Below are 141,933 nucleotides of genomic sequence, written 5' to 3'. Positions count from 1 at the left end.
CTCTGCCCACATTCACAGTGAAGCATGTCTCAGCTCTGCTGAGAAAGGGTGGTTCGATGAAGCCAAGAGCTGCGATAGAGGGATGTGACCAGACCAGCAAAGGCTCAGCCCAATGACAGCCCCTCCTGCAGCCCCTCAGACTGGCAGAGCCATCTCAGGACACTCGTCCCTATCCCACCACCATGACCAGGCACCAGGCTGGGGCCATCCTCGGCTTCCCCAGTGCTGCCGGCACGGTGGCTTCCAGCCAGTGTTTCGTGCAGCTCCAGCTGGACATGTGCAAAATAAATCCTATTAAGCTGCAAACAGCATGAAGTAAAGGCAAATCAGCTGCAGCAATAACCAAGTACTTTCCCTGCCAGAGTCTGGGGACAAGGGGCAGTGGGGACCTGAAAGTGCCCAGTGAGGACATAGCTCCAGACTGAGCTAATGGCACATATGCGGCCGAGAGGCTTTAGCATCACAGTTAATTGTGATGAGGAATAAAATTCCAGCTGGGGATGAAGGTCCCAACGCCTGCCAATTAGTCCTGGCATCCTGAAGACAGACTGTAATGGGATTATTGAACTGGTCCTATTATGTACTAAAGTGTTCAGGGAACCTCGCCACTGTGCCGCTGCTGAGCTGACGAGCGCGATGTGCACACCAGCACACACTGGGAAGGGCTGTGCAGGGAGCCAGGATGGAAACCAGGCACCCTCCCAGCCCCTACCACAAAAAATAAACAGTTTCCTCACTCCCTGACTAAAGCACTCATCATGCCAAAGGCGTGTGAGTCGACAAGCAAGCGGTAAAGCTGGGCAGTGACCAAGATTTTGCTGTTTAAGATCAAAATAGATTTGTTTTCTCTCTTGAAAGACAGACTCAAAGAAGCTGCATCAGCCCCCAGCTGAGAATATTTAAAAGGTAGTGCTGATGCAAGAAGCTGTTTGCTTGGCCATCTTACTATAACGGCAGGTATTTGTGAGTTGGAGCTTTTTCCTTGGCAGCCCTGCTGAGATTTTGTGTGTAGAACATGACAGGGCATTTCAAAAAGATGGACTAGATTTCAAATGTATAGTGATTTCAAATCGGATTCATATTTTTGAAACACCCTGCACAATTAAGGGCAGGAGGGTGGGCTCAGCCCGCCAAAAGAGCCACTGCCCTCCCAGGCTCACAGGTGACATTTGGAGCTGGAGGGTTCACCATGGCAGATGATGGAGAGAGCATCCTGTGGGCTCCTCCGGGACCTGGGGACAGGAGCCCAGGCATGTTGGGGACGGTGCCTGCCCCAGGGAGGACCACAGCCATGGCAGCTTCACAGACAGATGATAGAATTGAATCAGATGCCACTTATTAAAGTGGCAGACTAAGTGGAAAACAGGGGAGGTGGTAGGGGATGGGGTCTGGGCTGTGTCTGCAGGAGACATGGTTTACAGGGATGAAAAGCCATTTGATTATTAGAGCAACATTTAGTGGCCGTGGCTGCAGGAGAGGAAATGCTGCTGCTTTTCCCCCTGGTCAGCGCAGCACAGAGCCAGGACTCACCCAGCCATACCCGAGGGCTGCAGTAAGGTGGAGGAGAGCAGCCCCCACAGCCGAGGCTGTGCCATGATCCACGGAAAGGTCAGCTGCCGAAGCAAGAATGCTCTGCCCACGCTGGGCTGCAGTCAGTTTCTCATACAAAAGCATTGCAAATGTCTGAATTATATATCCAATCCATAAAGAGCTCTGCTTTTCTACCTGGGAGCCTGGTGTGAGGTGCCTCAAGGTGGGATTCATTTCACCTTTATCATCCAGGCAGATGCCCCCAGGCTCTTAGGAGGGTTCTGCCAAGGTGATGTGCACATCTCAGAGCCCAGGGGGTTGTAAGGAAATGCCCTGAGAGCCACATGGGGCACACAACCTTCCCTGCTGTCCCCAAGAGGCCAAGTGACACTGACAGCAAACAGCCACACTCCAAATCTACTCTGAACCCATCTTTTCCACTGCATTAATTTCTACTTATTATTGATCACCTTGTAACACACTAGGACCATGCTGTGCTCCACCAACCGTGAGTTATGAGCCCATCAATATCTGGCCATGGTAAATGGTGTGTGTGCCCTTAGGATCCACCCTCCCCCCACCATATGGAGAGGACAGGCCAGCAGCCAGGATTTATCCTGTATTAGAAGAGAGCACCCATACACTGCATTCGGTTTGCCTGAGGCCAATTTGCCACTGATGGGACTCAGACCCACATACTGCAGCCACTTCTCAGCCCCTGGTTGTGTCCCAGAAGCCACACCAGCATTGCCCCAGCCACAAGGACTAAAAAGCACACAAAAACCTCTGGAGCTCCTTTTGCAGATTGGTGCTGTGACCTCTTCCCAAGGTTTGATTTATTTACTGTACAAATTTTCCTGCAGTCCCCAAGGCAGGAGAAGGCTCCGGTCAGGCAGAAGCAGAAGCAGGAGTTTTGCCGGGAGCAGCAGCTGCAGGGCAGGGGCATCACGAGCAAATGAGCAGGTCCCAGACCAGTCACCATGAGCATCCAGATAAAACCCGCTGCTCATTTATTCCATGGGTGAAGCAGGGGCTTACAACACATGGGAGCACCCTGCAATCCCACTTTGGCACCCAGATGCTGCCTCCAGCCCTGCTCACCCCCCCAATACCCTGTGGGGTCTCCTTACCACACTCAGCAGCCTTTGCACCTGCTCCCTAATGAGACATGCAGGGAGCAAGGGGAGAGGGGGGAGGCTTGGTGCTACAGGGTCTCCCAAAAGCAAACAGTACATTAATTTGTTAAAAATTAGATGCTCAAGGGCTCAGCTCACATTTGGGACTCGGGTACAAGAGCCATGTGCATGCTGTGAACAAGTGGGCACCTGCAACAGGGGAAAGCGCCCTCAGGGCGCTTACACCTACTGAAGGTAGGTGTAATATCAGAGGAGGGGGTTTGTTCCTCATGTTGCAGGGCAGGGGTTGGGTAACAGCAGAAACTGTGCCCCTCAGCAGCGCCTTGTGTGATCAGGTGCATTAAAGGACAGAGCAGCTGCAGCATCAGGTGCTTTGGAGATGCTGGGAAGGAGGGATGGAGCATTGATCTATTCTCTACTGATGGTTTCTGTGACCAGCAGCAGCAATTAAAGCAACTCCATGGAGGATGTGGAGCCACCACAGAGCACAGCCTACAGCAGTAAAGGCAAGACAGGACTCGGTCCAGGTCATGCTAGTGATGCTGCAAGCTCACAGCTTCATGCCCAGGGGATCTGAAGTGTGTACCAGGAGCCCCAGGGCTGTCACTTGTGTCCCATGGCACCAGGATGGCTCCTGACCCAGAGCAGAGCACACCGGGATGTCTCCAGCTCACTAATGGGGTCCTTGCACTGGGGAGAGGAAGGGAGAGCTGGCGGCCTCCCCCAGGACAGGCAGGAGAGGAGTGGAGGCTGCGCTCAGGACAAGGGCAAGATCAAATTGCTCAAGCAGGCAGTGAGCAGCAGCATTTCCTCCCATTGAATTTGCTCTCTTTTGGCTTTGAGTTCCCCTTTTACCCTTTCTGCTGCCCTGAAGGGCTTTATGCACGCAGGAGGGAGCTCTTCCCAAAGCCCTTGCCTTGAAATATTGTCTTATTGATCCTCCCAGCATGTAAAGACACCATCTCCCTGCCACACCACAGCAATTGCAAGATCAGCCTGGATTTGAAGAGGGATGGCACACAATGTCTGAGTGCACAAGGGAGCAAAGGGACATCAGACATGGACAGCCAAAACCGGGACACCCAGGGAGAGAAGGAGCTTGAGTAAGGTCCCCAGAAAGCATTGGGAATTGCAATGTTGTCTGCACAGACACATTGGTTTGAGAGGGGTGATGGGTTTCTTTACCTTACAAGAGCTAACATACCTTCAGATGACCTGCTGCAAGCTGGGAGATGAGGGACAGGAGGGCTGGGTCTCCTGGCTCTGGGACCAGCACAGCCCCGTAACACTGCTCCTCCTGCCAAGCTCGTACCTGGCTCAGCGGCTGGTCCAGTCCAGCCAAAACTGCTCATGCCTCTTGAAACCTGAGCTTATCCTCCAGGAAAGCAGAAATCCCCTGGTGTGGAACACCATGCTGATGGCATGGCTGCACACACCAGCTTCCTATAGGCTATATTAATAATTTTTGTTGTTATGAGCTGCAGATTTGGAAATTCTAGTTTTTTGCCTTTGTCAGAAAACAGAGCAGGTCTACATAGATATTAAAACCCAGCACATGCGATTTATCTCAGATCACCTGAACTTCTGTTATTTTATCTGCCAGCATCCACCCTGGGAAGCGTTATATGGCTCTGCATGGACCCCCACTGCATCAGAGCCTCACTGGTTTAGATCATGTTTCCTCAATAAGACATAAGCTGTTGGAAAAAAAGAGCAAACACGCCACAAAAATGACAGGGAGCCTGTGAGCACATATGGAGAAAAGGCAAAGCAAGTTTTGGGTTTCCCATCCATGTTCTCTAGAGTGTCCTATTAAATTGCAAACCAACTGGAGGCAGAATGATCCAAAGCCCAGCTGTTCCGTAGCCGTGCAGCGGGAATTGCTTTCAGCTCCATGCTGCAGTTTGTCAAATGACATTTTTATCTTTAGAGGCTCTTAATTAGTCCCTTCATCATTCACTAAAAATCTCTTTGGTTTTGCAGCCTGCACATTGAAATGGAGTGATACTGAGTACAGGATCCCAGCATCCTGGATTATGCTGCCCTATTCCCACAGGACCATTCCAGTTCCCTCTATAACCTCTACAGAAATGCACAGCAGCACATCCCTCCAGCCCCCCCAATATTTTTTCCAAGCACTTTATTTATAATAAAATTAGAAATAGGCTTAAACCCCTCCTTTTTGGCTCTGTTACTCTAAAGCACCAATGCTATAAACAAACGTCAATAGCCTCAAACCTCTGGGCAGGGGTTCCTCCCTTGGGGGTGACCTCTTCTGAACCAGGCTGCTCCTCGGGGCTGTGATGCTGCTCCCCAAATAGAGCATGGGGCAGCCACAGAGCTCCAGGGGGGCTCAGAGGGGGCTGTGTTGTGCCCACATCCTCTGCCAGCCCATATAAAAGGAGGGACCATGATGTCCCCTTCCCACCAAACTCCAGCTGAGGAAAGAAAGTTCAGGACTAAGCAGGATGAAGCAGGACCTAAGCCATTGTGGGGCTCCTAAGTGATTCAGAGGAGGAGCAGCGAAACAGTGCTCCCTTTATTGATTTATTTATAGAGAATGAGATATTAATGCAAGACCTGTTGTTTGAACTGGTTTCTTCTCATCGTGCTGGGAGAGAAGCCCTGCAGTGCCTGGGGGGGTGTGTGTGTGTGCACGCGTGCAGGCGTGTGCAGTGTGCTAATCTCTGCCCGGTCCCCTCCTTGCTCCATCTGTTCCTTCAGATGATTCGCTTCGACTTCTACACTTCTGTTCCCTTTCCACACCCTGAGCAGGGAGCGGCTGGCAATTAAAATATTAGCAGGCGGGAAACGTTTCATAATGCACATGATTATTCCTTAGTCCAAGGAATTTTAATTAGCTGAAAATACAGAACAAGTTTTGCAGGTTGGACCCTGCAGCCTGGTGGTGAGACCTCACTGGCTGCTTTCTCCTGACCACAATGTGCCTTGGATGGTCCATTATTACTTGGTCAGAGCTTGTGCCTCCAGATTTTCCTTCAGCTTTATTGTTATTTTTATTACCTGAGTTTTATAATAGACAGGCTTTACAGCAGGGTATATTTTGTGATGGGTTTTTATCTTGGTTTGGGTTTTTGCTCAGTGGCATAATGAGATGATGGGATTTATGGGCAGCTCTGGGTTTTCTGTTACAGCTTTTCTTAGCAACATCATCACTTTTGTCACTATCCTTGCTGGCCTTCCTCTCTGGCTTTGGTGGTCCCCAAGAGACACAGCCCACATTAGTCTCCAGCTGTTGTTCGAGCAACACAAACAGTGATCACACAGGAGCTGTCGTAGCTAAATAAAAGTTTCAAGAACAGAAGGGTTTTAAAAATGTTCTGAGATTTTTCTTCTGTCATCCATTAACATCAACTTGGGCAAAGCCCCACTTTTAGGGGACAGCAGCAAAAAGTATCGTCGCTTGGAAGGCTGAGGACTGATGCAGCAGTCTCGAATGACCCACCAGGGACTGAGAAAGCATTCGAGCACTGCGGCAAAGCCAGGACCTATAAACTGGCAAAGGGGTAAAAAACAAGTGGGATGTTATTTCTTAATGTTGCCGAACTCAGGACCCAGGTGGGGAAGGTGTGAGCCAGTTCCAGCATGTGCCCGAGCTGCTCCAGGACGAGCTGCCTTGTGGCCCAGGAAGCAAAGGCTCTGCCCAGCCACCAATGTGCTGTGATTTTGAGTGCAGTGGCTGTGAAGGCTGAGAGATCCCCAGAGGGCATAAGTCTTCCTGCGGTTTTGTGATGAAGGGAGAACAAAGATCACCCTTCAGCTGAGATTGTGGTAAGAATTTGGAAAAGCCCCCACTGGGCAGCCAGCAGCCTTTGCAGACTGGGTCTCAGTCCAGCCCCATCTCAGAAGCAGGGATCTCAACACACAGCATCGACAGGGTTTTAGCTCAAGTGGGCTAATGAGATTCACTCGTTAAAAAACCCTCCAGCTCACCCACACACCCAGCAAGAGTGTGAGGATAAAGATCCAGCAAAAATCTTCTCCGCCTTGATTTTGTGGGGTTAACACTTGAGTCTTGTGATTTCCTTTAGCTGGTGCCCCAGAGTAGGCACCGAAGGGCAAAGGGATGCTGGTAACACAGGCTTGCTCCTTCAGCATCTCTCAAGGAAGGACAACACGAACATCTCCCTCCTTGCCACTCAAAAAATATTTAAAAGGAGGAATTTCTAGCAGATCTGACTGCCTCGGCATAGAAAGCCTTTCCCATAGCAGGAGCTCTCCTCTCCTCCCTGCAGCAGCCAGGGCATAATAGGGCTGAATCTGCCCTCCAGCAAGATGAGAAATTGCTCATCAGGCGGTGCAAATATTTCAGCCATGTCTCTCCCAAGTTTAAGTGCCCTGTCCACTCCTGCAGACTTGCTGCTAATTGCCTGGGGACCTATGCAGAAGTAAAACTGAGCCCCCAGCCCTGAAATGAATGCAACCAAATCGTCACCAGTTTTCAAGGAAACGTGAAGAAAAGGTGAGTTCATTCATGCTTTACATGCTCTAAAGCTGTGATGGCCGTGATTTGCTCAGCTCTGCATGAGGCTGAGGCCAAGCCGCAACAAACTGAAGTGAACACAAGCCAGGATAAAGTGACCAGCTGAGTGGCACTTTGCTCTGATCCAGCCCCAGAGGCATGGCCAAGGTGATGTGTTCAGTCTCTTGATCTGTGCAGCACCAGAGAGATGGACCTTTGGGGACATCATAGACCCATGTCCCTGGGGATGGCCACCATAGACTCTCATGGCTATCCATCATCAGAGGGTGCCTGGGGCTGGCAGCAGCACAAAGCATCACCCACACGCTGACCTGTGGGACTTCCCAGTGGCCAAGGGCTGTTAGAAACCACTGCAGGGACACACACAGCCTTGGTGGGCTGGAGACACTTGCCCACAGCCCCTGGGCAAAAGAAAACCAAAACAGCTCAGCCTGGAACAGAGGAAGTTGAGAGGAGATGCTGGGGTGTGTGTCCCAGCTCCAAGGGTAGCGTAAATGGAGGAGGATCAAGAGTAGGGGAGACCAATATAAATCAGAAATGGCATTCTTAGAGCTGGTCCTGCCCCAGAGATGAGAGAGGATCTAGTGATCCTTTCCTATGAAATCTGCCTGTGAAAAATAAAAATAACAATACTTATCCGAGATTCACCAGTGGCACATAACCTGCAGTAACAAAGCATTACCACCGCATTAGCAAAGCCTCCCTCCCTGGCACTGCCAGGACAGCAAGACATTTATATTAAGATATCTATTATATTTGGGAATGAGATGAGAATCTTGTATGGCTTCCCTGCAAGAGACAAAGCAAATAGAGACGGTTTCTTTGGCAGAGCGGCAGAAGAAGTCAGAGGAGAGGTCGGGCTTTGCAGACACTGGGTGATGTGGGGAGGTGGTGAGGGATGCTGATGGTGCATGGCCAGGGCCATCTCCTCCCCAGGCTGGGCATCTGCGGGACACAGCTGCTGCAGGAGCAGAGCCAGCCTGGGCTGGTGCTACACAACCCCAACCCAATCTGTTAAGCAGGAAGAAATTATATCAGCAAAATGACATTTCCAGCTTTAGGAGAGAGAGAATGTGTTTGACAGGAGGACTTAGCAGAGAGACAAGATGCTCAAAGGGGTGCTTGCTATCAGCAAGCAATTAATAAAAAGCAGGGGGGAGAGGATGTGGGATAAAAGCAGAGTTGCAAATGCTGATAAAAGAAATCTCTGTCAGAGGCACAGATCAGTATTCATCTTTCTCAGACTGCTGAAGGACTCAGGCTGACCTGGGCATCTCTATCTCCATCCCACAGGAGACTGGTAGCAGCTCCAGGAGGAACAACGCTTGTCCTCAGCAGCCTGTGGTCAAAATAATTATAAAAAAAGGAGGCAGAAGACAAATGAAGCCCAGGAGGGTGAGGTGAATTTAACACCAGGTAGGAATTTCCCAGGAGACCAGTTTGCTGACTGAAAACGCCACTCTCACAAAAATGAAAATTATTCCTTTGGGAGAATCTCAGGATTGACGACAAATTATGAGTTTTTTGTGGGAGAAAGGGTGGGAGAACTGGAGACATTTGCTTAGTCCCATGTCTGCCTTCAGGGAAAAAACAAAATTAATGGGCACCAGTTGAGCAGTCACGCGTCAAGCCAAGAAACCCCACTGAGCTCTCCTAAAGCTTTTTCCACTCATTCTGAATATCTCCTCCTGTGAAAAAAAATAAATCTTATACTGCATTTTGCCCCAATTCAGGTCAAAAAATGGCTTAAAAATCACATTCTTGAGTATGGTATGGGATTTCATTTTCCAGCTGGCAGCAGTGAACCTGTATCAGCAAAACCTGTGCTCTATGAGGCATGCTCTTCCCGGCCTGCCCCAGTGTCACCAGTTTAATTAGCAGCCATCCCCAGTGCCTGCGGCTCAGCTTAACCTCATGTGAACAACCCCGCTGTGCTGGCTGAGCTGGACTCCTGTTCGCACCAGGGAGAAATCAGTGCCTTTCTCCCCCTTTTTTTCCCCAAAACATACCTGGCAGAAATCAAAACCTGGAAGATGACCCCAGGTGGATTCATACCTGCCTCAGTCACTCAGTCTTTTATCTGAGGAGGTAAATAGGATAAAGGGACCTAAGGGAAAGGAATCCTTCACCAAGCCTTGATGTGCAACTTGCCAGGCTGCTGGTGTCTGCCTGGGAGTGGGATTAACACCCATCATGGGCACTCATGGAGGTGAAGAGCATCCTCACCAGATATGGGATGGTGCAGAGAGGGGCCAGGAGGGCTGTGTGGAGGTAGAAAACACAAAGACAGGCTGGCAAAACTGGGCTTTAGGCTCAAAAAGAGCAGGCTGTAATAAAGCAATAATGGGAAAAGTGATGGCAAGGAAGGTAGGTGTTGGTTCTTCATCCTCTGCTGGGTAGGACAAGATGTGATGGGATGAAGCATCAGCAAGAACATTTGGGGTTAAACATCAGGGAAACCATTTAAGGGCAGCAATGAATTGTGGGGCAAGCTGGTCAAGGTGAAGACAGACATGCTGTTATGGTGAAGAACACACCAGAGGCACATCTCTCTGGAAAGATGCAGGTGGAGCTTGTCCAGCTTGGATGGAGTGCTCTGGGCTGGATAAATTGCTGAGGTTTCTGCTGCTCCATTTTCCACTGGTCCAGCCCAGGGTCTGACCCTGCCTGACTGCCCAGGGGAATCAGTCTACAGCCATTTTTTGTCACTTTAGCACTTGTTTTCCCAAATGAGAGCAGCACCCACCGATGGCTTGGGCTCCCAGGTGGGATGCCATGGAGGGAATTGGATTTACGGAGCTGCAAGGTAAACTGTGCATCCCCGTGTGAGCTGAGGGGGCTGGCAGCACTCACAGCTGGACACAGCAAGTGAGGACAAGGACATCTACTTGCAAATTTCGCAAGTGGACTTGGAAATTACCTCAGACAGGGTGGTTGAAGAGAGGTTTTTCTTGGTTATCTCCATTGACTGGATCAGGAACCTACAACTTGTATCTCAAAGCACTAAAGTTATCACTTGTCCTTTGGATACATGATCAGGGGCTTCTCCAAATAGATAGCAGAGGATGGCTGGGATATTTTCTCCCAAAAAAAAGAAGCAGTGCCAGTGGGCAGGACTGCATCTAACCAGTCTGACCTGCATTACATCTCACAGCTGTGTCCTGCTCCTTCCCCCATGGCTCAGCCACCAGCTAAACCATCCATGCCAAAACCATCTCCCCACAGCAATGAGCAGCGGTGCATGCAGGGACAGGGCCTCATCTCCCTCTCGGGGTAGAGGAGGGGAGCAGGAGGGGATGCACAGGAGGGGGTAACCCTGCTGCTACCTAGTTTACCAGCCTTTTATGGTGCCTGATTTTTGTCATCTGCAAAGCTATCAGCTGAAAACGTCAAATTAGTGCTGTTAGTCCACTGCGTGGCTCTTATCTGCGCCTCTCAGGATGGAAGACACTTCAAGATGATTATTGTTCCCCACTGCTCCTGAAATGAAATCGGCCCTCCTGGAGCACTAAAAGGGGACTGAGAAATTGTTTGCCTGAATTTGCATGAAAAGCCTTGGAGACATAATGGAAGGGGGTGACAGGCCCAGTGTCACCTTCTATCAGCTAAATGACAGAAGAAAAATTTTCCTTTGCATTTCTGCTTTATTTTGGGGTCTCGATTCCCTCTCCTGGCCCTTTCCCCCACCCACCCCTGAACTCCTCATCCCTGCACATCTGCCCACCCTGTGACTGCCATGGGGGCTGCCTGCTTTGGAGCCTGGGTGAGATTTTGCCACCCAAAGAAGGATAGTCTGTCCCTCACAGAGACATGGACCCTGTTCTCAGCACCACAACGCCTGTGTGCCCAGGGACCAGCTCTCCCACCTTCACCCCAGGGGCAAAATCGCTCTAATTTTTCCCACATTTAGGACATCTGTACACTGGAAAGGGGTGCAGTGACACAAATTCAAGTTCCAGCCACTCCATCATTGCAGCTTGATATTTTTCTTTTGATGCACTCACTTGACTGTGAGTGAGAAATGCTGACACCAGCTCACAGGACAGACATCTGTGTTCTTCCAGGGCTTCTCCTGATTGCCATGGGATCATCAACCCAAACCTGCAACACCCTGTATGGACAAAGAGCTTTCCTGGTGAAACACAGAGGATGCGAACATCCTCTGCCATGAGGCTGTGTTCAGAGTGTTTAATCTTGGTACCTCACTGGCTGTGGCTTTGTAAGGGACCCAGCTGGGTCTGCCAGCCCTCATATGTCCCATTTCCCCACCTCCCTGCCCAGTTGGAATTTGTGCCTCAACCTTCCCTTGGGTTTGGGGAGCTCTGAAAGGGTTTTAAAGCACAGCAGCACCTCCCCAGCCCCAGTGAGGGGTTTGCAGGGCTGGCCTGCGGATGCATTGTGGCAATAAGAGGGATGGGCCAACACTCCTGTCGCATTGCACTGTTCCTGGGGAAGGGATTCCATCCACAGCAGGGCTCCAAGTGACAAAACACAACAGAGCAGACGGCATGTGCTGGGGCATCCCTGCGGGAGGAGAGCCGATACAGGGCTCTCACCACCGGGACCCCATGGGACATCACCGTGTCCATCATTCTCCCACAGCCCGACACATCTGTCCCAGCCCCAGCAGAGCAGCACCATCCCCTTTTCCCAGCTAGACACCTCCTGTGTGCAACATAGGCAGCAGCTTTAGCAGACACAAAGTCCCATAGGATGTTTCCTCCAGGTCTCTGCCTGCTTTGGAATCCCTGCAACAGCTTTTGCCTCCCTTCACAGGGACCAGGAGCCCACAGCCCATCTGTGCCGGCAGCATCCCGCCCCACGCAGGGTCACAGGCAGCCTGAGAAGCATCTGCACACAGGAGAAAATACAACCGGAGTCACATGAGTGTCCTCATGCTGCTGCCTGGAGAAACCGTGCTGGCACATTCTTCCCTTTCCTTATATTTTCTGCCTCCAGCAGTGCAGTGGGAGTTTTCTTGCTGCTTCAACTCCCGCAGCCAAATGAAGGTGGGATGTTGCGTAATGGGCACCCTTAGGAAGGGAAACTGAGTCACAGCGTGGGGTTCATGGTCCATCCCCTCGCTTTGCTGGAAGGGGACAAGGGAGGGCAGTGAGTGAGCCCGCGGCTGCATGGCCAGAGGAGCCCCCCCGACGCGGGGCTGGGGCACAGCAGCTGCCCCCCGGCAGCAAACCCTGTTGCTATGGTGGGGAATAAACCTGCCTGGAGCGAGAGAGAGGAGAATATGTAAACAGTCATCATATCCCCGGGAAGGCTGGTACGCTGCTGCTGGCTGTGGGGGGAGAAACTCAGATGGAAAAATATATGGCTAAGAATTAAGAAGGAGCTTTCAGAGTCAAACAGAGGGATCAAAAAGCCTGGCTAGAGAGGCAGAGAAGGAAACGATTAAAACACTTGTGGTTCAATGGTGAAATGAAAGCAGCTATTACAATGGAAAAATGTATATATAGCCAAGGAAAACCAGATAGTGGTTCTTATGGTATGGATGATGTGAAATGTTAAAAATGCAAAAAGCAAGAAAATGCCAGGGAAAAACCATGCCTGTAAGGGCTAAAGGCAATAAGAAAGGAGGTTTTTTTAAATTATATTTGTATTATTACAGACAAATGCTTAATAGAGATGGCAAAATTGCTAATGATGATACATAACAGGCAGAGACAGGCAGCAAATATTTCTGTTTGGTATTTGGAAATGAGCAGACAGCTATATTTGTCTCACGTTGGGCTGCTGAAGCACTTTCTAGTTCATTAATGATGTGGCCTTAATAAATATCATCTGCCAGGAATAAACACTGGAGAAGTGGTAGGCTGGGGTGGCTCAGCTCTGTGCTCTGCCCGAGCTGGGTCCTGGGGCAAAGCCCAGAGCCAGAAGTGCTGCAGGAGGTAAAGGGGGTGGTAAAGGTGAGTTGACTCTCAGAGAGGGGATGTGGGGTGACCCAGATCGGTGCTGCCTGCTCAGCTTTGCCTTTAATCCTAGTAAAAATAAAAGAGAAGCTGATATAAGATTCAATTAATAAAGAATTAAAGGATAGAAATCTAATTAATGCCAGTCCACGTGGTTTATGGAAAACAACATCTTGTCAAACAAAGCTGATTGGTTCCATGGCGGATGATGAGTCGCGTTAGCAGACGTGACCGCATGATGTATCAGCACTGGCTCTGAACCAGAGGGTATCCTGGTCCCCTCAAACTGGTGCAATGCCTGTTAGCAAAAGGCACATGGCTGGGATGAAATCTGGGCGATGAGCAGCTCACAGCATCGCAGGGATGCTCGCCCTGCACAGCTGGGACCAGCCTGCAGCTGCAGCGGGCACACGGGGACCCGCTCAGGGACTGCTGCTCTGCCAGCATAAAGGTCAGAATTTCCCATGCTAATTGAGGCAGAATAAGACCCTTGGTGGCTGTCCTGCCTGGTAGGATATACACTTGCTGTCTCCCTTGACGGTGAGTGAGACAAAATGACCCCTATCAGCTCCTGCTCTTTGCACAGTCAACCCACCATTTCCCCCCTTTCCTTTTTCTCATTATTCCCATATTGACTGATTCCCCACCCACCTCCACCCTCCTCCCCCGCTTTTGTTTAATCAATAGCTTCTTGGGGTCAGATTTTGGAAGCAAACTAAATATTGTGGGTGCATGTCCCAGGGGAAGGGGCTGTGTGTATATCAAGGCCAGAAGGATGAGTTCAGCCTTAAGAAGGCTTAGAGGAGACCTTGTCACCATGTTCCATTATTTAAAGGGTGGTGACAAGATGGAGACTCGATTTACAAAGAACCACAATGAAAAGATGAGGGGCAATGAGTACAAGTTACTCCTGGGGAAATTTCAATTGGACACAAGAGGGGACATTTTTCATGTTGAGAAAACATCAGCCACTGGAATAATCTCCCTAGGGAACTGATGGATTTCCCAACATTGGACACTTTTAAGATTCAGCTGGACAGGGGACTGGGCCAGCTTGTCCAGAATGTGCTTTTGCCAAGTCCCTTCTAATCTGGTATTCTATGATTCCGTGACTTCACAATTCTACTGCCCCCACTGGGGTGTGCAGGAGGATTTTGGGGGCTGGAGGGGAGCACTCCTTCTCTGCATGAAGAGCTGGGCTGCAAACAGGTTCTGTCTGCAGGGATGTGGGCTGTGACACTGGTGGCAGAGATGTCTGTCCACAAGCAGGGGTCAGTCCGTCCTCTCTCCTTGCCCCACTGACACACGCATCCATTTGCAAGCGACTGAACATTTCTGGCACTCTGCACGCCACTGTGCTTCACTCTGGAGGAGAAATTATCCTTACAGGAAAATACAAAGATATGCTATACTAGCTGGTCCAAATACAGCTGGGACATCACCTTGTGGCGCAACACCAGAGGGGGACTGTGAGAGCTGCTTGTAGAGCAATGCAGGCTAGAAAAGTCTCTTTATCAATGGGAAGGGAATGGAGAGAAGAGCTTCTGTTCAAGGCATGTGAGCGGAGGAGCAGAGGGAAACATCGTGGAGGTCCCAGTACACCTGGGAGCATCCTGGTGCCATGAGCCCAGCCAGCCGTGAGCTCCGTGAGACGCTGTCCCCATATGCCTGTCGCCTCTGGGGGAGCCATGTCCCCAGGTGGGGAGCACAGAGATACATCTGTGTTGGTTTTATCTGCGCTCCAAAGCTCAGCCCATTTCAGCTTCATTGCAATTCCACGTCCTCATGGCATCTCCTGACACTGGATCATTTACAACGCCCAGGAGGCAAATACAATGAGTCATCATTATTAGTTAATGAAGCATCCAAGCACTAAACCCACAGTCTGCCGAATGGATAAAGAGCCCAGGCTGAATCCGATTTACCACACATCTCGCTGGCTCCTCTGGCAGCAGCAGAGGTGCCGCCCGCTGCAGCCCCCCAGCCCCTTCCCCACCACTGGGAATGCAGGCAGGAGCCTGGTGCCGGCAGGGAGCGGTGTTGGGAGCATGCATCCCACTGTTGGAGCTGGTGAGTAGTGCTGGCTGTCCCCACTGTGTCACCTTGCAGACCAAGGACCACAAGTAAGGCGCTGGTATCGCACCTCCTGCAGTGCCAGGGGCTTACAGGGGCAAAGTCCTGACACAGCACCGGGGATGAGGGACCCCAAGGGGCAAGGGACGCCACTCTGCATTTCACACCTGCACCAAAGGGGCCAGGGAATAGGGGCAGGGGGAGATGTGAAGGACATAGCACGTCCTTGGCTGGCCGCATGGATAACACAGAATCTCTCAGGCAGCTTCTCCCTTCCCAGAAGGATAAATATTTGATAATAAATTACTTTGAAGATAATCCACTTAATCCTTTGCCATGTCTCCAGGTTTCACTGTAATTAAAGTGTGATTAATTTTCTAAAGAAAAGCTAAAACCCCATGCGTCTCCTCGCTCCCCCTCCCCAGGGCACAAGGGATGGGCTCAGCTCTGTGACAGCAATGATGGGGTCTTGCCGAGCCCACTGCTGGTAGCCCAGCAAAGCCTGCAGTTGGACCTGCACACATTCTGCATGGTTCAAACCACCCCCTTGCAGCTGGAGCATGAGAACCAGTCATTCCTCTGGCATCAGGAAGGGCTGACACAGGCACACAGCCCCCAGGACATGCTCACCCACATGTGTCCCTGGATTGGGAAAGCACTTTTGACCCCATGTCAGCTCCCTTCAAAGTCTTTCCCCAGCCCCTCAGCTCCCTTAGCCCTTGTCACCTGCCCAGAGCAGATGATGTCCCACTGGTGTCCCAGTTTTAAAGCTGCGGTCTGTAGAGTTGGTAGGATACCCACTGCATGCTCTTCTGCATCTCCCAAGGGCTAGTGCAGCTCTGCACGGGGAGTTTCAGATGCTCACCCCTTTAAACCCCCCAATTCAGAGAGGCAAACATATTATAGTGGGTTTGCTCATGGTGGGGAGCTGCTGGTGCAGAGCTGGCGTGGGCTGGGAGTGAGGCAGAGGGGAGGTGTGTGGGTTGTGCTTCGCTGATGGAGCAGCATCACCTTTCCACTCCTTGAGCACCAAACCCAGGGTTGACTCAGCTGATCAAAAATAGAGAGTGAGGGGAGGTGTGAAAGCCAGAAAAAAAACAACAAAAAAAACTCAACTAACCTGACTAAGGCAATTTGCATCAGGCTTCACCTCCTCCAGGGTTCTGGAGCCTGGGGAGGGGGACCTGGCTTGTGTTGGGGTATTTCTGAGCTGAGTGATACATCTGGGGAGCCATGCTGATGCTCCTGGCTGTGGCAGTGCTGGTCCCCATGGGGGTCCCTCTCTCCCAGGAGCATCCCTTGTTCCCAGCTGTGTCTCTTGTCCAGGAGGCAGCAAAACCAGGTTGGGTTTTCTGACTTTTTCCTGGTTGCTGTTAAGTGAAGTGACCCAGGAACCCTGAGCTTCCCTACAGACCACTGCTGCCTGAGATTCGAGCAGTGTCCCTGGGGCAGCCCCAGCCCCATGCGTGTCCTGTGGCTCTGCTGTCCCCTGCCACTGGGGCAGAGCAGAGGAGAGGACAGAGGCAGCCCTGGCTCCTGGCACTTAAATATTCCCCTTCCCTGGGACAGAGCAGATTTCCCACCAACACTGGACAAATGGACCTTGCTGCATGCACCTCTGACTCTTTGTCCTGCATGAGTGGTGTCACCACCTCCCTGTCCCCAGGGAATTTCCTGGGGAAATGTGCTGGGCCAACTCCTTTCAGCCCACGGTTTGAGGCTCGATGCCCTGAATTGTTCCCAGCCCCAGCACAGGCCAAGAGGAGACAGACAAGCAGCCAGGAGAGGTTTTGATGGGAGCTGCCCCTGCTTGGGGACATCACAGCACAACACAAGCATGAAGCCACAACCCCTGGTTCCAGGCAAGCCAAGCTATCCGTGCTAGCCAGGGGAAAGTTAATTTGCTTTGCCCATATATAATGAGGACATGAATCCTGGCTAAAATTAACACCATGCCTTCATTGCACGCATCTGGGGAAGGGCTATCCTTATTATCTGTCCCAGGATAGCTAGGTCTTCAGATCAACCCTGTGAAGAGAATCTTTGGAGCTCAAGACAATTTATCTTAGAGTAAAACCCCTCTGAGCACAGGGAGCGTGGGAGAGCATCAAAGAGCTGCACTTACCAGATACTTCAGCCCAGCACCGTCTCTAAGGACGCAGGTAAAGCTGCATTATTCATAATATCAGGTTTTGCTATTGAATCCCAATAGCTGGCCAGAGCTTTTGAAGCAGGAGAGTGGACACCTCACTTCAAGTCGGTTGTTGCCCTGGAGCTGCTTCTGCAGCAGGCACGTGTGCATGGATGTGAAAATTTGCTGAAGAGCGGGAGCCAGTTGGCGAAGGCTGCCAAATTGTCAATGAAAAAAGAGTTACACTGCTGAAGGCTCAGTTATTCAACAGAGATGGCAGCTTCATTGCTGGGATGAATCAAAGAGCCGTGGCAGCCCGTGGCGGGGGGACTCTGTGCAGCCGCTGGGGTATGTGCTGCTGGAGCAGAGAGTTTTTCCAATAACACACCACTAGCTTTAGCATCACGAGGTCTGGGGTTTTCATTAAATTATAACATTAAGGAACAAAACTCAGCACATTCCCAGTTTTTCAGCACGGTGCAGTCTGCAAGGCAAGCGAGCTCTGTGCTGTGGACTTTGCTGTACCCCAGGGAAGCCCTGAGGAAGGGAAGAAACAACTGCTTTCCCAAACTTTCCTGCCTTCCTCTTTGCTCCTCCCCTTCCCCCCGCGGTATTCAGATTCCCAAGCAAAACCAGGGAGAGAAGCTCCCATGATGGTCACTCCCTTCCCCCGGCCGCAGCAAGGAGCTGTATTTTAGGAGCATCCCGCTGGGCTTTCTGCGTTTTTCTCTCACCTTACAGCACCTGGACAAGCCGTACTGCCAAAGACCATGGGAAAAGGAGTTGAAATCACCATCTGCCTCAACCAGCTCCTCCAAAAGCCACTCAGCAACACAGGAACCCCAAAAGCCCTTCCCTGGTGACATGCAGGGGACAGGCTGAGCGTCCCCGCTGTCCCCTGAGTCCTGTGATGCCCCCGAGGGCTGTGCCCACACTGAGGCATGTCAGGGTCCACCCGAGGCAACGCCAGCCAGTAAGTTTTGTGTTTATTTCCCTTGAAAACATCTCCGTAACAGGCACTTAACATTATGCTTAAGTGACAACGAATTGCACATTTTATTTAAGAGTAGGCACAGGGAACAGCGTAATTCCCTGTAGACTAATGGTGCATTTCTCCTCACAGACAGCCAATTAAATATTTAATCAGCAAAATAGCCAGTTAAGTATTGTATATGGGCATAAATACAACCCAATACATTTCCACGCCACATTAAGCTGAAGCTTGTAGACACTTTTCTCCTCAGCATCAGGCATGACAACTTGGCCAATACATCCTTCAAAAGCAGATTCTATTTATTTTCTGTCATATTAAGTAGGCATCATTTCTATCCTGTCCCAGCCAAGTAAATTAACTCTTTAGCAGCACTATACGAATAATCTGCATCAAATTGTGGATTAGAGGAAGACTGTCACCGTCCTGTTCAGCAGCTATCTGTGAGCTGACTACAAATTTCCACTAATAATTTCTCTTTGGGTCGCATATTGGGGTTGCGGCAGTGGCTGGAGAGCCATTGTGCTCCACGGTCCTCAGATGCTTTAGAAGAGACGGAAGATTTAGCAATTACAGACACAAGCTAGAGAAAAGGGGAAAAGAAAAGGATTCTGCTTCTTCTCATTCAATGGAGAGGGTTAAAAAAGCACTAAAAATCAGGTTTTCAGAGAGGACGTGACTACAAGGAGGGAGGGACAGGGCTTACTACACCCTGCAGGGGCACACTGGGGCTCCCAGCACAGGGTGACGGAGCAGCATGGGCTGCAGCTGTGGGATGAGTGGGGTTTCCCGTGAGGAGCACCCCAAGGCCCAAAGAGGAGGCAGCGTTGGATCCATGCATGCAAGGCTATGCCCACTGCAGTGTACAGAGAAAAACACTCATTCTGTTTTCCCACCATCTAGGAGATGTATTCATTCCACGAGTGCCTTTTTTCAGGCTTGATTTCTGTTCGGCTTTCTTTCACAGCCTCCACTTCCCAAGCTCTCATCGGCTCGATTATCACTGTAAAAATAAATCTATTTATGGCGCATTGTTGCAAAGTGAATCAATAAATCCGAAGCAAACACAAATCCTCAACAGCTCGAGTGGGCAGCTTTGTGTTGGCTGCAGTGGGTGCTGCCTCCCGCATCCCCCCTGCATTTCTCAGGATCTTTCCTGGTACAGAAAGTTAAGCACAATGGATAATTGACAGCTGATTTTCTCTCCTGGTTTCTGAGTGATTTCAGATATGAATCAAAATCCTCTTCTGAGTTCTGCAAGCCATGGTGATCAGTGCTGTTAAAGTACACGGAGCAATATGAGACCCTGCTCGCAGAGATAAGCTACTCTTGGAAAAAGGGTCTTTGCTTCATTTCAAGCACGTAACACAAGGCATGCAGTGATACAGCACCTAAACACAGCAAAGACCGAGCAAGAATGGGATATAGTGTTAGACAGCACCTTCCCTGCTCAGGGCATTTCTAGGGCTTTGCAAAGCACCAAGCTGGCAAAATACTGGAGGTGGAAGCAGATGCCGACTGCTGGCACTAGGATGGAGCTCCCAAACACCAGAGATCATCTAACTAGAGGGGTACAGTGTAAATCCTGCAATATGTCCATGTAAAAAGGCTTTTCAAGATTGGTGGTTGCATTTTGGAGAACTAGAGACTGTGAAAGGGTGGCACGTAGGGAAAGATTAAGCTACAGGAGGGACACCAGTTTTTGGTTAATTTTTATCTTAGAATAGTTTCTATAGAAATCTGTTACATTATGGACAGGTTTTGGGAAAGTGAAGGCTGTGTGTCTTGCCGGAGACCAATGAACAGACTGAGCAGCCCAGGACCAGTCTGGCCCCATAACCAGCACTGGTGGGCTTGGCTGGGCTGAGCAGGTTCACACCTTCCCATGATGTGAACTTCCCATGACTACAGGCTTCATGACCTCACGGTGCTTTAATCTGACATGTTTTTCCACCCTTGGCCAGGCAATGAGCATGCTTCTGCCAATTACATCATCTCGGCTGAAGCACAGTAAGGCTTTAAGCCACATGAATGCCCTCGCTTCTGCGCTCATTGCCTTAATTACAACCTGTATTTCCTCAAAGGTTAATTTGATCCTAGACCTGGGGAGCAATGCAGCTGGGAATCTGTCTCCAGTACCCCCAGCCACCTCCATTGTCTTCCTACTAATAAATCTCCTTCTATTAGGAAACAATAGGCAAATGCTAAGGGTGGTTTCCACTTTTCTGTCTCTGTTGCTCTTAGTTCAACCTCTGTAACAGCTGCCAGAAGTCATAAATCACTGAGCAAAATTCTGGAGCTGGGGATCACTGTCTTGTAAAACAAATATCTTCCAGATTTTGTAGTGCCTGATGCTGGTTACAAGCTGTTGGTTGTCAGGTTCTTCCTCTTCTCTTCCATTTATTTCCCAGCCCCGCGTCTCTGCTACTTCTTCTCTGCTATATATTTCCTGTTTATTGTTATTTCTTTCCCCCCTTTGTTTTAATAACTCTTTTACTGTGGATTCTTGTGAAAACAGCTGCTCTAGCCAGTAAAAAAAAAATATTATAATATCTGGAAACAGATGCCCTGGCATTGCTTCAGCTGTAATCTTCTAGATTTATAATTCCTCTTCAGTTCAATATTGATTCAGAATAAAGCAAGTCAAAACACACTGGCAGCTCACAGCTTTTTGTAGTTGTCTTCTATATTTCTTTTTCTCTGCCGTGACATTTCTTTTCTCTTCCTCCACACAACTAAAACATACGGAGGAATGCAAGCTGATAAGGGACACCCAGGTGCCTATAGAGAACAGGGTTTATGTCTGTGGAAGCTCAAAGGAATGTTGTCAGCTCATTTTTTATTGTTTTAATGTACTTTCCTCTTGTCTGGCACTATCTACCTCCTTTCAGCATCCTCCCTTAAGTCACTCCCCTGTGTTTCAGGGACTTACAGGGTCCCTAAGGCTCACAGGGAGGTGACGGCAGCGCAGCAGCCCTGAGACAGGACATGGCATCTGCCATAGGATGTGGTTGTGTCTGTCTCCCTCAGGTTCTGGGTGCGGGACTCTAGGGACTTGGTTCTGCAGCTCCTTCTCAGCCCGCCTGCTGTTCAATGGCAGTGCAGGGGTTAGCGAGCCCCTCGAAAACACATAGAAATTGAAATAATAGCATTTCCCTTTGGTAAAGAGCTCTCAGAGAAGAGCAGGAGAAAGTTATTAGCACACTTCTTTTGGGTCTAAAAAACCCATTTATATTCCCACCAGCAAGCACAGGCACCAGGAATGCCTGCAGCCTGCCTGCAAGTGGCTCGAAGGCCATACCATCCATCCACCAGTGTACAGACATCTTCTGACTTACCCTGTGCCGATGAGACTGCACCTGAGTGCAGAGCAAAAGGCTTTTTTGGAGTATAAAGGAGGAATCTGCTCCTTTGAACATTTTCCCGCACATCAGAGGGTGCCATCACCCTTTAATGTCTCAGTTTCTCTCAGGGCTATCTAGTTTGGAAGGCTGGGGCTATTTATGTCCAGTTCTTTTCTTCCAAGCCCAAGCCCAGTCCCCCATTGCTTTCTCCTGACAAAGACTCTGCCAGACCTACAAGTGGTGTCTTCCCGGCAGAGCTCTCATTTGGGTAGTGTAAATTAGCCTTATTGATTTCTCCTTCAGCAGAGGAGGTAGCCTGGGCTCTCTTTAGCTTGCAAAACCCCAGGTGGTCTCCAGTTATCACACCTTGCCCAGACACAGTACCATCTGCACTCTCCAAGGTCAGCATAGTCCTTTGGGTTCCTTCCAGGTCCATCCTCAAAATCTGTCTGCCTTCACCTCTGAGGAGAAGGGACCAGCTCAAGGACAGCACACAAAAGCCAGCAGCCACATATCTCAGTGCTCACCTAAAGCCAGGCACTAAGAGGCACAAATTTAGGAAGTGGAAGTAAAGGATTGGTCCTACGATAGGCTGAGAAACATCACTTCTAGCAGAACTACACTGTTGCGAGGCATCTAATTTGGGGAAACAAGCTCCAGCCCTCTCAGCCAACAGCCAGGCTGGCTGTCTCAGTTAAGAAAGAAGTTCATCAATTCCCTGGGCTCTGCCACAAGTCAGCCAGGAACTGGGAAACCATCAAGTGATCGTTTACTTCGCTGAGCCCAGAATGGCAGAGATGCTCTCAGAGATCCTCCCAGAGGCTCCACATCAGCAGAACAGCTGCTCTTCGTGCTGTCTGCCTGTGGACTGGGGTGTCCTGTCCTACTCTATGAGGAGTGGGGCAGCATGGGGAGGGTTTGTACACCCCCATAGCTGCCGTGCCAGGAGCTGGCAGACCTGCTGCCAACCAATATGGGGTTGTCCTAACTTGAAACATGATTTCCCAGCTGAGAGCATCTCTTCTCCGGTGCAGGACACATTTACTGTGTGTTGATGAGGTCCTGCTTAATCGGCAGCAGCTAAAACACTCTCCAGAGGAAGGAAGGGCAGATCTCTCCAGCTCTGTGTCAGCAGGAGTGAGCAGTGCTGGGGCTCTGCCAGGAGCTGGCAGGGACCCAGAGTGGCTCTTGAACCTTAGTAAATCACGGCAACTCTTCTCCCTTCTCAGACAGCCCAGCAGCAAAGCAAGATGTGGCTCTCCGAACTCTGGTTCACCTGGTTCTACCCTCACTTGCTCACCTGAGCAAACCCATGTGTCAGCTCCAGGTTGAAAAACAGGAGTTCCAGAACTGAGCTTTTTTTGTTGTTGTTTCTTACTTTTTTTTTTTTCCCCAGTTTCCAAAAACTTTATCAAGCAAACACCAGATTTGCAGCTGGGTGTGCTGGGGCAGCACAGACCATGAACGCCTCCCATTTGCCTCTACCTTCGTAATAGGGGGACCCTTCTGACCCTGGCCAGCCATGATGATGACCACACGGCTCAGGCCAAGGGGCTTCTGTGGCTGCTGTTTCCCCTCTGCTCCCTCTCCGTGATCCAGGCAGGGCTCAGCCTTGGGTTTTCCTGGAAAGATGAATTTTCCTGACTTCTCTGAAGCTTTAAGGTGTGTTTCCCAGGAGGGAGAGTCTGAGGGAATCCCAAGGGAAGCGCTTTGTCTTGCAGTGCTATGTACTGCAAGATGATGGTTATTAGCACACTTGAAGAAGCTGCCAGTTATCTTTCATCCTCCTGTATCTCCTGGGAATAAGACAGAAACCTCTGCACAGCACCTCACTCAATAGGCTCGAATATTAACCACAAGGCTGCTGAATTACAAATCCTCAGCAACAGTACAGCGATGTGATGCAACAGCCACAGCCTGGGATGTCTCTGGTGTCTCACGTCAGCCCTGCAGACTCACCTTCTAAGTAACACAGCTATGGGACATGCAGAGTTTTGCTTCCCAGGCTTTCTCCAAAGGCAGCATCGTCCCTCCTACCTTCCTACCCCCTCCCCAGCCCAGCACTGGTGCCTCCATGTTCTCCTCCCTGCAGAAGGAGCCCAGGTAGCGCAGGCACATCACCTGCATTGAGAGATTGTCACAGTGAGTTTTCCTGATGGCCCCAGGTTAATCCCGGTCTCTCACACACACAGTCACTCAAGGTTGTTCTTTGCTGCCACAGGAGACTTGTGACCAGCTGGGCTACATCACAGGGCAGGAGGAGAGGAAGGAGAAGGAGGAATATGGGAGGGATAGACTGCAGAATGCAGGAGGAGGAGAAGAAAGGATGTTTGGGACCTTCAAGATGAAGGCAGCACTCTGCATGCTGAGCTTCAGCTCTACAAGTGTGAACGTCTCCAAGTGAGCCACCGTGACATCTTCTGTAGTCAAAAAAGGAAAAAAAAACACTTCAAAGGAGCATCTGGCTGTTAGAAATACCTGTCAGGACAGCATCTGCCAGAGAGACGACTGCCTCTTCATTGACATCCAGATAGTCTGCGTGTACTTCCACATATTGGAGTTAAAGAACAATGGGATTTCAGTTGAACTATAAGGTTCAGCTGATGGGAGGGGAGCTGTATAATTCCTTACTCAATGCCTTTGTGTGTCTCAGAGGCCAGAAGCACTGAAAGACTCTGAAGCAACAGAAAGGACTAAAGCAACCCTGGGGACATTGGGCAAGAGAAAGGAAACAGGACGGTATCCAGACCTGTGGCTTTATGATATGAGTTCATTTCTAAAAGATAAAAAAATGGGAAAAAACACCAAGTGGCTGAGCAACTCCATCACTCCCCGATGGTTACCTAAAGCCACACAACAGGCTGGAGGGAGACATGAGGCTCCTTGAAGATGAGGAGGACCATGTCTTTGAGACACAACAGAAGTGCTGACCTGACATGATACAAGTGATCCCATGGGCCGGGGCAGCGAGGTCCTGGTGACACAGAGCTCTCGGCAATCCTGGTGCATCACCACAGGTCAGCACTGCAACACCGGCAGACACCTGCCCTCCCAATCTCATCTTCTCGTCCCATCCTGCACTGCGTCTGCCTTGCTTTTCTGCTTCTCAACCCCTGTTTTTTCAGCCTTTCATTTTAAAGACAGAAAATAAAGGACAAAGGACCTGGTTTCCTTCTGGCTCTTGAACACAAGAGCCCTTGGAGAGGATGTATTTTAAGAAAGAAGAGCCTTCCCCCCGCTGGAAAAGCAGCTCAGCAAGGGTAGGCTCAGCGCTGTGGGCACTTGAGACACCTGCTAGCAGCCACTTCAGCCGCCAGACTCTCATCCAGCAGAAATCAATGTCTGCAAGACGTGCTCCATCAGGATTCATGCATAAGGTGGGGAGATTCATGTCCTGGGGAGAAGCCCTCCCCACATCCCCCCTGCACCGGTTCACTGCTCAAGTGACATCAATGTCACCTCCTCCCTGGGGTGGGCATCCCATGGGCCATGGGCAAGGGCACCTGCTGGGTGGTTTGAACCCCCTCCAAGGCTGAACCTCTCATGCTTTCGATACATGGAGCTGAAAAAGCAGGAGGTTCCTATGAGAAGAGCTGCCCAGGTTCCCCTTGCAGCTGGCAGTCATTTTTTTGTTCAGTATGAAAAATGCTGATGTTGATTTCATGGCTAATGTAGAAGGCAGGATTCCACAGGGGCCATTTGGCACATCCCACTCTGTGCTTCACCCCAGGCTTGTGCTCCAGGGACACGGCTCACCTTGTGCTCTGGTGTCACTGCTCCAGCCTTGCCTGGCAGGTCATTCCTTGTCATTTTGAATCTCCAATGGGGAAGGTGCTCCTTGACATCTGTTCTGAATTTGATTCTCCTCTATTTACATTTTATAGCCCTTGCACCTCTCCACTTGGTGGAGCTGAGTGCAGTAACTCGAGATGATATTACCTGTATCACTTAAGCTTTTATGCACTTCACTTAAATTTTCTCATAATCAGATTTATTTTTCCCTTTCTCCCAGCTGTCTTCAGCACTAGATACTATAGTGCTAGGTTAAGCATCTTTATCCTTCTTTCCCCTTTCCATAAGGTTATTTTTCAATCTTACGAGCAGAGTTTATCACACTTAGCAAATACCTTGTTAAAGGAAATTTTGAGCACATAAGTGTTCTTGATTTGTTGCAGAAGAAGACCTTGGACCCAAGTGGTGCTCCTCTCATCCCAGCCTGCATCTAGTGAGCTGGCAGAAAAGCAGACCTTTCCTCCAGGTTCAGCTTGGTAATGCACAGACTATTCATGTTCATAGGAAAGCTGCAAACCTTCCTCAAAATCAGCTCTATGTTGCTCTCATATGTGCATTGGAGAATCTGCTTTAAGTTTTGCCTTGCTAAAACCATGCAAGCTCATGGCAAGCACAATTTGAAAGCTGATACCTGTTCCAAGTGCTAATGGCTGCTATGGGAAATAGTCAGAAACATAAGGCTGAAGGATAAGGTGTTCAAAGCTGCCTTTATTAGAGCGTGAGCTTCCAAACCCCTTGAGAATAGCAGAAATTGTTGGCCTCAAAATTCATGGTGTGCTCAGACAAGTGGAAGCCAGGGAGTTTTGGGGACATCTTGACTGCAGTCTGCCTGGCTGGCTCCACCGGACTTGGAATCAGTCCGATTCATTGCAGTAGCTCTGAGTTCAGAGCAGAGGGAGCAGACAAGGCTCATTGCCTATTCCAGCCAGAAAGACTGCAACAACATTTGCCGTTTTCATTCTTTTTAAGTAAGGTTCCTTGAACAGATGGCCAGCAGTAGCCCCTCTGTCACCTCATCCCCAAACCGAGCCCCACTGATAATTGAGCTCAAACTATGAGGGCTGCTTCAGGAAAACACTGCTAGAACTAAAGCGTCCTGATGTGGTTTTGTGCAAGGGTTTGCAAGGAGAATTGGGGTCCCTGCCGACCACCAAAGCCCAGGGGGCAGAGCAGGGACCATTCCAACCCTGCAAAGTGCAGAAAGGGCTTTTTCTCCTCAGCCGCTGATGGTTCTGGCCCAGAGATGGGCAAGGGATTCAGGCTGATCCTTGGGAAGAAGCACATTCCTATGTCAAGCGCATCTCTGGATATGTTGGTGCAACTGCTTGCAATGTGGAACGCATGAGGCTCATATCCCTCCTTGCTTCACATTCTGTTCCAGTATATATCCTCGCAGCAAGCCACTACTAGCTCGTCCTCCAGGACTGTGCTTCAACTTAGACATCAGCAATTTCCCCTGTCACAGACCATCAGTGAAATTACCCACCTGATTTGAGGCCAGGGGAGTTAAGAGAGTGTTACACTCTGGGAAACTCTGCCAACAGCTTGGTTGCTTTTGCACCCCTCCAGGGTACAGATGTACCCAGCTGCTCCTTCCAACTTTGCACCAGGCTGGAGGAGCGACCACCAGCAACGGCACCACTTTCCAAACAAGGCCCTGAGCATCCTTCACCAGCATCCAACTTCAGCCGCCTTCTCCTACCCCACACTGCTGGGCTCTGCCCAAAGCAAATGCAGGCAGATTTCCCTGTTGACCGTGAGGATTTTGCTTGCTGAGGTAGATCCACTGGGAATATCAGCATTTTAATTTTATTTATTTTTCTGCTAAAAACTGTGCATAGGTCTGTCATATGCAGATAAAATCCCTGGTCAGTCACAACACAAATAACTCCCTGTCTTGCTTTCCAGCCAGGGGACAAGGATTCATAGATGTTGGTGCTGTCTCTCTATCCCTGACAGACACAAGAACATGGTTGGATGCCCTCCTGCAGTGCCAGGGCTTGCAATTTCTTTTTAAAAGCCTGTAATCATCCTCACTTCTGTGAGCTATTTAAGCATTTGCATTGTTTCACAGCATCTCGAGTGCCAGCCAGAAGCAGATCCCAGTTTTGGGGGAGCCCAGCAGGATTGCTGGGGGGACCATGCCAGCAGACACCCCCCGCCAAGCAGTAGAGGAGGGTTGTGCTCCTGCCAGCAGGGGAGCTAGGTCCTGGGCATTGCTTTTTATCAGGAAAGAAAGATAGAGGCAAAAAAACCCCAAACAACGGAACAATTATGTCCACATGATATTTGAGCTGAACTTCAACCAATAAACACTGCAAAATAAAGAAATGCTGTGGAAAAAAAAGTTCTGTTGTGACACAGCCACAGCTGAGGCTCATTCATTTTTTAAAGATTGTTTTTGTTTTTCCCCTCCTGGTCAAAAATGAGATTTGGAGAAACGAGAAAGCATCACCAGCATACACACATCTGTCCAAAAATCCACCCAAAGCGTAAGTGGAGGAGTTGACTTCCCCTACGGGTGCAGCCATTGGACACAGGGCACAGTGTGAACACAGAGACCTGGACCAGAGTTTCCCACTGCATCCCCTGTAGCAGCAACATGTATCTGTGGTATCCACAAACCCAAGAAGAAACATAACAGGCTCTCATGTGGTAGTTTAGTTCCCATTTGCCCCTTGCTATTAGAGGCAAATATGTCCTCCCTCCAGCCATATCTTCCCGCCCTGCCAACCCATGTCATTAGGCTGGCACAGCAGCTGGAGGCACGCAAGGCCAGGTCTTGTCTCACTCATGAGCACTTAGCGGGAGAGAGGGGATCCCATAACTCTTCAGCTCTCTTGCAGGGATGGAAAGGACCCACTACTTTCCATTCCCCACCCCTGCAGGAGTCCCAAGGTCAGAATCTGGTCCTTCTCACAAATCAGTCCTTGCCCTGAGGAACTGAAGACAGAGGCACCAGAAGGCAGGATAGCTCTGATTCCTGACATCTTTTCATGCTGTCGTGCCGTCTGTGGGCTTCATCTCAGGAACTCCTGTCACATCCACTCCCGTTAGCATTTTGCAATGCTCTCTTGCCCTCCTAAGCATCTGCTGACCAAGTGCCCCTGGCCACCCCTGTTCCTTATCCTTCACCTGAGGCTTCATCACACCGCTACCCACTTTTGCTGCACTCTGCCCTGCAGCATCTCAACACACGAGCAGCAAACCAGGCAACCCAGCTTTCTAGCAAAGAGCTTCCAAGTGGGGATTGAGATGCTATTAATTTATCCTATGTTTGTTTTGAAAAAATGCCTAGGAAAGGTATACCATTTCCCTTTCCAGTTAGAGGCTTAACAGCCACAGGCTTTCTTTGTTCTCAGAAACATAAATCCGTATTTATTTTGCATGTACCAAATTAATACCCAAGGCATTGCATCCAACAGGCCAAAATCAGAGCTTCGTCTCTACCAGAACACTTCAGGAGAAAGAGGAGAGGGAAAACTGCTGGAGCTTTAATAGAAGAAACATTTATTTATTTAGGACTGAGGCAGCTCACGGGGTATAAACTATTTTACTGGGAACGCCAACTGGATTCAATTAATCTTAAAATGTGTAGGAAGGACCTGGAGCATCCATTTCCAGCATGATCACCAAGAAGTAGTCAGACTTTAATTCCTACAAGGCTCTTCAGAGAGTTTGATTGTTGAGGCTGTTCTCAAATACAAAATACTGATCTACCTGTAGCATCGGCTATATTCTGTTCCCAGTTAAAACTTGTGCACCTCTGCTGAAGTCAATTTACGAGGCAAACATTTAATTTAGCAAGCAGGCTCACAATCCTAAATTTAAACATATGTCAAGCCAGCTAGTAGCTTTGTTTTAATTAACTCTCAAACTTTGTGGCTGTCATTTCTTTATATAAATGAGGATATTCTGCCAAGAGCAGACTGTAATCCTATGTGCATACCTACAAAACCTTCTGCTATTTCACAACCACTTCTCAAAGAGCTCTAGCAGAGGCAAGAGGATGTGCATGTTATTATAAGGGTCCATATGGCAGCACGTTGGCACTGCAGTATTAAATCAGAGATATTGTAGCTTTTCAGCCTAGATTCTCACAGTACCAGGTAATGTATATGTAGCTTTATTGTTGTACAATTTTAGTGGCTATGCATTATTCAATAGCGGCCAGAGTCTGTGCTGGCAGAGGCGATTCAGTGATGATAAAGGGAATACGTTTTGCTCTAAAGGCACGAGCAAAGGGATTTCACAGGTCAGTATCTTCTCCACCCACAGAGGAACAATGAGAGCACTAACATTTCTAGTAAATAAATCAGCTGCTGACAAATTCTCATGGATAATTAAAATTAAATGACAAGCTGCCTTAACATGTAGTTAGACATAGGAACAGGAACCTGCTCTCTAAATTAAATGCTTTCCTTGATAATTTGGCTCTCGAAGCCAGCACTGAAATCTGCTGGAAGATGCCATCTAGTGGGTTATGGAAGTTTATTTAAGTTTAAATTCACTTGCCGATGCGGGGCAAGAGTGGCAACAACTGCGAAAACTAGCACGTGTAATGCTTCTCATAGACGTTCTGTTGTTGTTTTTCTAGGAAATAAAAATTTCCCTGCGGGGGTTTACATTGAAAGAAACCTAATATTTATTTTGCCAGTTTCCCCAGCAGGAGACTGGATTGTCACAGCTTTGCTGCTGGCAGTAGCCGAGCTACATGGCTGTTCCCCTGGAAGGGCATCCTCTAATCACTAGGGATGTTCGCTCTTCTTTTAAGAAGTTAATCCACTCCTCATTTCTTTTTGGAAAAACTAACACTGTTTTTTCCTTCCTAAAAAAACCGAACCAAACCCAAAAACCAGCAAAAAACAAGTACAACATCCCGTGCCTATAAATCATCTAGTTTATGGTACAGTAGAAACCACTTAATCGGTACCCAAATGAATGGCATTCCTTGTTAATGGGACCCATCGCTGGGGAATGGATTGGGAACAGTCCCGCCCTCGGGAAAGGCCAGAGGAGACCGATGGCATCTCCATCCACGGAGCCTTGTCCCCCCAGTTGCCGTGTGTCCGTGGGGCGAGCTGCAGCCCCTTGGGGAGCATCCACAGCCCTTCACGTTGCTCTGACCCCCACGCCAGTGCCCGACCCCGGGCCCCGTTTAACCCCGGGTGTCGATCCACTCTCGCCGCCGGTTCCCTGCGGTGCCAGCCCCTCCCAACGTGCTTTGTAAACCGTTGATGTTTTTAGGGAGAGCATGAAACAGCGCTGGGGTCCGGGCAGCCCCCACCGCAGAGACCAGCGCTCAACGGCCGCGGGTGCAGCCGCCGAGCCGCTAATTGCCGAGCCGCTAATTGCCGAGACTCCCCCAGGCAATTAACCACCTGCGTTCTCCCACCGACGGCCGCTTCGGAGCCCGCTCCCTGCCCGCTCCCGCGGCGCCCACCCAGACGCCCGTCGGTGGCACGGCATCCTTCGAGAGCCGTTATTAGAGAGTCATTAAGGGAAAGTCATTAGCGGAGAGGGGAAGCGGAGGAGGGGGCGGGGCCGCCCCCCCGGCTGCGGTGGGCGTGGCCGCGAAGGCCCCGCCTCCCCCCTCGCGCGGAGCGGAGCGGAAGTGCCGGAGTTGCCGCCCGGCGCTGCCGCCGAGCGCGGGGGAAAGTTGGGCTCCCTCAGCGCGGCGGGGGCGGCCGGGCCGCGCTCCCTTCTTCGCTGCTCCACCGTCTCCTCCTCCCCGGCGGCGGCTCCGATGCGGCGGAAGCAGAAGCGGCTGCTGCAGGCGGTGGGGCTGGCGCTGGCCGCCCTCGTCTTCTTGCCCAACGTGGGGCTCTGGTCCCTTTACCGTGAGCGGCAGCTGGAGGGCGGCGGGGCGGCCGGCGGGGAAGGAGCCGCCGCCGCCGCCGCGGGTCTGCCGGGGGCAGCGGCCGGCGAAGCGCCGGTGAGTGGCGGCGGGGGGGGATGCGGGCACGGAATGTGGATGTTCCCCGTGTGCGTGCGGGGAGCGGGAGGTGCCGCCGTGGCGGGGCCGGAGGGGGTGTCCCCTGCTCCCGTGTCACAAGAGCGAAGCCTCGGCGGAGGCTGGGGCAGGGGGCGAGGAGCAGCAGCCACCCGGTTACAGAGGAAGGCTGGGGGTGGCCTTCTGTGCCCCTCTCCTCTGGGGTGTGTTGGGTGCAGGGGGAACGCGAGCACTTTCTTGGCAGTTCGGAGATGCAGGGACTGGAGGGGTTGCTTGCCTCTTTTCTTCTTGGCTGAGCTTAGGAAGAGAATAAAGCGAGGTTTTTGCACCTTGCTTCAAGGGGTAAGGAAGGGGAGCTTGTCCCATCCTTGCAAAGAAACTGACAGTAATTCTGTCTCCCAAGGGTGTGCCTTCTGTGCCATTTCTCTTTACCTGCCTTGGAAAGGTACAGGGAATAAACATCACCCATTACCTCTGGGTCCTTGCAGAGCCTAAGGCCAGGGCTGGCAGAAGGTACCAGGGAGAGCCTGAAGATTATGGCTGTGTGCTGATTGTCCTTTGGGAAAAGAGGAGTGGAGAGCTCTCCTGAAGAGAGGCAGAGGATGCCTGCTGGATACGTGGCCTGACTGGGGTTGCAGCACATGACCATGCTCCTTTCTCGTCCCACTGGTGTAGTGGTAAATTTACAGACAAACCCATCTGGTTAGTGTGTGAGACAGGAAGGTTAGATCACCTAAATTAGAAGCTCAGTTTAGCCGTGTTTACTTTTGTCTACATAATTGCTTTATCCCCTTCTGGATTTGGCTTTGTACCATTAAGAATGATTGGGACTTGAAAGCCTGAAATGTCAGCTGTTGGTTCAGCTGCCACTCTACAAGGCTCTGCTTGTTCAAAACCACTTAAAACTCTTAGTTGTCTAATTCTTTCCCTCCATGGAGACTTGCGGCTATGAATGCACCATAAAGGTGGAGAAATGTACTGTGGTGATTTCTGCTCGAAGGGAGAGAAGGCTCTCAAAAAGAGGTGTAGTCTAAGGCTGAGCTCTTCCTTCCCCGAGGAAATGTTTTCTTTTCCAAATTCAGCATTTAGTGCAAGTCTAGGTGTAAACATGATCATATCCTTGTAATGTCTCATGCTGGTAGGCAAAGAGGTCAGCTGTTATCTGCCATAACACATACATTTGTAGCAGATCCTTAACCTGCCCAGAAATCCTTTAATATACACAGTGATCGTTACGTGCCTGGAGTTCCTAATGTTACTGCCTTTTGCTTGTATTTTTCGATTGGATGCAGTGAATCTATTTTCCACGACTGATAAAAATCAAGCCCTTTAGTCCACTGCTCCACAGCTTCACATGGTAGGATGTTATGGTGAAATAAAGACCATGGTAAAATCACATGTCTTTCAGAGGTTATAAGGAGAAAGTTGGTGAATATCCTTAGGATGCTTAGAAGTTCCTTGCTGTAAGGAGCAGTTAATTCTGATTAAATCTATAAAGAATGGAAAAACAGTGACAAGCTGACTTTTAAGTTTTGGTCTTCCAAAATTGGCCTTGTTCTGTGAGCTTTGGGTAGCTGTAAGCCAGGTAGTTCCTGCGGTGCAGTGCATTACTGCTGATTTCTGTGTATGTTCAGTGTTCTCAGTGTTTAGGTATCCTATATTGCCCATGTTGTACAAAATGTTGACTCTATTTTTCTTTGTATCTGTTTAAAGTATCGCAGGTGTCAGTAAATTGAGATCTGCTTTTCTTTCGATGGTGCATTGAGCTGGGCAGGAAACCTCTCTGCAACTTGCAGGAGAATTTGCAATAAAACCTCTCTGCACTTGTGTAAATCAAAGTTACGCAGTTTTAGGCTGAAGACTTCATTTTCCAGTCTAATTAATGTGGAGTTATGGGACACAGTGGATCTGAGAGTGAAGATATGCTTGCATCATATGCCTATTTTTCTTTGAAGGATTGAGCACTGAAATGATAGCTCCTGTTACACTGAGCAAGGGAAAACATACCCTAAAGGACAACTGGCTATCTCAGTAGAATTAATTTCACATGAAGCAGAATACAAACCAAATGTTTTTGTGGTGTGTGTGTGGGTTTTGGTTTTGTGTGTTTAGGGGGTGTGTTTTGTCTCATTTTGTTTGTGGGTTTTGTGTATGTGGTGTTGGTTTTTGTTTGTTTGTGGTTTTTTGTTTGGTTGGTTTGTGTTTTACTGTTGTCATAGAGTTACCTGCCAGCTGACTGCAGAGAGTTTTTTGGGCATCCTCACATTCAGTGTTTCCAGCCTCTCTTCCTTGGTCCTGACAAGCGTTCATGAATTTTGTACTTAATAATCAACTTCCAGCTTGTAAATGGACATGCTGTTTGTCTGCTTGTTCACAAAGCCATTTGGAAGAGCTAACCTTTTAATACCAAAACTCTGGATGATAGAAGGCTATATCATACAAAATTATGTTCATAGTAGTCAGAAAATATTTTCTTGTGTTTCTGGGTTTAATTTGCCTTTTTGTGCAGGCTAATCTTTGAATTGGGGACATTTCGAATGTGCTGCAGAATTGAGCTTTTCAATGAAACCTCTGTCCAGGCTCATTCTTTCTTTTTCAATGATGCCTGCTGTTTCAATCAGTAATTTTATCTTTCAGAGTAACAGCAAAAAAAGGGGGGAAAGGGTTTTAAGAAACAGCTGAATTAAAGCTATAAAGCAATTCCTAGAACAGAGAGTTGTGATGCTAAAATTTTGAAGTTTAAAACCTGCTAGGAGTTTGTTTCGTTGTCTATCTTGTGCTGTGTGTTACCTTTGAAATGGCAATATATCAGTGTAGATGATTTTGCCTTGTTTAATCTTTCTAGTGCCTGAAACAAATGTGTCAGAAAATTAAGCAATCAGAAGCCGTATAAATATATTCCAGGAAAGATTATGCTAAATGATTTTTGCAGAAATGCTTAGGCAGCTAATTGCTTCTGTATTTACACGTTCAGGGGAAACATTACGCTAGCAGGAAATGTATTGCTTTAATAAGGTGGATTCGGTCTGTGTTCTTTCCTTCTGCCTTCGGGTTGGTTCTTTTGCAGCTCCATTGGGTGCTTCTTGCTCTGCAGAGGAGTGAACGGCCTAAAGTCATCGAGGTCTTGGCCTCAAGGTCATGCTGCGGATCTCTTTAGAAAAGCTGATGCACTGAGTTACTCCTCACTGCAGCTGCACGCTCACAATTGTCCTTCATCCACGTGTGTAGCTGCTCAGCAGATGGTATCAACTGGGAAGTCCTTTTTTCATGCTGTGGGTAACAGGTTTGGCTGGTGTCGTGGCTTTAAATGGGGATGATGGTGTCAAGGTACTGAAGTGCTTCTGCTGGTAGCAAAAGTATTAGCTTAGAAGCTTCTTATACTTCATGATTGTACTTTTTTTGCTCACCAGCGTGCCTGTTATCTGGATGCTCATGTAATGCACATTGACTTATGCATAGTTTAATCTTTTTCTAACAAGTATTCAATAGGTAAAACCATATGATCTGTAGGTGTGGAAGTAGGAAAAAGCAGGAGAAATGTAGCTATTCCTGTTGTCTCTTGAATCTCTGCTGTCTGCCTCGGGGGCTGCTGGGCATCCTCAGCCCAAATGTTTAATTGATGTGTAGTTCTGCAGTACGTAAAACACAGATGAGTTAATTTGTGGGCTGGTGGTTTATGCTCGGACTAATGCAAGGATTTCTGTGACTTGTAATGCTCTGCAGAGATACCACTCTGGAGATCCACTCTCTGCTTGATACCTGGTGGCGTGGGAATGTGGTACTTGAACCTGGAGACATATTGAGCTTGAACATGTCTATCTTTGGATTGCTGGCTAGAGGCATTGTAGCAAATTAGCTGTCTTTCATTGCTTGTGTTTCTATCTGATATGATGCATGCTTTATGGAGTCACCCTGTAGCTTGTTGTAGTAGTAATTTGTGCTCTATAAATTCACTTGCAAGCATGATGGAAGCATATAAATCACATAGGTGATGGTGTGGTGCCCTCTGCTGCCAGCTGGCTGGAGTGAAGGGGGGGGTACCTGCTGATAGGTTGACAATGAGAAACCAACTGCAAACTTGTGATTAAAAAATAGTTTGCGAGAATGGTCCTGTTGGAAAATTCAGGCTTGTAAATATTGCCTTTAGTGCAATTAAACTTGAAGTTTCCAGCCCATGTTGCTGAAAATGTAGCCCTAATGGTGAGCTTGAGTGGGCAGCGATCCTGTGCTGCTTTCCAGACCACTGCTCTTGTCCTCCTCAGCAGAGGAAGATGATCGGCTTTGCCATTCTGACCCGGGGGCAGCTATGAAGCTGTCAAAGATTGTCAGCTTCATGTTGCAGCTGGTGAAAGTTAAGAAGGAAGAGGATGTTTTAGCAGCCTCTGTGCTGCCAAGGCTGGGGAGGATGGAGAGGGGCTTGGGAAAAGTGAGAGGAAAACCTTTCTGCTCTCTGCCAGCTAGAGGTGAATGGAACAGCTGACTCACTGTCCTTCCTAGGCCTGTTTCTTCAGCAATTAGACTGGTTGTGCCCTAGACCTTGTGGCTGCCATGGAACTCGGGAACCTGTCTCCTTGCAGGCCTCTTGGAGACATCTGTGCAGGCAGTTGTATTTGCTAGTCACTCATCAGCTGGTGGAAAAGAAAACTTTGAAAACCTTATTTTGGTAAGCAGAGTGTAAACCAATTGGCATCCAAGGACTGACATGCAAGTGCTAGAGCTGAACAAGCCTGTTTTAGTGTGAGTGTGACTGATTTCCAGTCTAGGCTACTCAAGTCTGTAACTTCAGTGCGCTTGTGAAACAAGGTTTTCCTCGACTAGATAAGTGTGGACCATCTCACAGCTGTGAAATGCGAAGTACAATTTGGAAGAAGTTTTTCTTAAGGAACTGGAGTTTTCAGAGGTCTTCACTGAGGGCCTCGTTATTCCCTCTGGTGATCTTCACTGGAACGGCAACACAGAGCTGAATGAACAAATGGGCTGTGTTCTAGGTCTCCTATGCTGTGTGAAAATAAAAGGTTTATTATGTTTGCTATTCTTTAGGGGAGAGTATCTCTGTTATCAGATAAGTGATTCTGTGTTTCCCCATTCCAACATACTGTGTGCAGCTCTTAGCTGCAATGGTACCTTTCTTCACAGAAGGAAGATTTCAGTGGGAAAACTTTTTGGCTCCCGGCATTTAGGCTACTTTTTAGGTCACCAGTGAAAACTATAATCATACTGTGATCTCCAGAGCTGTGTGTGTTTTTTCCGGTATGAATATGGATCAAATTCTGACAGGCAGTGAGATTTAAGAGCAACTGTATTTATTGATTTCATGGTGGATAACTGCCATGCATCTGAGTGAACTGAGAAACTAATGGACACCAGTGAGGAGTGTTGGTGAAACTAGACAGAACAATGCTATCTACCAGACTTTGTTATATTGTATCATCTTCTCTCCCTGTTTAAATAGTTACAGGCATCACTATAAAAAGATAAAGAACTGCAGTTAACCTTCCTGTCACTTTTGTATTTGCTTCCCTCTGGAGCCAACTGTAACCTTGCTTATGTTAGATAAGAACAGACCTTGTATAACTGAAACTTAGAGGAAATGGTTATCCAGGTGTAAGAGCAATCTGTACTCTGCTCCTGTTCCTTTGCCACCTTCTCCTACACCAGGTATCGCAGGCAGGGAGCTGTCAGCTTCCTTCTGGAAAGTGAAGAGCTGATGGGGTGTGTTAGGAGTTTGTAGGAGGTATTCCACTGTGTGCTTGAAATATCACTAGGAAAAAAGAATTGTCAGCCTACTGGCTCGGTATCATGTTGGCTTTAGCAGAGGTGTGGTTGGCAGGCTTTGATGGAGTGTCCCCTGCTGAGTTCCGTGGCACTTCAGGATGCTGTAAATGCCATGTAAACAAAGCTGCTGGGGTATTTACCCTTGGAGGACACTCCTTCTCTCCAGTATCCATCAAGCTTCCTCTTTGCCATCCTGTTAACTCCATAGAGTAACCTCTTGAGTTCTGCTGCTTTAAATTGTTTGATAGTGGTGTGAACACAGCACGATGCTGTGTGGACACAGGGAGAGAGGTGTCTTCAGCGACTTTGTGCATGTGAAATCTTTTAATAGTAAGAGGTACTCTCAGGTTCAGTGACCTGAGCCTATGTGTAGTTTTTCTTCTGGATCACCTTTACTAGAAAACTGGAAAGGGATTTTTCCATGGCTGAATGGATTAAAAACTGGCTATTCTGATGAGACATTGTGATGGCAAGCAGACATTGATGATTATTTAGATAATCATTCATTTAAATATTATCTAAATATTACTTCAATCAGACTGAGGTAGATTGAGTTAAGGCTGAGTAGTTGCTTTTTTGTTTAACTTTTTATCTGTCTATTCCTGATCTGGAATCAAATTTGGAGCAATCTTATTGCCCTACAGTTGCACTTTGTCTTATCCTGAGCTCATGTTCCCGGACAGAAAGTTCCAGTCAGTCCTGGTGCAGTTTGGCCATCCATGTGTTCTTCCTCGATAGAGCTTGGTCTGGAGTTCCTCTGTGTCCAGAGAGGAGTACAAAAGACACTCTGACTTGACGTCAGGTCCCAGGTGGTTTGCAAAACTGATAGCTGTTGGGGATTTTTAGCAGTTAACAGAGTGTGTGAATCTGTTTGTTTGATTTCACAGACTCCTGAACAGATCCTGACGCTCGAGTCACTTCCAGCATAACAGCATGATGCTTTATTTCCAAATCCAGGGTTAATAGCCTCACCTTTCTGATTTACAATTCTTACGTTCTACATTTTGACTGCCTTCCCTCTTGTTTGCGATGAATAGGCTTTCAAATTCCCTGTTATCTCTTTAAAAGTCTACTTGTGGTTTTAGCTTCACATCTGGCGCGCTGCTTATGACTTCTTACAACCCAGGGAGCGAGGAAGTGTTGCTGGTCTTGCTTTATTCGACATGAAGCACAACCTCTCAGTGGTAACAGTATCTTTTCTATCAGTGTAACTGACACTCGTGGTCCTTCCTGCATTTTGTGTTGCCCTGGCTAGATGATGGGTAGCTAACAAGGGTGGAAGTGTTTATCTACACAGCTTTGTTAAGGATATAAGCAGTACTGGATATCAAATTATGGCTGACTTGTCAGACTGGGCCTCTTTTGTTAGATTTAAAGGGTCTGGCAAAGGATTGGAGAAAACTACAGATAAGTAAATCAATATGTAGCACAATAAGTTACAAGTCAGCCCCTCCTGTTCAAATGCCTGGGTAGAAGAGTTAGTTTTACTGTGTCTGAGATCTCCTGGCAGCTCAGCATCTAAAGTCCTGTGCACCCCCTAAAATATGAGAAATGTGTCACTTGGCATGTCTCCTTATTGTTCATAAACGTGGCAGAGCTTTAAATCACAGCCTCAAAGAAAGGAGGGCTACCATTTCTTGGTCCTTAAGTTTGCTTTTCTTTCTAAATAACTACCTCTCTTCTCTGCCCTTTTGCAGTTCCTCCATTTTCTCTAATCTTAGCTCCAGGGTTAGAAGAGAAGTCTCTAGAGCATGTATCTATAATTAAGGCTTTTTAACCACAGTTACGGTGGAGTACAAGCCATGTTCCAGTGGTGCTGTTACCCAGGGAGAAACTTGCTTCAGTGTAAAAGCTGGTGCTGCTGTTATAACAGAACTCTCTGCTATCGCAGTCATGGAGTTACCTCTGATACTTTGTGCCTTCCTGCTCTGATAAGTTATCTTTCTAGGGCTGGTGACCATTAATGGCACATCTTCTGTAGCTCACAAGAATAAAAATATTTATTCTGCCTGGCATTTTCCTGGAAACACAGCCTGCCAGCTATGGTGAGTAGTGTCACTCATGAGTGTATTTAGAAAGCTTGAGGAAATGTCATCCAGTTCATTTCGAAGGTCTGACTTCTTTGGGTGTTTCTGCAACTGTCTCCAGGCATCTGAACTAAAACAAAGCTTTCACTGACTGTCCTGATGGTTGGTGGCGTTCAGTAGACTTTCCTTCTTTAGAAGGTCATTATATAAACATATGAACGTGTTGCCACTGGTGTGAGTCAGGGATGAAATTCCTCACTTAGCCTCTGTGCTCTCTGAGGTCTTACAACTGCAGTAGACAAGAGCAGACTTAGAGGCAAGTACTAAACACTAGCCCATGGCTTAAATTTGCACCCTACAAAACTGGGTTTCTATTACTACATCCTTTGCTTTTTGGTATTACTGAGTTAAACTGTAATGATAAGCAGTTTAAACATATTAAGGGTTTAAAATGGAAACCCTATTTTAGGTAAGTCGGTGTAACTCTTGTGGGTATTATGATTCTTTCCTTGGCCAGAAATAGAAAGCAAAGGAAGGAGGGTGGAGTTAGTGAAGGTTTGACTATTGTAGCACTGCAAACCTGGTAGAGAAATTCACTCTTCATGTTTATTTGGTGACTGTGTTTAGCAGTCTTAACTCCTTATTAATTTTTCAGCTGTAATACCTTTTCTCTTCCCAATTAGCACAAGTAGCAGAAAACAACTTCTGAAATCTGTCTTTCAAAACAGGGAATGCTGCCATCCTTCCCTGTTATGCTGAGCATTGCCTCTGCAGCAAGGTAACTAATTTTGGTTCAAAGTGTCTCCCCTCAACACTAATACGTACTTCTCACATGTATGTTGTGTAGCTGATGTAGCAGTGACCTGACGTGTTTCCCTGATGTAGCTTTCAAATATTCCATGTGGTTGTGGTTTGTATGGTGACTGCTGAAGCCAAACTTCCAAAAGACATTGCAGAGTATTTTAATGCACAGAAACTGCAGCTATTTGTTGCAATAATGACAAGCCAAAGGGTTAAATTTCAAACAAATGTTGAAAGGTGGTGTTCCAGGTGCAAATGTTTGAACTTGTGTCTTAAATTTGGATGTCTGTAAATGAGCTCTGTGTTCCTGCTGTAGAGCTACTTGGTCATAAAAATAAAGGATTTGCAGAATAACAGTAAATCAGTCTGTCTCCTGCAAGAACTTTCTGCGTGAATGAAATCTATCTTCTTGGTTAACTACTCTCCCTTTCCAAAAATCTTTGTTATTCTAAGTCTTGTGGTGTTTTAGGCATTTATCACATCTTATCTGGAAACAGTGTCAGCTGTCCCTCCTACATGTAGAACTGCTTTGCTTCTGGCCTCTTGAACAACTGTTTCGACAAGATTAAGTTGTTATGAAAAGTTCTGCTCTGCTTGATCTCTAGAGCCTGAAATTATTTGCTTGCAGTTACATGTGCAAGCTAAGGTGACTTTTCAAAGGACAGTTCATCCTCTTCTCCATCTTTGGTTATGATTATTTGGAAGATCTAACATTTAAAACCTGTAGTAGCCAGTCTTGCTTTTTTGCAGTAGAAGGTTGTATAGGCTTGTCTTAGTATAAATGACCTTTACTTGTGTTCACATTCATTTGGGAAGCTACTTTTACCTGGTTCATGACACTAGCAACAAAACAGTTTTTCTCCATGATGAAAAAGAGGTAGTTCTTTCTTTCTTGAGCTTACCTAACATTTCTCAGTCTTCAGATGAAGCCCAAACAAGAAATTGTCACAGGGACTTGGAAATATGAGCTGTTGCTTAATAAATAAAAAAGGTGAAACAGACTTTGAGTGTTTTTAATGTTTAGACCAATGTTTTCCAACACATTTTAGAGTATGATGTTCCTTTGAAAAATAAAAGTCTTAGTGACTTTGACCTAGGGTACAATATAAAAATAACCACATAACCAGGTCTGGCATCCCACAAGCTTTTTTTGGTTTTCTCTTTTTTTATATTATTATTTTTAAGAGTGAGCAACTCCTTCACTTCTGCTCAGACTGGCTTTAATCTTAACTCTGCTTCTCTCTGGTCCTGTTAGAGACTGTGCTTTCAGCTCAGAGAAGCAAAAGCAAAGTACATTCCTTCACTAAAGAAAATCAGAACCCTAAAAGCTAGATAAATACAGGCATAATTGTGTTGTAAGGGCTTCAGTTCAGCGAGTAAGTTATTTTCTCTAACATTATGGAGGGTCACTTAAATTTAGCCCCACTGTCGGTTCATGTTAGCCGCTACATAACAGGATTATTCTGGATCTCAAAAAGAAGTGAACCTTGTGATTATCTTCTGTCTTCTCATTTATCTTTCAGGTGGCCTGTTGCCAGGGTTTTGTGTATGATAGCCACGTAATAAAGTATAACCAATTTTTTCCACTCCTGCATATGTTAGTTTTGATGATCCACCCAGTTTACTCTGCACTGGCACTTCTCTTCGATTCTCAAGCTGCAGTTTACTGTGTTGGAATTAGCTAAAACCCCTATGGATGTTTTAATGTTGTGTGCTGCCTTTTTTTATTTTTGTCTGTTTTGGAATCCGATTCAAGGTACTAATTTAGCCTGGGGGAAGAAAACAATTCTCCCTTTGGAAAACTGGCATCTGTTCCCAGTGGCAAAGAAGTTATATTGGTACAATTAAAGTGTTTGGAATGAGACTTCTCAATTATTTTGCCTGCTTCTGAGGGCACAGAAGTAAGCTGCAAAACCATCTGCAAAGTATTGGAAGACCTGGGATTTTGTTATAGAACCGGGCAGAAAGGTGTTTGGATATATGTATGGAGGCCAGAGGACTATCCAAGTCATCATGGTTGCCGTTCCCCTGCTATTGCTGCTGACCTTTCAGAAATGTGGTTCTTTCCCCATTCTGCCCCAGATTGTTTCTGATCTTCAGCTGCAGGTTATGTGCTCCGCGAATGGGAACGTGGAAGATCGGAAAAGTCTTATCTGCAACGTGCAAAGGTCCTACTTGTGTTGTCCTTGATTTTTTTATTGCTTAGTATCTGTGTATAAAATACAATAGGTTTTCTTTCACCATAGTTGCATATTTTCCGCAAACAGGAACTTGAGCCAGCTGATTACAGAGAGAGAGTCCTTGGCAAAGCAATCACAAACTAACAAGAAAGTGTCAATTCCCAGGCTGTGCCAAGACTCTTTTCCTCATATTTTGGCCAAAGTTGTAGTCAGCATAAAGTTATACTGGCTACCATGGGTGAAAGGCCCAGGCTCTGGAAACAAGCGATGTCTTGTGACTTCCTTAGTGCTGATATTTTTATAGTAGAAATGCATCTGAGAAGCTGTGAATTGAGGCACATGAGCAGGGAGCGCTGGTGTGGCCAGTCAATCAGCTGGGAATTATCAGTCATGTAAAAGAAATCGCATATTGGCTTAACCTGAAAATGTTAAATGAAATATAAAAACTACAGATTTTCTCTGCGGATATTTGAAAACAATAACAAGTCATCTGTAAACTTGGGTTTTTTTTAAATTATTTCTAGAGGGTATGAGTTTTCAAGCCTAACACGGTGCAGTCTATTTTTATAGTCCTTGAAAACAAAACCTGACAGAGCATATTTGCCAGCACTTACATTGCTCTGGTGACAGCGCTTCTTTTTAAAGTGTGCCAGAGGAAATGCTCCATGCTGGAGCATATGGCAGTGATTAGTGGGACCAGTGCTGCAGGATGAAGTGGGAGAAATATGGTTGTGCGTAGAAAAAGCTGAATGGACAGAACACGAGAAATGTAGTGGTTTATGGGTTGGTTTTACAGTAGGAATGGAAAAGAGTTATTTTTAGGGTTGCCTGTAACTGAGATGCCATCTTCCACATCAGTGGAGGTTTAACTGAGAGGACAACTGGTGCCTTTCTATGTATATTTCCCTTAATTTCTTCTGTTTGCCCTTTGTATCTATCTCTGTTTATATAATGCAGATATTTGCACGGTCTCTTTGTGCCAGAGTGGACTGAAAGCCCTAGGAAGTGAGAGGCTTTGGTACCCAGCTCTTTCTGTGGATTTAGGCTTAAGTGGCTTTAAGGGTGGAGGGCGATCCTCAGAAACCAGCCGATCCTCTCCACATCTGACACCCTTGGTCCAGGGCTCTAGTCAGTCAAACCCCTGGGGTGCGTGTGCTCGTGTTTTGCTTCTAGTATCTCTTGCCGCCTCCTTTTCCTCCTTGCTGCCCAGCTGCTGTCCTGAGCATTGACAATCTCTTGTCAAGGATGCAGCTCAGGGACCTGAGTTCTGCACAAGCCGCGTGGGACTCCAGGTACTTGCATTTGAAAGGCTGGTGTGGACAAGAGGGGAGGATGGTGTCCTACTGCCCTTCCACAAGGAGCGTTGATGTCTTTTACTCAAGGGTTGCAGTGCAGTAGCTACATCACTCAGTTGAGTTGGCCTCCCTGCTTTGGCCATGCTAAATAACACCCTGTTCCCTGTTTTAAAGGAGCAGCTCGTGCATCAAAGCATGTAAACAGGTATGAGTGATTCTTATGGTGACCACCTTGTATGTAAGGACCGTGTAGCCAAGACCTGGAGAAATCAGAGGTCAAAATCCTGCCTTACCCACTTGTTTTGAATTTGATCCTGAAGGTGCCTATAGAACCTTGCTCAAGGACACAGACCCCACTGTGCGAATCGCAAAGCTGGAAGTTGCGCTGCGAGATGCACATCACTGTGATGTCAACGTTTCTTGTAGATTTAGCCCTCGACATCATAGGTAGTCATCATTTAAGTGCTGTAAAAGGTGTTCTCCTGCCTTACCCCGTGCTTCATATTTCATCAATTATGTTGGAGTCTGCCAATTTTTTTTTTATTCAATACAGGCAGGAGCAAAATGAAAATGCCCTGCTCCATTTATCACATTTGATGTCTGTATTTGCCAGTGTTTTTTTATGAAAACTGCTTGTTTTCCCCTCTGAAATCTTCTTGTCAGAGCAGCTCAATACATCTTGGACTAAGGAAAGTCACAAGATGTTAGAGAATCCCTGAAAATTGGAGGAATGTATCAGACTGCTGCATACCATCACCCTCCTAGTATCAAAATTGGACTGCTATTTTTTGTAGAGTGGCATTTAGATATTAATATTTAAAGAAATAATGTAAGAGGCCAAGTTATTTCCAGTTAAATCCAAGTTATGAAATCATTGTCTTGAGCTCACTACAGCTGTGACTTGCCTGTTTTATGCTTATTTTTTGTGTGTAGCATTTTTCCTCACATTTAAGAGTTTTTAAAGCTATTTTAGGTCTGTTTTTTGCTATCTTTTAAAGTTCTTGCTTTTGCTTAACTATTGAGGTAATTAAGAAGCCAGAATTCAATTCTTTGTGCCCTTTAGGAGAAAGGGATGGCTTCATGAGGATTGATTTGTTTGTATTTCTATGGCATGGAGGAATACTAATCAGAAATCTGCAAGGAGAATGGGACAGCTGGATTTTCACTGATGACTGAATCCGGTGTTTGAAATTTTGGGGCATTTTTAGTCTTTTTTCTCTCTAAGTTTTGTAATTGCTTTGTACTCGAGTCTGCTGGCTCAGGCATGAGACTTCTGGATCCAGCTGCTTCTTCCTTAGCTTGTCAGAGTTGCAAAAGGATCTGACTTTGAAACCTTGATTATTTTAAATCTCTTTTTAATTCCTTACAGCTCTTAAAGGTCTAAACATTTAACTCTATGTGTAACAGTGATTTTCCTGCAAAAGATCTTAATCTTAAGAAATAACTAAGACTTGAAAAAGCAAGGAGGGAGGGGCAGCAGTTCCAAAGGTATCCCCTGGTTTCTTGAAGATCCTCAAGTTTATCCTGTGGTTCAAAGCAATCTTGGCTTTGTCTTACGTTATGTAAATTTCCTCCGTACTAGTCTGCAGAATGGCTTGGACAGCCTACAGTGAGTATGGAAGAGATTACTGGGATTTGCAGCCAAAATGGTGGAAGCATTAAACAACGCTCTTTAGCAAAAGAAGTGTAGAATGGCTTTCCAAAGGGATTTACTGTAGCTCAACCAGTAGCCACAAATGCTGGCTTATGTCTCCGGAATGCTGAATGTTTGAGAAGTGGCAGAGTTTGCAGCAGGAGTTAGTCAAGATTTAGTTTGGGTATGTCCCTAGCCCGTAATGCTGTCCCATCGCTTCAGTCAATCCTGCAGTATTACAGGTTTTAGCTTCTTTGCTGTTGGCTTCTGCTTATCAGCACTGCCTGTGCTGAGAGGTGACACGGAGGGAACACAAGGAAAGCTGCTGAGCTGGTTATCCTCCAACCGTGGCACACAAGATCTTCTTAATTCATACATTCAGGGGTGAAAGTGTGGGCAGGGAAGGTTGCGTTATTCCTTGAATAGTCAAACTGTTAGTTTTCCTCCTACACCCTTCACGTATAGCTGTGTGCGCAGTCTGAAATGGGATGCCACCTTAGTAATTCTTGCCCTTCATGGTGGTTTATGTTCAAGCCCAACATCAACCAGTAAGAGAACTGATGTAGTTCTCGTTGGTTGCACCTTCCTTGACACAGGAACTGTGCCCTGTTCCACCTGCACAGGCTGATGTGGGAATGAGACTGAATGTGCTTCTCTGGAGCAGTGGACTTCAAGAGAAGGGGAAGCAAATGTCCATTTCTTTGTCTTGTCCTCAGACAACATTCTATCCCAAACCCAGCTGGCAGAATGGGCTGCACTAGGCAAAACACTTGGCACAAACTCTGGCAAGGCTGGTGGTTTTGTAGCACTAGACAGCTGGCATCCCAGCTGTGATGTGACAGCCGACACAGTGCTTGACATAACTATTAATCTATGATAATGAGATTGCCTGAATGGCCTTTATTTTTCATTGTGATGTCAGCTGGGTGGATGCTTCACGTCTGTGGGACTGAATATGAGCTGCTGAGGCACTCACCCAGCTCCAGGCTGGGAACCGTGTTCTGGTGCAGCAGGTTGATGTGTGGCTGCTGCAGGAGCAGCTTACACCAAAGCAATGGGCTTGGAGCTGATGGGACTGTGTGTCCTCTTTGTGTGTCAGAATAGTCCTGCTTTTCCTAGTGGTCTGCAGCTTGAGATTGAAAGGAAATGTCTATTGTGTAAACACTCTTGTGTATATACAACAAAGTGTAAATGTTAAGGTGTTTTGGTATCTTGCAGTGTAATGTACAACCTAGAAACAGAGTGACATTGGTGGGATGGACAGCTTTCAGAAAGAGAAAAAGATGTCTCTGCTGCAAATTTGCTGATGCATTTTTGAGTTTCTGTTGCTAGAAGGAGACCTGCTGTACTTTGGACAGGTTATAATTGAAAGAAGTTAAAAACCAGCACCCCAGCAGAGTATAATTGCCTCAAAGTCATCTCTTGGAAACTGTGCATACTTGATGGACGTTTCAAGGCATAAGCCTTCTCTAAGAGTAAAGGAAAGTTCATTGGTATCCAGACGAAGACCCTTTAGCCACCTAGACTTGACTTAGATGTTGTGTGCTGCTTGCTTGTGGATGAGGAGCTGCTGTCTGAGCTGTGGATACAAGGTTCTATGCAACATATTTTAGTAGCATTTAAGCTCCCTTGACCTAATTCTCTTGCTTTTTTACTGGAGCATGGATTAGCAGTGGCTTGCTAGTGTAAAAGTAAGCAGCAATTAATTCTTGTAAGTCAAGTCCTGTATGACTGTAACTTGGGTAATACCATCTTTCTGGAAAAAATGGGGCAAACTGCTTGAATGAATATAATAAAGGATAGGCGGGGGGACGATCCTGGTGCCAAATATTGACATGACAGGCAAACTGTGTGTTAAAACTTGGATGGTGTTTGCTGCTTCCTACTGCTGCTTTCCTTCCCTCAGTCAGGACTGATCTCAGCCCTTGGCCAGCACCAGCTTCCTTGGAGGCCTTAACACATTCCACAGGATTCCAGATTGTTCGGAAAGTACTTGCTAAATGCTGTCTTAATTAAAGATTTCTTTAAGTCAGAATTAAGTTATTAAAATGTTCCAGGCATTTTCTAGAAGTCTTTGAAAGCTGACTGTACATTCCTTTCAAAGTTGATTCTACTGCCTGTTATGGATTACAAAGTAAGATTGTGCTGCTTGTGGGTTACAGATAAGTTCAAGTAAGCATATGATGATTTTTTTTTTCTTGCAGCAGTTTGGCTTTTTGTGAACTGACACTGCCATTGAATCGCTCTTTAGGATTTAGCAATTGTGTAGTTGTGGTCCTTTAGCAGTGATGCAAGAAAATGCCCAGTGTTCTTGCGAGGGCATTTCCAAAATCCCTGCGGGTGTCAGACTAGATAGTGCTGTGTAAGACAATAGACTAACAGCCATCTAAAATGCTTTCGTTTTGTTTTGCAGAACCTGCGGCTGCTTCTAAAACACTTGGTAATGATATGTGATAGGGTTTGTACTTTACAGAAAAATTGCGCTGTGTGGAGTTGTTGGAAGGTCACACAGCTGTGGTACTGCAAGTATTTAATATGAAGTTTAGGTGACTTGAAGATAACGAGTGCTTAGGGAGATGTGCCTTTAAAGACACACTGCACTGTCCTGGGTCTGTCCCTACCAAGATCTGTGAGATTCTCTGCCATTAAAATAGTGATTAGAGCCTCAAGCCTTAACTGTGTGGTACCAACATGGATTGAATGCTTCTGTTGGACTGTGCTGCTGGTTTGCAGTTTTAATTAAAGGTTTAGGATTTTAAAGGCACACTTTAACTAGATGTATTCTGTGTATTTAACAGAACAGACTGTGTTGGAGGGAAGTGAATTTCTGTAACAGTAAAGCAGTTAGCTTTAAAGATGTGTTTGTAAGAGAGCCTTGGGGCTGCTATCTTACCATATCCATGCTCTGCAGAGATGATGTTCTTCCTTGCATCTTACAGGTAGTTTGGAGCAGCTAGTGGCTTCAGAAGAGTTGCCACCTTTTTGTGGCACGTGCATGTAATTTCTGCAGAAGACGATATTCAGTCTCCCCTTATTCAACCAGCATTAAGAAAACTCAGCTGCTGGTTTGAAGGTGAAGCCGGTGCAGAGGTGTCTTTCTGAGCTTGTAGTTGGCCTTTGACATTTTGCTGCTCAGTTCTATAAAGTTGCAAAACGTTTAAAATAATGAAATCACAAAATTGTCAGTTTATGTTGCTTCTGCTGGCACCCATGATCAGCTGTGAAACTGCTTATCAAGTTGATGTTCAGGTTCTGACTGGAAATTGTAAAAGCATGTCAGACTAGAACTGAGTGCCGAAACAAATGTGTGGTTATAGGCTTGCTATTGTCATGTACGTCATCCCAAGACTTTTTTTACAAAAAGCGAAATGTTAATTCATTTCTATTTGCTTTGAAATCTTCTGATGTATCAAAAGCCATGTAATTTTCTGTTTTTATTAAAGGTTCTGCCATGGGAATGGATGACTCTGCCTCCACATTTGCTGTGCAATTACTGTTAAGTAAGAGGAAAGCCTGCTAAGCGGTCAATCAGCAAAAGCATTACTGGGAAACTACGTGGCTATTGAGCACTTAAAAGCTGAAGATGAATTTTGAAGTGTCTTTTGTATTCTGCAAGAAGGATGGGAGGCAGTTTATATGAACTTTGCGCTCTGATCAGAGACTAAGCAGCAAAGGCAATAAGTGAGAGCACTAATCTGTGGGGCTGAGAAAAAACATTTTCTTCCTAAGGGAGATAAACAGCCCCGTCATACTTTGTTCTCTTAAGTTTCTCAGGAGATGTGAACCCAAAATATGTTGCGCTCAGCCTCTTCTATCACTGTACTAGATAATTTCTTTGTAAAGCATCTTACCCAGAGAGGTCAGTTTTCTAGCACAAGCCTTGCTCCTCTGTCCCTCTTCTGTCCTTGAAAGCGCTTTGCAGATTTGCCCTGTTTGCGAGGGGTCCTTCCTCTGGAGCAGCATTGGTAAAAGGTGATTGAGAGCTGCTTGCATTAAAAGGGGACAGCAATAACATAGTTGTGCGACAGCTGCTTCTGTCTGACCCACAAAACAACAAATATTGGCAAGGTGTGGCTGGGCAAGATTCATGTAGTTTTTGAACTGCTTCACTGCAGCACAGGTTCTGGGTTTATTCCGGGGGCTTCCACGTGCAGTAAATCGCTCTCCCTGTGGTGCATCTGGCCGGTGTGCTGACCTCAGGGTGTTGGGGCTCTTTGCCACCAGACCATGAGGTTGTGCCGAACATTTGCTATTTGCTTGGAGCTGGACACGCTTGCCTGCCTGTTGGGCAAGTTGTTTCAGTTGGCTCCAGCCTTCCCATACAGGAATGCCTGTTTGGGCCGTAGCAATATCTGAAATAGCTGCTTTTCTGGAATGTTTTGCTTGAGCTGTCCCTAAAGCCAAAACCATGGAAGGGTTCTTAATACAGCAATTTGGCATGAGTGAATGCAAAGTTAGGCAAAGCGTGTTGAGTTGGTGGCAGCTGTGGGCTCGTACAGAAGTGCCATGTGAAGGGACAGTGAAGCTTTTCAGAGTGGCTGGTTGCATATGCAGAGCAGGGAAACTTGGCTGGTTGCAATGCTGGGAGTGAGTCTGCAGCCCAGCCGGTCTCACCTGTCCCTGTGATGCACGTTGCTGTGCTTCTCCAGCCTTGGTGTCTGTGCACTGTATCTCCACAGTGACTTATAGAACCTTTGGAGCAGGAAAACACTCGCCTTGTTTGAATGGTGTTCATTCAGAGGGAGTGAAAAACCTGGGATGGAACTGAGTTTCTGGCTGGATTAAAACCCCTGCTCTCATTCACTTCATTTGGAGCCGTAAGCCACTATTTATTTGAAATGGAGTTTAAATTTAAAAACCACAATGTAAATTACTCAGGGATGTAATTTTGTGCACCTGTGGTGGTGGTAGCTTGGCTAAAACAATCACAGGAAACTTATTTCTGGCAGGTATTCTCTGGGCATGGCACTTCTGTGATAACTTCTAGAGCTTATGCCTCTTACCAGAAGTATTTTGGATGTTTGACTCGTACAATCAAAACCAGCTGAATTATGGGAATTTGAAGGGCTTTTTTTTTAAAAAAAAAAAAGCTTTTTTTTTAAAAAGCCCAAGAAGTCCAATTAGTATAATTCAATTCATAGTAGTTTAAAAATTCATGGTAAGTTACCTTATAAAATATAGATCATTTGAGACTAAACTAAGAGCAGGCATATGGTTTTGATTTTTTTCTTTTTTTTCCCCTCAAACACTGGCACAGTACTGAGTCCAGACAACTTCATTTTTCTGATGCATTATAACCAGCTGCAGATGTTTTAGACATCATCGCTTCTAAATGGGCTTTGACAAATGTCTCCTGGAAGCCAGCAGCTCTAAATAGTCCATGCAGTGTGTTCTGAGGAAATGTCTAAAATAAAGTTTTAGGAATTAAATGTTCAATGTCTGAATCAAGAAAATTTACTTTATGCCTTTGTCTCATGGGATTTCCTAGCTGGAAACGTTCTTTTGCAAGACACGCACAGGTGTTAGTTGGGACACATATGGAGACTGGCATAAATATTGCCGTGGATGGTCTTGCCTGGTATGTTATTTACTGACCCTCTACTGATAATACTGGAGGGTGGACACTTACTTGACAGGGTACTTCAACTTGAGTCTAAATGCTGGACTGAAATTTATAACAGGTATGCAACTCTTCGGCATTAAGGCAAAAAAATTGAAGCATGCATTTAAACATATGGAAACATTATGTTTTGTTTCAGCATGGCCCTCTACTACAGAAACTTTGGTGATATTTCAGTTACTCTGTTCAGGATTAAAAGTCTTTTTGTGCTTTTTGTCTTGGCTGCGTAGCTTTGAGTTGTACACTTGCCCTGAAGGGCAGCTTCATATATACATGTCATATATATATATATATATATATATATATATATATATATATATATATATGAATGACAAAAGTGTTGCTGGCGTATTCAAATGTATAGCTCTGGGGTAAAGAGGGCCTCTGTGATTATTGACATGGGAATTGCATCAGGTGTCCTTGACTTCCAAAATTTAGACAGCTTGATTCATCACTACATAAATGATTCACTCATTTTTCCATATCCTGAGAGAGGCTTGGAAAATACTTGTGCTTTGCTGTAGACGCTTCATTAAAAATGGGATTTAGTGTGCAGCACCCTGAGTTCTTAGTCTGGTCAATGCAGGAGGAGAGCAAAGATGTCCTGAGAGAATGGGACAGGCTGAAGGCTCAAAACTAGAGAGCAGAAATATCACCTTAGGGATGTGCAAAACAGGCAATATGTCTGATAAGGATTGTTCGTATGTTGATATGTTCATATCAAGTAATGGTGGTCCTAATTGTGTGAAGTTGTTGGAGGTTTGGTCAAAAATACTTGTAGAGAGTTTTAAAGGGAAGTAAGGATTGCTTAAGTGTTATCAGTAGCTACTTGTGCAAGGACTTCCTTGGTAAAAAGGTATTTCAGGACAAGGGATGTGTACCTTTATATATAAAGGTTAACGATGCATCTAATTCGTATCACCAAGAGGAATCTCCTTGCCCGTCTGTATTACCTATAAAGAGCCTTCCTCCAGCTTTGGACCAGTTTAAATATAATCCAGCTCATGCTCATTGAAATCCCTAGAGTCTGCCTGGCACTGGGGAGCAATTCCAAGAGAAGATTAGAGGTGGAAACATCAACGGGGAACTGCTTGAACAGGACCTGCGTGCTTTGCTGGCAGGGCCATGGCACACTGCCCTGCAGCGGGGAGCCCAATCGAGCAAATGCAGGTCTAATGATTTGGATTTTGCTACTTCACATTAGTGTTTAAAACTGCTTAGATATAATCCTCCTAGTAAATCTCTCCATGCTTTGAGATGGCGAACATTCACGGCTGCAGACTGATTTTTAAGTATGAACTGGTTATACTGAATTCTTGTGCAGCTGAACAAAGGCTCTCACTGATGCCTGGAGAAGGGAAGTTTTCATGTTTGATTCTGTTTGTACAGGAGCATAAAATGGTTCTTTGTATCAATGGGCTATAACAAATGAAACATTCAGCCAAAGGTTTGGGTTTGATGCTTCCCAGTTGTGTAGTGACTCTGGAAAATGTATACAGCAAATACTTGGGGGGAGTAGAATTCTGCCAAGTTACTGTAGAACTACTGGTTGCATGGGTTTAGTTGGGTGTGTTTTCTTGTCTTACAAATCACTATGAAAGTTTACTTTGAAGTTTGCTGTTCATAATATCAATCTTTTCTTAGTGGTTTCTCACCTGAGCCGCAAAGAATTCTTTTCCCCAGTCACCCAGGATATTTCTGCTGCCTTTAGATTTGCTCTGGTTTCTTGCTGTGATTACATCAGAAAAATCTCAGAGATGGTGTGTGCCCCTCAGCTGCAGCCGTCTTAATGGATTTACTCAGAGGTCCCTTGTCTATACAGTGTATGGATCCCAAAGTCCTCACACGTCTCATTAACAGACAAGCCACAGTTCGTTTTCTGAAACATCAATCAGAAGCATGCAGTATTTTTATGCTCGCTTGGGAGATTGATGAGAATACTTTGAAATCGGTGGTAGCTATGAACTTTGGCTTGCATCTTCTTGTAAGGAAAAGAAAATGATCCTACCTTTAATGGAAACTAGCAGAAAGTTGGCTTCTATTTCACTTTAAGGAATTTGGGATGGTTTCTCCTCCCTGTGGTTGAAGTGGAATATCTTGGCTTGTCTGAAACAACTGCTGCTTTTTGGAAATGCATTTAAAGGAATTGTGGAGGTTAAAGTATTTGGTTTTTCCACATGTACTATAGTTTCTTCATACTTTCCCTTCTTGGGTGAAATGTTTAGCTTACTGTAGTGAGAGCTGCTACATAGATTGTTCCAGACGGTCAGACTAGTTCTTCCTGAGGATGGAACATTAAGTGATGAAGGCTTTTAGCTACATAAGCATTGGGTTTTTTGCATGCAGTGATCTTTCTGAAGGTTGCAAAAAAGATTACTTAAACAGACCGGTGATGCTGTGAAGTTGTAGTTGTTTAATTGGGATCTTCTTTAGCTGTCCCTAGATTAAAACATTAGCATGGGACTGCTGCAGTTCTGAAGACTAAAGCAAGTGCCTAGTAAAAGTTTTATATGGGGAAGATGGGTTTAAATTGCTGCAACCAATTAGATTCACCTGTCTGGAGATGTTAAAACTAGGTGTATAAAGCAGCCAAACATGTGTTGAATTTACCACCTGCTAGTAAGAATTTATTGATTCCTTTAAGGCTGGCACTGAGGTTTCCCTTAATTTTTTACATAAGCAGCTTATTACTTGGAAAAATTTTAAACTCTTTGGTTCAATAAGCCTGAAATTTGGGGGAAGGCGGAGATTGATGCATGTTCCTGTATTAGAGAGTAGCAATTTGAGTTGATGAGTGGTAGAGATAGCAGGAAGAATAGTAAATAAATTGCCTGAATATGCTCTCCTGCCTGACAAATAAGGATCCAGTAATGATACAGTGTGTGTTACGAAGGGCTTTGACACAAGTCGACTCAGTAATAGAGGCGATTTAATGATCTTGCCCCTATTTTGCAGCTCCAGTGTGGTGGTGCATGCAGCTCTGGATGGGCACCTACTGTAAACCACATCGATGAGACGAGCTGGGTTTGAAACACAAAAAAAGGCTTTTAATCGAGCTTTGCTCCCAAAGATTATGAATATAAAACAGCAGGGTAATTCAGCAAACTATTTTTGCAGATCTGTGTAGAGGAAAGAGGCTGTTGTTCTCACCTTTTCAAATCATTTGCAAGGATTTACTTCGGACGGCGGACAACAGCGTCAGGATTTATCAGTCTAAGGTTAGTTTTACTTCAAAGTATGTAGAGCAGCCTTGATTTCATTTGTTTTGTTACACAAATTGGAAAGCAATACCACTAAGTTGCATGTATTAAGAATCTTTTGGCAAGATTGACATCTCGTTGTTACCATAGTGTTACGGTCCTTCCTCTTCCTCATGGAATTGGTGAAAATCCAGTCCTATACAGGCTACTTCTGAGCCGCTGTCCCAAATGGAATTACTGAAACGCTGACATTTTTCTGAGCTTTTTATTTTTATAATTCATAATAGCCAACTGCTCTGGCTTATGCTTTTTGGGATGGTGAACTTGTCTTGCCTCTCTGCACAGCGGTAAATTTATGGAAATACATAAATATTTCTTAGTCTGGGAGAGTCATATGGACACTTAAATCTCAAATTCTCTTTTCTTGTTACTTCAAGTTTCAAGAGATGTTCTTAGAAGTGAAAAGAAGTAGTTCACTTAATGTGTGGCCCCTAGAGTGTTTTATAACAGGAGACACAGGAAAATAGGCCTGGTTGGAGGCATCTGTGAAGTGATACTGAGAGAGAAGTAAAAGCTTGAGGAGGGGTGAAAGAATTTCATTGCTCTGTATGCATTTTGAAGTGAATTCAGATGAATCTGGAAGACCACTCTGCTTGGCAACTTGCTGTGCAATATCAGGCTGACTTTTACTATGTGTTAGATATGAATTATTAAGTTATCTGAGTCCATATTCAGTGTGCATCTCTTAATGGCATAAAATTATTCAAAGCTGAGTTGTTTCCTAGCATTAAATGCCTGGCATATTTATGATTCTTGTGCCTTTCTAGCAAAGGTGGCGACTTTCACATGTAGCATTTTCAGAAGGCAGCTGCTTTTTTATATTGCCTTAAAATATTTAGCTTGTCTCACAGCCATCTCACATGTACCAGAATCCAGAACTAGAACTGTATGTATTTAATGGGTTTAGTTTGGGATTCAGGCTAATATGTTGGGGCGGCGGGGGGAAAAGCTTGCCATGTAGTGTCATATTCCGTGGTCTAATGGAGAGAGATTGCTCGCAGGTTTAAGTGTGGCTGATTTGGGGTTAAACAATCTGCCTACTTTTTACTGCTAGTTTGGGTAAAAAACGTGATGAGTTTGTGTTTTTCTTCCCTGAAGCTTGACAACCATGTGGTTCCACTTGTGGAATCATCTTTCTAACCACAGCCTCTATCTTCTGTGCATCCTTTCCCTAAGTGTAGCACCGCAGAGGTGATGCTTTCCACAACAGATCAGTTGATTAAATGTTACAACAAATTACAGCTACCTGAAAAGAGTTGCTTTTGTCGTTCATTTCACAGTGTCAAGTCACTCTGTTTCAAGTAAGTGCCAAAACTCTCCATCTCCCTTTTGTAGAGCTCATTTTGATGTGTCTTACCTGTAAATTTGTCATCCCCAAAAGCTCTCTCCTGTATGGTGGGGAAAACAGATGTTTCTACCGCCCAGAAGATGCTTCAGACACTTGCTGCAGGAGATGGTCACGGGGCTGTCAAAAGCAATCTATGGGCAGGCTGGTCTTGCACAAGGAGATGTGTTTATAGAGCATGAAATCAACACTTTTGCACAAAGGCAAATAATTACTTACAATGTAGACTTCAGTAGCAGATTTCAAGCTTCAATGATTATTAGTAAGGTCAGGTGGAGCACATAGTGATGTCCACCTCCTGAGCAAAGTCATTCAGAACTTTTTAGCTGTTCATTTATGCTGAAAGGTTTTAAGGTGATGTAATGTTCACGCCTTGAGCTTGTCACTTCTGATAAGAATGTGTAACAAGCTGTTTTGCTGTATCTGTGTATGTGGTATGGTTCCTCAAAATCATTCTTGAATGGAAAACCTTTTTTTGACTTGCAGAAAGAGGGAGCGAAACCCCATTCCCATTATCTTAGTCTTGAATGATTATCTTGTAGTTCTCTAATGATAGCAGGATTTTTAAGAGACTTTGCATGAAGTGTCTGTAAAATAGGCCATTGTCACAAACAGGAGGGTTCTGTGAAATCTTTCTGTGCTCAGGATATGGGGCTGAAGGGCAAATAGGTCTCCGGTGGTGCTGGCTGTCCGAACTGCTCTGGTTAATGCTCCCACTCCTCAGGTCAGGGCTTTTTCTTGTGCAGTGCTGAAAAACTGTTTCCAAAGAATGGATATTGGCAATATTAATCAGATTGATTCTTCACTTATGACACAGATTAAGTCTTGAACTTCAGTCTTCTATGGTAATAAGACCAGTTCATCATCACTAATTGCATCTCTTCATTCCTGATTTCCTCGGCCTGCTTACTCCCTCAAGGTGACTTCCCCACTCACCGAGTGGGCATGTCTGACAGAACGTGTAAAAACCACTGAGCCTGAAGTAGATGAACTTTTTGTAAAAGAAATTCTGTTCCATTGCAGTTAACCACATCACAGAATTTATTAAGTCTGACTAATGTTCAATTTGTCTCATCAAACCCCACAGCGGAGGCAGTTTTTCCTCTCTGCACACCAGTTGTAAATGGTGCTCAAGGCTTGGAGCCCTCAGTCTTCAAAACATCTGTTGTTCTTCAGGGAGGTGGAAGGAAAGACAGATGTGGAGCTCAGTGTTCCTGCGCCATGGCGTAAACTGTGAAGTAGCAGTTCTGCCAGTTCTGTTGTTGCCATGAGGTGTTAACACCACGTGCTGTCAGAGGGGAGAACAATTAATACAATTGTATTAATGCAATTAATACAATTAATTACTCAGAGGGTCTATAACAAGACCTGCTAATCGCCTGCCCTCTTTGAAGTAGTCCTAGCAGTGTAAACTTTTTCTCTTGCTGTTTTATAGGACTTGGTGAAACAAACACCTAAGCAAATCGGAGGAGTTTGTATTAGTCATTCTGTTCTGTATTTTATGAACAACCATGCATTTTATTTCTTCATTGATTTTTCTTTTTTTTGTCAATGCTTAAGCAGTATTCTTTTCATACGAAGTGAGACTCATAAAAATACTGGATATAAGATGTTCAAGTCAAATTGGGTACTTCTTTATTCTGGTACGACAAGCTTGAAAATCTCTTTCAGAGAATGTCCAGCTTTGCAGCAATTTTTCTCGGTCCTATGGAGTTTCATTATAGCGAGGTCAGACTATGTGCCATAGCGAAGAGAATTTATATTTTATCATAGGGCTAACTGCTGTGCGCTTGTAATGACCCCAAAGGACAGCAAATGCTCCAAATAATTCAGTTTATTTGGAATACAGTTCTGCTGTTTTATAGGAGCTGGAGTAGATCTAGGAAAATACAGAACATTTTGGTATATTTTAATGTGATTCCTACTGGATTCTTATGAGACTGTTCAGACCCCACAGCCCTTACTTATTTTAAGCTTCCAGAAAGTGGACAGCGAAGATTTCTGGAATTCAATGTTTTCAGTGTGCTCCCAAGGGAGAGACCTCCCTGAAGAGCCTTGTGGTAAAATGAGACTCCTCAAAGTCTAATTGCCCCTTGGCCCAAGATGGAACTTATTAATTTCTCATATAGTTGAAAAGCCTTTTCCATAATTTCATGTGTTGTGCTTTTAATTTTGTCTCTTTTTGTTTTCTTCTTTGCAGCAGTGTGGAAAAGTGTGAGGACTATTTGTAATACTTGCCCTTCCTTTCTGCCCTGTCATCTCTACGCTGGTCAGCACCCATTATTTTGCATTTTTCTGTATACGATGTTTCTGTAAATATCACAGGATGAAACTTGTTTTGCAAACAGTAGGACGCAGATTCGTACCGTCTGTGATCTGTCATCACCCAGAAATTATGATAAACCAGCTGCTGAACACCTGCATAAAAAGTCACTCGAGTCTCTCATTTGTACAGTTAATGCCGCCTTTGCTCACCCTGTTGAACTGTATCCCAGGTTCTGTTGTCAGGACCACTTCTAAATTTTAATCCTGTTCTCCACTTAGCTGACAACATCAGCAGATTTAACAAGCACGCTTTTCACTGCAGTATTGAAATCAATAGAATTTACAAGGTCTAGAAAGATTCAGATAAAGATAATTTTTACATGACCTGAATGTTTGCATCAAAATGTGAAAGTTTTGATTAGATTTGAGTGAACTGCAATTTGGATATTAACAAGACTTGGTACACTCAGGTTTGCGTCATTGAGTGGAGCGATGCATCTTCTCTCTCATGTCTGCCCCGTTGTTACTTGTCTCAGAAGCTGCTTGTTTCTTAGTTTTTAATCCTGACACTGCTGTAGTTAATAGCACTTTATCACTTTTAAGGTGACAACTAAAAGTGATTTGTCACCTTGTAGGCATGTGCGATGTTTTGCTATCTACATCCCCAGCCTTGCTTTCCCTCAATTGCTCAGAAGTGTTTGTCATCTTTCAGTTATTGGAAATTTCATCTGTATTCCACAGGTACTTGGAGATAATGACCCTGAGACCATCAACCAGCTTCTTCCCTGACCCAACCAATTTATTGTACCAGTTCCTATTTTTCCCCGTTGTACCCTAACCAGGCATAGTGTTCCCTCTTGCTACACTGTCACTACGAGGTAGTTTCTTGCCATGCTACAACTTGCAGCTGCCCATGTCAAGTGGTGATCACTACTGTAGAGTATCTCTAGGAGGGACCAATGTACCTACACAGGATCAAGCCTCTAGATTCAGCATTTCAATGTCAATTACTTTATCTCTTCCTGGCCTTGGGTCCTCATCTCAGCCCAGGGTGGGGGCATGGACAAAAACCTTGGGTTGGCATGAAGATGTGTGATGTTGACAGTTTCATGCTGTATTCCAGAGGGGCAGATGTGGACCCATTGAGGAGCTTGCTTAGAAGAGGAGTATTAAACCTGGGAAGTGTGACCAGCTGGCACATACGGTGCACACAAGTATGCAGGGAGTTCTGCCAATGCTTTCCTGTGGAGGGAGGAGTGGCGAAAAACTGGTAGACGCTCTCTTACTGTGTATGTACACTTGGCACTTCAGCTCTTAGCTGGTGAGAAGTCTCTATCCGTTATTGTGAGCACAATAAGTTTTTAAGGTTCCAAATGCTTTCCATGGGATAACCTTCCCCATACGGTTGATGGTGAGGTTTTAGTCCTTAGTCTTGTGGTGTGAACGTTCTGCAAGTCATCTTTGCAACCAATCTGTGGCTTGGTTTCCTAGATGAGGTTGAAGACTAGAGCTGGGGTTTTTGTGCTTGGCTTTTTGTTCCCGGTGGGGAAAACGCAGCTTGTGGCAGGTCTCAAGGAGCGGCTCATGCTTCCTGGTGAGAACTGCTTACAGGAACACCATAATGACACAAGAGTCTCCTCCAGCTGTTGCCCAGCTGTTGTGCACTCCTCGCCACCAAGGGCAGGAATTGTGCGTGCTGCCTGCTGTACTGGGAGAATCCAGAGGTGCAAATGAAGCACGAGTACGTCAAATGAGCTGACAGGGTAAACGTGGGGAAATTGGAGGTAGTGTGGCTCTGGTGTTTTTTTGAGTAGCTGGAGTAATAGCAGTACGTCTGATTCTGAGAGGAGAGTAATTAATCCTGGCGTAGATCTGTGTGCTTGCTATTGCTGGGTGCTATGTACTGCTTGTCTGAGCAGCAGTTAAATAACTTCTGGGGACGAAGTGATGTGTTAAATGTTGCTTTTTAGTGCTGATGTTTTCAGTTTAACGTAACACTGTCAAGAAGCATCAAGGCTGATAGGAAGTTGGTAGAGAATTTACTTTAAAAATCCTTAAAATAGCTAAAAGGAAGATAGTGGTATTTCATTGCTGAAAAACAGGAAAATGTGTTTTTGCTGCATTGCTGCTAAGAAGAAGCTGTGCTGAGACTGACGTGAGCAGTGTGAAGCAGGAATCAAAGCAAAAGGTCGGCTCCTTCAGAGCACCACCTGAAGTAATTGTAAATGTCTTATTGAAAACAATGATTTTCGAAAGCTGTCATGGTGATTGTTACGGGTACTGTTGGTTGCCCAGTGACTGGGAGGCAAGCAAGAAGTTTCAGCACTGAAGTACGGAGTGAAGAGTGTGGAAAATAAAATAGAGAAATGCTTGTGATTCTATTTGCTTTATTGGAGTTAGCAGGAACTATTTTGCTCGAGCAATGTTTAAGTATTACGTGAGCATGGTATTGTTCCTGGTAACAGGAAACAACTAGGGGAAAATAACCTCTGAAAATACCTGTAAGCCTCTTAAGTTGTCCCTACAATCCTTTTGGCCTGAGTCTTTATTCAGCAGGTGAGCTCCTGCATCACCGGCCACACTTCAGGGACAGGTTGTTAAACCACAGCTGTGATGTGAGCAGGACGAGCTGCCGCAGTGTGTCTGGGGACCAAGTCCTGTCCTGGCAGGTGAATGACACCGGGAGATGATTTGACATCATTAGGTCTGATTTTTTGGCAGGTGACGTTGTCCTTCTTGGTCAGATTGTGCCCGCTTTCAAACTTCAGATAGGTGAGGTTTCTGTAATTTTATGTGTAGCTTCTAATGATGGATAAGGGGTCAAGAGAAAAGCTAAAATACAGAGGTTTATTTTGTGTACCTTTCAAAACTCATTGGTGAAAAAGCAATTTCTAAGTTTGATATGCAGCTTGCTATGGGAAGCTCTCTATCTGCTGACATAAAATACAACATCTCAGTACCTGGCACACAACTAAATGGGAATTATGGTTTTTATTTTGGTTTTTGAGTCGTATCTGTCACATAGCTTGTCTGTGGATTGTATATAGTTTTCAGTAGCAGTAAATGTTGTGGGTGTTTTACCTTTTTGGAGCATCTTGGAATAGTGATATTGACCTTTCTGAAGTCAGTGCTTTTCCAGGCAAAACCCATATCACTTCTGTTAACTATTACGAACTATAACTCTTGGCAAGATTTCAAACTGCCTTGCTCATCCTACCTCAGAAAACATAATGCAGTCTCGTCTTGTGCCTTTCTCTATCATAAAGTGCAAGGCATCCTTGTCGGATAGTTTGCACATTGGAAAGTTCTAAAGTTGATTGGTTTTCTCTTAATTTGTCGGTCTTATGGAAAATGTTTAGGCTTTTTCCCTCGGGAATCTGGCAGGTGAGTTTTGTCCTGCCCTCACGCTAAAGATTGTTGCAGCATTAGCAGCCATCCCCTATTTTATACCAGTTACACCAGCTTGTACCACGAGTTACATCAGGGTTTCCCAAGGACCCAGTGCCCATCCAGGTAGGTTCCATTTTATGGAGCGTGCAAATTGTTGTAGGTCTTTCATAATGCAAATCATTATAAATGCTGATTTTTTGTTTGTTTGTCTGGTTTTTGTTTCTTTGTTGTTTTTTTGTAAACTAAACAAAGTCAAATTTGCAGTCACACATTTGCCAGGTCCACCTGTGTGCAGCACCAAGCTGTTGTGATCTTGTCCTGGTTGTCTACGTGATGTGAATGTCGCTCTGTGTAGTATTTTTGCGTTGAGGATATATGGGATTTTTGTCGTTTATCTTTAATGAGATTTCTGAGTTTTTCCTAGTATGGCCAGTATTCAAACTATTTGGAAGTTGTGTTCAGCTGAGCAATCCTTGATTGGCTTAACATTCCTATAATCTGATCAAGAGTTTGTAGTTTGAGTACAGGGAGTTCATGGAAATGATGGAATTACTAGGTTTTGTATCCTGCATTTTTATTAAATCTTAATGCAGATTAGTCAAGTGTTGCTGAATATGCAGCATAATCTGTAAATTTAATTGGTAAATCAGATTTCAGAAATGGTGTTGTGAAGTGTGTCCTTATAGGAAACCACTACAGCTTGTGTGTGTTTGCTCCTGTTAAATGGAGTGTGGATACATGCGGACACCTGGAAGGTTCTGTATTAAATGTCTGTTTCTCAAATTGATCTCCAAATGAGCCTGTTCGCTCTTCCTTCATTGAACCTAAGGCTGCTTGTACTTAAGACAGGTTCAGGTAGCACTGGATGCTGTGGAAAACAATGTCCACCTCTATGGATTTCATCCTTGGAGCTTCCACCAGGAGCTGCGGTCAAAAACCAGCTCTTGGAGCCACCATAAAATGCCACATGTACACTGGTTCCTCAGGAAAGTTCACCTGGTTTTAAGTTTCCAGAAAGTATGTGAAGCAGATAGGAAAGGTGGGAGGGGTGGGAAATCTTTAATCTCATTTGGAATGGCAGTTCAGAGATTACTTTTGCCTACATTTTCCTACCTGATGTATCTGATGTCAAAGCCTCAGTCCAGGTGAGTAACAGGTTGTGTCTCCCGTCCTGACCCGAGGGCAGCCCAGGGGGTGATGTCTTGTCTGGGAATTTTATAACGCTTTGCTGGATGTTAAAGCAAGCTCAAAGAAACATGCCTGTCGCTTGAGAGGGAGCACAAGGAGGTTTCTGATGCAACTAAATGCCTTCAGGAGCTTATTCCACTGCTTTCTGCAGATCCCAGAGACACGCTGCTGTGTGGGAAATGGAGCATTTCTGATGGGAAGGGCTGTGAGCATTTTGGTGAACAGAAAAAATGAGAAAGCTGTTGTGGGCAAATTAAAGCAATGGCTCCTGTCCTGAAGTCTGAAACGAGACCAGCTGGGTTTTTAACCGCAGAAAGAAGAGACTGGAGCTGCTGTGCTATCATAAGGTGTGTGAAAACCCCAGGAAGAACTCACTGCTTGGTGCTTGTGCCAAGACTTTGGAAAGATGCTCTGCGTTTGGAGGCCTGGATTGAATTAGTTGAATAGTAAGTTCAGAACAGCAAACACTGGAAGACCATAATATTATTTCCAAGGGAAAGTGAAGAATAAAGTGTGAGGTGTTTGGTAGATACTGATGACCAAGCTGAATGTCACGTTGCCATCCTCAGCTGATGTCTTCAGGCTTTAATTGGCTGATCTACCAGGATAAAATTGTGCTACGGGTTTTTCAGCAAATGAGGTTGAATTAAACTTGTTAGCTCAACGAATTTAAAGAGAGGTAGAAAAGCTTCAGTTGAAGCACTGCTCTAGCACTTGATACAAAAAGCTTTCTGCATTAAGAAGTACACAGCCAGGTAAAATCTCTTAAATGCTTAAGCAGTAGGTTGTCCTGTCCACCAAGGAGCTGCATGCCTGACGTTCTGCAGGGAACATATTTGTTCAGTCTCTCTACAAGCAGCTGCCAAGTGTCCCTGGGTGTCCTGCAGAAAAGGCTCTGCATTGTGTCCGTACATGCTGCCTTGTTCAGCTGGTTCTGGTCTAGCTGTGGGTTAATGGTCTAGCTGTGGGTTAATGGTCTGCCACGGAGTAAGGACTGATCCAGAAGTGCCCACAGTACTTGTGGCTCTTTCTGAAGGAAGCGGGCAGATTATTTCCTTGGCCCAACGTGTGGTTTTCTCATAGAAATAAAAGCACAAATCTGAACACGTGGATTTCAACGCCACTCGTGTTCCCGGTGAGAAAGGATGATGACCAAATGGTAACATCATGGCATTGTGCAGGAGACCTTTAGGTCTGGTTCGAACCTGTTGTTTGGATCAGAGTCACAACACAGCTTTGAAGACATACTTGGCTTTTTTTGTCTTTGAAAGCACTTAATCATTCCACATGATGTGCTGCCATTTAGTCCTGTGTTGCCTTTTAATAGTTCCTGAAATGCTGAAGGTATGGATTATGCTAATGTAACTTTTAAATTTTTGATGGGCTGAAATAGCTTAAAAAATTAACCTTTTGAAAACACTTGGGTAGATCGCATGACAAGGCTTTTAGCAGCTTGCTTTTTATAGTAGTACGCTATCTCCTGTTCCAGTAAATGAAGTGCTTTACCCAACCCAGGTTATGCTCATCTTCCTGGCCTGGGTCAAATGCCTCCAGCTGATGTTTTTCATTAGATCATCTGAAAGTCTCAGCTGTTTTCATGCCTGTATGAAGGACGGAGGCTGTTTGCACTGTGTGGGTGTTGTACCAACTTGTTGTTCAACACATGCTAATAGAGCTCTGGTAAACCATGGTGCAATAGGACTTGATATCTATTTATTTATGGAGGGGTTATCTACATTTACCATGGATGGTCCCACCATCATTAAAACCTAGGCTTCTTGCTGCAATGAGAGGGGTGATTCCTCCCAATTTCTGCCAGACCTGGCTTCTCTCACGTGGTCTGCCTTCTGAAGCATCTCATGTGCTCTAGGTTTTGGAAGGCTGAAGAGAAGCTGGTTATATATACGTTTCTTATTTCTGCTTTGCTGTGGCACCGATTGTGACAATGAGGTTGCACCCAAAGTGCACACACTGGAGGCTTCCACTGAGAACACCTCATAAATAGAGGAATGGTTTCTGTTTGCTGTGTCTTCTCCTGTTGTTTTTCTGGATTGATTTGTCATCTTTGGCAGCTCACTGTATGATATAAATGCAAGATATACTTGCTGAGGTGCTGGGGTAAATGAAGAGACCTAGGATGGAACAGATGCCCCCTATTAAGTCTCCAAAGGCCATAGCTTCTTGGGTCTGATTATAGCACCTTAGTTTTTGTTGTTTTGGTTTGCTTTTTTTTAAAGTGTTTGAACAGTGTTTGAAATGTGTACAGCATTATGATTAGTGTATGCACTTCAGCAAATCTTTTTGACTTGAGTACAGAAAACTCTTGGCTTACATCTCCATCCGTTCTTCTTTTATTCTGGCTGGAGCCAGGCACACTAAATAGTGATTAAACAAAAGATTAAAATTCCATTTTTGTGCATTTGGCATTTGAATGCTGATCAATTGCTTTGGCGGCGTGTTAAGTAACAGCATGGTAGACAACAGAAGGGGCTTGTTTACAGCAATCTGTCTAAATCTATTTTTGATGTATTGCTTAATATGCCTTTCCACTTTAATTCATTTTCAGTTTTTAAAAAATGAAGGATGGAAACAGACAGGCGATTAGTTTAAGATATTGCTGGGGAAGTAATCACTCCTTAGTGGTAAACAACTTCCAGTTCTTGAGGAAAAGAAACTGTGCGTGAGCTGAAATAGAACTCATGGGCTTGCTGTAGAATTTAATGGATAAGATTCGATGGCTCGTGCGCTTTCATAGCTTGACTAAGTAATCATGATGAATTCTTCATGCTTTGAAATCTCCTTTTGGCATCATTGTTTTTTACAACTGTCCATTTCAAAAAGTGAAGAAATTTTTGCAAAATGAGAAGCAAAGGTAGAGCAAAACAGAAAATTGCAAAGGCAATAGCCATGCTGACCTGTTTTGTAGGGACAGAAATCCAGATCTATAATGCAAATTTACCCCAACAATGCGGTGTTGATAACTGCGCTGTTCAAACGGTGGTCACCTTATTCCACAGTTAAAACACAGGCAAGGGGGGATGTACTGGTGAGGTTTGGAGAAAAATGTTGTGCCTTCTGCTATACAACTAGAATTATTGAGAAATTAGCATTGAAGTGCAAATTGACATGCAGTACAGCATCACAGGTAAGACGTAGCTCCCCACAATGAGATGCTTATTTAATAGTTAAAGTCAGTCCTAGGAAATTTGCTGTGTTTGGCAGATTGAGATATCCCAGTCTAGAGCATCTGTTGAAGGGGTATCATCAAGTTAAGCAATTTGCATAATTGAGTCAAATCCCATGCAGCATCCCTGAAGGAAACCACTAAAAAAAGCAACATTCTGGTCCCTGTGTGCTGTGTCTGGATTCCTAGAGCTCAGACATCTTTTACAAAGAGGGAAAAACTGACATCAATGTCATCAGCCTGCCCATTTTCCCAGTGAGAGAGACTTTGGGCGCTGAGATGCGCATCTTCCCTCTGCCCGTGATGGCAAGCTCCCCACAAATTTACACACTGCTCCGCTAATAGTGATGACGTGAGCATAAAAATCGCAGTCGGGAGGGGGGAGGCAATGTTTTGTCATTCACACTGACTGTTTTTGGTGGTCTACTGGAATTATGCTGGTCTTGAGAGTGTGATTCTTAGCAAGAAATGCGATGCTAATCAGCCCGCTGCTGCTGCACCTTCCCTTTGGGGCCGTGCAGATCGGGCGTGCTGGCAAGGTCACTGAAGCAAAGACGCTGATATTAATTTTCTAGCACTGAAAGTCACTTCAAAATTAAGATTCAGACATGGTTGTTAGAACCTGTCAGTGACTCAGAGCAGACTTTTCAGATGTGTTTTAATAGCGACCTGCAAAACCAATATAAGTGTTAAAAGTTTGCTTGCAAAGGATGCAATTAGAAATACTCAACCCCCTTAATATTTACTCAGGTTGAATTAAGTTTAATGGAACACTTCTGAATTGGATTGACTAATATAACTTCTCTGCCAAAGACCAAAAAAGCTCCAGAATGCAGCATGTCTGTCATGATCATCTGCAGCAACTTCTAGCCTTCAGGATTTTAAAAATCATTTAACAAGAGGTATGTCGATCCAATGGAGATTAATGTTGTGCTTATCTTGTGTGAATCTTGTTTAGTTTTAGTTGCACAGGGCACTAGCATCACGAGCATTGCAGGCAGAGGAACAGATAAGTCACCCTACACAGTCCTCATTTTACATTACCAGTGCAAACATGAAGAAAAGTCAGTCTTTCTAAGTCTCCAGGACTGACAGCTAAGGAAGAGGCTCTTTACAGGACTTAGGGATCAATAACTCATATTCTGTGTGCATCCGAAGTCCAACACTACAGTTTGGAAAGGTCTAGATAACTAATGCTTGTACTCCATAGTTTCCCCTCTTGCTTAGTTTAGAGTTTACACGACTGAATTCTTTCTTTTGGTGTGTGTGCTGGGTTCCTACGTGTAGAGTGGGTGTCGTGAGCCTTTGAGTCCCAATGTGTATGTCTCTTTTTTACACCTAGCCCCTAGACACTCTTACAACACTCATCTTCAGCGCTGGGTGGGACTTCTGCAGTAACTGCTGGTAAGGTGTTCACATGTGTCAAATCACAGCAAATAGCAGAAGTGATAATGGTGTTGTAAACAGTTCTGGTGTGCTCATTCAGTCCAGAATGCTATAAACAGGAGACAAAAGAGACTTCAAATATTGAGGTTTCAGATTTGCCAGCTGTTCCTGTGCCCAGTATGACACTTGTGCACAAGCCTAGTGCTCAGAAAGTTGGCAAAACTCTCCTGGCAAGGGGATGCTTGGTCTGCAAGGGCTTTCCAGGACTTTTCCTGGCAGGGGAGTATCCTGGAGAGGAAACTGGCTGGTGAGCAGGCCTGGCAAAGCAGGGACCTTGCGAAACAGAGGCAAAACATCTCACAGAATGGTAGTGTGCTCTGTGGGTTATTTAGTGGGGATGACTGGGAGGGTGGCTTGTTGTCTGAAAAATTAGAAACCACTGTGGTGGCCAAATAAGTAGAGGTGTCGGACTGTCACAGCAGCACAGGGCGGCTGCTTCGTGGAGCTGAAAATTTGATCGGTTTTACATCAAAAATAACCAAGCTGCTGCTTCTACTGTCTGTCGTGCAGCTGTCAGACCTGCCCACAGAGCTGGCAGAAGTCAGAGTTTGCATAAATTACTCATGCAAGCATTCGGCCGGAGCCACAGGTGGATGCTGGACTTGGTTTGCCTGCCCCTCGCCCACCCCGTGCCCCGGCTCACCGCACCCACGGGAGCCTCTCAAACCACCGCTGCTCGCGCCCGCTGTGCAGAAGCAGCGGCAGCCTCCTGCGGTGGAGCAAACATGAGCTTTCTGGCTGGTGCTGGCATATCCCTGGTATGTTTTTCAAGGTGCTCTGTGGTCTTCTTGCTGACACCAGCCTCAGGTTTGCTCCAGAAGTGCTGCTGCCTGCTATGTTCAGTTTGCCCTCCCAGTGCCTTCTTGGACTTAGTTCCTGACTCACACACTCATCTTGACACTTAAATGTACTTTTCTGTTATCAGCAGGTAGAAATTCACGTAAGATCAGTGGTGTTTAATGGAATGGCTAGAAAATCACAAGGCAGGATAAGCAATTTAGGCTGGTATTTATATCTGTTGAGTTCAGGGGTGGTCAGGAGCCTCTCCAGAGAAGGGGAGAGTGATTCTTCACCCCAGCTCTGCTGCTCTGGAGCTGAACTTGCATGTTCCTTCATGATGGGAATCTCAAGACTTTTGCAGGGCCTCTCATGTGTCTTCAACACATGCGGTCAGAGGTGGACTGAAGACATTGGATCACTTGTGGCAATCTTCATTTTATGTCCTAGTTCTTGCAGAGTGAAATTCAAGATGGTACACTGCCAGTTTCTGTATATGAACAAAAGGATTCAGAGGAGTTCATGGGCTGAAGGGACAGTAACTAGCAACATAAAAATGAGTTATTGCTTTTGATTCATATAACTTCATCAGGGTAGAAAATAAAAGAACAGATAATGAAGAAAATTAAGAACCCATGAGGTAAATGAAAGAAATAAAGTACACCATCAAAATATAGCTCTGCTGAGGTTTTTCTTAAAGTAATCACTCTTTTCCTGGGTCTAACTGTCCTTTCCTGCTAACCAGCCTTTTCTGGTGGTTATCTGGGTTTTTACCACTGTTAATCACATTCCATAGTGTGGTCCTGCCCTTCCCCTGCCACCCTGAGAGTTCCTTCCCCTCCTTCTTCCTACATCATAAGTATTTTTCAGAGAACATCCTTGTTAGCTGCAGGTGGCACAAATGGAAATTTGTTAATACTTGTTCAGATCATGAACTAGCTGTGTGACTTGTGACTGATTTCTTGTCTATCCCGAGTGCCCATCAGCTCTCCTTCAGTGAAAATAGAATTACATGGCAGGGAGCAGGAAGGGGAGTGCTCTGAGTATGGATGGTAGTTAATTGAAATGTGTAACTGAGTGTCTGGTTTCATGGATGAAACTTGACTTCTGCCAGGTACGTTACTATCTGCAAAATGCCAAGAAGTCAAGTGTAAATCATTTTATGATCCATGTTTGAAAGGATCTAGATTGATTTAAAATCTCTTATGTAAGAAATTAGTCCTAATAGTTCACAAGCCAGCTTTTAGTCAGATGGAGCTCTATTAGCTTTAGACCACTGGTTTACATTTTGGCATGGTAGTAACCAGCACAACTCCAGGTTTTCATGCAGTTCCTTTGCTGAGGGTCACCACCCATAACAGCATCGGACCACATACCTGCGTTCAACCGCTCTAGTTCGGTTGGACATCTCAGCCGAAACCTGTTGGCACTGATGGTTTGGGAAGGTAAGACACAGGGCTCCCTTCCTGCCGGCTGCTTTAGAAGGGGGTGATGGGGTGAGGATAACCTGCAAAACCTTCACAGCAAGGTTTGCCAGAGCTCACCTGTCAGGCTGCAGCCAACTGTGTCAGCCTGAAGTCTGGTGCCTTGGAATAACAAGTAAAATGTCTAAATGTCCTATTTTCCCAAGACAAATCTAGGCATGAAAATGAGTTTGTAATTTAACTAGTCAGGCAAATGATGTCTGTGTCCCAGATGCTAAAGATGCTTGATAACCTTGCAAGGTTACTATGCCAACCATTGCTTTTTGGTGGTTGTTTGGTTTGATCGACCCATTACTGAGACTTTAAATGTCTTGCCCTCCAAGGAGCAAAAGCTTATTTTTGGTTTTCAGGAAGTTCTAGCCTGTGGAGTTCTCTCTGCTGGTCATGAGGAATTAAAAGGGAAAAACCTCTCTGTTCTTTGTAATGCTACAAATGACTTGCATTTAAACTCTACCAGCATATTGCAACATAATTGAAAACTCCTTCTCAGAGAAGATGTTATTTTCTTGACCCCAAAACCTACTTATATATTTATATTTTCCCTGGGATTTTGGGCATGTCAATGTTTGAAATGTATGATGGTTTTCTTTCCACACACCATAGTCTCTTTGATCCCGAATTCACCTCATCTTTCATTTGCTAGCTTGTTCCCAAAGCACCCATTGCTTTTGAATTTAGGAACAACATCATGAAAAGAGGCGCTCTAATTGGGTTCAGAGCAGACTCATGCCTTGTGTAAAATTTGCTTTTAAGCTGAGCAGCAAGAGTCTTAACAAATGACCTTTTAAATCTTATTTTGATTTTATTCAGGTATAGTAGTGTGCTCATTAATAATGATCCTGCAATAAGTCTCCCATTACAGCTTTATTGTTAATTAAATAGGATGTGAGTTGTATTGGATGTTTTCAAAATGAAAATGGGAGTTTTTAATAGATTCCCTGATTAAGAATACTGGTCTGCATACAAGATGGTGCTCTGAAAAATATATCACTTAAAAGCTGTTCTGGGCAAGCAAACCTTACTTTCTCCTCACCCCTTCCAGGGTAGAACTACTTGCTTGTCTTACCATAAAGAAGATGCTTAATCTCCTCTAACAGGAAGGGGAGGCTGTTAAGGAAAGGTTTCATGTGTTCTACATTTAATATATCCAATCTTTTGTTTAAAAGGTATCATACGTGAGGCAAAAGAAAGACCCTTACTTTGGTGACGGACAAAGGATAAAGGACTGGCATAACAAAGAAGCTATAAGGAGGGACTCCGAGCGTGTAGGTATGTAACATTCCTAGGAAAATGTTTTAATACAGATTGTAATTCACTTTGAATTTATTTGATAGACTGAGTGCAGAACAGCGTATTCAGCTTTCAGGGTCAAGATGATGTTCTTGATATGATGCAACAGTTATTGCAGTTATTGTGTGTTAATCTCAATTAAAGGCTTCCTCCTCAAATCCACATATAACCATTTTGGGGTGAAAATATGTTGGTAACATCTTGGTAATTCTAGAATAGGTGCAGTATTGATATTTTATTTTATTTTAACTTACAAAACCCCACATACCTGTACCTCTCCCAAAACGAGGAGATCCAGAGGATAAGAAAAATGTTCTAGACTATAACAAACACGAAAGTTTTATTCCATAATTCTGGATTTTTCCCTTGAGTCACATAAAAGGGCTCATTTTGAACATTGCAGCTTTACACTGGTGTGTCTGCAAGGGCTCTACCTCCTCTGTTCCAGAGCTCACATTGTTCAATATACATGTCCATCAGTGCTGAAAAAAGCAACAGTGATGAGGTGTTCACGTTTATTCTTCCTGCAGTGAAACAAAAAATGCTCTATAGATCCTTCACAGTGTTGCCATAGCCCCTTCATCCGTTTCTGATGTTAGAAGGAAGACTTTTAACTTCTACAATTTACACAGCTGAGTGTTTTGTAGCAAAACTGCTTATCAAATAAAGTTGTTAGGTTGACATGGTTGACCCAGCGCTAAATATGACATAGAGTACAAAACTAATGAAGGGATTTTCAAATGGCTATAAGATGACCGCTGTTCTTCTGATATGTGGATTAGTTTCTGGCCAGTTAAGTACCAATTAGTAGTAATGATGCATGTTTACTTTCTGTCTATCCACAGGAAATGGAGAACAGGGAAAACCTTACCCAATGACTGATGCAGAGCGAGTGGACCAAGCATACAGGGAAAATGGCTTTAATATCTTTGTGAGTGATAAAATTTCTCTGAATCGTTCCCTTCCAGACATCAGACATCCAAAGTGAGTATCTAGTTTGCATTTCTATGAGTGAAAGTTCACAAGTGCTAAATTACCACATCTACAGGAGTGTGCTCTCTTTTTATTATGGACTCTTGTAACTTTGTTCATCAAACACAGTCCTTTCACAGCTGGGTCCTGCTGTCTCCTTAATAAAGGACAGTATATAGTAATTGCAATGGGAAATACAGGAGACTAAAACTGCAGAAAAAAAAAACAAAACAAAACAAACTTCTGATTCTGAAAGACTTAAAATTACCAAAATCTTGCAGCCTTTTGCAGAAGAGATCTGGAACTTACCCCAGAGCTGGCTGCTTCCTTCAGCTCTCCCAATGTGACCATTCAGTTCCTGAGCCCACTGACACAGCCAGCAGCTTTGAGCACCTAATGAGGCAGAGCTGGTTCTTTCTGTAGTGGAAAATGATGTAAATGTCCGGTGATGACTGTGTCACTGAACACTCTGTCCAGTTCTTGTGTGGGCCACTGGCTGGAAATGAGGATGAAATGCTTAGGAGCAGAACAAGATTTGAGGGCCTCCACTCAACTGTGTATGAAGAGTTCTATCAGAAGTCTTTCTGATTTATGGATTAGTTTCTTAGACCCCCTTCTTCATAAAAACTTCATCAGGTTTTAAGAGTACAAACTAGTTCCAATTGAGTGCTGGGTTTTGAGTTCATCTATTTTTGGACATTATCCCTTTGGATGGTGTCAAACTGGATTTTGTGCAAACCAGGAGTTTTTTATTAGTGAAAGTGCTTCAGTTGGGACTTAACCCTTGTTTATACAAAGCTGAGAGGTTTTTTTGGATACTCTTTGTGCAGTTCTTAATCTGAAAGCATCATTAGATATTGGAACAGAAACTTGGTTTGTGTAAAGCCATTTTTATGACAATTTAGTGAATCTGAATTCAACATCCACTTTATTCATGACAGATTTCCAGTATTCAGGTTTTATAATTTGTTAGCTGCACATTTGAGAGAATCTCTTCAGCTGTCACAGCAAACTAATCAAATACTCTGCCTTGACACCTTTTCTCAATATATGCTTATGAACCAGAACAGTGTGTATGGCTCCATAAATATTTTAGGCATGCAGTTGAAATGTTTAAACGTAGAGATAAATCAAGTAACTGAAGATGCTTGTGGATCAGCCCATACTCAAGTTCTAGGAAACACAGTTTGAGCTGGCTAACTGAAATTACACCTGGCAAAGGCTGCTGTGGGCACTGAGAATTTAAACATCAGGCAATGCCAGTATTTCCTTGAGTATTTGTTACACCACATTCCCCATTGTTTCCCAAAGTTGCTGACTCCTCATTGCTAATTCTGCTATGTAAACTTTTTTAAAATGTGAAACTTCTAACTCCAGTCCCCAGTTAAAATTAATAAATCAAGTGTCTGGGTCGTCAACAGCTTAAGCTGTGATTAATGATGCTGCTGCAGCTGGTTTGTTTGTTGCTTGACACATCCTTTCCCCCACTGTAGAGAGTCATAATTGTGGGGGTCTCAAGGAAAGGATAAACAGCATGTGTATAATGCATGCTGGGATTAGCTGGGCAGAGAGTGGAGTTACATATAGTGGAGATTTGCAGTAAAGGAACTCATGGCTGAAAAGGTCTGTTCATTCCTGGTGCCTATTAAAAGAGAAATACTTGAAATGGTATGCTTTTGTCACTTAGGAGGTTGATGAGGACAATTTGTAATGAAGTTAGGCTGAGACGAAACCCATAAAGGGCATTCTAGAAAGGAGCTGTGTTTCAGGGCACTTACTTTACGCAGCCTTTTACATACGGGAAGAGATAGTAGAGATGATGTGGTTTGGAGATGTGCCTGCAGACAGCACGGAGTGTAAGGAGAAGGTGAATTGGGGAAAAACACAGCAGCTGTCCTGTCCTAAGCTTTGGGGCTATAGCTGCAGTTCTCCCCAACAGCTGGCCTGGGTGAGGAAGGACAGAAAGGCTGCCAGTGTGCTTGCTTATTGCTGAGATGGTTTGTGTGGACCTTTATATAGCAAATAGTGTTACCTCTGCTTTCTCTTAACTGTGGGAGTCGAGAGGCTGGGGGAGCGCAGGTACTGGATCTGCCTGGTGCACACATACAACACTTCAACAGTCATGTCTTTCCCTGCTAACATTTCTAAGTGCTTCTGGGTTTTTTAATATTAAATACTAATTTTGCAGGTCTTGTAAAGCAATTGTAGATGTGGTAGCTAGAGGGAAACAATTTCTCTCCATGCTTAATGGTTAAACTTAATAGCTAAAGTTTCATACTTGTTAAAGTTAGTCGTAAAATGAGAATTTCAGTTTAAGAAGAGTTAGAAGAGATTTGGGGGCTCTTGTTTCATATTGGAACAGAATTATCTTGGAAGAAGGTTAAGATTGCAATGCCAAGGGCTGGATGAAAGCAGCCCTTGCAGCTTAATTTTGCATCTTGCATCTGTGTGTTGCAGCCAGAGCCTGCAAGCTCTTGGCAGCACCCCAAGACAATTCATTAGACTCAGAATAAGCTACTGTCCTTTCACGCAGGCACCAGAGTAACTTCCTGTAGCCACGGATTTATTAAGCTTGTACAACATCAGTGCATCCTTCTCCATTCCCTGGGAAAGGTACTGGGAAAAAACCTGCCGCTGCCAAAGCCGCTTTCCGTTCCCATCAGCCTTTCCGGAGAACAGGGGGGAATTAAAGCACATACGTGTGTGTGCTCTGTGCTGTGCATGTAGCAAAAGCCTCACTGGGTGCTGGCAGGAGAACATCTGCAAATGGGCTCTGGTGCAGGCTGGGCAAGAGGTTTGGTGTTGAGCAAGGGACGCAGCCTGCCCTGCTGGCAGCATCATCAATGTGTTCTAACAATCTTTGTTCATGCAGCCGCTTCTGTCCTGCACTGAGTATGCGGAGTTCTAGGAGTAGAATATACTTTTGCCCAGTGGTGAACAGCGACTGGGTGTTTTTTAGCCACAGTTGCTTGCTGCATGGCCTGAGTTGTTACCTGTTTAACAAGGTTCAAACTCCACTTGAGGCCACACCTGCAGGAAAATAAATACTGCGCTTATTGCTGCAGTTCCTATTTTCTTCACCAAGCTACCTTGAAAACACACCCACAATGCAACTAAACATTAACCCTCTTCAGAATCAAGGATATGAATACTGTAGAGAAATACTCTCAAATTCAAGGGGTGTCAATGGGGTCTCTGCAGACCTATCTCCCCAGCTCAATCCAGGTTCTGCGGTGCTTTGTGTTCCAAGCCCAGCCTTCCTCCCTTCTGCCTGCAGAACTGATCCCAGGTGTCAAACCAGTCCTGCTGAAAAAATGAGGAAGTCAAGATTGATTGTTTAGGTAAAGTCTGGTTTAAATAATTGTCCAGCATGACAAAGGAACCCTTTGGTAGAGGTTGATCTGTTACTGAGACAGGTGCGTTTCTTTATGGAGCAGTCCTTACCATGGAATGATCCTGTCTCTTCGGCGTATTGTTCACAATGTCTTGAACTTCTGGGATTGTTTAGGGAAGGTGCCGTCACACAAAATCCTTATTTCCTGCACTTTTTGTTTAAAAATATTTGGACAACAGTTATACATGTGATTAGAGTGGTTTACTTCTCTGAAAACTGAGAATAAGTGAGCTAAACCAATGTACTGATAATGCCTAGATTAGATACATTTAATTTCTGAAACAACTTTGTAGAAAATCCTCTTCCTACTGACCTTTTGGGAATAAGGACAGGGGAAACAAGTATTTTAGAGACTTTTGTATCTTAAGCTATGAATGGAGTTTCCTTTAAAAGCATCTTCATCATCTAATATATCCCTCTGTCTTTCTATGTTGCTAAGTGTCACTGGCCATTAAGAGTCCCCCTTTCATTTGGAGGTGTTTTTTGCCCGGTAGACCAGATCAGGGAAACACTGGCCTAATAAGACCTGGAAGTTGATGGGTTTTTTTTTTTGGGGGGTGGCACTTTGAATCAATTCGAGGCATAAAGAATGAACTAAGTTACTTGATGATAATTAATATGGAAGTACTGGTGGGTTTGGGGGCACTGCCTTTTGACTTACTCTGTCTATGTCTAGCTGCAAGAATAAGCTGTACCTGGAGAAGCTGCCGAACACGAGCGTGATAATACCGTTCCACAACGAAGGATGGTCCTCTCTCCTCCGGACAGTGCACAGCGTCCTCAACCGCTCCCCTCCCGAGCTGATAGCAGAGATAGTGCTGGTGGATGACTTCAGTGACAGAGGTATGATCATTTGTATATAACATCTCCACCATGTTTGCCTACCTAAGGGATCAATGAACTTGTAAATATGCATGTAATGACTTTATAATAAAGTTTTTTACTTGCCAACAGCAGAGCTCAGGTGAACCTTGCTCCAGTACATTTGAAAGGCCAAAAGTCTGGCAGAAAGCTCACGTTCCAGATTCAGTTTGTGCTGGTTTAGCTGCTGATGGCATGGGCTGTCCTGCACTTTGGATGATGTGGATAGACCAAAAAGCTGGTTTTAATGTTGTGCTAAGGGCCTGTACAGGCCGTTTACCCCCAAGGTTAAATGTTTGATGCTTGGAATACCAAAAAAAAAGACGAGGAAATTGCTCACTCCTCGTGTTCTGCATATTTTTTTGTTCTAGATACAGAAAATGGTAAAAGAAGCCTTGATAAAAGGTTTCCACCTTGGACTGGCTATGATTTGGCTTACTGTTCTCCTGAAAAGTAAATCTGTGACACCCAAAGCTTCGACTGCTCTCGCTTGCTGACTTGCTTGCAACTACGCTCCTCATTTTGTACTGCATTGCCAGGAGTAGCCATCTGGGATTCGGTTTAAGTGCTACACACAAAGATGTGTTGTCGCAGGCATAACGTATCACCACAAATGGAAAAACCTCTTGTAATTGCAGACACCATGTGTAGATGTAGTTGCTGAATTTACTTGTTCTGTAGCAGAAAGGCAAGGGATCTTTTTCTCTGAACCATTTAAGTGCTATGTGATATAAATTTAGCTAGAGTTTGTCTTGTAGTTCACACCCTTGCTATAGTGATAAAGGCTATCAAGGAAAGGAGAAATTAATGTCTCTATCCTGTAGACATTCCATAGCTACAAGGATTACATGGAGAGTCCTCTACTGTTCTCCTGTGTTGAAGAGGGTACAGTGACTTCAATGCGTTACGATCAGATCTAGCAACTCTATTTTCTCCTTTAAAATTACTGAGACTATTTAGCTTTATCAGCTATATATAGAGTTGAAGTCCTGCCATTGAAATTACTCATATGGGGAAAAGAGCTCTCTACATGGGTACTGAGGGATACCCCTCCAAACTCTGACATGTAGGAAGCTCCTAAAATGAATGTGGAAAAAAGCTTGTGAGTATTTAGTGTTCTGACTATACTGATTTTCACATAAGCACTATCCAACAACTGTAGTGTTTATTCTAAAGTACATCTTTAATTAGTTTGCAAGCAAGGCATGTCGGTTTGAACAAATCAATGTTAAAAGAAATAAGTATTTCGTTAGAGGATTTTTCAAACGAAGCTGGGGAGGAAAAAAAAAAAACCCAGCATCCCAACAAGGTCTCTTTATTGCTCCTCAGTATAGAAGCAAATTAGACAAGCTCAGACTGTAACCACAGCTGAATTGTACAAACAAGTTTCTTTTGAGAGAGGTGGAAGTAATGAAATCTGGTTTCCTGTGGATCTGTTTTCCTTGTTCTCTAGATGTGCCCTTCTGACCACATTAAAGTGAGCGCTGCTGGCTCTCCACCCCGTTCCTCGTCAGCTCCTACACGTGCTGCTTGTCCAGCTCGCTCTTGCTCCATTCCACCTGCCTCTGATAAGATGCAAGCTCTTCTCCATCAGTCATCCATCTTGCATAGAAAGGTTGCAAGAAGTAGATAAGATTAATTTGTGTGCAGCGTCTCTTTATAGATGAATATAACAGACTACTGGTGTTGGACAGTGAGCTAAATTGCCAAGGAGAACGACACACAGGCAAAAAGTGCTAATGAATTAAAAAAAGAAAAATAAAAGAAGAAACCACAGTTGTCCTGCTATGTCACTTGATCTATGCATGTTAGGACAACTACTGATTGGGGTAAAACATCTTTTCACTGCCATCACCTCTGTACCTGCACTGTAGCCTTTCCTGTTGGCTGCTGCTCCTTTTCCAGCAGTCAGCATTCATCCTTCACCACACTGGGCTTGGCTGGGTTTACATAGATCCATAGTCTTCAGGAGGCTGTTAAGTCCTAAACGTGTGATCTTGACTTGAAATGCTGCTGGTTACAAATTTCTGGTTTTAATTTATCCATTGTATGTAATTAAAAAAAGGCCCAGTATCTGGGAATTGATTATTTAATGCATCAAACTGAACTGCATGAAGGAGTTGGAAGCTCCAGGAAAACTTTTCTTTACATTTTGTGTGTTTGGATTTGGACTGTTAGGCCACTGCTCTGGTTATTTGTTTCTCATTATTAAATTAGGCAGGTAATAAAAGCTCCGTGTCTGAGCTGATGATCATCAAGACTGTGCCACAGAACCAGTGAGCAGTAAAAAGAATGAGGACAATTTTCTTGTGGGTTTTTTTTTTAATTGTATGTTATTAATTAGTCTTCTGTCTGCGAGGTGAAATGCTAATGCTAATCCTACGAATTTGTAACAGCATCTTGTAAAATTCCAGAATCGCTGTTGGACGTAGTGATAGTAGAGACCACATCTGAGATCAGAGAGGCATAGTATGAACAGTAAATGTCAGCTTCTTCCCCAAAGAGGTCAGTAAATAGTCATCATAAACTCCGCTGAAAAGAAAAGATGAAAAGGATAATTGCTCAATAAAAATCTATTATTTTTTTTTATCGAGAGGTTACCCTGACAAGATAAAATATCAGATATATTCCACTGTACCTCATGACGGCCTTTCGCTTGAGCGTTGTCTAAACAGACCTCTAGCACTTCAGTAGCTCTTTAAAAAGAGTAACCTTCAAGAGCTTGGCTTTCCCTGGCAAGGAAACTGTATCCCTGTTGCTGGCATTTCTTGTGTACTGACCTGTGTGGGGGTTAAACATACTGGGCTTTGCCAGGTTCCCCTTGAGGTCCTGTCAGCGTTGTGCTCTCCTTCTGCTGTTGCACCAGTTTCTGTAGATGGTGATGTTTGTGCCAATCCATCAGCTTCTTTCATCCATGGAGAATCTTTGCTTCACATGCAGCAAAGATGACTTTGCTAATAATAAATAGTAAGTCTGGAAACCTGGCGACTGTGCACATCAGTGATTTCTCTGACAGATGTTACTTTCATATGTTTTTCATCTGTTTTTAAGCTTGAGAAGTAAGAGGGGTTTGGTGTGACTATGAAGAGGGCTGAGAAGTTAGATAACAGTGACAGGAGAGTGAAGATGGATTTCTGGGTTAGTTGGTGGCTGCTGTGGCCTGCAGTGCACCTGAGAGGCAGCTGTGCTGCTTTGCATTGTTGGAGCTCTCGGACAGATGAAACAGCATCTGGAAGTGTCAACTGCCATTTATTTCTTAATTTGTTTGAGAGAGACAATTCTGTGACCTCTAGCAATAAACATTTTTCAACCAGAAGGGGCTGTCCTGATGACAGCAAATCTTAACGGTGAGAAGCAAAAGCTCTACTAATTGTGTTTTTGAAGTGTTTCCTTTGTTTTGTATTTGGAAAGAGTCACAAAATGGTTGGGGTTGGAAAGGACCTCGAGATTATCTGATCCAAATTGAAATGTGCTGGAACAACTTGCTGCCTGGAATTTTTTTTTGCATGCCTGTAGTATAATGCAAGTTATCAAAATGTAGCTTGAGTTCAAACAAATTTAGTGCTGGATTCCCCATCGACCACAGAACTCTGGGAAAGGCATCAGTCTGATGCAGGACAGTGGTGGCATCCAGTTTGCCTTGAGGTGAGGACCATACTGTCACCTCCAGCTGCCATCACTTAAATCTTTGACACTTGAATCTTTCTCTGTGGGGATTCCCTTGTTAGGCTGGGTTAGCGTAAAAGAAGCTGCTTTCCAGCGTGTGCCATTGGTCACAACAGGGTAAATCTTGTGGGGCTGTTTTCCCCTTTCTCTACTAGTCACCTCTGTTCTCAACATCATGTTCCCATTAAGACTGCTGTCATAGCCTGTGTTTTTTTGTCCCCACAAACTTAGTTGGGATGTCCATAATATAAGGACTTTCTTCTCCTGACCAGAAGCATTTCAAAGTAATTGTAGGGATTTAATGTGCAGAAGAACATAGGTTATGTTGAAGAGGGAGGCACCAGTTCAGCAGACTTATTGGAGGATAAGAATTAACCTGCCTGGTGTTGTCTGCCCCTTCCTGCACAGTACGGAAAACTGCTAATGACCCACAGATGATACAGATTAACCTCAGCTATTCCAGGGTGGTCTGAAATAACGCCTACCCCTCTGGATAAGCAGAAATCAGAATGCAATACATGCGAATTATGACTTTAGAATTCCTGATCATAAAAACACTTAGCTGTGGCAGTCCTGTGTGGATTTGTAGCTTCACTTTTAATTTCTATAGCTGTTCTTTAGTTCTGATCTCAGTTAAATTAAGCCTTTTCATATGCTGGCTTGCAGGGTACTAATTATATCCCTCTGAGCTTGTTGTTACCAGAATGGCCCTAAGTAAACTAAAATGCTTTTTTCATGTATATCACTTTTCTCCTGGGGACTGTCAGATGTGAAATTTGTTTGCTTTTTGATTATTTAATTACAATGCTGCTGAGTGGTAACTGGGTTCTGTTATATTATAGAAATGGGAGGAGAGGAAGAGCAGTTGAAATGCAGATCCAGTCTGTAACACTGCAGGTTTTTGTGTCGGCCCTGATGGCATTTTATTATTGATAGCAGGCAACGAATACTGGGCAGTTCATGATTCTTCAGGGTCTGCTTCGGTCCTTACACCTACAGTCTGATTCTGGCTGTGGTTGTTAATCTCTAGTCTGTCTTGTACAAAGTGGATTGTTAGTCTCCATCTAATTCTTGTAGCTTGTGGACACCTCTGCTGTCCAGGCTATCTCCACTTCTCCATCTACTTATCTGGCCCAGATTTCATCAGTTTGTCCATTAGGATGTTATAGGAGGCAGTGATGAAAGTCAAGATGCCTTTTGTAGGTAAGAAAAACTTAAGAATGGGGGATTCCAAACATATCGGAAGGGTAGAACTAATAACGTGGGCTGTGTGAGCATCCTGTATGCCCTAGTGCCCTTGTTCCCTTGTTGAGTCACCAAAAGGTGTAACTAGGGAACACTAATACCTCTTAAATCTAAACTAATTGTTTGCGTTTGTATGTTTATCTGGAACAAACCAAGATGATGTATTTTTCAGCCCTTTCTTTACTGTAAAACAGGGTAGGGTTTTTACCTTTTCACCTATTGCAGCAATTGAAAATTTTGAATCGTTCAAGACACTGTAAACTTACTGTGTGCTAGAAGGCTGGGACTTAAGTGCTGATTGTCATTTAAAAGAAACACCTTGCCCTGTACTTGGGGCTAGCTCTATATGGAGAGGAAAACGTACATGTCACGCAGGTAGTTCAGAATTACTTTGAGTTTATCTTATTTATGCCTTAGTTTGACAGAAATCAGTGATTCCGGCTAGGTGTTTGAATTTTGTATAAAAGTCACATTTCAGCATTTGGTTATTTGCATATTGACTGACAGCCTGTTCTTACACATTTTTGAAACTACTTTTGTCTAAATGACAGTGTTTTAGAACAAGCGTTGTCCCTTGTTGAAGAATGAGGGCCGCAGCATCAGACAGCTCTGAAGCATCTCTTGCATGCAAAGCACTGTGTTGATACAGTAATAAAGTCAAATGTGGCAGCACTGAAAATACTGCAGTCTCCCAACATCAGGATTGTTCTGGAAACATTAACCCTTCCAGCACTGTGTGTCTGTGCAGTGGCAACAAATGGAGACTTTACATCCCTCTTACAGTAACCAGTCAAAATCTGCACCTATAACCGGGAGGCAGCAACAGGTTCAGCTGAAGTGCTTGAATATATGTAACCCAGTATGACAGTGACATTCACAAAGTCAACATTCTGGCTTTTAAATTAAACATGGTATATTTTAGGGTGTGGTTATCCAAGAGACTTCCATACTTGACTAGATTTGCTTATAACAAAATTTTCTCCTCAAAATCAAAGCGTATGGGATCTCATTTTCCCTTGGGGGGTAGTTAGGGAGGTTCTGGATTTTGGCTCCATCTTTCTTCCGGGACTACCCTGTATCCTTGAGCCTTATTTGAATTCATGAAAACTCTATTTCTTTAGTATTCCTGAAATTTTTGTTCAGCCATTTTTGATTTTTTTTCATATTCTTTCTCCACTTTTACTCCTTTTCTTAGTTGTCTGTTTTCAGCAGGACTTTGAGCTGCTCTTTGATGTTTGAGAGACAGTGAAACATGATGAGCCACGACTCTGGCATGTGGCTACTGCTCATCTCTGAAAGGCCACATGAGGCTTTTAAGCCTTTTATTAAAGGAGACCAAGGAGCGTTCTCCCCAGGTAGTGTCATCTCAGTCTTTGGTTTTGACCAACTTTGTTGGCCCGTTGACCCTTTGTTTGCCCTCTCCCCTCGCGGAGGACCAGTCAGATCCCTTTGCTTTGCACCATCGTGCCATCCCCGCACCATCCTGTACCTCGCTTGAACATTTACTGCCGGGGGTCTCGGAGCCACCGAGTGTCAGAGGGAGCAACAGCCAAATCCTCCTTTTCCCCGTTTAAAGATAAATCCCTGTGACTTTTTAAACCTCTCTTTATACTGCAGTACATGTAATTCTGGAGGTAGCCATATGGTGTCATCTGAATGGAAAAACAAATGTGGGTAAGGCCACTTGGCTGAACCACGAGCAGCGTAATTTGGTGTGAAGGGCAGAAGTCGCTAAGTGGTGTGCGAAGGGAGAAGGCGAGGGGTGATTAATGTGTCATTGGTGCAACATCAGGTACGTAGCAAGTACAGCTCTGTTCCAGTAACCACATCTGCCAGGCTCTAATTGAAAGAAATCATGTTCTTATTATCTGAAATAGAAAAGGGTTTAGTACTTGAATTTTTTGATCTTTAACAGTAAAGGATTTATGCAGCTAAAGAGATAATATTTTCATCTTCAGGTGCATGCATTGTAAAAGCCTTTTTTCTCTTAAATGTGCTCAAGTGCATCTGGTTAGTACATCTCTGAATATGGAGTGACTGTGCCTAGGACAAAGTGGTGGCAGTTTTTCTTACTGAATTTTGAATAAGATTCCTTTAAAGCTTTTTAACTCGTTTAAACAAAAAAAGAAAGTCACACTTTTCTTAGGTAAATATGCTTTTCCACAGCCTTTTCTCAAATGTTGCTTTCAAGGTCTCATGTAGAAGTTATGGTAACTATTGTCTCAAACAACCAATTAAAAGATTATTTTTGTAAATAAAGAGACAGAATAAAGAGCTTTTTTCTTTGCTGTTAGAATTCTTGTCAGACCATCTCAGATCTGTTTAGACTGTTGTGAATAGTGGGCAGCAAGATCTCCCCTTGGGTAAGTGGGAGTAGGTTAATTCTTATAGGTGGAGAGACTTGAAAGTCAGAGAAAACAAATGTACTACTTACTTTCAATGGAATGAGATGCTCTGTCACAAAACGTACTCGTTTTGATGTTTGTATCCCATTAAATCTCAGGCTTTTGCTGATGCTCAGTTTGTGGGTCTGGTCATCAAGTCACGCTGAGCAGTTCTCAGGCTATGGTCAAGTTCTAAGAATTTCACTATTAAAATGCTTCTGATGGAAACCAACACCGATGTCATTTTGGGGAGTAGGAAGTGACTTGGCTTTGGTGAATATCACTGATTCTGGTAGTGGCAAAAATATTACAAAGTGAAATAGGCTTCAAAGGCATTTAAGTGGTTGTGACCCACAGTCTAGATGTGAAGTTTGATACCCAAACTCCAGTGTGATGTCCAGGGAGCACAGCAGGACATGTTGACTGGTGTAAGAGTGGAGCAATAGAACAAAACCTGATGCAGGTGTCTGATTTGAGTTTATGAAGACAGTAATTTGTTATTCTCTGTTTCTGGCAGTGTCTTGTGGATGTGCGATACTTTAGACAACTGTTAGTGGCAGAGCCTGCTTTGGATCCGTGGTGGAATGTGGATAGGATTCGATTTTGTTTTGCTTTTTTGAGTATTCATTTTTAATGTATCTGTAAATCACCATTTTTGTACTTGTGTATTCCCATCATGAAGGGATATCTAAAACCTGCATTGCTCATTAGGCAATGGCTGGAGAGTATTAAAAGTATATTCTCTAGTGTTTTAAGGGACCTGAGGGCTCATCGTAGTTGTTTACTTCAGCTTTTTCTGTGACAGCCTAAATTAACCAGTTTACTTTTCATGATGTTATATTTATTACTTTAAGAGCAGCTGCTACGGCTGAAGGATTCTTCTAGAAAGCAGATGAGGTGACTTGGAAAGATCCAGTTTACTGTGACCTTTTTCTAAGCTGATTATTGTGTAGGGAAGGATGTCTGGCAAACTAAAGTTTAAAAAACATAAATAATTGAGGAGCAGAGCTTCTATTACAGCTCATTAAATAAATCTAGCTGCATTGCCTGCTACTAAGAAACCCTATGCATGTAGCATCTATTAGTGGGAGTTTGCAGGAAAACAGCTTTTATTTTATTCTCTTCACCTTGAAGTCTGTGTCATCACCTGCTGGGAGTCAAAAATCGAGATATCTGGCAGCTGCAGTGCAAATCAGCATTTTAATGCTTTACAGCTGCTTTTCTATAGAAGTTAATTAGAAATGAGATCCAAACACCCTCTGCCAGTACTCGTATATACCTATTATTGGTAATCATAGTTTCTGCTGTTTAAGCATGCATTTTGGGTGCTATTCACAAGGCAGCTATTCTAACATAGGAACCTGGAGAAAGGTGGAAACTTCTTCACTATGAGAAAGTTGGAAGGTAGTGCTGCTGCAATTTAAAAATCGGATAATCTCAAACGTTTCTTTTCTATAAGTTTTAATTGCAGTGATATTTTCTTAATAAAGAAATGCTACATTCTCTCACCGTAGCATCTATTAGTAAATGTCACAAGGACCACTGTTACCAGTAACTATGTATGTGGTGATGTGTCTACTGGAACACGGTATTTTACCATATTGAATGGTGGAAGCCAAGGCTCCAGATTTAGAAGCAGGGCACCTTCAGCTGTTGGTACTACCCTCTCCCCTCCATCAACCAACTAAAATGAATGTGCCAGGTGAGACCAGTATTGTCCATGAGAGGTTTTAATTTTGGTATCAGCACAGCTGTGAGCCGTCCTGGATTTGTGCTTCGGAATTGAATAAGATTTATTGACATTTCTGGCAGGTGTCAGTGACTTGTTGTAATAGTTGCATTTCTTGCCAATAAACTAAATGAGCATTGGGAACTAATAGTGAAGAGGTCTTGAAGAATATAGTGTAAGTTGTAGAATGTACTTCTCACATGCCAGAGTGTGTTTCTACAAGTCAAATGTATCTGTGTCCAGCAGCTCTATTGGTAACTTTTGTGTTTGCCAAATACTTCATTTTCTGTTCTCTGACACAGACTACAAGACAAATGTTTTTGCTTTGTCATTCATGGTTATCAACATATGAGAATCATTACAGGAATGAACCATTATCAGTTGGTTTTCCAATATTGCACTAGGCTGCAACCCCAAAGCAAAATTTTAATCAGTCTGCACTGTTAATTTTAGGTTCCGTAGTTGTTCTTCCTCACTTAGATACTTGAGCTCAAAGCCTTTGGACTCCAAAGGGCTGCATTCCTACCAAGTCAAAGCAACTTCTCCATGGGTTAAATCTTGGGCCTAATGGTGTATTCACTAACAAGACAAAAGTCCAGAGTAGAATTTTCTGTTAATTCTTGTACTCTTTCTAGAATCTTCCCTTTTTTGTTGTTTTGCAGAGAGCAAATACTTTCAGGCCAAGAAGTTCTTTGTAGGTGAATGCTGCTGATGAAGGCAAAACTGAATCTCTGAGGACTAGATTCTTTGGCCTCTTTTAATTTTAATTTTTAATCCGATCTCTCACGATTTTTAACTCTAGTATGGGAAGCAGAGTAAAAATATGCAGGATCCTGGACCAGTGTGTGGTGTATCAGCCTCAGAGTGCTGGAGGTGGTGATGCCATTGGTGGGCTTGCTTGGCTTCATGGTTTTCAGTGTTTTCACCTGCCCGTAGTGTTTATTGATTTAGTAGAAGGGTGTTGTTACAGCCTCGAGGAGGAGTGCTGACATTCCCTTCGTTAAACAACTGGATAACCAAAACCATTTATTTGGCCTTAAGATGAGGACACAGATTCCTCGTGTAGAAGGGCAGCATTTGGGACAGTAATACCCTTCCTACCAGTCACCATGGCTACATCAAACTCGAGCGGAATATTAAGTGTGCTGCAAGGAGTTTGCTCCTGTTTCAGCAGCTACAAAGGCCAAACCCTGCAGCTGTCTAGTCTGTATGTCAGCAAAGCTTTCTCTCTGATGTTTAAAAGCAACCGGCAAGGAAATGACTGAGAGTCACAAAATCACCTTGTTAGATCAAATGTAGATGTCAGAAGAGGAAGAAATCTAAATGGGTCCTTTAATCTTGATACATATTTAAAGAAATGGGAAGGGAGAAGAGTAAACTAATGAGAATGACTGTTCCCCCTGGGAAAGATGAATTATGGCCCAGCAGGAAAAATTGATGTTGTTGATTGACCAGGGGGTCAATGCAGGATTTAAGAACTGATGCACACACTACAGGTTGACCTTATGCACAAAAGATGCTTACGCTTTACAGCATGAAGGAAGGATGAGTAAATGGATTCTTTGGATTCCCTCGGGAAGAAACAGTTGGAATAGACTTTCTTTACAGATGAACTTTCCTGAGAGATTAAGAGGTTATGCTGTAACTAAGATGATTATTCCCTGTGTATTTCCCTGCTTGGAAATGCAGCCTACTAAACTGTCCCTAGGGTCTGGGTGCATTTATATGCTAATGCCAGTAAATGTGAATTTTCTCATTTGAAGATTACACCTTTGTATTCAGTACTGGTATCTCCTGAAGCTATAAGTGAGTGGGGTTTGGATGTCTGCTGTAGGATGGAGAAAGCTATGAGAAATTTCCCTTTGCAAGTCCAGGAAGTAATTGATGATACAGGCAAGACAGCAGAAGTTTTTTGCGCTTGAGTTTACAGAAGCGCACAGCACAGGCTCGCCCAAGTCGGCTTTGCCCAGCAACTTGCGGTCTGGCTTGTTTCTTAGGTCACACACTTCGAGTTTTGTGCACTTCATTGCACCTAAAATGTAAGCGTGGGTTTAAAACATTTAGAAAGTGAACAAAGTCAATAAGCTTTCCAGAAACCTATTTCTTTTAATCTTTGTTACAGTCTAAACAGTGATGACTGCTGCATTATTAACAACAAGTGAGGTGGTACACTGTCAGCTCTTGTCCAATGCAGAGAAACCCTTTTTCCCACCCAGTTTTTGTATGTAAAGATGTGCTGAGACCCAACACTGATGGAGAATGAACAGCAGAAGCTGAGCCTCCCCTCCTTTAGGAACCTACCACAGAACTGCAATCAGTGAAGCAACAGATATTAGTTTTCTCCTTTCCTAGGCTGCCTCTTCTTTGTAAGATGATTCAGCTTGGAAGGCTGTGATCAGCTTAATCAGTTTGCTATTATTGGGGCTGGTGTTCACAGTACAATTTATTAAATCAGTTTATTATCCTCCCAACCAACCTCAGTGATCAGAGAGTGAAAACATTGTAAAAAAAATTAAAACTAGCGTAAGTGCTGTCTGTTTGGATAACAGCACATTTTGCTATTTAAAAAGATTACTCATCTGCACCAAAACAGGGAGAGATGGTAATTTCAATGATGTAGAGCTTTCTATTTCAGGGAGGCCTGGCTTGCACATTGTGATAGATCCGGGAGAAGTATAATTCATTCTTAAATTGTTAAACAGCCTGTTAGGGCCAAGTGTCTAAGTAAAGACGAATGGATTCATTTGTAATCTTAAACAAGCACGTCTGCCTGTGGAGGGCAGGGACAGGAGGCTGGGATAACCTGTAAATAGATGCCAGCTGAACAGTTGCACTTCAGGTCCTAGTGGTTGGACATGATCCAAAACAACCTGCAGGGAAGGGAAAGCAGCCCTACCTTCTTGAAAGGGAATTCTGCAGATCCTCCTGTCCTCTCCTCCTGTGCCATCTGCCCTTCAGCAGGAGCCGTCCCTGAATTTCCAGAGTGCAGCGGCTCTCCCGTCTTCATGTTATCTTCACCTTCCTGAGTGTAAACTGGAGCAAAACACCTCGGCAGGAGCCAGGATGCTGTGGGGCAGAGGGAACTTTGGTTTTGCTGGTGGCATCTGAGTAACACAGGAAGGTGTCTGTGAGTGTTTCTGCAGCGCTGTTCATTCTGGATTGGGTTGATGGTACTCACGAGCAAGGAGACGAGAGCTGCAGATGTGCTTTACAGTGTAAAATTCAGAAGCCAAAGGTGATAGGGTCTAAAGTAACATATGAAACATTTCCCCTGTCCTACTTGTGCGATGTTTGCCACCTAATTCTTTCTCTGGACATAAATCTGTACTGTAGTTTTAAGTCCTGACTGGTACTTAAAATTAGTTGATTTTTTTTTTTCTGTCCCAAGATCACAAAGGTTGGTTCTCCCTTCCCTGCCAAATACTGCAGAGATGCTACAGGGACATACATAAAAAGGCTTTATGCCAACAATGTTATTGCCAAACAAACTGTGAGTCCTAAAAGCCTTACCCTGTCTTCCTCTGTGGAGAACGGTTTGCCTGATTTTGCTTGCAGCTCCTTTGAGTTCAAACATCTGTGGAAATAAAGGTTCCATGGGATCAGTTAATGACCCTGACAGCTCAAAAGCCTGAGCAATGGCCACATGGCTCAAAACATCCAGCTTGAATCCTTCAAAGTACAGAAAGCAAATGTGTGGTGAGCACCCCTCAGTGGCAGCTGCCCAGGATTCACTGCACCCCGAGGTGGACATTGTGTTAATCATCTGAGCTCTGAAGAGTCCCAAAGTGCCACCAGAACATGGGTCTGCTCTAAAAGAGCCCAGTGACTTCCTCAAAACAACCCCCATCTTTGCATCTCAGGAGAGAATGACCTGAGTCATCAGTTCCACGTCTTTTAAGCCACGTCTCCTGCTTAAAAACAAAACAAACTCTCAAGTTCTCAGCAGCCCTGATGCAACCACTTTTCTTTAACTCACCCAACCCCCTGGGAAGCTCATGGGCATCCAGTTTGCCCGGGGAGGGAGGTGCACACTGATTGCATGTAGCAGTGGCTTTTATAGGTGTTTGTGGGGAAGGTGAACCACCCTATACGCAGTTACCTCTTAGCAGGTGCTTCAGGTCTTGGCATGTGATTTGAGGGAGAGAAAATGACACCAACCAGGCCAGGTTTGAGCTGCGTGCCTCCAGTGGCCTGCGGCTCTGCAAAACTGAGCTCGGCAAGCTCGAGAGGAGGAGGTTCCTCTACTGCAGAGCAGCTCTTGAGAGGAATAGCTGTTGAACTTAAAGCAGGCAGGCAAGACGTTATTTAAAAACATGTCAGAAACTTGAGAATTGCTGGTTCCCTTCCACTGTGAGAAAATTACTTAGGTTTGTAGCGTCTTTTGAATGGATTTGGCTCTGACCAGTCGGTGATTTTGCAGAAGCCTCAGTGAAAACGTGGTGGAGCCGACGGGATGTGAAAGACGGGCAGGATCTGAGCGAGTTTGACTTCAACAGCTGAGTCCCATGGACCCTGCGACTGCAGTGCCATTTAATCTGCTCTGGCTCTGCAGATCCACATCTAAGTTGTCTTGTTTCTTGTGTATTTGCCTCTTTAAGCTCTAAAAAAAAAAAATCCATCCCAGGAATTCAGCCTAGGGATAAAAAAAAAAGTATTATTTTGGAAAGATTTGGGATTGCTTATGCTCAGCAGGCCTGCTCTTGAAGCTTCTCTGCTATCTTTACACAGTTTTATTTACAGCTCAAATTAAAGAAAGCAGTAGTTTTTAACTGGTACTGTTAATGTAAATGCTGTATATCAAGTTTATCACTAAGCCTGTTAGCAAGCTACTAGTCTAGTTTTTAATTTGCAGATAATCCTTCTCTCATTTATATGTTTGGGCTGTATTACTTTGCCCAGGGTAGGCACAGCCATTGGAATCCATCCAGCTCACCTAACAACTTTCATTAAAGAAAATTGCCCTTGTGATAAAAATTACTCGGTGTGACAAGATTCCAAAATATATTCTTTTAAAGCCTCATAAAATTTTGTAGCAATTAGGGCCACTTGTTTGTTTTTTTCAGATTTGCTTTTAAAAGCAAACATTGACTTAATTGTGACGATATTTGTAATAGAGTGAATAAATATTTTCTGTTTGGGTGTGTAGGGGCCAGGCTGGTTGGCAGGAATAGCACAGGGATGAGGAGACAAGAAACCCTTGTCTTTGAAAAGTGGATTTCACTGTGTTCTGTATGTTGTTTGTGAGATTGCATGGAAATCTGTGATTCTTCAGTAAGGGAAAGGAGATGCAATGAAGTCTGCTCACTTGCAGTTCATGATACATAAGTCTTAACCTTACAAACTGCAGTAATAGTGTGGATATTTCTGCAGTGATTAGGAACAGTGTGTCTTAGCATCATCCCTCCTGGCTGCCAGGATAGCGCTTGTAACGTGTGTCCCAGTCTATATATATTTTTCCATTGTTTTGGAGTGTTTGGGATTTTTTTTAAGACTTTCCAGTGCTGTGTAGGTCTGGTTTACATAATATAAGTATTGTGGGGTCTGATCTTGCAAGTGCTACAGTATGTGTGGCTGCTGCTCGGAGAGTCGGACCCAGAGCTTCTGTCTGACAGTCACCTCCTTTATTATAACAAGCAGCCATGCTCATGTTTATCTTGTCTTGGGTAGATTAACTAAGCTGTACCTCCTGCCTTGGGCTTGGCTGATTTGTGCTTGAAGCGAGGATTGATTGTTCCCTTTTCTGATGAACTAATCTTTTGTGATAAACTTAACAATGGCAAAGGATGAGCTGTGATGTTAAACAGTGGTGGGTTTTCTTTTCTTCTTTTTCTCCTCTTTTTTGTTGGCTTTTCAAGTCTACCCACTGCCTCGGGAGGAAGGCAGCTGCACTGATAATATATCTAGTCTCTATGGAAGGCCCTTATTTGAAAAATCTGTAATTGAGTGGACGAAATTTCTGGTTGCTTGAGAGGATCTATTCAGAAGAGACTTGAAAAGGATGAGGGAAAAGCGTGCTAGACAGCAAGAAGTACTAAGGGCTCTATTGAGCAGGGAAACATATGTAGATATTGTGGGACAATTAGACTTGTCAGGCAAAACACTAAAATGCATTTGTGAGCAAAAAATCCTGGGGAATGTTAAATAAAGCTTTGAAAAGGGCATAGTGCTTGCTAGGAATACCTTAAAAGCAAAGAAGTTGGTTTGGGTGATCTTTGAAGGAAGGCAGGTGATGGCTGCTTCAAAGAGAAGGTGCAGAATGTGTATTAGTCATCGGGATTTTGCCCATTTTTTTCCTCCAGTGGCTAAAACCCTGAAGCACAATTGCTGGGTCAGCAGCATGGGGGTGAGCTCATCACTTAGTTAATTTACCCCTATGCTCTTTTTAGACAACTGTTCCAATACCTGGCTTCCCTGGTGCCCTGTTCAGGGCACTTTCACACTGTTCATCTGCTCAGCCCCTGCCTTTCCTGCTTGCTTTGGAAGCCGAGGAAGACTCTGCTACACAGAACGTGGTGGATGTGTTCCCGATAGTCAAATCAAATAAACCTATGAGGTTGTTGGTATTTGAGTGACTGCCTCTATTCGAGTTTTGTTGTGTGAGATTTTAAGATCAGTTAATTGCTTAATTTGACCAACCAGCTTTTGTCTAGCGAGGCTTGTTTCCTCGAAGGTTGCTGGTGGCGGTGGATCACAGTGCGTTAATGAGCAGTCCCTGGCATGCTCTGAGTGGGGTTTGCTGTCAAGTAGGTCAAAACTTCAGATGCCTAAAGATCAACCCACTAGTGATTAGGCCAGCATCAGCTCTTTGCTTATTTTTAGGTTTTTCTTTGGTGTAAAGACAGCTTTGTGCCCCTCACTCTTTATATAGACCAAGATTTCTACATCCGTATCTGAACAATCTATCCACTGTTTTGATCACTGCAGCTCTCCTGTTTGAATTCTTGTTAATCATGCTGACTACAAATGTCTGTGCTAATTATTCAGATGTGGCTTCAGTCCATATTCAGTAGCACAAATATTTCAGTATTTAATTGCAAATATCTCCTCTGATAAGCATTTAACATAGGCAGCCAAATGTACACAGTGGCTGTGTTGGCCGTGCCAGCTTGAAGCGATGTCTGCCGAGGCTTTTTGCTCTTTTTTATTTAGGTATGAGTGGATGGTCACGTTGTGTGGTTTGAAGAAAACAAACACAAACGCACTGAGCGCATTTTACTTCTGAAAGTAAATTGTGCCGCATCTCTTCTGAGCTTCACAAAAGTGTCCAAGAATCCCTGCCCTGATCAAGTTCTCCCATAGGTCTGCCAGCTGACTTTTGATTCCTTCTGCTCTTTCTCTGCTGTTTTCTTCCCTCCTCCGTCTTCTCCTAGTTCCTGCTTTTCTATTCTTTCTAAGGTTTTAGAACATCTTCAAAAGCCTTGGTTAAGCAGTTACGTTTGAACGCTGGATATAAAATATATTATTCGTGCTTCCTTTTTCCTGTTATTGCATTGTTAACTGTTCAGGACATACTTCCAAAGCCATCTCCTTCTGGTAAAAAAGGAGCTGCGTTTTTAAGAAACCAGTTGTTACAGTGTTTAAATTTCTCATTTTCATACAGAACACCTGAAGAAACGCCTGGAAGATTATATGGCCCAGTTCCCAAACGTAAGAATCCTCCGAACCAAAAAGAGAGAAGGGCTGATAAGAACACGGATGCTGGGGGCCTCTGTGGCCATAGGGGACGTCATCACCTTCTTGGATTCGCATTGCGAGGCCAATGTGAACTGGCTGCCTCCTCTGCTGGGTGAGTTCTGGTGCTGGACGGGGCTGAGGGCTGAACGGCTAAAGAGCTGGCAACAGGTGTTGGTGTTGAATTGGTTTTACTTGCACCTGCTGCTTTCCCCTCAAGCTGTAAATGGACAAAAGGAAGATGAAATGTCTTAAAAGGGAAAACAAACAAAGAAAAACCAAACCAAACAAACATGTGGCTGTGTCCTTCTATTCTGCTTCGGGTGATGGTCACTGTCGCGTGAGTGCCTGGTGTTTCTGTCTCAATAGTTTTAGCTTGAATTAATATAAATTGGAACATCTGCCTGAAAAGGAATGAATGGGAAGAATGAGTGTCGTTCTTAGACAACTTCATGTTTTGATGCTCTTTTCTGTAATTTCATGGTCAACGAAACCAGCAGGTTCAGGTTTTCTAACATGTTTCTCCAATCTTCAGATCGCATTGCCCGAAACCGCAAGACTATCGTTTGCCCTATGATTGATGTTATTGATCACGACCACTTTGGATATGAGACTCAGGCTGGAGATGCAATGCGAGGTGCATTTGACTGGGAGATGTATTACAAGCGGATCCCTATTCCTCCTGAGTTACAGAAACTTGATCCCAGTGATCCCTTTGAGTAAGTTACTGAAATGCAGCATGGTAAAGGCTGGCTAACAAAACACCCTGTTACAAGGGTTGGTTTACATCTCAGTGTAGTAAAAGTAAGAAGCTGGTGTTAAGCTACTTGCTTTTTGGCAGTTGTTTGCTTTGCTGGTTTAAAAGAAATGCGTTGTGTAGTAGCTGTGAACACTTTCCTTTTCACTGCTATTTTTTTGCCACCTTGATTCCCGCAGAAGTTAACATTTCATTTAAAACTGGCATGTAATACTTAATGTGGTCATTTATTACCGAGATCATTCAGACATAACTTAGTATCCCTAATGCTTTGCTGAAAACAAGAAACCAATGGCAACTTATATGTCATTCCCGGGTGGCAGAAGAAGAAAACCTAGCAGAATAATTAGAGCAATTTTAATGATTGCAGTGCATTGCAGAAGTAAATCTGTGGTTATGTTCTGCTGTTGCTGTGTTTGCCAACATTGAGACAGTTCTGCTGTCCTTTACTTCTGCAGTGCTCAAAAATAACCCAACAAAACACTTTTTGAGGTCAAGCTCCATGACTTGATTGGACTACTGAGACAGAGCATCCCCTGTGCAGTGTATGGGTCCCTCTGGGAGAGGTTTTGTCCTGTCACCTGATGGTGACTCCTTATGCCTGTTTGGAGGAGGGACATTGACTGCTTCTGAAGGGAGCCTAGTCTGGCTCTCCTGGCCCTCCTAATTTGCAAGTGGGAAATTGGTAGATAATGCAAAACCAACTGTTCAATGCTCAACAGGGCTGCAAACACACTGAGAACACTGGGCTGGTGAAAATATTTGTCAAGTCTTGCTTTGTTTTTTAAATGTTTAGCTAGAGATCTGTATCTATGAATGTGTTTGTAATATGGAGTCTGGTTTTTCCTTAAGGTCTCCTGTAATGGCTGGAGGACTGTTTGCAGTCGATAGAAAGTGGTTCTGGGAGCTGGGAGGGTATGATGCAGGTCTGGAGATATGGGGAGGAGAGCAGTATGAAATATCCTTTAAGGTGAGCTATGTTCTCTGGAAATTACTTTTGTTTTGAAAACTAAAAATTGTTCCGAGGAACAAAATGTGAATGATCTATCTTGTCCTTGCTTTTGCGTGTGACTAAAGGTGAAAGAGCTGGGAGTATTTTGATAGCACACAGAAGAAACAGTGATGATGTGACCAGTCATTTGTGAGGGTCAGTTTTGGAGCATGATTAGCTGGGGTGTCCCCTGATTTGTGGTCACAGCTTCAGATCCATACGCTCTTCCCAGCAAGGGTAAGTCAGCTCGTGTGCAGCTCTCTGACTGTCAGGCTGCTTAGTCCTCACCCTGGCAAGATGACGAAATACTCTCCTGCTTGAAGGAAGGAGGATTCAGGCAGCTCAGTATTTGCTCAGTTGAGTATGTCAGTCCTGAGTTTGAGTTCCCAGAGATGAGAGTAACTTACTGTCTGCAGTCGATCCATCTGACTCCTGGCTGCAAGGAACTGAGACGATTAATTACCCTGTAAGAAATCCTCAACAATTGGAATAATAACGCTGTTGCTGGCAATGACTTCAGATCATTATCTGCCTGGCTTGGGGACAATTCTGTTACTGATTGCGCAAGCTGTTCAGTTGAGGGCTTTAAAATAAGAGTTAGCCAGCCGACCAGAAATGCATACTAATAGTAATGAGTCACTGTGACCTACAAAGATCACTGGTACCTGGGTTGTCTTGGAATATGACAAACTGAAATCAGTTCTAGGAAACCCACTGGCATGTCCCAGACCACTGACAGTTGGTGGCTTGTCTTGTGTTCAGTGGTGGGAATTGTTTCCATAGCCTGGAGCAAATTGAGTAAAGATTTCTACATTAAACTCTGTTTGGGCCACCACACAGTTTCTCTTTCAGAGGTTGCATATTTAATGTTATAGGTGTTTGGATGCCACTGACCTAAGCCAGTTGACCTCAGCACAGGACGAGAAGATGGTAGTGATGCTAACGTACTGCAGTTTAGCTTCAGCATCTGAAATTCCTCATGTCTCCCCTGATAAACCAGGTTATGGCTGATCTTTTACAAAACATTCCTAAATCTCAATGCCTCTATGCATGTAAAACTAGATTCAGCAAGCCATATTACTGTACATATGCACCATGTACTCCTGTACAGCAAACAGTGGAAGAAAAGATGTTGTTTTCAAGACAATGTATTTTTTCTTCCATTGTTTGCTCACCAACCCCACCCACCCCCCCCAAACCAACCACAAAACCAATACTAATCATGTCCTATTGGAGGTCCCTTATCCTCTGTAATGGTGGCAGGAAGGGGTGGGGGGGGTCACCCTTTTTGGAGATGCCATTGTGGTTAGAGCCATTTATTTTTGTGTTGCATATAATGAAATGGTGTAACAAGGTCATTCTTTGCAGGAGGGGCAGGGGCTGTGTTCAGCCTCTTTGCCTTGGCCCTTTTGGAAAGCGCTGATTTCCAGCGGCTTGCCCAGCGGCTGGGCAAGCCCTTTGTCTCTAATGCCACAGCACACAGTTGCACTGCTTGATCTGCAGGAAATAAGACGACTGCATTCAGCTGTTTGCTTATCCTCTCTGAAACACACTGTGGTTTATTTCAGTCCAGAGATGGTAATTTATGGAGGGATAAATTTGCTTTAATTAATCTCTGCAAAGACCCCTTTTTTCTTTCATTGTGCAACAGAAAAATGAAGTTTTAACTGAAAGAGGCTCAGTGTATTTTCAGAAATTAAGATAAATTGATACATTCATCTGTGGCTGATAGATTTAATAATTCTGCTGGAATTGCAAGAATAGAAGGTTTGTTCATAGAATTTATGAAGCTATGACATTTCCTGGCGAGCTTAGAGCTGCCTTTTTACCTTTAGAAGCAAACTGAGATTTTTGAAGTTAAAGGGGCACTGTCAAATAATTTAAAGTTCTGGGTTGAGATTTGGGGTAGCTGTTTTCACACTGTTTATTATCTAATGGGAGTTCAGATTCTAAGTGTGTCAGATGCACAGCCTGCCTTTGACAAGGGATCCCTTCCTGTGCCTGGGGGCTGTGGGTGCAGGTGCTCTTTGTGCTGCTGGTTTTGATCCATTCCATCAGATCTGGCCTCCTCAAGCCTCACCAGGAGCAGATTTTTTCTTTCATTTTTCTTTTTTCCTTAAGCATATTCTTTTTTTGGCCACATAGGGGCTGCACTTTACAGTTTTTTCGCCTTTATTTTAAAATCCAGGGCTCTGTTGCTGAGAGACTGGGAATAAACAAGTTTATTTAGGAGCCTCTTGCCTTTCTGTTTTGAGATGGTACGTATTTCTGTCATCAGCTGGCTCTGCTTCCTTCTGTGAAGAAACTTCCAGGCGGAAGGCAAGCCAACAGAGAAACCATCAGTGTTTAGCACCTCAGAAAACATTTAGCTGGAGGATCGAACTCTATTAATAGCCTTGCTCCTTGTATAAAAGATGTACACCAAACATCACTGGAAAACATAGCATGCTGGAGAGACAAAAAATGTAGGTGAACTTTAAATTAGAAACAAACTTTCTAACCCAAACTGCTGTTTCTGGGTCTTCTCAATCTCTTAAAACAGGAATTTCTAGACTAGAAATGAAGGAGTCCATCTATCCCTTCCATATTGAAACAGAAAACACACGCTGCTTCTTTTTCTTACTTGTCTATACCCAGAATAGCTCAGCCTGTAACCAAGGACTTCTACAGGTCAGGGATCTTCCTATTTCAGGTCATCATCCAACACAACGGGAAGGTTACGGGCTTGAGTCTGAGTCGCAGGTGTTATGCTTGCTCAAATGAGCCTCGCTGCTTCAGGAACCCTGTTTGCAGAATGCGCCGGGCAAACCACGCTGTAAATCCACATGGTGTGAGAACCGTGGTGCAAGAACCGTTCTCCTCCCTCTCGGTGGGGGTGCTGACCTCAGAGTGCGTTCCTGGCTTTTGGAGAAAGGGCCAACAAGCACACACCGCTATTTGTGTGTGGCACTTGTTACCGTTCCATTCTGCTGCCCCTAACTACAACCACTTCTATACCTCTTCTTTTCTACAATTTTTCCTGTGTTTTTTATCTTTCTGCAATGATAAGAACAAAACTTAATAATTTACCCAAAGTGACAATGTGTCTTTTCTAACCACAACTTCATAGCTCTGATTTTCTGAATGCTCCTGCGTACTCCACAAATACCAACGTTCTGCTGCCTCCATAACCACTTCATTTTCTTTGAGATTAATATATTTAATTTGGAGCATTACATAGGAAGCATTTAAACTGTTCCTTTCTGGAAATGCTACTTTATACAGCACTTATCTACGCTCAGTTTTATTTGCAATCATGGTGCCTCTCTTCCAGTATTTTTGTGGCTTCTGTTCTGTTTGGCTTATGTAATCTTCGCTAAACTTCTTCAAGCCTCTCTTCCATAAATATACAGTCTCTGATTTTTTGGATATGGGGGAACAGAAGAGGAAAAATTGTCTCTGACTTGTATAGACATAAATATAGATGTACTCTGTACCTCAGATCTTGAGTGGTGTGGTTCTCAATCTTTTAATTGTATGTTGCACTTCAAGAGCAAAGAATGAGAATCTGGAGTGTCTCTCACCAGGTGATAGATCATTTCAGTTTTAGAAATGTTTGTCTTGTAATTTAGAGGTTGTAACACCTTTGTAAAATTCAAAGGGCTTGGTGCAAACAAGCCATATTGACAGGTGCCCTGAAAAGAACAAGTAATGAGGGGAAAAGGCATGAGCAGTACTCATGGTCTTTACTCCTTGCTTCAGCAATAGGAAACATCCACTGCACTTATTCTGGTGATCGTAGATCACTGCATTATTCCAGATCCTTTTCCCAAAGTATCGACATGGGTTGCTTCTCCTGATTTCCATAGCTGTGAAGGGGTTTTGATAGATAAAGATTTGTTGCTGAATTAGTCTGGCTCAAAGGAATCTCAAGGCTGCTTAGAGAAGCTGAGAACAGAATCTGCTGTGAGAAAGAGGGGCGTTCCTCAATCAGCGCGGTCCTGGTGTGGCGTGAATCATCGGACGTATCATCAGTGAGACTCCAGCGCATGGGCAGCCCATGATACTCATTTAGCGAATCCATGCTTGGAGCGTGGATGCGTGATTAGAATATAGTTGCATATATAAGGAGGCTTGTTTCTGTAACAAAGGGCTTTGCGTGATTCACATTGAATCGGAGTGCTGAGTCCTTTATCGCTCCTACACATAGCTGAAAGCACGTTGCGTGTTTTCCAACAGACCCAAGTGCTCCGTAGCTTCTCTCCGCATATCTAACGCCTGCATCTCCCTTGCCCCACGTCGGCAGCAGATTTCTGGTTCACGTTTTGCACCGGCCTCCTGGCAGGTGCTCAGTTAGGGCGCAGCTGCCAAGGGTTCGCTTCTGACAGCATTCACTGGAGTTAGTGCTGACAGGGAGCCTCCGCTGCTCATTCCAGGCACATCCCCACACCACTTTCCAGCAGCTCACGTTTGCCCACACCGAAACAGGCCAGGCATTCTGCTGCTTTTTTTGTGGTTTGTTTTTTGGTTTGTTTATTTTGTTTCTAAGCCAGCACATGCTGCTTAATTCTCAAGCTCTCAGCTGCAGTACAGGGTGGCTTCTTCTTCCTTTCCTATCTGCTGATGCAGAGATCAGGTTCAGCCCATTGACTTGAATGTTTGGCCTCTGTTCACGCTGGTGTGCTTGGTTCAAGTTCTGGAGTAGCCTCCCACCAAGCAGCAGCAGGAAAGTGGAGCCTGAAATGTGATTTTTTGGAAAGTGTTATCATTCCTCTGAAGTGCCCCAGACAGTAAGGAGGGGCTGTGCTGGTGTATGTTGTACGAGCGAAGGTGTTGTGCAAACACACAGATCCCAGTGCTTTTTGAGCTACTTTAATCTTTTATAGAGCAGTAAGTCCCAGCTGCAACAGCAGCTGATGCTTACAATACAAAGGATTATGATTTCTCTGAATTATTGGTTGTGCTTGCTTCTGTCCTCTCACCTTGTTATGCAGAGAACCCCCTTAACTTCCCCACTGTGTCCTTCCCACCTTTCAGTGTGTGCTCAGACAACCAGCCAGCTTCTCTCCATTGGTCTAACCCATGGTCTTTATCTTTGTTGTGGCTTGCAGAACCAGCTTTCTTTTCAAGCCTGGACTCTTTCCTTTGTGTTGTTTTTCTTTTTCCCCTCTTGGGAAGCATGGGCTCGATAAGGTTGCAGTCTTTGGAAACCATAAACCTTGTACACCCAGCTAATTTGTGTTCAGACACCAACCACAGTATTGTATTGTGTGTTTGAGAGGAGAGGTTCAGCTGTCTTACGTGACATTGTTTTCTGAAATAGCGGAGAGGGAATTGGATCAGCATAACATTCCCATGTAGAGAATAGGTGACATATTATCTTGTGCTTTTCTAGCACACTGGCTGAGTCAAAGGCTCTGGAGTTGCTTTATGAAAAGGGAGTTATAGGTCTCCAGGCCACTGAGAAGATGGAAGTAATATCACCAGTGGTGTTGTTTTACTTCTTTTGCATATGGTTTTATTATTAGGATGAGATTATGGCCTTAGAAAAATCTCCTGCGGTGTCATTTCAGTGTAGCCAAGATCTGTCAGCTGCTAGGTGCCTCGCTCAAAATGTGGATTGGCAAAATTGTGCCTGAGGAAGAAGAGAAATTTCCTGTTCTCTCCTAATGAGATCTGATTAGATCACTATATAAAGCACCGCCTGCCTGACCAGCTTTAATTCTTGTTCTCACGGTGTTTTAGTAAATGGCTGATTGAAATTAAGCGCGTCAGGCTCAAGCTCTGATGTTTACTGTCATGTCAGGGAGATGAGGCACCGTCTCACCCTCCCGTAAAACAAGAAGAAAGCGGCTCTCCAGGCCTAAGGAGAACCCAGCAAGTGACAGCCGGTGTAATGTGAAGGCACGAGGTGCTGCCCCTCGGAACAGCACCGGTTCAGCTGTTTGACAGTGCTGTATTTTTAGCAGCGTAAGTTCTGGTGTGTCATGCCTGTTAACTGTACCCTTGTTTAAAAACAACCAAATACTGCTCACTGAGTGGAAGCATTCTCTCAGCTAGCTGGCGCACAGCTATTTTGGGTTTGCTTCACTTGCAGTTATTCCTTGACAGACCCTTGGATGTGATTCCCCTGACCTTTAACTTTCTAAAGCTTTTGTTGGCAGCGTTTTACCAGTGCATGTCATGCACTTTCCCTCTCCCCCTTCTTCCAGTTTTATAGATAAGGACTGGTAATTGTCTTTATGGAGGTTGTAATGAGTTCTGTCACCACACAAAGCAGCTCACTAATAAAATAAATCAAAGCAGCAATGAATGAAAGGAAAGCATGCTTTTAAAATTAGATTTGTGCTGCAAGTGCCACACTGTCACTTGCAGCATGAGACAATATTAAAAAGGCACTGAGTTGGCAAAGTACCTTGAAAGGGTCACTGAGCTCTGCTAGCAGGGATTAGGAAGCTTTCTCTTGCCTCCACACAGCACCGGTAATTGAAGCATCGTTTGGGAGTAAATATTTTAAAGCATGATTAGGAATAGAGCCTGCAAAGCTGATCTTAGATTTTTTACTTGTTCAGTAAGTCAGTTAAGTAGCTTTTCTTATCATATAATTACATGAGTTTCTGTAACATCTCCTGTGCCTGGAGTCTTGTACCAGCTTGGAGCTCTTGTCCCAGCGTATCATCTCTCTGGGTTCCACACCCCCCATGCTGTGCTGTCCCCATTGCCGCCTCGCGAGCTCCGCAGTGCCGGGACAGCGCTGTCCTCGTTTCTCGGGTCATTTAGGAAAGTTGTGTTTTCAGAGGAGACATGTTCACAGGGACCTGTTGGAAAGCCTTTCCTCACCTAGGGCAGGTGAGGCATCCCGTGGGTGGGCAGCAAAAACCTGCTGTTTTCATTCAGGCTTGTGTTGCACTAAAACGCAGCTGCTTGTGGACGGACGGGGCATAGGTGCTGCAGGGTCAGAATTTGGGTTGTTGAGCGTGTGTGCCCTGGCAACTGAGCTCTCAGCTTCTTCAGCTCTTCCTACAGTTTTTTATAGTTCCAAGAACTGTTGCAGCTCTCACAGCCTTGCACAAACCGTTTGTGTCATAGAAACACAAAACATCCCCAACTTCTTGTTTCCTCAGCCTACCTGTTAATTTCCTAGCAGAGAAATCATTCTGTGGCCCTCTGCAGCAACAAGCACAGCAGCTACGGAATAAGCAGCATTTCTAATTCCACTAGAAACATCACAAGCTGAGTGCTAGTTTCTTTTTTCATCTTCATGTCTTCTGTACCAGCCTCTCAAGGCACAGCTGGGGCAAAAAGATTGAAATTCTGTGGAAGGAGTGTTTGTCAACTTTCTTCTTGTCTCTCTCACCATAAGGACATGTAATTAAGTACTTTGAACTGTAGAAGTTGCCTGTGAAAAATATTCCTCTAACTGAGAGCAACTAACCTCCATTAAGTTATACGCAGTCAGCAAATGACTGTAATTGTAAGGGCCAGTAGACAGAGCTGAAACTCCAGAGGACTTTCATGTCAGAGCTAATAATTATGCAGCAGCCTTGGCCAAATATTTCTATTCCAAGCTAAGTATTTAATATTGTCGCTGTAGAATATTAATGGAATTGCCCGCTATGTGTGAAGCTGTTGACTAAGCTAATTGTACAGTGAACTGCGGTGGCTCAAATTAGCCACAGTGAATGGAGAGATCAAGAGCACTGCAGCACGCAGCAGCGCCAGCGGAGCTTCTTAAATGCTGCTGCCTTTGGGGCGTTAACGTCAGATCTAGGGACAAAATGAAGGGCAAGACAGTGTCGTGCTTAGAGAGCTCAGAAAGTCATTTGTCATGCATGCTGAAGGATGCTTCTGTAAGTATTGATTAGATATATCTGGGAAGCACATATGAATCTATTTCTTAAACCTAATGAAGTAGATTGGCTGGTTTGGAAAACATCTTTGGTTTCACTTGGACAGAACTGTTACATCCATGCTATAAATAAAGGATAAAAGAAAGTTGTGGCAGAGTGTTGGCACAAAGTGAAATCTTTCCAGATGGGGAAAGAAACGTCTGGGCCTCATCTCGACATGAACCAAGGCTTGAGGTAGTCTTCTTCAACTAGCAGTGTGTTCCAGTGACTTTCTGAGGGCTTTTTTAGAGCTAATTATGCTTTCACCAGGCAGGGATTTCTACTGAAGTTGTAAGGCTGCAAAAGCAATGAGTGCATGTCAGCAATGAAAGTACATGAGAGCAGTGATAACCACGGGGAAAAAGTAGCAGTTTCTTCTGGTTTCTGGCACTTGAACAGGCTCCTGAGTTCCCTGGAGTGTTTTGTGTCACAGATGACCAGTGCTACAGAGATGCATTCCCTTTTACAGCAACATTACACAACCTACACCCAGGTCTTTTATGGCAGTGCAGTTTAACTATTGAGGTTACTATTGCTGTAGTAACATATATCAATTTAAAATGTGTCATGTGCTGTTCTCTGGGTGCTTGGATGGGGTTTTTTTCCTGTTCTTTTCTCTAAAGAAGGCAAAATTGAACTGTTTAGCCATTGGTCTTGATAACACTGGTGCTAAATCAAGGCTTGCTGCATGACTCCAAGTGGGGAGTTATAGGACTTGAGACTAAGGCAAGGAGGGGAGGGTGTTACAGAGAGAGTGTACTTTAAAGTAAAAGATCTGATTTAAACTTTTTCATGACTTGAAAGCCTTTCTTTTCTTTTTTCTTCTTCGTTTTTCTCCACATAACCAAGAGTGAACCTGTATCTCTGCTGTTGCACAGGTATGGATGTGTGGAGGTCGCATGGAGGACATCCCGTGCTCTAGAGTTGGTCATATCTACAGAAAATATGTTCCATACAAGGTTCCAACAGGAGTCAGCCTGGCAAGAGTAAGTGGCAATGACATTCCACACGACAGACGTCTGACTGCAACGTGACTGTGCTGTTGTCTCCTCTCACCCCACAATGGGAGGCAAATGTAGGCTTTGTAGTCAATAAATTGTACTTGTGTAGTGCTCACATGTGCAGTTTTCCGATGGCGGATGTGTAGCACAAAGTGAAGATTGCCCAGGGGAGCTGCAGACTCATGCAAACAGCTGCCGTGCTCCAGACATCAGCCATTCTAGGTGCCGGGAAGGGGCTTTGTGATCAGGCGCTGGCTATGGAATCACCCATAAAAACAAGATATGGCTTAATTTGTCCAATACTCCAGTCATTTTATGGCTGTGCTCTCCAAGAGCAGCAGGCTTTGGCGTGGTGATTGTGTTTTGGTGATTGAAAGACCTCTCAGCTTCAAGCATCACAGACCACCGAATGAGTGAGCTGTAATTTTCCACAATGTAATGTTCTGTGCCATCTTATTTCTCGATCTAGTGCAGCCGAAAGAGGAAAGAGCCTTTGCCTTTCATGCACTAGCTTTCTCCAGTTAATTTCCAAACTGAGAAGGGATTGCATTGCCCTCTGGTGGGAGAAAAAAAATCGTAAGAGTAGGAAGGCTGCAAAACTGAAAAAAACCAAAACAAAACACAAAGTACCCTGCTGTTCTGCAGTCTTATGGCTTGCACAGTGTTAAGATGTTTCCTGGTTCAGTAGCATCACCCTAGTCATAGATTTGGATTTATTACTCAGCCAAACAATGACCTGTCAGAGCAATAGAGTGCTCTCCTATCTATGCCATCACTTCAGGAAGGAGCTTTATTTCTTGTGATTCGGTATTTGGCTCTCGCACACTCCCACAGTGCTGGAAGGAGATGGTGAACAGGTGTAGGGAAGGCTGTTACTTGGCATCTAAGATAGTGCAGCACCTTGAGATGAACACCTGCTCTCATCATGTGCCAATTGCATTTGAGGCAGGGTCAGCACTCTGCTCATTCTTAACGTCGTCATTGTTTTTGGTAGTAAATGACCCCTGCTGGACTGACCATCTCTGTGCAACGTGGGCTGTGCTGTTGAGTCACTGCAGTGGTGACTGCACGAGACAACACGTTACTGTGTGACACCAAGAACGTACCTGAAGTTACTAGAGAACAGTCCAAGGTCTGACGGTCTCTGGAGTGTGTTGGGACAGGCAGTGGGGCGGGTGTCTCCAGAGCGGGCTGTTCTTTGCTGTCTTGGAATTGCACAGTGGATTAAGCTTTACAGTGATAGGTAAAATATACTGCTGCCATGAAGGAAACCCTTTGCTTCTATTCTGAAAGGTCATCACCTGAAAGTTCCGCATTGCTGTGGTATCTGAGAGTTTCTTTTGAACAGCTTTTTTTTAGCCAAAAAAAATAGAAAAATAGTGGTAAGAAAGCATATTGTAAGCTGAAGTTTTCCAGAAGGGAGTACTGCAGATCCCATTCCTAGATGAGTATAAAAGATGCAATAAGAAGGATTTAAGAAAGCACCTTTTTGTCAGGGACCTTTCAATGTCCAGTGGTATTTACCAGCATCATTTTCTGACTAACTGCTTTGCAGAAGAGAAAAAAAGTGTGTGGGGGGGGAGGTTGGAACCGCACAACAACTTTTGATTAATGTTGTTTTTCTTAGCCACAAGGAGCTAGATATAATGGCCAAGTGCCAGGATTCTGTTTTGACCTCAACTGAAAATATCTTTCTAAAAGTCCCTTGGAACTGGAGAGTAATAAAAATAATCTTTGTCCTAAAGCTGGAGAGAAAGAGTGGATGTGAATGAAAATCCGTTCTGAGCAAAAACATGAGAGCTGTTCTGAATGCTAATGTCGGTAGTTTGCGCAGAGGGTTCTGACGTGATTTTTCTGGCACGTTCTCACATGTGGCTGTTACCCACGCAGAACTTGAAGCGTGTGGCCGAGGTGTGGATGGATGAATACGCAGAGTACATATACCAGCGCAGACCGGAGTACCGGCATCTTTCTGCAGGGGACGTCGCGGCTCAGAAGGAACTTCGCAACAACCTCAACTGCAAGAGCTTCAAGTGGTTCATGAACGAGGTCGCCTGGGACTTGCCCAAGTTTTACCCACCAGTGGAGCCTCCAGCAGCTGCCTGGGGAGAGGCAAGTGTGTGCTCGAAATCTGCAGTGAGCAAACAGGCTGCGGTTTGGCTTTTTAAAGTTGCCTGAGCCATGTGCTCCACCAATGGTTTGCTGTAAGGTGGGAAAACAGAGTTTAAAGATCCTGTTTGCTATGTTTCAGAACACCTCTACCATTATATCGGCCTGATAAAAGGCAGCCACTAGGCAGATGTTGTGAATTTAATAGAAGGCAGAACATGCCAGCAGGGAGGACTAGGGAGAGGTGGCAGCTGAGCAGTAGTAGAAATCTTGTCTTTCCAAAGGGCTACACAACTGTGGTGAGCTACTCTGCTCCTTAGCTTTTCCATACAAAAGCCAGGAACACCATCTCTGGTTTTGAAGTCAGCTGTGTTCTGGGAGAAGAATCGCCCTGGGGCGAAGCCGTGGATTGTTAGACACTACAACACAGTGGGCTATGGGTTTTTCTGTGTCCTGGAGGTTGTTGTACAGCTGGTGATGGTTCCCACGCTCTTTCCTGGCTGTTGTCTACCAGCTGAGATGCATAGTTTAGTGAGGAATCGTAAAATTGTTTTCAAATGAGTAGTGCCACTACTTGAGGCAGTTTAAGCCTTCTTTTCTATCACTTGGTAATAGTAAGAGATTCAGCGACTAATGTGCTATTTCAGATACGCAATGTAGGAACTGGACTGTGTGTGGATACTAAGCATGGTGCCCTGGGGTCCCCACTGAGGCTGGAAAACTGCGTGAAGGACAGAGGAGAGGCAGCATGGAACAACGTGCAGGTAACTGTCCCTCGGTAGATCATTGGCCCCTGAATAAATCTGCAGAGCAAGAAGTTATAAGCACAACTGTTTGAGAAGGAAGGCTGCTGCACAACTCTGTCAGGTGAACAGAGGGTGCTGTGCACTCCAAGGCTTGTGTGCTAATTATATTTGATGGGCTTGTAGCAGGATGTGGCTTTTGCTCGTAACGAGGTCTGGAGCCTGGCAGGCTTGGTGCTGAGCTTTTACCTCCGCTTTGAAGTTCTCAGAGCAGCAAAAGAAAGCGGAAGAAAACAATGTGCCCAAATAATAAAAGAAACCAGAAACAAGGCAGCTGTAATATGTAACAAAGTGAATATTAACTTCAAAGGTTGTGCTGAAAGAAGTGATGGAGGAACATCATGCATATTAATGAACCTCCAGGAGCATTCAATAACCATTTACTATCATCCCTGTGACAGGAGGCAAATGCATTATAAACACCCAACTATTGCTGGAGAGAGATGAAACCGGCCAGGCTATAAATTCACCTTCTCAACATATAAGGTGCCAGAAATGACAGCTTTATTGTAACAGAAGGGAGGGAAATATTAGTTTGTCTAAACTGTAGCAGCTGAGCTGAGAAAAGATCAAGAAAACAATGCCTCTATTACAGAGCCATGCATAACTCTTCAGGGGAATGGCTTCAGTAGTAGGAGACAGAAGGCTGTTGCATATCAATTTTGATGCATGAAAACTAGAAACAAAACCAATTTACTCAGGCACAGTCCAAAACTAAGCCTTTGTTGCTTCAGGAGGATCTTGAACAATTAGTGTTGGCTTATGTTTAGGAGGAGAATGCGTTTTGAACTTCTATGTAGCATTGAGCCTAAACAATTGCAATGATTTCTCTGGGAAGAGAGACAGGAACAAAGTAGCTTCTTTGTGCAAAAGTTTTTGGCCATGCTACTTCAAATAGCAGCACCCTGCTCGTTACTGGTCTTCCTTACTGTTCCATGAGATCTCTCTGAAGAGAGGACCGTTCCTCCCCCTGGCTCCAAAAGGAGTCCCCAGAACAGCCCCTTCCCTTTGGGGACCGAGAGGCACGTGTGCTGGCTGTAGCCCTGCAGAACCACGCTGGCTAGTGCTGGTCACAGAGGACACTTGCAGCCTTGCCAGAGATGCTGTTCTTGTCAAAGCAGAAAGCAAAAGCTGGACCCGAGTGCCTGCCTTTAAACCAGTTTGTGTTTTGTGAGATTTGGTCCTACGGTGCTTAAAACATGTCATAAGCCAAGCTCTGATTATCAAGCTGACGATGCAGCTGGATCACGCGACCGTCTCAAGCTGTGGCCAAAACCAAATGCCAACAGGGCAGGGCAAGGAGCAGAGCATGCGTGTGGTGGTAGTTCCTCCAACTTTTCTACCGTAGTCCAGCCTGGTGGCTCAGGGTTTCCAGGCCACATGTGCTCGCATCTGGTGGTGTTGTGGTTTAACCCCAACTGGAACCTAAGCACCACGCAGCCCATTGCTCCCTCCCCGTGGGATGGGGGAATCAGAACAGTAAAAGTGAGAAAACTTGTGGGCTGAGGTGAAGACAGTTTAACAGGTAAAGCAAAAGCTGTGTGCACAATCACAGCAAAACAAGGGATTCATTCACCACTTCCCACGGGCAGGCAGGTGTTCAGCCGTCCCCAGGAGAGCCAGGCTCTGTCACATAAAGGTTGCTTTGGAGGATGAACACCATCACTCTGAATGTCCCTGTGTTCCTCCTTCTTCCCCCAAAATATATACTGAGCATGACATCATGTGATGCGGAGCATCCCTTTGGCCAGTTTGGGTCTGCTGTCCCGGCTGTGGCTGCTCCCACCCTTCCCAATGGTAGGGCCATGTGAGGAGCTGCAAAGTCCTTCACTACTACTTAGCAATAACTAAAACATCAGTGTGTTATCGACATTATTTTCCTTCTAGATCGCAAACGCAGCACTCTACCAGCTAGTAGGAAGAAAATTAACTCTATCCCAGCTGAAACCAGGACAGGCAGCTTTCATCAAGGCCACAGCGTTGTCAGGCATAGGTTGTGCCTGGTTACTAGAGCTAAAATCCTTTCTGGTTTTTTTTGTAGTATGCTTCTCTTCATTTCACCTGCAAGTTCTGAGAAATCACTGCAGGGTCAGTAGGAGAGAGCTCCAGGAAGCATTTGCCCCATATTTGTCCTTCTGATACTCCTGTGGGTGGGGTGGGGAGCTGTGGGCTCCTGTCCCAGAGGTGTGGGACAGACTCTTCCCAAGGTGGCTGCAGGCAGACCCATGTGATGACCGCCGGCGTTAACTCAGAGCTCCTGTAGCACTCTGCCTTTTTTGCTACCTGTGAAGTGCTGTAATTGGTCAGCTGCTCACTTAATCCGTGATGTGTGTCTGCATTGCAGAGACATTCACAGCTGCTATCAGTACCTGAGATAACCAGCACGGCTGTTTGCAGCAGCACACTCATTTAGCGGTGCGGCAGTCTGTGGAGTGGCTGGTACAGACCCTCCTGGTCAGCAGTCACTGTTCCCAGAGGTATTTCTCTATAAGATGTCATTTCTCTGAAGCCATCCCCACCCTGTGGGCAAAGAAGGGAACGTCATTCTGCTGGTGAAAGCACCATGTGCGGTGCCAGCCATCCTGAGGGTCCTGTTTGTCCTGGCAGGTGTTCACGTTCAGTTGGAGAGAAGACATCCGTCCTGGGGATCCTCAGCATACCAAGAAGTTTTGTTTTGATGCCATTTCCCACAGCAGTCCTGTGACCCTCTATGACTGTCACGGAATGAAGGGGAACCAGCTCTGGAGATACCGAAAAGTGAGTCTGCATGTGTGTGCACATGCATGTGCGTGTGCTCGTTTAAGGTGCCAAACTGCCTGTAGGCGTTCAAATTTCCTTAAAATGTCACCGCTCACGTTTTATTCCTCTGTTCATGTAGCGGCGCTAAGAGAATCCGCAGGCAGTCTGTTATCATTGTGCCATTAATTACTCTTGATCAGAAAGAGGCGACTCCCCTCTTCTCCCCTCTTCCACTGGTTAGAAATGGTGACAACTGCTTCTCCAGGGCTTGCTAAGCAGAAGGACACTCTCCTTGTGGCTCTGTCCACAGCTGGCACTGAGGTGATGCAAAACGCTTGCAAAACCTGCTTGCAGAAAGGTGTGGTGTGTCTGTTGGTTTGTTCTAAGCACTAGAAGTTATGCCAAAAGTAGATAAGGATTTATTTATCCTCCTCCTAAGCTATCCTTCTGTGGGCAACAGGAAGTGAATTCTTGACTAAATGTCCTGTCCAAGTCCCTGCAATCTGCATGCAGGTGCTGTGGAGCGACTGCAGCGGGATGAGAGCCTGGTGGCTGGAGAACCTGGCTTTAGATGTAGCTTTCCAGCTTCCCTGTGCAGATGGGAGGATTGGGCTGGGTTCTGTTGCAAGGGGTGGGAATGGACCCTGCCACTTGCCAACCAACAACTTATTGTCATACGTCCCAGTGACAAAACAGCTTGCCTTGTTTTTTAAGACTTCTTTCTGTTGGTTTTAGAACAACTTTGCTTCTCTGCTTGGCAACCTCACATCAAATTTCTCTTCTCCAGGACAAGACCCTCTTCCATCCAGTAAGCAGCAGCTGTATGGACTGCAGTGAGAGTGACCGAAAGATCTTTATGAACAGCTGCAATCCTTCATCTCCAACACAGCAGTGGATATTTGAACATACAAACTCAACCGTCTTGGAAAAATTTAACAGAAACCTTGATCTTTAAAAGACTGAGAAAACATATATATTTTACAATTATAGTTTTTACTGGGGAGGGTTACAAAAGATTTTTTTAAGAATACTTTTTTTTAAACAGTTAATGAAGGTAAAAGGGAGAATCTCAGGAGAAGGTTAACTAGCAGGCCAGTCTTTATTGTGAAGATGCTGCATCCTTCTCTTCTGAGGATGGTGAAATTTCAAAGGCTTTGCCAGAGCCACTTCTGTGCTGAGACTGGAGCAGAAACTCTGTTTTTAGAGGAGTCTGAATGTGATTCAAACTGCTTTTTGCCTTTTTTGTTTTTCACTGTTGTTTTTCCCACCTGGGTCTGATGTTAAATGATTTTCTTATCCAGGAGCCTCCAGGACGTTCTGTAGCTGCTATACCACCCGCTGAAGTGTTCCCACGTATGTGTTTTATCTCCCAAAGTCCACATAAGTAAAATCTTGAACATGAGATTTAGTCCTTTGATAAAAAAAAAAGGCCATCAAAATGTAAAACGAAGTGAATTTTTTTTTTCCCTAAACAAAGATGTATTTCAAACAGATTGAATATTATTACTTTCCAAATCGTAGCTCTGATAAAGGAATGAGCTCTAGTGGAAGTGCAGCCAAGTGTTGGGAATATTGCTGTAGTTGTTAATGATGAGAAATCTGAGTTTCTGGTCCCTTCACTTTACAGTCAGTTTGTCACTCACTGTTGACTCTTCAAGGTGAAAGGTGAGCAGAGGGTTTTTAACTAAGAATGGTGAAGATTCTTGCCAAGAGCCTTTGGATATCAGGTTCTAAATCAGCCTCTTATTCAGAATCTTTCTAACATGGACACCTCTAGGGTTTCTCAGAATTAAATCTACTACATGAAGGCAACTTCCATTTTTTCCTTTAGAGTTTTAAAGTCTAACTTAATTTACAGCTGGTATGAGCAGATTAATTCAGGATGATTAAGTCAGGGTTGAGATTAGCCATTGGTCTTTACCCATTAGTCCGTCAGTCTGTAGTTTGCTGCGGTCACGAGTCCTGTGGTCAGTAGTGTTCTAGGCTTGTGGGAATGTACTGTTAATCTCTCCTTTTTTTCCCAACATCCACAGCACTGTACAGTTTACTGTGACTGGAAATCTGTCTGCCCAGGCACAGATTGACGGGCCTATTTCACTGGTGCCCTGTCCCTTATGTAGTCAGTTAGCAACGCCAAGGTGTTACCCTTCTGGTTTGGCTGCAGGATCTGCCAGACACTGAACCAGGGTTGTCTCTGGAATAAAGTACTACCACTGAAGAATGAATGGAAGACCCTTGGTTTTGAGTCTGAGCGAGCATTTAAAAAAGAAAACCCACACTGGTTTAAAATGAAGTTGTTGCAAAAACAGATTTACTAGTTCGTCTGACTTAGTCTTAAGTTGAAGGCAGCAGTGGCATTTTTTAGTAAAGGCTGTGAATGACGGTGCATTTAACCATTTGCAAAGATGCTGCGTAAATCAGTAAAACTGGTCTTTTTTGGTAATTGCCCGGTTCCGCAGTTTGTCCCATTGCCCGTGCGGGAGTGTTGCAGGGGTAGGTGGAGTGCAGGCAGCTCTGGGGTGCCAGGCTGAAACACTCTGGGGGGAGCGGGACACCCCTCTGGTGAGAGCTGGAGCTGTTCAGCCTGGAGAAGAGAAGCTGAGAGGGGATCTTATCAATGCTTACAAGTATCTCAAGGTTGGGTGTCAAGAGGATGGACCAGACTCTTTTCAGTGGTGCCCAACAACAGGATGAGGGGCAATGGGCACAGACTGAAACACAGGAGGTTCCATCTGAATATAAAGAGAAACTTCTTTCCTTTGAGGTGCCAGAGCCCTGGACCAGACTGCCCAGAGAGGCTGTGGAGTCTCCTTCTCTGGAGACATTCAAACCCACCTGAACATGATCCTGTGAGATCTGCTTTGGTGAAGCTGCTTTAGCAGGTGGGTTGGACTGGATGATCTCCAGAGGTCCCTTCCAACCCCAACCACTCTGTGATTCTGTGAGTCTGGTGTTTTTAAGGATGTGTAGGGCTGTGTCTGTAAACCAGGAGCAGACTGGGGCATGACCACAGTATCACAGTATCACAGTATGTTCTGGATTGGAAGGGACCTCAAAAGATCATCTAGTCCAATCCCCCTGCTGGAGCAGGAACGCCTAAGTGAGGTTGCACAGGAACATGTCCAGGTGGGTCTTGAATGTCTCCAGAGAAGGAGACTCCACAACCCCCCTGGGCAGCCTGTTCCAGTGCTCTGTCACCCTTACTGAGAAGAAGTTTTTTCTCAAATTTAAGTGGAACCTCTTGTGTTCCAGCTTGATCCCATTGCCCCTTGTCCTATCATTGTTTGCCAACGAGAAGAGCCTAGCTCCATCCTCATGGCACTCACCTTTAATATATTTATAAACATTAATAAGGTCACCCCTCAATCTCCTCTTCTCCAAACTAAAGAGACCCAGCTCCCTCAGCCTTTCCTCATAAGGGAGATGCTCCACTCCCTTAATCATCTTGGTTGCCCTACGCTGGACCCTCTCCAGCAGTTCCTTGTCCTTCTTGAACTGAGGGGCCCAGAACTGGACACAATATTCCAGATGGGGTCTCACCAGGGCAGAGTAGAGGGGAAGGAGGACCTCTCTCGATCTACTAACCACCCCCCTTCTAATACATCCCAGGATGCCATTGGCCTTCCTGGCCACAAGGGCACAGTGCTGGCTCATGGTCATCCTGTTGTCCACCAGGATCCCCAGGTCCCTTTCCCCTACACTGCTCTCTAATATGTAATTTCCCAACCGATACTGGAACCTGGGGTTGTTCCTGCCCAGATGCAGGACTCTACACTTTTCCTTGTTAAATTTCATTAGGTTATTCCCCGCCCAACTCTCCAGCCTGTCTAGGTCTCGCTGGATGGCAGCACAGCCTTCTGGCGTGTCAGCCACTCCTCCCAGCTTAGTGTCATCAGCAAACTTGCTGATAGTACACTCTATTCCCTCGTCTAAGTCGTTAATGAATATATTGAATAATACTGGCCCCAGTACTGACCCCTGAGGTACTCCACTAGATACTGGTCTCCAACTAGACTCCACACCATTGACTACCACTCTCTGGCTTCTCTCCTTAAGCCAGTTTGTAACCCACCTCACTACTCTATTGTCTAGACCACACCTCTGCAACTTAGCAACTAGGATGCTGTGGGAGACTGTGTCAAAGGCTTTACTGAAGTCAAGGTAGACCACATCCACGGCTCTGCCATCATCCATCCACCTTGTAACATTCTCATAAAAGGCTATGAGGTTGGTCAAGCATGACTTACCCTTGGTAAAGCCATGCTGACTGCCCCTAATAACCTTCCTATCCTTGATATGCCTTGAGATAGCACCAAGGATAAGTTGTTCCATTACTTTCCCAGGGACAGAGGTGAGGCTGACCGGTCTATAGTTACCCGGGTCCTCCTTCTTGCCCTTTTTGAAGATTGGAGTGACATTTGCTTTCCTCCAATCCTCAGGCACCTCTCCCGTTTCCCAAGACTTGGCAAAGATGATGGAGAGCGGTCCAGCAATGACCTCAGCCAGCTCCCTCAGCACCCGCGGATGCATCCCATCTGGACCCATGGATTTATGGATGTCCAGTCTATTTAATTGCTCCTTAACCCAGTCCTCGTCAACTAAAGCAAGCTCCTCCATTGACCTGGCTTCATCTGGGGTCTCAGGGGTACAGGGCTCCCCAGGACAGCCTCCGGCAGAGTAGACAGAGACAAAGAAGGCATTCAGTAATTCTGCCTTCTCTGTATCTTCCGCCACCAGGGCACCCACCCCATTCCTCAGTGGGCCTACATTGCCTCTGGTATTAGTTTTATCCGCTATGTATTTGAAAAAGTTCTTTTTGCTGTCCTTGACCCCTCTCGCCAGCTGTAATTCTAAGGAGGCCTTGGCTATCCTAGCTGCCTTCCTACATCCTCTAACAGCAGCCTTATATTCTTCCCAAGTGGCCAGCCCCTGCTTCCATGACCTGTAAACTCTCCTCTTCTGCTTGAGCATACCCAATAGATTCCTATTCAACCACGCAGGCCTCCTGGCTCCCTTCCTTGACTTCCTACGTGTGGGGATGCTCTGATCCTGAGCGCGGAAGAAGCAATCGCTGAATGCAATCCAGCTCTCTTGGGCCCCTTTTCCTTCAAGCAGTCTTGCCCATGGAATTTCCCCCAGCAATTGCTTGAAAAGGCCAAAGTTAGCCCTGCTAAAGTCCAGGGTTGCAATTCTACTTGCTATGCTGTTCCTGCCACACAAGATGCTGAACTCCACCATCTCGTGGTCACTGCAACCCAGGCAGCCCTCAACCTTTACTGCTTCGACCAGACCCTCCTTGTTAGTGAGGATGAGATCCAGCAGTGCACCTCTCCTAGTCGGCTCCTCCACCATCTGCATGAGGAAGTTATCATCAATGCACTGGAGGAACCTCCTGGACTGTGGCTGGCTGGCTGAATGGTCCTTCCAGCAAACATCAGGGAAGTTAAAATCACCCACAACAACCAGGGCCTGTGACTGCGAGGCCACTCTCAGCTGCCCATAGAAGGCCTCATCAACTTCCTCAGCCTGATCTGGTGGCCTGTAACAGACGCCCACAACAGTGTCACCCCTGCCAGCCTGCCCCTTGATCCTGACCCATACACTCTCAACTCGCTCATCATCCACTCCTGGGCAGAATTCAGTACATTGTAGTTGCTCTCTCACATAGAGAGCAACTCCACCACCACGCCTGGCTGGCCTGTCTTTTCTGAAAAGGGCATAGCCATCCATGACCACATTCCAGTCATGTGAACTGTCCCACCATGTTTCTGTAATTGCCACCAGGTCATAATCTCCCAGCCGAACATAGGATTCTAACTCCTCCTGCTTATTCCCCATGCTGCGCGCATTGGTGTACAGGCATTTCAAGGAGCGAGCAGAGCACTCCCATTTCTCCCTAGGAGCATAGGAGGCCACCTGGTCCTCATCAGTTCTAGAATGCTGCCCCACTGGGACAAGCCCAGCTACAACCCCTGAGCAGCCTCTCAGGTCTGATGTATTGACTATGAAGTTCAAAATCATTTGCAAGTCGCTCATCCTCACAGCTCAGGCCATGCCTGACCATTTCTGCCAACTTACCTGGCCCATGCAGTCACGAAGCAGAGGAAACACGAGCGCTGTGTTGCAGCTGGGAACCAGGCTTGCCAAATGTGTTTGGTGTCTAATATTTTGGGAGTGAAGAAAGCTGTAGGCTTTGCTTGTGACAGTTTTGCAGCAGTATTGCTATGGAAGTGAGACCAGTGTCAGACAGAGTTGACATTTTATGTTCTCTGTACCTACAATATGTCTGTCACTAGGATCCCTTTTCATTCCTATGGGAGGCAGAGCCACCTTCCAGTGTTTTGTGTCTGGCTGTTGCTTTCCTTAAGTTATTAATGCTCTCATTAGCCTAGTAGTGCTGACAGTGGATTGCTTGATGGCCTGACCAGATGTCTTTATGAATGTTTCAATACCTGTGGAACAAGAAGCTGTTTGTCCATGAACAGTGCTAGTTTTTTACAATTGGGACACAATCAGCAAACGATATAAATGGACTGTAGGTCGTTCTGCTTGCAGCTTGCAACTTTGTGTGTCTTAGTTTTCTAATGAGAGGATTAACTTCCATTTCTAAAATGCATGGCTTGCTTTGTACTTGGGCTCACCTTGTGAAGAGAGCCCTCGCTGCTCGGCTTGCTGGACGCTTGCTTCAGAGAGAACTGCAGTAACGAACAGGTCTTTTACCACTTAGTCATCTTAATTTGGAGAGAATGGATGACTCTTAGCAGTTTGTACCAAAAGATAGGTAACGGTTGAGGCGATTCCTGTTTGACAACCAACCACCAGTACATGGAAGCTGGAGCTTTAGTGTGAGTGGTCCTACTGGATCCTTCTCAGTATGGTTGATCTGATCTGTTTTCTGAAGGTCTGGGATCTGAGTGTGATAAGTGCTCCACAAATTCTGTACACTTCTGACTGGCTCACTGGGCCTCAAGCTATTAATTTATTTGCATCAATCATACTTTTCAATACCCTAGAGGCTTTGCTGACTAATGAGAAGACTTAATATAGCCAACCATCCACTGATTGAGAAACAGAAGCTGTATTTCATCATCTACATCTTTAATTGAGCCTTTGCTGCACAATTTGGTTAATTATTCCAATTACTTTTGGTTATCTGTAAGCAAAATTGCCAAAACATGAATACATAAGCAAATCTTCACATCTGCATGCAAGTCAAGACTGGAGATTAAATACCAGTGATTATCTAATGCAAAATAAATGTTTTCGTATTTTTCCCCAAGAGTATTCAAACCACCCCTCTCTCTGTGGCTGCATCAATTCTGCTGCTTTTAAGTATCAGAATCCCAGACAACAGGGGGATCCCTGGACGTGTGTTATGTGGCAAAATAATACTTTGATTTACTCGTGTAGCTGTTGTTGATTTATACTGGTGCTAATTTCTAAGGCCTACAGACAGAGTAATAGGTTTGGGGCTCTTACCTGCGCACGGTGTCTTTTTTTCATGCCTGGGAAATTAACTTTATTTTCCACACCACAAGAGAAGCGCGGTGAGCCTTACTGAAGGGGGAGTACAGCATCATTCAAATAAAGATGTGCCTTTTTACATGTAAATGTACAGCAAATGCTTAAACTTGAACCATTTCCTAGTGCCTTGCTGGACAAGAGAGAAGAGGGGAAGGGGTTGGGAGATAAGGATTTGAGAGGAAGCTTGACTTGTGCAGTGTTTGTGTGTGTTTCTTAAACTATCTGACTTCTAAGTGCAAAACTTGTGTGAACAGCTAATTCAGAAGCTCCTGGGTTTCCTGTGTTAAATCAATAGTGTTAATGACTCTGGGAGGGTGTCACTCAAAGGCTGGCAGGTTCCTCCTGGTCCTCTGTAGCAACTAAAGCTGGATCAGAGGATGTCTCTTTGCTGTTGCACGTTTCACCTCATGGTGAAGGCTCCTGCATTTCACTGGCATGCAAGATCCTGCATTTTGTTTTCTAAGTATCCAAAGCAGAAATCACAAATAGTCCCAAAGGGATATAAAATCTGCAGCAGCAGTGTCTTGCAGAAAGTCGATGCCTTCCATCACTGGGAAACTTCTAAAGGATACGTTCAAATTTCTCATACAGAAGTAGCAAGAAAGCGATTTTTCAGCTCAACTTCAGTCCCAGTTTGGTTTACAATAGTCTGTGCACAGGGCTTTGCTTTACTGGAGAGTTCCAGTCAGCAAACTTTCCTCCTCACTGCTGCACTGAGACATCAATGTATGGAAAGTCAAGCAGGCACCAGCATTGCAGAACACGGTGCTAGTGTAGGATCATCACAGTAGCTATAATAGCTTGATGTATTGAGGAGAGCAGAGGCGTCTCCTAAAAGTCATATTGGGCAATCATGCTGGGTAAAAAAGAGAGAAGCTTTTATTTTACATGGTCTTTCAAGATCTAGGCAGATACTTGAATGGTTTTGACTGGCGAGGACAGCTGCTGGCAGGCAGCCTGTCACGCTTTCACTCAAAAGTGCTCTGCTAAAGTCATGTCTGAAACAGTCTGGCTCTGCTAGGACAAGGGATTCAAGCATACTTTGCATCCCATGTCCTCTCCCAGCTGCTGCCCTTCATGTTCCTACTCACCTGCTTGCAACAAAAGAGCCTGGTGGTGCCTCCATCAGTCCTTATCTGACAAGCAGCAACCTAGGTTTCCATTTCAACAGCCATTTAGCATGAAAAGCTGCTTAAATAGTTAGGAAACTGATGCCAAAATGGTGAGTAGGTTTATGTCAGAGTCTGGAGGGGTAGGATTAAAAAAGATCTTTCACAGGATACATACTGAAGGGGGAGCTGGACCGGGAGTCGGGAGCACTAGGTGCTGCTCCCAGTCTACCAGTGGCCTATTACTTGATCTTGAGGAAGGCAAGGCTGCATGCTCCAATTTCCCAGCCTGTGTAAGATTTCCAGGGCTTTATTTACTGACCTCATGAGTGTTGAGTCCATATTTTAAAAAGAGCTGCAAATCCTCGCCTGGTTTGAGTGGAGAGGAAAGATGTAGTGGGTGGAGAATGGGAAAGCTGAGATCTGAACTTTCCATCAGCATTCAACACATAGTTGTCAATTCATTTCATATTCCATGTTCACCAGTCCAATTGATTTATTCATGTTATAAATTTAAAGCGTAACTGAAATAAGCTCACCTCCTCTGATTGTTCCTTTGAAGTGTCATGCTCTAACTTGGAGGTCTGTGTATGAAGGTAGGCAATGACAGATTATGGAAATCCTAATAAAAATAATATGTCTGTTTTTTGACTCTGCCTCTGCCAGCTGACCATGTTCCTTTATTTGCTGCATTTGAGCTTTCTTGATGCTTCTGTATGACCCAAAAGGCTTCAATGATTCCAGCAGATGTGAGGGATTTGGGAGTTTTATATAAACCCACTGGATCTATGTGGTCTTAAATCTACTAGTTCAACTTTAGGAAAAAAAGTAATCCCAATTAGTGAGCGAGCAAATGTGAACTTCAACACCAAACAAGATAAAAACTGATCAAGCGAATAGACTAAAGTGTTATCCTTTATGACAACAATAACAAATAGCTTTAGCCTCTAGGGTGGAGAAGGGAATTGGTTTCAAAATGCATTCTCCAGGATCTCGGTGATAAGGTCCAAGTTTGTCTGTTCCTGTACTGCATGCATTTTATCTGTAAAACTGGATGGTGCCTCTTGAATCAGTGTGTATTTATTTCTGTGTATATTAGGACCAACAGCCTAATATCTGGGGGTGGTAAAGGACTTGTAGCACTTTAATGTAGTAGCTTTCATAAACTGGGAATCATTGATAGAATGCCTAGTGTTTTTAAAGTTGAATGGACTTCCTTTTATAATATATTTAAAATAAATTTTTAATGTGTTTTCTGAAACTGTGTATGCAGAAATGCCTGTCCCTGCCTGTTTTGCTCCAGTGATTGATTTCCCTTCTCTCCACTTCTTGTAAGAATGAGCTTAGTTTCCCTGGTCTGGTGTTTCCCTGGCAGAGGATTCCTGCTGTGTCAGGCACTGCTCTCCTCCAGCCCCTTGGGAAACGTCTTTCTCGGCTGCTCTTGAGAGGTGTTGGGTATAAATTGCAGGGTTTACTGTGTTCATGCACAAGCAGCCGCCAAGCTCACGCCCGAGCGTTGTGTTGGGCCTGCGTGGTTGGTTCAGGCTGTGGGGGCTGCAGAGAATCCTGGGGGCCATGACAGGAGGAGGTACATGAGGAGAAATGTAGTGAGATGTGGACAAAGCTGGAGGAGATGCAAAGGGGGACATGTTTGTGCAAGGAGGCACTCCATGCCCAAGGATGCAATCCTGGAGGGCCCATGTAGATGGCTTGTGCTGAGGTAGGACACCCCTGGGGGGTCGCAACCGTGGACGATCCATGTCAACAGGGGACACCAAGAAGCACAGAGGAGCAGAGAAAACCCAGTATGGAGATTTGAAGACAGACCCGCTTGACCCTGACCTCCCACACCACCCGTCACCTTGCAGAATGAACGTGGAGAAACTCTATGAACCGTGGCAAAGGGGAGGTGAGACTCAGAACGACAGGTGTTTGCATGAAATTGAACCAAAGGAAGGAGGAGGAAAAGTGTTTATTTCAGTCTGTGTTTTCTTTTTCTCAATACCCAAATCAGTGATTAGAAGTTTGTGTTAAATGGCAACTGAGTAAGTAAAAATTCCCCAAGTTGGTGCTGTTGCGGATCTCCTGCAGCGAATGCCTGGTGCTCACGCTGCAGCTTTCCCCAGGGAGGAACTTTTGCATGTGCGGTGAGTACTTTGGACGAGGGGCTGGGGTGGGACCCTCGGGCACTCTTGTTCCCATGACGGAACACGGCGATGCTGTCACGCCTGGATGGTGACCCTCTGCGGTCCCTGGGGCGCAGACCTTGCTGTCCTCAAGAACAGAGCCTTGCGGCTGAGAACCTCCAAGAGCCGACACCTGGGCAGAGGCCACCACCCCGGGTTCACTTCCCTCCCTGAGTGTCACCAGCCACGGGTTCAAAGCAATATAAAAAGCTTTTCTCAAAGGCAGTTTGTGTGTTGACTTCTGAGATACGCAGCCATGAGAATAAAATGTTAGAGCCACCCTGTACGTGCACCTTGCCTGAAATACCTTTTCCCACAGGCTGGGGGAGCTCAGCATCACACAGCCGCTCCCCAGCTTAGGGCAGGGTGAAGCTGTTGCTTTCCTTTCTCTGCGTGTCCTCCTTGAGAGCAACTACTGGCAGATCTGTCCTGCTCCTTGGTTTTCAGGTGAGGGTTTTTAACAGCTCGCTGCCGTTTTTGTGTTCCGATTCTTCTGTGGGAAGGGCAAGTCTTTCAACCTAAGACAAGGCAGGTTTATAGGCATTGAGCACAGCCCTACCCCATGTTCCCATTAGGACCCTCAGCACTTTCTGCTGTCACCACTTCTTTTGTGGCCTTCCCACCACTCCTTTTTACTGAACTCCACGGGGTGAAAAACAGTGAAATAGAGGGGAGAGAAACAATAGCATGTGTGAAAATGTACATGTGTGAAGGAATGAAAAGGCTCTTGAGGGAGCAGCTCACAACTGCAAGGCCTGCTCCTAAGGGAAGGCTGCTCTGTGGTTTTTGGTCACGGGAACATTTCCCAGGGGGAGGATGTGCCAAAAGCTGTGACAGTTGAAGCATTTTAGCACGTTCAGTATGTGCCACCCTAGAAAAATGCTGAGGAGAGTGGGAGTCTGGGGGAAGGCACTAAGGCAGGGTCCCCACTGGCCTCCAGGTACAGAAAATGGAAATGGTCAGATTTCTCACTGGAGGTATTAAAAAAACCCAAAAATTAAAATAAAAATAGCTTATTCCCAGGACATCTTTTGGACCTTTTGGAGAGTAGCATGTCTGTCCTGAGAACCCTGAATGGCTCCATTAAAATGTTAAGTTCCAGATGACAGCTGCCTTGCAGACCTCCCTTTAGAGGGTAGTGCTGCTCCAGGTAAGATTTAAAGTCCTGTGCAGGTTCCCCTAATTTGATTAGAAGGCTGACTTGGATGGGCAGGTTATTACAGCTTCCAAGGCACTAAAGCTGCCTGGATGTTGATGGGTTTATGAAACATTGTTTCTCACTTCATTGCAGCTCCCACAAAGAATTATTAGATCAGGTTAGTGATAGATACCTAATAAAGAATGTCTCTACGAGGCAGTTTATTTCACAGCAAGCTAGTTCCAGACTAGCAGACTGTGAAATCTTGAGCTTCCCATGAGGATAAATATGCTGAAAGAAACTGCAATTATATGAACACCTCCATGCATTTTTTTTTTTTTTGGAAAGCCTGAAAAAAAGGTGTCATTGTGTTAGCCTGAGCTGAAGGTACTTAGCATTGAACTAGCACACAGACCGTGAAAAAAGCACATTTGTTGTTTTGGTTTGTTGGGGTTTTTTTTATCTCTTAGTGGGCACTGCGAAACAAAAATCTTTCCATTTGCATAGAATGACAGTTTGCAGCCAAAGATGAAATACAGTCTGATGGTCAGTACCGACCTGTTCTGGCACTGATGTTGCCTGTTTCTCCAGCCACTCCCAGCTTTCTGCTTGTTATGATCATGTTCCCTTCACGTTTACCTGCTTGCTGGCAGCTATTAACATGTCCCTGCGCTCTGTGTTTTCAGCTTGCCAAATGGGCAAGATAGTCTTTCTGCAAGATTTCCTCAGCCTGCTCTTCAATTCTTATTTGTAATGTTAAGATAAACCTCAAAAGCTTGCTATGGGGATCTCCAAGAACAATGTCAGCCTTCTGGTGTTTCCCTTTCCCAAAAACAGGGGAATATCTGTAAGCTTTTTGCCAGGAGGTTATTACTTCAGGCAGGCAGATCGCAGGCAATTTGGCCCAGGGGCTTTTACAAGCAGTAGCATCTTGCTTTTTAAAATCTCTTTGTTCTTCACTAGCTGCTTGCTTGTTGGTCTGCAGGTAAAGTCATTTGTTTCACCACCTTCCCATGCAGTGGCCGGCTCCTGGGAGCCATGTCCCCAGGAGGGTGCTCTGTGGTTCTCCACACGGACAAACAGGAATTAGTAACAGCCTGAGTGCACCAACAATAAAAGCTGGGACAAGAAGCAAAACTGTTGAGGACGAGTATTAAATCACTGCCCTCCAGATTCATTTGAGACCTGTTTGGTATTGCAGAGACTGCCTGGAAAATACATATTTTAGCATTTCTCAGTCTTCTTGTGGGGATGAGGCAGAACAGGCTGCAAGATGCTTGTGTCAGTGTTGCTGTGGAGCAGCTCAGCTGGTGCCCAAGGGCTTTGAGGAGTCTCTTGCAAAGGTATTTCGTGTGCGTGGTTCGGTGCAGCTCGTCTCGCAGTAACGCTCATTGTTCCGCGTGCGGGATTTCAGACTTTGAAGTAATTTCAGTCTATAGAACCTTTTTTCTGTTTGTGCAAAAAGTCTTTTATTCAGGAAGATGAAATCCTTTTCCATCTACAGCTGCCAAGGTGCCTTTGACAATAGCACATGCTGTCCACTATTTCAGAAGTGGGAGCGTTTCCAGAAGTGATCTCTTTTCTCTACAGAGCAGTAGGAATTTCTTCTTTTTTCCTTCCTTCCCCTGCCTTCATTTTGCCCTTTTTTTTCTCTTTCTTCTGGAGAGAAATGAAATGCAAAGCGTGCAGTCGGATTGCTTTGGGAAATTCTTCTCTAGGTCCAATGTTTTCACTCTCCCTGCCTTGTAACCAGGAAAAAGATAAAAAATCATCTTTAATATTTCAGCCAGGGCCTCCTACTTACACGACAGCAGGAGCCTGGTGCTGATGTAGCCGAGCAGAGGCAGCTGGGGGCTGTGTAACACGAGTTGTGTACGCGGGTCTGCGCTATTATTGGAGCGATGCTGGTGTTGGTTTGCTCGGTTGGAGCCCCCGGGCCCGAGCCACAGGCGGCCAGGTGCGCGGCCGGAGCCTTGTGGTTCGCTGCGCGGGGCTGTGCGGAGCAGAGGACGCCCGAAGGCCGGCGGGGCCGGGGCGGAGGGAGAGGCCGAGCGGCCCTGGCTCCCGGCACAGGCCGCGGCCCGCACGGCGCTGCCCTGGCAACGGCGCGCGCTCCCCCTCCCCGCGCGCCTCTCTGCCGGCGACCTTCCGGCTGCCGTGCGAACGCGGAGGCGGGCCGGAGCCGGGCGGTGGCGGCAGACAGGCAGCGCTTCCACCCAATAGGCACGCGGAGCGGCGCCGGCGAGCCCCGCCCCACGATTCGCGCAGCCCAACCAGCGCTCTGTCTGCAGGCGAGGAGGTGGGACTTCCGCTGCCGGGGAGGCGGTTTTGTGTGTGTGTGTGTGTGTGTGTGAGCGGTGCGGACGGGGTCCCGGCTCCCCCGCGGGCGGCGGCGCTTGGGGGGCCCGGCCTGGCCTGGCCTCCGTGGGCAGCGCTGAGCGGCGGCGGCGACCACCCTTCCGGCGGCGCGGCCTCTTCCCCTGGCGCTGAGGGGGGTCCCCCCCTTGAGGGGGCCCCTGCAAGAGTGGGGGGTCCCCGCGGGGGCGGCGGGGTCCCCCCCGGAGGGCGCGGGGCGGCCCGGCAGCGGCGGCAACGGTGGCTGTTTCCCCGGTTCTCGGCTCCCCGGGCGGAGTGAGGGGCGGGCAGGTGGGCGATGAATGGTTTCAGCACCGAGGAGGACAGCCGGGATGGGCCTCCCGCCGCCCCCTTCTACGGCCAGAGCTGCTGCCTCATCGACGATGGGGACCGCTGCGTGCGCCCCGCCGGGAACGCGTCCTTCAGCAAGAGGATCCAGAAGAGCATCTCGCAGAAGAAGCTGAAGCTGGACATCGACAAAAGTGTGAGTTGCGGCCTCCGCCGGTCCTGCCTGCCGCCGCCGGGCCCCCCTCCGAGGGCCAGCGGGCCGCTCCGTGTCCTCCCCAGCCCCCGCCGCACTGCGGTGCTTCCCGGGGCCGCGCTGCGGCCGCCTCGGCCCAGCGGAAACTTGCTGATGGGGCAGGCGAGTGGAGCTTCCAGGGGCGTCACTGAACCCCGACAGGCTGTGGGGAGAGGGGCTGCGTTGGCGATGCTTTGTGTTCCCAGCTCGGTTCCCCGCACCGCGTTCGCCGGTGTTCGCCGTCGCTGCGCTGGGGTGAGGGAAGGACGCGGGGTAAAGATGCGGCTGTGCCTCCGGGCGCTCATTAGCTTGTGAGGCTTAATGAGGCGGCACCGAACCCGTGTTTGGGAGGAAAGCTCTGCCGACAGGCGCACAGGAGCCGTCTTGGCTTCGGAGGCAATAGCGCAATTTTAATTTCAGTTTGGGATTGAAAACCGCTGGGTGAAATCAGCCCCACGGGTTACTGCTTCAGTTGGGCGGCACTGGCGGTACTTTTTGCATTAGTAAGAATTTGTGCTTTAGCAAAACAGATGACTTAAAAATGAACGATCGCATGTAACTCGGAACGTTTGGTGTGCTGCCCTGTGCACAGAGCTCTCACTTGTTCCCTGGCTGGCACGAAACAGCCTAATTTGTTGCTGACCGCTTAATGATGGTAAGTGACAGCTGTCAGCTCAAGATAGAAACGGGTTGTTTGCCGAGCAACGAAACTGGTAGAGCAGAGCAGCCTGTTGAGATATTACAGAAGGAATTTCTCAGAAGCGACTTGGTCCGCCCTGCATGCTTTTCTTCCCTGATCTTTAAAGATTAAAACCTTTAAAAACAAACAGGCAAACAAAAAGGTGAAGTTTTGAGTCAGTCTGTTTGGCAGCTTCCCCAGTTGGGTAGGTTCCTTTTGCGTGGCTGAAATCCATCATGTTGCAGGAAGAGAGTGACTCAGTTTGAAATATAATCTTACTCTTAAAACCCAGAGTGTTTCTCCTGCTTGAAGTCCTCAGCAGATTTGTCTTGAGGTATAGTCATTTCTTTCATTTCAGAAATAATTCTTTGTCACTAGATGAAAGGCTTTACAAATAAAAAAAGGAAATAAGACTAATGAGCTCAAAATGAAGGAAATATATGAAAATGTGAAGTGGGCTGCGTAAAGTGAATTTAAATGTAAGGTGTCTGTGTTGTCTGAAGACATTTTGCCTTACAGATACCAAATAATTTTGATCATTTTTGGACCTTTTTAGTATAGATGCTAATTCTAGTGAGATAATATTTGTTAAAAAGGGAGTTCCATGGCACGATAAGCTATAGGAAAGAGACACTTGCTTTTGCTTTGCTTGTTTTAATTGAGGTAATTAGCCAACTTTTATTTGGTCTAGATTTTTGAAATACTTGCATTAATAATGTGTACTGTTCAAATCAGAAAGTTCACAAGAGTGGAACAGAATAATGTTTTCCTTGGTAGTTACCTGGTAGTAAGTCCTGAAGCAAATTCCCTTCCTCCAGACAAGTTGTTTTGTTTTTTTCTTTTGTGATGTGTAATTGCAGCTATAAAAAAAAATGTATTATCTGCAGAGGTTCAGGTTCAGCTGGACTTCCTGAGTTCTTCATTTTCCTTGCCTTTAGACTTTGTAATGTAAATTATCTCAAAGGCAAGAGTATGATATCAGGTCTGGGGTTTAAGATTAGAAATTCCTTAATGTCATGAGGGATGTGCCCTCTCCTGCGGTTGTCGAACTGGCTGCTGTCAAGTGCTGTTTCTACTATACCTGTTTTGATCGCTTTTTTACCACTTCTGCTTCTCAGGTGAGACATCTGTATATTTGCGATTTTCACAAGAACTTCATTCAAAGTGTCCGAAACAAAAGAAAGAGGAAGACAAGCGATGACGGAGGCGACTCTCCTGAGCATGAAACAGACGTGCCAGAGGTTAGTAGGTGCTGAGTGGGTGTAGGCTGCTTTACCAATTTTGAGCATGTTAAAGTTTCACTTGGATGTGTTTTCACATATCAGAAAATACTTACATTTTAAATGGCAACTCCACTGAAATTGCTATGGAGTTACTCTCGCTTTTCAGGGGGAATTTTTCTGATGTCTCACGTCCTAATTTTCTTCTTCGTTCCTGTATGAGTTCTTTGCCTATGGAAAGTTTTCTATCAAAAGATGTACAGTGAGGTAACTGTACAGTTTCATGTATGTACCACTTCCAAACAGAGAACTGTTAAAACAGGATTTGATACTAAATCTTTTGTAATGGTAAAAATAAATTCTTTTCAGTGGTGACTTTTTTTCCTGTGTTAAGAACTCTGGAACAATCTCTCCTCTGTGCCGTTGTGTGCTGTATTTGTTTTGGTGATGCTTCTGGCACTGTTGACACTGCAAAAAGTTGTACAGAGGTGATGTTTGCGGAAGAGCCGAGTTCTGGCCATGTCAGCAGAGCCCTCTGCTGGAAATGCCACCCGGATTGGCAGAAGGTTAAAAAGCCACCAAGAATCATTTTGCCAGCAAAGCTGTGTCTTAACTGCAAAGCTCTGTCCGCACATCTCCTGTGCAGAGGTGTTGAAAGAGCAGTAAGTTTTCATGGGGTTTAGTTGTTTGGTTTTTTTTAAGGATACCTAAGCTTTCGTTGTAGCTGTTTGTGTTTCCATTCTACAAGGTTCTCCATCACAACTTTCCTGTTCAGGCTTTACCTTATTTGCCGGGATGACTGGTGAAGATACAGCTGGTATCTATAAAGGGTAGTGCTGTAGAGTGTTCAGGGTATTTGGTGGTTAAAACTGAGGGCTGCACATCACCTGACTGAATAGGGAACTTTGCCATGTGTCAGTTGTAATGTCGTTTTCTTTTTGGTTTTCAGCAGGGACTCCTTTTGTCTCTGAAACATGGCATTTTCCACGTGATCTTCATCTTCCTTCCTGTAATCTCCCCCCTCGCTTGCTTTTGAACTGTGCACTTTTCCATTGAAGCATTTGAATTTCTTTTCTTCTCTGTCCTCTGTTTTATGTCACAAGCCATTTGTTCAGTGCCTGCTAAATTGGTATTTCATGTGTGAGCTTTTTAAACCTTGTGGGAACAAAAGGTTCCCCTTTACTTGGAGGTTGCAGAAGTGTAATTGAGAGCAGAAATTGGCGAGCAATTCTGTTGACAGCATGTGAACCAGAACAAAATTTTGTGTATTTTCCTGAGGCTATTTTGATCCTTTAGCATTAACAAATGCAAAATATACGTAGATTTGTCAGTAAGGGGAGCTGATATGGTTCTGAATGCAGGCAAGGAGCAATCCTGTTGAAGAAGACATAGTTATTTTTAGATGATTCTACATTTCTGCCTAATAGAAGCTAACAGTAGTGCTCATCCCCTCGTCTCTGCATCACTTCCAGGTTGACTTGTTCCAGCTCCAAGTGAACACTTTGCGACGTTACAAGAGACATTATAAGTTGCAGACTAGGCCTGGACTCAACAAGGCTCAGCTAGCAGAAGTAAGTGACGACAGAGTTACTATCATCTCTGCTATTAAAAAAACCTTCTTATCTCCTGTGCGGAAGTGCAGATTTCTTGGATGCTGATACCTGTAGCGACTCTCTCGCTACTACGTACCATGCGTTCTGTGGCAGGTTTCAGGGGATGGCACCCACAGGGCACTGCATGCTTGCTCCACCTGAGGCAGTCACGGAAGATGTGGAAGCTGACTCTTGAAAGCACGTTTTAGTAACTTGCTTTTCTCTGCCTCCTTTCCCTCCTTGTTCATAGTCATAATTCGTTACCTTTAGGGAGCAGAACCAGAACCCAGTTTCCAGAGGCTCAGGCGTGAACTGAAGATGGCTGTTGTATTCAAACTCACACGCTGCTACTCACCTGAAGTGCCTCTATTGGTTTTTGTTTCCTCACAGGCACTTGAACTGGTTGGAATTGCTTATTATTACAGACAAAGTCATTGACCATGACTTCAGATTCCTTATTTCCCTCCCTTGTCCTGATGTCTTATGTATTAAGTCAATAAAAGGCCTTTTCTTTAAGGGCCTCTACTGCTGCTCTCTTACCACATGGGATATTTGTTAAGAAATAACTGCAATTCTTTGTTACTTGGGCTTGTTGTGCTTGGTGTGCATCTGCTCTGCTCTCTTTCCTGACTTGATCTGAAGGCATTCGGTAGGAAAAGTCTTCTCTAAATTTGGAAAAACGGTAGCAGTTATTGAATGGTAACGAGATTGTTTTTGCATGCTGAGGCTTTCACAACTGTCTGCCCAAAACTAACGGTTTTGCTCTAAAGAACAACAACCGGCAGACCAAAAAAGACAGCAAAACATGCTGTCTTACACTCTTTAAAGGTCAACCAGGAAATGAATACACAGAATATAGAGAAAGTGTAGTGTAGCGTGTGTAGGAGTAAGTTGAACCAAGCAGGGTGGGTATGTGTCCTCATTAGTAGTTCTGATTTGTCATGTTCTAACTAACCTGTTCATAGTCTCTCAGCTACCTCCTGCCATGAAGAACTTCTTACTTAGGCAATTTACCACCAATGTGCCCAGGAGGGAAAAAAAAACAAACTACTATGCAAGCGGAAAATAAAGGGAGGCTAACTTAAAGTTGTCACACACTTCCCAGATTTCCTGTGAAGTCTGAGCAGCTTTGACCCTACGCTGGATCCTCGTCCAGCTCCCATGCTTGAATCACTGCTGCCTGAGGCTCTTAGACTCCTGCTGCTACCCCACCGTAAGGAAAACTCAAACTTCCATAAATCTTCTTGGAGTGACTTATTGCTCAGCCTACATCAAAATCCAGTTCTGGAGCTGTGCTGGGTACCATAAAAGAGCTTCTTCCATTTGAGAAGCAAATCTCATCCAGCTCCAACATGTTTTCTACATTCGTTTTTCTGAGGAAGAAAAGCAACTAATGGTTCAGGGCTTGTGCCGGTGTCAGGGAAGGGTAGCCCATACCAAATCTGAACTCTCCCATTGCAAGTCCCTTGGTGTTCCTTTCAGTGAAAACTTATCCAGTGTGTTTTCCTTTGGACTCTATAACTTTGCTACATCTGGTTCACACAGCAAAGTGCTTCAGTATTTCTGATACTCCCCTTTAAAATACTGAGATGCAAGGGAAACTTGCTCTCCAAATAATCTCAGCATGAAATGTCACTTAGGAGAGGCTGTGCTGCTTTGGCAGGAGGACGTTCTGGCTTCCAAATTCCGCTTACAGGTTGGCTGCATATACTGCTGACATAGTCATTCCAGCACTAAAGAGAAAGGGAAATGAGGACTGACAGTTTGAATTGGTGCATGTTTGACTAAAAGTATATTACGCTCAGTGGCCATAAAATTGTTTTTGGAAAGTGAAATCCTGTTCTGATTACTTCTACTTTTTAATTTCTGAATTTCTCTTTACATGTTGTCCTTCCAGACTGTCAGTCGTCACTTCAGGAATATTCCTGTGAACGAGAAGGAGACATTGGCATATTTCATCTATATGGTGAAGAACAACAAGAGCAGGCTGGACCAGAAATCAGAAGGTAGCAAGCAACTAGAATGAAGATTAACAAGACTTGGAATAAGAGAGACCTTGAAGGAACAGATGGTATTGTGCATTTTAGGTTTATAAAAACTGTTGAAGTATATTGTAAATTTTTTTTTAAATGCAGTAAGTCTGGATAACAGAAAAAAAATATAGACATTCTTATCAGGAGTATTTGCAAACATGTGCCCAGCATGTTTCTGAAGACTTCTTCCCCTCATTTCAAAGTCACATTGGAATAAACAAATGAGGATAATGAGGAAACCAAGTAAACCTGTAGGACTGTGGAGTTTGTCATCTTGGTATTTTAAACTATTTTTGGAAATCTGCATCTCAGTGCAATTCAGATCACAGATGGAATTTTTTCACTGAATTCAGACCACATCCCAAACCACCATGCAGTTTGCCTTGGCACAGGACTGGAATAGCCTCAGAGATAAAATGAGGTGCGTGAGCCAGAAGTTTGCTCTGTCTTGCCTTGAGTCAGTGTTTCAAGTCCCAAACTTCTCCAAATGTTCCAGCTCACCAAATCTACTCCAGTGAACACGACTTGAACAGTCTGAAATCAATTCATTTTTTTTCAACCATTTTTCCTCCCACCCCTTGCAACATGGATGCCAAACAACTCTCTGCAATCTCTTTTTCTAATTTCTTTTATTTAAGAACTCACTAATTAATTGTCTGTAAGAATCTTAAAACTTCTGCATTTCCTCAGAATGTGGTATTAAGGCAAATACAGCTTATTGGCTGGGTTTGATCATGTTGGCTCATTTAATTCACTTACGCTTATTTGCCTTGTATTCAAGGCTCGGTGATGGCAGGTGAATCAGTGGCTTAAGACATCTGTCTCTTAATCTCTGTGTCAGATCAGGTATCAGTCGCAAGTGGTGTGAATTTTATACTGAAGCTTGTCTTTAGCAAAACTGCTGTGTGGATTAGCGCGCTCACAGTCTCCATTTAGTATAAAGCAGATTTATGCTGCCATAACCGAGGTAGTGAACTGACTGAAGTAGGATGCGCTTCATCTGTCTCTCCAATGGCAAAACGGTATCAAAGCACTTGCCTTTTTTGAGCGTTACGTGTGCTTTTGTAAGAGCTGTGTGAGGGGAGGGTGGCATGCTGGTCCTCTTTAACTGGCAGCTGCGTGAGGAGATCGCTCTGATTTTGGTGTTTAAAGCCAAGGTGTCCTTACAAATAACACAGCGGTTAATTTGGCAAAAGGAGCTTACAAAAGTGTTGGTCGTGACTGACTGTTATCCAGTGACCTCAAATTCTATTGAAGGGGATGTCATGATTTAAAGCACCACCCCTGTTTCTTTGCTGTCCTGACCACTGTCTCTGTTCTGTTACAAGATGCCAAGACTCCACATAGAGAGTATATTCTCAACAAGCCTTAAGCAACGAACTGAGCGGTAGAATACTTTGGCTAGCATTTTGTCAGTGGCAGGTTTTAATATTCCAAAACTGGATGAAGCTTTGTTGAAGAGCTAAGCACGCAGATCACGACCCCATCTTAGCGCTACATCGTGTTTTGTAAGGCATGAAGGGTTCATGTAGTGAAGCTCTTTGTGAAGCTCTCCCAGGGTCTCTTTAAAAATCAAGTCACAGTTTAAAGCAAGCTGTTCACATCAGCTCTGAATTGTTCGTTAATACTCCAAAAACCATGTTCAACAAACTTCAACATGTCCAAGTCCTGTGTCATAGGCAGAAATACTCTGTTATGGTACATGTCTCATTTGTGAAGTTTTGGAGGGTGTGACTGTTTCAGCATTTCCTTGTTCATTTCAGTGTGGATTTTAAGAACATCAGCCAAGAGAGAGGTTCAAGGAACGAGAAGAGAATGTCTTGTGTCGGTATTTCATGAATGTTTAAAGATTTTCTAATTATGCTGGTCCTTTCCTTGTTGAAAGGATGAAGTAATTCCCATATCAGTCAACATGATCTGGCTTCTCTCATTCAGGACAGGTACCTAAAAGGGTATGTTCTTTGACTGCATGTTCATCTTCCAAGTGTTCATGTAATCAGAGGATATTACCCAAGGAAAACGAGTTTCTGAGTTGAGAGGGTTATGCCTCATTGTAACTTCTAGACCAAAACTGTAAAAATGTAGTTTGTTTGGGATTTAATTTTTTTGTTGTTGTACTTTATTTTGATTTCTAAAAGTAAATAAATCTGTTGGGGTGTTTTAGCAGCCAGCAGCAAAATGATTCATTTCAAGGAAATACGGCAGCAGGTTCCATCTGTTCAGGTGTATTCACTGGAATGTTTTTGTGCAGAGGTGGTATCCAGGAAGCTTTTTTTGTTTTCTTAATGAAAATAATCAGTTGATGTAAAATGTGATCCTTGTTGGTTTCACTCTTAAAGCAATTATACTTTTTTTGAAAAAAATTCTTAGTGAAGTATGATGATGAAGGGATGTTTACCAGCCATTAGCAGTTGTTTATAAGGTGGAAAGCTTGGAGGCAAGACACCAAAGAAATGGAAGAATCTTTGGTTGTCGGAGCCCCATGGCCTTATAAACCCTTGCAAATGCCTTATTACCTTGTTCTCAACTTAGCTAGAGCAAAACGCCTTGAGCAAAAGAAAGCCGATGTCTTGTTGGAAGGGTCAGCCACTTTACGGCTGCCACGCTATGAACTGAAATCACACGTCAATTCAGTAGCAATATCCATGTTCAGGGTGCCTGTGATTCTTGAAAAGCATTTAGTGTCTAATAACCAGAAAACGCAACAATGCAATTGTCGTTCTGTATAATACCATTCTGTGTATTTGATTCCTTATGCTGCATGCCAATTCAAAAAAGACTTTCCAACTTTTTGTTTTAAACTTCAAAGTTAAATGTGTTTGAACCTCACACTTGTGAAGCCATGAGGTGGGACATTTTCTCAGCACTTTTAAGTGGGACTTGTTGGAAAGGTGGAAGATCCAAATCGCTTTGTCTGGTATGATAAGATTTCTTTTTTATTTTACGTTTTGCTTTTCACAGATGGGCCTTAAATTCTGTCTAGCTTTGAACCATGGAGCACAAGCCTTGGAGGCATGGAGGATGACCAGATGTCATCTTCCATTTATAACAGTGGAAGTTTATTTCTTACAAATGTGCATAGGTGACATTCACCCTGCGGCAGAGGAATCGGCTTTGAAGCCCTCCAGCCATAATAGAGCCTGATTCAATTGCGTAGCCTGATTCAATTCTCCTGGAAGAGTTGCATTAACTTCATTAGACTTCTGAAGAGATCCAAGCCATTAGTATGAAATCCAAATAATGCAGAAATGTCTCTTCCGGGGTTAATTTCATCCTGTCCAAGGACCCTCTGCTTGCTTTAAGGGAAGAAGAATAACTCGTTGCTGGTAGTTATTGGCTTGAGCTCAGCTCAAGGGAGTTGGAAGCATGTGAAGACTTGGGTTGGTGGCAATCCGATGATTGAAAAGTGCAAATATATCTAGGGAGGCTGTTTTAAAATGCAGTTTGTTTGGTTTTTAATTTCTGCATCTCAAAGAATATTGTATATCAACCTGAAGTAAACAATTGCATTAGAAGCTAATGTTTCTTTTGCCAGGCACTTTAGATGCTCAGCCTGAGAAAAGCAGAGAGGGCAGATTTGTACCACTTGTCTCCAGCACTCTGATGTCTCAGTTTTTGGCTGTAAACCACTAGATACCCTGCTGTGCAAGACTTGACCAAAACCTACCAAGTTTGATGTTTAAAGTTAGTCTGAAGTGCAAGCTGACTTCAGAGAGGCTTCAAAATCAAGAGCGAATATAATGCACAGTAAGTGCGGGTTTTCAAGTGGGCTGTGATGGCACAGAGAAGATGAAAGAGGACACAGCCCAGAGAGAGACTGATCAAAACACACGTCCACAGTTAGTGACATGGAGGAGGATTTGTTGGGTGTTAGCTCTTGTAATGGATGTTTTCTGAGAGGGGAAGCAGGAGGGAGCTGTGCACTTTACGTCTTTTGGCTGAGCCAAATGTAAATACCAATGAGAGATCTTCAGTTGGAGAAGAGAGAAATTATCTGCTGGGGGCCTGGTTGTTTAAATTCTTCCCCAGAGCACTAGAATCACTTTGCCTCTACAGTTTAAAAAAGTGGGTGATACAAGGTAGCCTCCAGTACAAAAAAGTCCTTGTACTGCCCAGAGTATTGAATGAAGAGTCCCAAAGGTGAAGGAATGTTATTGATGCCTCACTCCTCTTGTCACTGATGCCCTTTAGTCATCTCTAGCTTTTTCGAGTTAGGGAGTCTTCGTTTTCCACTTCCAAAGTGCAAACGAACTGTTAGGATGTAAGATACTCCTTGCACTTTTCACAGCTATCCCTGGTCTTGCGTTTTTGACTTGCTTGTATGGAATGAATTAAATGCTTGAAGAAAGTGGGGGAAGAACTGGAAGGAGGGCTCCTGCCTTAAACCTGAACTTCCCTTGCAAGCAGCTCTGCAGCCAACCCCGGCCATCAGCAGGTTCCAGGAGCCTCTGCCAAGCTGGATTTGCTCCTGTCCCAGCTGCAGCTGGAGCGCAGGCGAGGGGGACAGCAGGTAACTTGCAGAATGGCTTGGAGTCCTTCGGCGGGTTTATTGGGAGAGAAAAACTCTGTTCTCTCCTCCGTTTCTGGCCTCCATGTGTTGTGCTGATCTTATGCCAAATGTTTTGGACACCTTGTATTTTTAACTGTGTAATATAGCTGTGTATTGTTAAAGCAACTTAGTAACTTATAGCAAAAACTGTAGAACTCATTTCTCTGAGGTGTAGGAAATGTCCTGCTTCCACTGTGTATGAGACTTAACTCTGTACTGTCTGACAAAGATAAAATGCTGAATTTCACTTTAATAAACGATCTATCTAGCAATTCCCTTTTGTTTGCCTTTCTGCCTTTAGCACTTTAGCTCCAGAGCTGGTGAAGTTTTGCTTTGCATGGATATTTTGTGCCAGGCTTCTCTGATTGACTGTCATTTCCCACCCACCTCCCTGGGGCTGAAAATATTGCAGGCGTGGAGGGGGAATGGCACTGCTGACTAAGATGGGTCAAGCCTGAAGCAGAAAACTCAGGTGGTGGGATATTTTGCGACAAACCTGCGTGGGCTGCATGGATGTAAATGATGGAGTATTTTGAATGCAACAAGAAAGATGGAGTCGGTTGGAGAGCCACGTGACCTTGCATTTTGGGGGAGTGTTGGGCTTTTCTATGATGGAGGTATTTCCCCCCCCTGATAATGAACAGTCGCTCAAGTGCAGCATCTCATTTGATTCATGTTTCCTAATCAATCTTCTTTATGTTTAGTTCAACCCTGTGCTTCTGCTTCCTTCTCCAGTACACCCTTGGCTACACTTCACGCATGACTTCTAGCTCCTGTCCTGCAGAGTCGAAGCTGCGTGCTGCCCTGACCAGGTGGGTGCTGCTCCGGAGCAACACAGTCTGCAAGATCCTTTTCCATTTAGTGTTTTGTTCATTTCCATTTCCCATATTGCTTTTCCTCCTGACTATCAGCCTTATAGACAAAGATTCCTCACTTATTTTTCTGCAGTGAGGAAGTGGGTGATGCCAGATACCAGAGCTTGAACACTTCTTTTCCTGAACCCTGTCGTGGTGTTTCCTAAGGCTCTGCTGGCGCTGTCTCAGGCATGCTCTAGCCTTGATTTTTAGTCAAGGAAGAGGTTGTAGTGTAGCTTTTCAGACACAGTGGATGGTAAGGTGTTGAGAGCTTTACACTCAAATTACATGACCTGAATTTATCGTTGCGCTGTTGATGTGCCATAAAGATTCGCACAGATAATTCTCTCCAAAACAATCGCACAACACCTATACCCTTACTCCTTGGTGCTGTCCTACAGCCACCTGACCTGTCTCCTCATCACCGTTTAATTCATGACAAGGGCTAAAACACTTTCTGGGAGGAAGGTGGGAACTTGTGTTGCTGCTGTGTGGTGACTTCCAGCTGTGCAGAACCTGCTCATTGATGCTGCTGGGACTGCATCCAGGAGATGCTTCGTCCTCCTGGTCCTGCATCCCAGGGTATGAGCTTTCACTAGAGAGAGGGAGTGGGGACTGCAGGGAAGAGACCTTCAAGAACTGGTTGTGTTGGTGCTTTATTAAGCTGTGAGAAACAATCAGTGATCACTGATTGCTTGAGCCTAATCTTTTAGCTAAAAACTGACCTCGGTGCGTTTGAGAGCTGAGGGACACTGAGCGGGCGCAGCAGAGACATCCCCATGTCCTCTGTGCCTGCTTTTGTGGATGTGTCCGGAGGCCTTTGCGATGAACAAGGATCCTTTTGTGCGAGGCAATGTGCTGCCGTGCTGCAGGAGTGCTATACCTGTCTCAACGAGCTCGCAGCTGAAGAAGGCGAGAGCAGAGGTGACACAGGTGGGCACCACAAAACAAGGAGCAAGAGTGGGTGACTTCACAGGGGCGTCACCTGCATGTTGTCAAGTTTTTTTAGAAGGTATCGGGGAAAAGTCTTCAGGTGAGGACAAAGGCAGTGTATCCTAAAAGCCGTGTTGTTCATGTTCTCAAACTGGTGGGTGTGGGCTCTTCTGCCAGCACGGTGGGGTTGTGTCCTGCCTGGGGATCAAAGGCTGAAGAAGGACAGCTGTAAGCAGCAACCTGTTATGCAAGTGCTGGTTTTGGCATGAGAGGGTACACTAGAAACTCCAGCAATACTAACAACCTCTGCTGGTTAATCTGTTATTTGCATAGACTAATTAATAAGGCTGCTTAATCTCGGGTTTGTCGTGGTTGAGATGGACAAACGACATGGACCAGGTTCTTTCAAGATGAAAGTAATAGAGCGCCATTTATTGCTACAAGTGCATTTTTATACAATTCTACCAGTTCATGTGTCTTTTCACTATTGATTACAAGTTACAGCACTAACATCTCATTGGTTAATTTTTCTATCATCCATGTTATTCTTCTATCCCCTTCTCTCTCACTGGTACATCTCTCCTCTCTCCGGATACTCCTTCACTCCCATCCTTCCCACGGGTAAATCTTAATATCTCAAGGCTGATCTCTACTCTCATATTTTCTGTCAAGGATTCCACAGACCCGCTGCAGTTTCCCACACAGGTTTGTTCCCTGCTGAGAAACTCACAGAAGATTTCAGGCTTAAAACCGAGCAGGAATCTGCTCAGTCTTTTAAAGGTCTTCACACTGAGAAACTGAGCAAGCAGCAGATTGATCTGATGGGCCCAGGGCCACCTGTCCCTCTCTGGGCTCCCTGCCGCCAAGCGAGGGCAGTGTTAGCTCGGGAACCCGGGCTGGGTGCTCTACAGCTGCACCTCGGAGCCTCTGGGCAGCTGGCGGAGGGACCGGAGCTGCTTTCCCGTCCCCAAGAAGCCTCCCCGTCAGGAGCTGGCCGTACTTGTCAGATACCGGAAGCGGGATCATGCTGCAGTGGGATGTAGAGATCATAAAAATGGTTTGTTTGCATCTTTTTTTTCCTGGTTGGACATTGAAGTTGAACACATCCAAGTCCCTGCGTGAGCTGTCCTACAGCCTCCTCGCAGCACTGATGGAAACCAGGCTTCGTTTCTCTGCTCCCCAGCAGAAAGGGCAGCGCAGAGGACTGGGGAAAAATGTGAATTTAATGGTTTTATGTTTTAGAAATGTGGCTGAGCAGGCTGAGTGTGCAGGGAGAGCATTAGGGCTTGCTTTTCTTTTTCCTTTTATTTTCCCTGTATCCAATGAGGGATGACTGCATGGCTCTGCCAGCACTTAATCTCACTTTGCCAGGAGCTGGAGCCCATTTCACATCTCTTATCCTTGCAGGTAGTGTTGGCGTCTTCCCTAAGTACCTCAAAGCCCCCTAATATGCTTTTGTGTTTTCGGAGCTTTCTCCAAGACCTGTTCCCTTTCCATGTTGCAGGAAGCACTTACTGATCACTGCAGCATCCTCTGCAGGGAGCACTGTGCTGCCCCAAAACACGACTGTTCAGCTCTCCTCTGTCCTGGAAGGATCCCTGTACCCTGCAGGTTGAGTTTCCCATTGTTTTACACCCACCCTCCCAATGGAACCATGTTATTGTTTTTCCTGGAATTTCCACTGGTTTACTGGCCCTTAACCCTGACCCTCATGTAAAAAGTAGAGCCCTTGATGCGCTGCTGCTGGCCTCAACTCACCTTAGTCCTCTGTGTCTGTTTGCCTGGGTGTAAAAAGCAGTTCGAAGGCTCTTCATTGGCACAGTGATAGCACTGAGTGTGGACAGGGCTTTTCTTATTAGACTAGCACAAACCACAGCGCTGGAGAGCTGCTGTCCCTCACCATTCCTTGTCCTCTTCCCTTCTCTCCTTTTCCCAATCCTTTTTTTCCCCCCTATTCCCTGCTGCTCATCTTCTCCACATCCTTCATGCGCTCCCCAAAGCAGCCCAGTAAAGGTATCTCCACAAGGGCCTTCCCGCCCATATTTGTCACGTTCCTAGAAACAGCAACCTGAAAGGGCGTCGGGTGTAAGATTGCATGCATTCAGCCCTATGCAGCTGGATGTTTTGCGGGGTGAGTTGCTGAACGCAGCAGCCCAGGCTCCGGTTTGAGTCAAGCTGATGAGCTCCAGTGCAAACCCTGCCCTTCTGCTCTCCATCAGACACGGCACCGAAGTGGGAGCTCAACAGTGAAGGTGAGCAGAGGAGGCAGTTTCAGGGCTGACACAAGCTTTGTGCACTAGTTCAGATTCATAACTCCTTCCAGCTTTTCAGTTTGGAAAGGAGCTCCTGGCTGACGCAATTTAAGGAGCCTGCTCTGGCCCCTGCATCCCCTCTGGCTGCTCCTGCGAGACAGTTACAGGCCATGAGAATTTTGTCAAAGTAGCTGCAGTCTAAGGCGAAAAAAAAAAATCCCTTTTCCTCTCAATTCCTCAGCTTTCAGCCACTGGTGACGCCATAAATTCCCCTACTTCTCTGGTTACTGTAAAGTCTTTCAGGGTGGTCAGGACCCAAATTCCTCACGCAAGAGAATAAGCATGGAAAAAGGAAGCTTTGCAAGGAGGGACCTTCCCCGCTTCAGGGATCCGTCGCAAGGAATCGGCGAGGCTCCAAGCCCGTGCTCTTGCCTTGCAGTCCCTTGGCTCGAGCCTCTTCGGTTGCTGCCAGTCCCGCTCTCCTCTCAGCAGTAAATACTCTCCTACCAGCCTGTGCTTCCCGCTTGGGCTCCAGCAGGTCTGGCTGGAGCTGCAGCAGCTCCAGCTTTGCTATTGCACTTCAGCTTTGGAGTAACCAGGAGAGACAGAGTTTGTTCAGCATCACGTAGGGATGGAGACGGCGTAGAGTCCTGCTGAGCAAAGTGCACGGCTGTTTTTACCCCCTGCCCTGAGCCGTGCAGCACTGATCCTCCACCCGAAAGCCCCAGCTCTCAGCCTGGACCTTAAATCCAGCTGCTGTGTGGGACACAAGCGGGCTGCTGTGCCACACACATCATCCAGCTTCACCTGAGGGCTGTGCTGAGATGCTGTGGGAGAAGATCAGCGGGAAATTGGCAGCAAAGCATCGTTGCTGCAGGAGAAGATGCTTGCTGATGGGATTGCTCCACCACCGAGCAGGACAAGGACTCTGCAGGAAGCCAAGGTGAGCACCTTTGCTAACTCCACACCAAGCACAGGAGTCTTGGGAAGAAGCACTTTCTCCCAACACCCCGTGCTGGGGGAAGGGCCTTGGTTGAGTGGAGCAACCAAGGTGAGTTTTGGAGAGGTAGGGGCATGGGGTGGATGGTGAGTTTGTCAGCTGTTGGAAGGGTGATTTTGGGAAGGTTGGCCCACAGCGCAGTGCTCTTGGTCTTCTCCCAGTGCAGGCAGCTCCATGGAGAAATACGGCCTGGGGAAGAGCTCAGTGCTAGCAGACCCACGCAGGGACAGCCAGAGGGGAGAAAACCCAGAGAGTTTGGGTTTGTTTAAAAAACAAAAAATAAAAGAAGGAAAAATAAATGTTGGAGCCTTCATTTGCCTTGGGGCTCCAGAGTCTTTCTGAGCTTGGATGTTGTTTCTGTAGCTGCAGGTGAGTCTCACAATCGCATTACCCCAGAAACACGGAGATTTGAGGATGAACTATTGCATGACATGAACTTTGCAACTTGAGGGGGCCTCTGTTGGACAGAAAACCTTCCACCTGAGCAGTACTCCCAGGAGACAGTCTGACTTGGGAACCAGCAACTGGACTGAGAGGCTCCGAGTGTTGGGAGAGGATCAAAAAGCTCCCCTGGCAGTAAATCTTTCACCTGCCATGTTACTCACTGAGGCTTGTGGCTATTCCTCCAAGGTCGGCCTCAGGTCAGGATTTCTCCTGTCTCTTTAGCCCCCAAACCTGGAGATTTTTGTCTTATCTTTGACGCCATCTTGACACAGAAAACGAATTATGACCCAATTACCCTTACTGCGAGGGGCTGGGGCTACCTTAAATGGCCAGAACTATCAGGCGCTTCCTTAAGAGCAGATAATTAGAGTGGGGTGCAGGGTGGGGAGAGGGGCAGGAACTGTGGGGGACTCCTGGCATGGCGCTGCCCCTGCCTCATTGCTTGGCATGGCAGGAGGGGACATCCCATCCCACCCCATCCATCCTGTCCCACTCACTCTGGCCCAGCCAAGCTGCACCCTTGGGTTCCACAGAGGCCGAAGCAGAGATATGGGGGTCCCCGCTGCTCCCCAGCAGCGAGGTGTCGGGGGTCCCCATGCCACCCCCAGCGCTGTGCCACCAGCTGGGGCCAGGCCAGAGAGGCCCCATGTCGGGAGGCGGCTGCCCTGGCCGTGACCTTCGGGGTGACCTTGAGCGAGTCCCTGCTGCAGCTGGGGACCGGCTGTGCCTCTCGCACCATGGGGCCGGGACATTGCCATGCTCCCCCCAAGGAAATAGCAGACAGCAGCCTCACAGCTGAACTGCTGTGATAACTAACCTGAAACTTTAAAAATTCCTTTTTCTTTCCCTCTTTCAGTGACATCCAAACGTTTTCTCCCCTGCTGTGTGCCTGGGCATTTCTTGCTCCAGGTTGTGCTGTCCCTCTGAAGCCAGCAGCTGTTTTTTGGGGGCCAAAACATGCTGAGCTGCATCTCAGCCCACAGCCTGGACCGTGCTCATCTGGGATCCACTGCCCGAGTGTCTCTGTCCAGGCAAACGGTGTCAGGAGCGAGCGGAGCTGCATTCTCCTCCAGGATCCAGCCCAGGGAGCAGGGAAGTGGAGCTGTGCAAAAATATGGGATGCTCCCCTGGCCTTGCAGGTTGGCTCCAGGTACCCGCGCACTCCTGGGTGACTGGGGCTGGGTGTTTCTTTCCCTTTTTTTTAATCTTTTTTTGTCAGATTGGTATTTTATTTGGCTCCATACTGTCTACCAAGCTGTCCAGTGTAACCCTTCCCTTGCTGCTTCTGAGATAAGAATAGGCTCCCCCGAGATCAGATAAACAGGCCCATAAATACCTACAGCAACAAGAAGCAAGGTCTAGGCTTGGCAGGAAGGGAGAAGTATGCAAAAGCAAAAGAAGAACCATTTCTCCTCACGCCAAACCCCAGGAGTGCAGAGCATGGGCTGGGAGGCGCCTGACAGCCTCTCTGCCCCCAGCACTTGTCCCCTTGGCCAGGCAGGGGGACAAGAGGCCGGGCAGGGCAGGCAGCACGTGGCCAGGTCCCCTCTGCCATCCCCATGGCTGGGTTCCAGCAGCAGAGGACACAGCACGTAGGATGTTGCCCTGGGGCCAAGCAACCCCTGCACACGTGAGCTTCTGTCTGGGCAACCGCAGCCCCGCGCCTGCATGCCGGGGGCATTCTGCTTCCCAACCGCACCAAGTCACAACAGGGTTGAGCTGTAGGTGTGTGCAGGAACCTCCCCTGGCCAATGAGCTGAGCTCTGGGCCAAAAATCCGAAGCTATGGGCCAAACCGTTCTTCTTCCACCTAGGTTTGGTGCAGCTGGCACTGGGAGCCGTGCTGCTGCCTGCCAGAGGCTGCTGGGATTCATCTCACAGCCGCGCAGGTTTGCTGCCTGAGAAAGAGAAGCTGCCCTTGTGTAGGACTCCCAACCCCCTGCTGCTCCCGTCCCTTTGGGGGTGACCCCATCCTAGGCTGGACTCAGTCCTGAGCTCAGCATCAACACCCCTTCTTGGCCCAGGAGTGGTGGAGCTGCATGTGCAGTGCCAAGGTTGGGATTGAGCTGCTTGCAAATACACCCCCTCCAAAGTGTGCGTTTTGGGGAGCAGTGAAGCCCTGGTGTACGGGAACTGTTTTATGCCTTTCTGCACCCTGGACCTCCCAAAAAAACTGCTGAGACAGTCTCGCAGGAAAATCCCCTTGCTGGGCAGGGAAACCCTCTGTGGACATGGAAACAGAGATTGTTTTCACTTGCAAAAATCACGATGGAGTGAAGGGTGCTGGCATGGCAGAGACATTTCCCGCAAGTTTGCAGCCAGTAGGTACCACCACCAGAAATTCGTGGTAAGAAAAGCGACAGTCCTGCAGGAGCAGGCAGAGCATCACCCCAGCTGGGGGAGGGTGCCCCCCTCCCGAAAGCAAAGCTGGAAACCCATAAGAGAAAAACATCCAGAGGTTTTTGGTGAAGCAGGGAAAACTCCTCGGGATGCAGATGATGTCCCAGATAGAGCCTGGTGTGCCAGAGCAAGGACACAAACTCCTCGGTGATCCCCGCCTTATGCATCAGAGCAAGTCCCAGGTCCCCGTTTAACCCTTTCTCTCATCCGATGCCATGGAGCAGCCCTGACTGGTGTCGTATGGTTATGGGGATATGGGCTGGCACATGTAAACAGGATTGGGGCTGGACACATTGATGGGGCACTGGATTACAGTGTTAGTGATGGCTTGGGAACTTCCCCGTAAAAACCCAGCCCTTTAAGGGACTGTGAAACTTAGCCATTAAATAGGATATTTGGGGTTGGCTTTCTGATTTTCTTTATTTCTTTTTTTCTTACTAATTTTTTTTTTCTTTAATGTGTTTGGTTTTAGAAATGCCCTATTCTGGCTGCGCTCATGGACTTGGTGCCGTGCTAAACATTTTATAGCCCAAACAAAAGAATTACCACTGCGGGCCTTGCTCTGCTCAGGCAGCCAATTTTCATCTCTGCCTCCTTCAAAGAGATTAGAAAAGAGAT

At 45.3% G+C, this 141,933-nt stretch overlaps 2 protein-coding genes across 4 annotated transcripts; both read left to right on the top strand.

The window, feature by feature from the left end:
• Positions 1 to 31,171: 31,171 nt before the first annotated feature.
• Positions 31,172 to 109,483, top strand: GALNT10 (polypeptide N-acetylgalactosaminyltransferase 10; the record flags this gene model as incomplete). Its single annotated transcript, XM_080353596.1, has 12 exons — positions 31,172 to 31,354; positions 70,215 to 70,317; positions 71,184 to 71,322; positions 75,381 to 75,547; positions 92,190 to 92,375; positions 92,796 to 92,979; positions 93,870 to 93,987; positions 102,755 to 102,862; positions 104,768 to 104,989; positions 105,634 to 105,750; positions 108,397 to 108,546; positions 109,316 to 109,483. 12 exons carry the CDS (start codon positions 31,172 to 31,174, stop codon positions 109,481 to 109,483), a joined length of 1,845 nt encoding a protein of 614 aa, XP_080209722.1.
• A 13,337-nt stretch (positions 109,484 to 122,820) lies between these two features.
• SAP30L (SAP30 like) lies at positions 122,821 to 134,226 on the top strand. Of its 3 annotated transcripts, none has more exons than XR_013922821.1 (5): positions 122,821 to 123,324; positions 125,158 to 125,280; positions 126,732 to 126,830; positions 128,749 to 133,394; positions 134,169 to 134,224. XR_013922821.1 is itself a non-coding variant. In XM_080353139.1 (5 exons), exons 1-4 carry the CDS (start codon positions 123,139 to 123,141, stop codon positions 128,875 to 128,877), a joined length of 537 nt encoding a protein of 178 aa, XP_080209265.1. In that variant the 5' UTR covers positions 122,821 to 123,138; the 3' UTR covers positions 128,878 to 128,922; positions 134,169 to 134,226. The 3 variants fall into 3 exon arrangements, 2 of the variants coding, with proteins under 2 accessions (XP_080209265.1, XP_080209264.1); XM_080353139.1 differs by having other exon boundaries at positions 128,749 to 128,922; positions 134,169 to 134,226; XM_080353138.1 differs by lacking the exon at positions 134,169 to 134,224 and having other exon boundaries at positions 128,749 to 133,693.
• The last annotated feature ends 7,707 nt before the right edge of the window (positions 134,227 to 141,933 follow it).

This window comes from Nesoenas mayeri (assembly GCF_963082525.1).
Source record: "Nesoenas mayeri genome assembly, chromosome: 14".
In the NCBI taxonomy this organism is placed as follows: domain Eukaryota; kingdom Metazoa; phylum Chordata; class Aves; order Columbiformes; family Columbidae; genus Nesoenas; species Nesoenas mayeri.
This window is presented reverse-complemented; position numbering and strand designations above follow the sequence as displayed.

Excerpts from the sequence above, each read along its gene's own strand:
- SAP30L (XM_080353139.1), top strand. The coding sequence starts at position 123,139 with ATGAATGGTTTCAGCACCGAGGAGGACAGCCGGGATGGGCCTCCCGCC. Across the intron at positions 123,325-125,157 it reads AGCTGGACATCGACAAAAGT|GTGAGACATCTGTATATTTG; the intron begins GTGAGTTGCGGC and ends TCTGCTTCTCAG. Across the intron at positions 126,831-128,748 it reads ACAAGGCTCAGCTAGCAGAA|ACTGTCAGTCGTCACTTCAG; the intron begins GTAAGTGACGAC and ends TTGTCCTTCCAG.